This window comes from Emys orbicularis, chromosome 13, assembly GCF_028017835.1.
Source record: "Emys orbicularis isolate rEmyOrb1 chromosome 13, rEmyOrb1.hap1, whole genome shotgun sequence".
NCBI lineage: Eukaryota > Metazoa > Chordata > Testudines > Emydidae > Emys > Emys orbicularis.
In genome coordinates this window covers 32,592,931-32,737,109 of record NC_088695.1, presented here as the reverse complement: position 1 = coordinate 32,737,109, position 144,179 = coordinate 32,592,931, and the positions used below count along the sequence as shown (strand labels likewise).

The 144,179-nt window shown below is 49.7% G+C and overlaps 1 protein-coding gene across 1 annotated transcript; it reads right to left on the bottom strand.

Moving 5' to 3' along the window:
• Positions 1-30,457: 30,457 nt before the first annotated feature.
• SEPTIN9 (septin 9) lies at positions 30,458-104,288 on the bottom strand. The gene is made up of 10 exons (XM_065415340.1): positions 104,244-104,288; positions 65,959-66,150; positions 58,670-58,798; positions 58,206-58,287; positions 55,948-56,085; positions 45,623-45,740; positions 41,042-41,137; positions 38,787-38,883; positions 35,242-35,293; positions 30,458-33,206 (listed from the first exon to the last, which is right to left on the bottom strand). Exons 2-10 carry the CDS (start codon positions 66,116-66,118, stop codon positions 33,077-33,079), a joined length of 1,002 nt encoding a protein of 333 aa, XP_065271412.1. The 5' UTR covers positions 66,119-66,150; positions 104,244-104,288; the 3' UTR covers positions 30,458-33,076.
• Positions 104,289-144,179: the final 39,891 nt, after the last annotated feature.

The window sequence follows — 144,179 nt, the reverse complement described above, 5'->3', positions numbered from 1 at the left end:
TAGACAAGCCCTGACACACACACAGCAGCATGTACATTCTAAAAAAATCTAAAAACAAGCCCTACCAAAATAAAACCCTCCAGTGCACACACAGTTATCTCCTTAGGGAGAGGAGGAGAGAGAGAATGAACAATATTAGTCATGTTGTTTAATTCACTACTGGAAGGTGCTCAGACATTACAGTGATGAGCACAGTATAAGCAAAGCCTATATAGAAGATTGAAATATGGGGCCTATTTTAGTTTACAGAGGAAACAAATTAAAGGTGATATGAAAGAGGTACACAAAATAATGATTGGGGTAGGAGTGCCAGACCTACTTCTCTATTTACCCTCTCTCATAATATAAGAGCAATGGGGCAGTCAATAAAAGTGAAAGGCAACAAATTAAAACTGTTAAAAAAACATAATGCATAATTACCCAGTGAAACTCCCTGCCACAAGATATTATTGAGGCCAAGAAATTAGGAGGAGTATAAAACCCAACTAGACTGTTCTATATAACAAAAACTTCCACAATTCAATTATTTTTAAACTTATCTAATGTAAGGGATACAAACAATCATATTTTACCCAGTAACTGTCTGGGGTTAGGAAGAAACGTCTCCCTGTGGGCAGGTTATATGGGGTTCCTTGCATCTTCTTCTGAAGCATCTTATACTGACAACAGTCAGAAAGAAAATACTTGACTTGAGGGACCACTGGTCTGATCCTGTATGGAAATTCCTGTGGTCCTAGGACTTATGAAGAAAGATTAAAATTAAAGGAGTGTGGTCTAGTGGTTAGAGTAGAGTAGGAGCCAGGTCACCTTGGATCTATTCTTGTTTCTATCACAGATTTGTTATATGCCTTTGGACAAATCACTCTCTCTCTCTTCCCTCAGTACCCTGGGCAGCAGAACAAGGATAATCCAACCCCAACCTCACAGCTGTGTTATGCGACATAAAGCACTTTGAGAGCCTTGGATTAAAGTCTCTATGTGCAAAATATTTTTTATTAAATATGAACAGCTTGGCTAAATGACAGCAACTAAAGGGAATATGATCACAATATATAAACACCAAGAAAGCAAAAGAGCAGTTGGGGATAGGGTAATAAAGTGGTGTAATAAGAAGTAAAGGGAAAAAACTAAAGTGGGGGGAAATTAAGGATGAATATCAAAAAAAGTATGTAAGCCCCCTTGCTTAGATCTTAAAATTGGACTGGACATGCCACTAGACAGCGTGCTGTGCTAAGACGTGAAGAGGAAAAATTATGCATTAGTCAGGGGATGGAGCAAATAAGTCTTTTCTATCTCCAATTTGCGGGATTCTGTGAAATTGTTTAGACACTATTAATAACCCAGTATGTCCATTGCAGGGGCAGCCCGTTTCTCCATAGCTAGTGGGGGCAGCTTAAATGTAATCCTCTGGCTAAACGAGGAAAACTCCACACTTCCAGGGTAAGCAAGAGTCCAAAGCATACAGTGCCTCCAACAGATGCTCTTTGTTCTCTCCACGCCACAGCTCCTCCCAAATCCACCCTCTCTTGGAAGCCCTGCCAATGGGCCCTGAACTAGGAAGCCAACGCTCTATGTATACCTTTTGGCTCCCTTTGTCTGTGACCTTTTTCTTCTCTCTGCTTGTCCTTTAACTCTCCCCTGAGACTTGGCTACTTCTGTCCCTTCAGCATAAAACCAACTGTTCTGAGGTACCTCAAAACCCATCCCTCAACAGCTCTATCCACCTCAGGCATCTCTACCAAAGTCCATAAGAACTTCTCCCTCCCTGGGGTTCCTGACCCTTCAGTCCATCTGCCTCTTAGGCCTCCTCCCAGCCAGTGTGGAGTAGTTGTTATTGTTGGGTTAGGGTAGGAAAGGCTCCATTTTGGAAGGTGGGCCTCTGGTCAACACGGTACAATCCACACCAGGCCGTAGCTGCCAGTACTGCCAACCCCTAAAGTTTAAACATCACCAGTCAGACCCCAAATACTCATGGAGTTTGGCCCTAAAATTGTATTTAAAAAATCATAACACAGAAAAGGTTTTAGTGTGTGATGTGGTTCGTCTCCGGATTTCTGACACACACACCCGTCCACCCCCAGTGCATGTGTGTGGCATGACCGTATTGTCAACTCTCCCACATTTAGAGGGTGCAGGAGTGCTCACTGGAACAAAGATCAAACCACACCGATGGGTATAAAATGCTCCCTAACAGTGCCAAGTTTCCAGCTTCTCCCTGACATCAAAAATCCAAATTAGTTCATCCTCCTCAGCCCCAGACGTGCCCATCCCCCACATCCATTCTGCCCCAATTCTGTCCCCAGTGAACCTCTGATCCTTTTGCAGCTCCCGGGGTTCTCCAGTCCCCTCACCCAGACCTGGGGTGGGAGCAGCTGCAGCATGGGCTTCTTCAGCCTCTTCCAAGAACTGGAGGCACGGTGCAGCTCCAGTAGGGTGACCAGATGTCCCGATTTTATAGGGACAGTCCCGATATTTGGGGCTTTGTCTTATATAGGCACCTATTACCCCTGACCCCCAGTCCCGATTTTTCACATTTGCTATCTGGTCACCCTAGGCTCCAGAGGTTCTTTGCCCCCTCCCCCTTCCTCAGGCCCAGAGGGGCAGAGAGCAGACTGATCCACTGTTCGTAGCGAGAAAGAAGGGAGCAGAGACACCTTGAGCTACTAGGCTCTTTCTGCTCCCTCTTCCCCTCTTATGAATATTGGGGGGGAGGAAACTCCCTGAAAGTGGGGGCAGAGGAATAGGAGGGGGAGTAAGGAGAGGTACTGAGACTCGGTGGGGGTGGAGGCAGTGGGGAGACAGCCTGCTCCAGCCTGGAAATGAGGGTCCTGGGGTTCCTATCTGCTCCCAGGCCCGTTCCAGCCCCTATGGGTCCTGTTCCCTGCTCCTGACCTGAGAGGCCACAAACACTGTATAGTATAGATGGGATCTTTAGTCAGAGCCTTTAAAGGGAATTAAATTAGAACTGGTCACCTTTAAACAAAAATTCTTAATTTGTTTTTTTTTTAAACAAAACCAAACAAAATTGTGAAAAGTTTTCATTTTGGTCAGTTTTCCATTTTCGTTGTTGTTAAAACAAGCTAACAAACACACCAAAACACCCAACCAAAAACTCAGAACTCAGAAACTGAGAAATTTCACCAACCTGTCCCTCTCCCCCCAAATTTTGTGTTTCAGTTTTTTGTTAAAAAAAAGAAAGCTGGATGTTTTTGATATTTTTTTTCCTTAAAAAATCATGCAGAAAAAGAAAAATTCCCTGGTTCTTCTTTGTATATATGCCGGGTAACTTAATTACCCATCCCAGCAGATTTCCTCCTTGCTAAGCTTCCTCAAATAGTTTCACCTGGGGCAACTGGCCTCCAGTCCTCACAGTTGAGGTAATACTATGAGGGAAAAGGGAGTTTCCTTCTGTTACTCTAAGGAAGGATCTTAACCCTTTCCACGTCCATAAACTGTCTGGGGTTTATACACCCCTCACAGGGTCATATTGAATTTCTAACTCTTGTAAGGATCTCATCTTTTCCTTTTCCATTGATCTCCTCCGTGTCCCTGTCAAAGCCTTGAAGATTCACACACATGCCTTCCCTGAGTTTCCCTCTTAAGACCTATTTTTGCATCGTCTCAGTTAAGAGTTTTGTCCCAGTAACTTATCCTGGCTAATGATTTGGGGGCACAAATATCTCCTCTCTAGCTCAATCCAATCCAAAATATCAGTAGCTTGCCTGCCAATGTGTCTTTATAGTTAACTGCCACCACAGCCCAGGTCCCATTTCAGTTTCTGGCCTGACTACAATCATGGCAGCTGTTACAGATTTCCTGCTTTTAAAACATTGTGTTATACTTTATTTGAGGCCCCTTCTGCCAGAATCCAGTGGAAGTTAAAGATCCCATGAAACATCTTGAAGAGAATCAGGTATAGCTCATGTCCCCCAGCTAACATTCCCCCTCTCAGTAAATCATATTCTAATGTCCAAGGTGCTATTGTGAAGAACACAGGCTGTCGCAGTTGCCTGTGTGTTGATTATAGTATCTGACTCATGGCTTTGCAGAGGGCTTGGAAATATGGTGCCTGGAACATAGAAGGCATGAACACTAGATTTCTGGTCTGCATGGGAGGTGGAGACAAATACACTCACTGCCCTGATCTGAATGAGCCCAAGGTGCAAAACTCGTATCTGGGCCCAAATTTCCCCAAGTTCAGGATGTTACCTCTACAGTTTTGCTTTAGGCCTTTGCTAAGCACAAAGCATGTACCAATCAACATGTCATGTAATCCACACATAGGGCTTTCTAGCTGCTGCTAGGTATGTCGCAGTTTTCACTAGTCCCTATTTTAAATAGAAATGTCTTTCTGGAGGTTCCAAACGTCTCTTCTCCCAGGGTAGTTGTGGTTTAAGTATCAGTGAGGTTAAGTCTCATTTCTACAATGAGCAAGTGATAAGCGCTTGGAGGTGGCAGCTTTAGTGCCTATAAAGCAAGGAAAGCCATATTCCACACTCAGAGTTAACATTATTACTTTAGTTAGTTATTTCCAGTATCTCCCATTATATGCCAGATTCTTTCTACACTCTCAGGAAGGACAGGTTGAGATTTAAAATCCAACGGGGTGAACCAAGCCAGGGGTTTTTCCCATGCCCACATCCAATTACAATTGCCATCAACTGGCACCTTTAAGAACATAAAAATGGCCATATTGGGTCAGACCAACAGTCCATCTAGCCCAGTATCCTGTCTTCTGACAGTGACCAGTGTCAGATGCTTCTTAGGGAATGAACAGAACAGGGCAATTATCAGGTGATCCAACCCTGTTGTCCAGCCCCAGCTTCTGGCCAGCAGAGGCTTAGAGACACCCAGAGCAAGGGGTTGCATCCCTGACTGTCTTGGCTAATAGCCATTGCTGGACCTATCCTCCATCAACTTATCTCGTTCTTTTTTAAACCCAGTTATACTTTTGGCCTTCACAACATCCCATGGCAAGAGTTCCACAGGTTGACTATGTGTTGTGTGAAGTACTTCCTTATGTTAGTTTTAAACCTGCTGCCTCTTATTTTCATTGGGTGACCCCTGGTTCCTGTGTTATGTGACGATGGTCCTTCTGGCTCCCTGCAGCACATCATTACCATAGGGTTTCACCTAGTTTTCAATAGCTCCAGAGAGGGGCATTCGCCATCACCTTGGATATTCTGGCCTGCTGTGCAATTGTTCGCTGATGTTACTGTTTTGTGCTTACTCAGTCACCAGGGCTGTCAAGCCACCACCTTCCACCATTACTAAAAAGAAACAGGAGATCATTAAAAAAAAAAATGGTAAGGAGTGAAGTAGCTGGAAATGACTAAAGTATCAAACCCCTGGAACCTGTGAGAGCAGCTAATGCAATGAATAAATACCGCCCACTGCACCACAAGTAACAACCCTGGGTATTTTACTTCTCAAAGTGTATCAGCCACCTTCATTGATTAAGCCTCATCAGCCTCCCATGACGTAGGTAGCTATTCCCTCCATTGGACAGACGCTGTACAGGAGGATCAGAAAGGCTAGGTAGCTTGCCCAAAACGTCACACAGCTCTATGGCACAAAGTCATTGGGACTCGGAGGACTAGGAATTGAACCCAGGCATCCTGGCTTCCAGTCGCAATGAATAATTCACCAGCCCTAACAGAATGTGCAGTTAATTAGCACAGGGAATTCAGAGCCTGGATGGTGCTTTGTTTAAAGGACAAAATGCTTGTGTCTGTTGCAGAAATTCTAGAAAATACCTTTTTAAATTAAGCATTTTAACTCTTGGGAGAAGGAAGCCATGCATAAGTGTCCTCCCCTTAGTGCCAGGAGAGTTAAAAGGGCAGCTTTCCAAATAATACATTAAAATAAAGGGGGGAAATGCACCAGCAAGACTTTTGAGAAATCATGTACATTGCAAGTGTGGGTTACGTTAATTGCCAAATTATAGTGCTGCGGCTTCATTACACACAACCCCTACCCCCACTCCTGCTCAGGGTCTCACTCTGGCAAACAAAAGCCTAAGTTACAGATTGAAACTTACTTTAAAAAAATCAAATCTCATATTCTCTGGTGCTTTCAGAAAAAGTATTGAGACCCCCCACAATAAAATCACAGGACATTTCACTTAGAACCCAGCAATGAGGCAAAGACTAACTTCCCTCTCCAACTATAACAGACCAGGAGGCCCATTCAGAAGGGAAGCTGTCAGAGTGTTTTAGAGGGAAAACAGCACAAGGATGTAAATCTAGAGTCAGCTCAGAAAATCCCCCAAAGTGAAGGAGGGTTCAGATCCGGGGGTTAGATTTGGGCCTGTTAGGTTTTTCCAGCCCTAAAATGCAATAATACTCTTTTAATCTCAATGCCTTTTTACTTTTTAATTAAGGGAAGAACAAAATAAGAAAGAACAAAAATTAAGGCTCTGGGAAAGAGCACAGTGTGTGTGCACGAGTCTCCTTTGTAACAGGGTGCACCTGAACATAAAATGGCAGCTGCATCCCTTGCTGTGTGGGTGGGTGGGTCTTCTCGTCAGTGAAAGACGCACTACAGAGAAGATAAGTCAGAACAGATACAAGCGAAGCTGCTTACCACAGGACCAGAGGTGAAAGTAAGCCGGTACGCCCCTGTACAGTGAACCAGCAAGAGCCAGTTCGCCGTACCGGGGCGGCCCGGCTTCTCCAGGCGGCAATTTAAAGGGCCTGGGGCTCCCAGCAGCAGCTGGAGCCCCAGGCCCTTTAAATTGCCGCCAGAGCCCCGCTGCTGGAGCCCTAGGGTAGCGGCGGCGGGGCTCTGGGGGTTATTTAAAGAACCGGAGCTCCCGCTGCCTCTACTGCCCTGGGCCCTTTAAATAGCCGCCGGAGCCCCGCCGCTGCTACCCCAGGGCTCCGGGGGCTATTTAAAGGGCCGGGGCGGTAGAAGCAGGGGAGTCCTGGGCCCTTTAAATAGCCCCCAGAGCCCTGGGGTAGCGGCGGCGGGGCTCCGGCGGCTATTTAAAGGGCCCAGGGCTCCCGCTGCCTCTAGGGCCCCAGCCCTTTAAATAGCCGCCGGAGCCCTGGGGTAGAAGTGGCAGCTGGGGGCTCCGGCAGTGGTTTAAAGGGCCCGGGGCGGTAGCAGCGGCCGAGCCCTGGGCTCTTTAAACTGCTGCCAGAGCACCCGGCTGCCGCTGCTACCCTGGCGGGGGAGGGGGAGGGCATTTACCGGTACAGGGTGGGCCGGGGCTGGCTCCGACCCCCCCACCTCCGGCCCTTCCGCCCGAGGCCCCGCCCCTTCTGGGGGCCAGAGCCAGCCCCAACCCAGCCCCGTACCAGTAAGTCCCTATTTCTACTTTCACCCCTGCACAGGACCATCTCTTGGCTTGGATGGGAGAAAAAGTGGAGAGAGGGTGGGGAAGGGAGGGATGTGAGGGATTAAAGAGGAAGGTGAGTTTTAGAATCATGGAGCCCTCTCTCATCAGTCTACATCATGCAGTCAACAGAAGAGGATCCGTTAGTGTCTTGATGAGAGTGTTAGACATAGAGGCCTGAAAAGCCCTCTTGTCCGGGAGACATAACTCACAAGCTTTGTGCAGGACATTTTATGCAAATTATGTATTACCCCATTTACATTTCTGTAAATAATTTGCATACAATAATGAAATATTGACTGTAAAAAAATGTTATGGGTGGTGCCGGACTTGAATGGGACTCCTTACACATGTAGCGGATGCACCTACGCAGATCCTATAGCAGGTTCTATCCTTCAGGGAGAGACTCCTGGAGTGGACAGAAAAAGGGGCAGTGATTCAACCTGCAGAGAATGTGAGAGCAGTGGAGACGGAGAAAGGGAGATTTCTGAGAATCCAGAAAAGCTAATTTTCCATCTGTTATCAATAAACACAGCCTGTACCTTCAGTGCAGTTGGTTCAGGAACGTGGCTCTTGTCAGTTATATCAGATGCCCTCTGTGGTAGCGGCCGGGGTAAGGAGAGCACTTTCTAGGTATTGCAAACTCCATGCTCTTCTCTCTTATTATACAGTTAGAGAATACATGTATAATGCTTTGTGTAAGAACAGTCTGTAACTTTCATCTGAGTATCCCACAGCTCATTACAAACATTAACGAAGGCTCATGGCGGGCCAAGTATTGTCTTATATTGGCACCCATCACCATACTATTTGACACCTCGTCATTTTAATGAGAGGGAAAACTAATAGCTACTGACTTGCTGTGTGGCCTGGAGCACATCATGCTGCCTTTCTGTGCCTTGGTTTCCCCATCTTTAAAATGGTGGGGGCAAAACACGTATCCACCTCACAAGGGTACGGTAAGTGTTAATAAGTATTTGTAGCATTCTTTGGCACTGTGGGGTGACAGTGCTAGCACCATACATACGCCATCCTCAGCAGCTGAGTCCGCTCTGAAGCCTCCTTCTAAACACACCAAGGTAAATGAGACATTAATTTGCTACAGAAGGTGGGAATTTGACCTTTGCCTATTTAGACCTTATTTCATTAGGCTTCTGCCACCAATACACTGGATACCTGAATGGTGCTTTGACAAGGTTTTCACTGGTCATTTTCACTTCAGAGACAGAGAAACTCTTGGCCATTTTGGCTACAAGGACAATTAACCAGATTGTCTCAGGTGGCTTCTGTATAAACACCCCCATGATGTGAACGTACCAATCCCAGGTACCACCTCCACCAGTACTGGTTCAGCTTTGGTGGCTTCCTTAATACACTATAGACATATTAGGATGGAAGACCAATGAATTAGGAAGTGCATTTACAAGGGAATGCTGCTACCCAGCTGGTGACCACATAGGCTCCAAAAGCTTCAGTAGCACGATATAATCATCAATGATGGACACAGACTGAAGATCCAGCCAGACGGCCTTAAGGAACTAACTATAGATCAGTCCTGGTGGTTCTTGTTCTGCAAGGAAGCTATGTCCTTTTGAGAGTTATCGTGGGGATGATGTTGATGCTTTTGAAATGGCCACTGGACAGGTCAGAACACACTGTGCTCAGTTAATAAGGCAGAGATCTACTTTTTGACAGGAACTCTTAATTCTAATCCCTTTTTATTTTTAAATAAAATTGATTGCAAACTGATTTGGAGCCATTTTTAAGTGGGAGATTATCTGGGACATATTGAAAAAAATAAGTAATCTCAGGTTTTCTGAATGACACAGAAACGTCACTTAGCTTTAGAACTTAGAAACAGGCTTGGGAGGGGGGGAAGCTTGTATTTCCATTTCTTTCCTGCTCAAGTTGGCTTCCTCTTAAGAGATTTATGTTTCCAAATCCTGGGGGACTATAAGGATTTAACACCATCTGGATATGTTCTCAACCTATCGGTAAACCTGAGACTTTGTTGCTCTCAGTAATATGGCAATACCTAGGAAACCAAGATCCCCTATGTTCACCTTTGCCTTAGGATGGTAATTAGAATTGGCATTTTCAAACAGCACCTCCCACTCCAAAGGATCCTATCGAGCTCTGTAAATTATGGCCCAAACATGGAAATGATCCCAATTTAGGCACACATTACTCCTGCCAAAAGCAGGGTTGTAGTATACCCAGATTACCAGCAGTGCCCTTTGCTCAAAGCAGCAATAAACTGTGTGAGTGGGGCTCTGTGGTCCCCATTCTGATATAGGGGGCATACTGTAGAAGCCTGACCCCCAAATGCTCCTCTGTTACCTTGGGGTCTCTGGAGTGACCTTTTGGTGGTTTGGGAAGATACCCAGAATCAAGGCACAAAAATCCCACCCCATACTCCCTCTCTGCCTGTGGCAGACAGAATTTGGCTCAATATATGTGCAGGGGCACGGGAATGCATCCCCTCTGGGGTGGCGTACATAATCCAGGCAGACAGCACAGCACAGCACACAACAGCAGAAAGGAGGAAAAAATTTGGCCAAGGATTCCTCCCCCCATTCCCCTGGACTTAAAGAACAAAACAAACAAACAGCCTCCCACTCAGTCACAGTGCGTCAGACATACTGAGGTCCTTGTGGTTATCAGAAGGGTCTCGGGCTTCCTTAGATCAAGGGCCCTTCATTACTTGTTCACTAAAGCCAAGAGGAACCGGCAGAAATACTACGAGTACTTAGGCGGAAAAACATTACAGAGTCTAAAGGCACTTTAAATGATTTAGATACAAACTCGCCTGTAATAAGACATCTATTTTGGTTAATCTTTTAGTTACAAATCTTGGAACTCTTGAACCTGCCTGAGGGTACTGTCAGCAGCACTCCATTTAAACACTGCTTATTGGGAATAACTGCTATTTCCCACTGTAACCTCCAAACCTCTTCAAGTCTGTCTTATTGCTTTGCCCAAATATACTCGCCTTGAGGATGCAGAGGGTTTTTTTCCCCCCTTCTCTCCATTTCACTAAGAACTGTTAAGATGATTTAAACAAGCCAAATCAGACAAGACCATTTCCCATGTGATGCAGCCTGGGCTCAAAATAGCCTGCCCCAGGTTTTTTAGAGGATTTTTTTTTTTTTTTTTTAGTGCTTGCTAGGGTTATATATTCAAATGACTGTGGTTTGATCACTTGTCACATGCAAGGGATTTGAGGAGACAGGTGCATTTTCATCTTCCCAGTGAGCCAATTTAGGACAAGGCTCCCCACCCTCACCTGAAGGAAGAGGCCTCTCTCCCAAGATGCAAGTGACTAGAATCTTTTTTTGCACTGACTCAGTTGGAAACCTTCCTTTGTAGTAAGTTCAGTATTGCTGACTCTGATGTGCTTATTGCAGTCTTGCCAGTGTTTTTATTTTGATAGGAAGGACAAGTATAATGGGGCTAATCACGATCGATGAGAGGCCTAGTAGGCAAGTCACTGCTGAAATGGATTCACTTGTTTTCCTGATGAATCAAAACCCCATCTCCTACCCAATCCCAGCATAACTTCACCCAACAAGTTTATTGTACACTGTTAGAATTCTAGGCAGTTGATTCCTTAACACATATGCTGGATCTATTGACAGCTTAGCACTGTCCTGACTCTGAATAACTTACAGAGGAAGGATAAAAACCCTTGTAGAAGGAATGGAGCAGTGGTTCAGGGCCATCTTATCCCTGAAGCTATTTTTCATAATACAGTGGGTGCCAATAAGTGACAAATATTTTCCATTAAGTGGTGATTTCACATCCTCTCCTGTCCTAACATTACTGCAGTTACATGGAGCAATGAATGTTGAACTGAACAGACCTACTGTATGTGCCATTTGGTACAATGTGGTACACGGAAAAGGTAAATATGTGATCTTCAGAAGTGTCCGTATGAGTAGGGATGACAGTAAGCTCTGGCATTGATGATTTAGCGGCATCCAGAGAGGTTTCCAGTCCATAACAACAAAGCAGACAGGCTCTTGAGAATGCAATCCCTTACCGTTCTTGGTTTCATTAGGCTTCCCCAGTGACTTTACTCAAACAAAAGCCTTTGCAGGCCTGCACCTGGTCAACGTAAACTATGGTCCTAGTTAACTCTTCAGCTGGCTCATCCCAAAGCTAGCTATGGGCAGTGCTTCCTTTCTTACCTACATCTTTCTGCTTCAGAGAGATTTTTTTTCCCTTTCTTTTTTTTTTTATAAACTCAGTGGGAGCTAACATGATATACCTGATCTGTCTGCCTAGATGAGTCAGCAGAGTAAGCTCTGCATTTCAAACAGATGTTAATGGTTCTCTTCTTTGCAGAAGCAGGGATAAGGTGCTGTGGGCTTAAGAAATTCCAACCCACAACTTCCCTGAAGCTGGGAATGGGCAACAGGGGATGGATCACTTGATGATTACCTGTTCTGTTCATTCCCTCTGGGGCACCTGGCATTGGCCACTGTCGGAAGACGGGATACTGGGCTAGATGGACCTTTCGTCTCATTCTTATGGACACATTGTCAAAGAAGAATTAATACCATCAGAGGCAGGGAAATTCCATACATACACTCTTAACTGAATTAAGTTTTGCATAGAGGTTTTCAATACAAAGAGCCAGTGAGCACATGAGCGCATATGCAGAGTGTATTTTTAACCCAGAGAACAAAGCAGAGTCTCCAGAAAATGAATGGACCCTAAACTAGAGGACAAGGAATTATCATGCATGCACCCTGTTCCGAGCAACAAAACAGTGGTTAGCACAGATTCTGCTGATTGGTAACCAGAGTTGGGTGAATCAGTGGTGTGCTGCTAGTAAACCCAATTTATCATCTAAATCAGAGTACTGCACTACATTGGAATGCTGCAATCTTTCGAAAAATGGGCACCTAAGAGCTTGTCCATACGGAGCAGCAATGCACAGTAACGTGTTGTGCATTAACTGGCCATGTAAACACTGCTAGTGCATACTAAATGCTTCAAACAGCACAATATTAAAGTGCATTATTCAAAGATTCATAGATTCAAGGACTGGAAGGGACCTCGAGAGGTCATTGAGTCCAGTCCCCTGCCCTCATGGCAGGACCAAATACTGTCTAGACCATCCCTGATAGACATTTATCTAACCTACTCTTAAATATCTCCAGAGATGGAGATTCCACAACCTCCCTAGGCAATTTATCCCAGTGTTTAACCACCCTGACAGTTAGGAACTTTTTCCTAATCTCCACCTAAACCTCCCTTGCTGCAGTTTAAGCCCATTGCTTCTTGTTCTATCCTTAGAGGCTAAGATGAACAAGTTTTCTCCCTCCTCCTTATGACACCCTTTTAGATACCTGAAAACTGCTATCATATCCCCTCTCAGTCTTCTCTTTTCCAAACTAAACAAACCCAATTCTTTCAGCCTTCCTTCATAGGTCATGTTCTCTAGACCTTTAATCATTCTTGTTGCTCTTCTCTGGACCCTCTCCAATTTCTCCACATCTTTCTTGAAATGAGGTGCCCAGAACTGTACACAATACTCCAGTTGAGGCCTAATCAGCGCAGAGTAGAGCAGAAGAATGACTTCTTGTGTCCTGCTCACAACACACCTGTTAAGGCATCCCAGAATCATGTTTGCTTTTTTTACAACAGCATCACACTGTTGACTCATATTTAGCTTGTGGTCCACTATAACCCCTAGATCCCTTTCTGCCGTACTCCTTCCTAGACAGTCTCTTCCCATTCTGTATGTATGAAACTGATTGTTCCTTCCTAAGTGGAGCACTTTGCATTTGTCTTTATTAAACTTCATCCTGTTTACCATAGACCATTTCTCCAATTTCTCCAGATCATTTTGAATTATGACCTTATCCTCCAAAGCAGTTGCAATCCCTCCCAGTTTGGTATCAACTGCAAACTTAGTAAGCGTACTTTCTATGCCAATATCTAAGTTGTTGATGAAGATATTGAACAGAGACGGTCCCTTCTGTGCCCACCTACATGGATCAGTTAATGTGTAACATGTTCCTGTGCTTTACAAGTCACACCCCTTAAGGCATATTACCCCATCAAATAGACAAGCTCTTAACAGCCTCTTTTCAGTGACAGTTTTACATTCTCTTCCATCTGAGCTTTGTTGCATTCTAATTTGAGTTGTCCTGTTTTCCTGGTGGGTTCCCGAGGTCAGACTGTGAGCAAAGAGGAATGTAAATCCAGACATGCAAAATTAAAAATACTCCACACTCACAATTGGAGCCAAATTTTCAAAATTGCTCCACTTTTATTTTAAGTGTAACTTTAGCGCCCTCATGGCCAAGCTGGAGTCCACTCTGCAAGACTCTGGCCAAGAGAAGGCGCACGCAGGAATGCACCAGGAAAAATCCCTTCCACCCCAGGGGCACCTGTTCCAAACCCCCCAGAGTGAACACACACACACCAACCGGAAAAGTACAGTGGATATAAGAAAGGGAAATATTTATTTACAGAGGGATGAGAGGAGAAAAACAACAAGGGGAAATATAGGGGAGCGGTAAAACGGGGTTGCATCCAAACCAAGGCCCCACAGGCCCAGTGGTAGCACAGTCAGAAAGGGCAGACACCGAGCAATGTGTCTGCCCCCAGAGTTCAGGAGCCCTGAGCAACGTTCCAGTCCAGTGGTGAGTCTTGGGTGCTCCTGGTCATCTTCAGCACCAGTAAACTTTTCCCAACAAACCCCTCCGGTGCCCTCTTCTGCCGCTCTCTGCAAAGCCACACAGAGCGGCCACCTCCCCATTTAACTAGCTAGCAGCCTCCCTCCTTGTTCCCAATGCAGAGTCACCAGCCCCATGCAGCTCTGGGCAGCCGTGATACTGGGTCCAGCTCCAGCCTGTCCTTTTCGCGCGATTCCTCCCTGGCACAGTGCTCCTCCCGGCTCCTGTCCTGGGCTGTCGCCGATCGGCCCTGTCCTTCTCAGGCTTCAGGCAGGTTCTTGGCTGCTTCACTTCGCCAGGGCCTGAGCCCTTCTCTCTCTAGACCGCCAGAGCCACACCCTGGAGTTTCCCTCCTTTCTCTCACTGCTCCCCCTCCCCCCTTAGAAAAAAGATTTAAAGGGGCCATGCTCTCTAAACCCCAACGGGGTTATATAAGCATCAAAAGTAAGTGGCCAGTTTTTCAGAATAGCTTAGCATGTTGGGTGCAGGGGCATATTTGAAAATCTGGCCCATAGTGGATAAAATAAAATGAAAACAGATCACAACGAGTTCCCCTTCGTTTTCATAGCTTAGTTTTCAGGCCCTCAGTGCACACCTCTGAGGACTGTGACCCTTTTGAGTTTTCCCCCGCAAGGACCTTCATTACTTTTAATATTAACCTGCTGCAGCAGCAGCAGCAGCTGCTATCAGCCTTAAAAATACCTGGTGAACAAAGCAACAGCACCATAATTTCACTCATTCCATCATCACATGTGCTTCCAAGCCATCAGCAGTCGTCAATCATTGTTCCTTAGCATCTTGTACATCAAGATTCCTCTGCAAGCATTCCCAGCCAAGCATGCGTCAGTGGAGTTCACCGGTGCTTCCCTAGTTTTCTCTCCAATATTCCTAGCTTTCAAATGTTGATATTTATGATATGTCATATTGACCTGCACGACAACAGAAAAACCACCATTGCAATCATCTTTTTTTCCCCAACAGTGCCCAAATCCTTAGCACAGTGAAAGAAAGAAGCACAAAGAGTGTATCGCTCCATCAGAAAAGTCAATGTTAATAGACTATTACGGATGCCTGGCTAGAATCATTCGGAAATCAGGAAATGTCGAAGTGAAGATTGGCTGTGTTACCTTAACTCCAATACCTCATGTATGCACTGCAGTTAGGGCTGGTCAAAAAACAGAAAAACAGTTTAATGCCATTTGAAAATACTTTTTCTTACACAGGGTTGCACTTGGGCCCTGCCACATGCATCCCTAACCAAACCTCATCTCCTCCATCATCCTCAGGTGACTCCATTTGAGTACAAATGACCCGCCTTGCTTTGCAACATATCTTAATGGGAAAAGATGCATCTGTCTATGCCCCTCTGAAATAGGCCTTGAGTGAGGATTAAGGTTGCAGATACCTGTATCCTTCACCCCCTTTCCTTCCTTGCTACCTTATGAGGCAGTATGCAGGAAATAAATTCGCCTTCAAATTGCTAGAGTTCATATCATATCAGGGTGATGTTGCATCAGCATTTTCACAAACAACTTTTAATCAGGTAGACTGTCTTAAAGAAATAAACAATTCTTTGTTTCCCACACAATGGTCATTTTCTCCTCATTCAGCTAATGTCCCCCCGGTTTAGCTCCCAAAGGTTTTCCTACCTTCCTTTCTCCAGTCTTAGCAGTCAATCTCCTTCCCCACCCTCCCACCTAAATAATCCTTTTGAACGTAGCTACACATAGCAGGAGTCTATACATCTTTGCATCCTCTCCATCTTGGGAAGATGGTCATTAGAGATACTAGTGCAAGCCCTTCAAATGTTTAGTATCAGACAGTTTCTTGTCTGCTAGGTGAGCTTCCTTGAATAACTTTTGTCTGGGTTTAGAAAAGTAATTTGCAGACGTGCATAACTCAATCTTCACAATAATTTTGCTCCATATCTAATATCACTTAATGACAGAACTAGCCCCTCTACCACAGCCTTATTTTTTATTGTTTTTTAAATCTCTTCATGTATTTCTTTTTGTTCCCCCTCTCCCTTCCCCATATGCCAGCCATTTTGAAACATGACTGGAGCAAAAAAAGACAGAAGAAGAATAAAAAAGGAAAGAGAAGAAAGAAAAACTGAAAAAACAATACGTGAAAAATTTCAGGCAAAATGTTTTGAAAAAATGTGAAAAAAATAAAACCAGTTGTCACAAAAATGTTTGAATTTGAAAAAAAAAAAAAGAACAAGGAAAAGGTCATTTTTCAGCAAAACACTTTTTACGCCACAAATATCAACTGTCTGTAATTACAATACAATCTCATCACATGATCTTGGACTACTTTTCATTTACACCCCTAAGTTGGCCACTCATGTAGGCCTCCAAAGCCATCCTTAAGCAGTACACTTTACACACTTAGCAAGAGAAACCTGTTCAAAAGGTATTGCATGTGGACAAGTTGTGATTTTAAAGGGGTCATCAACATGAATATCAAAATAAATTTTCACTGGCACAACCTAGGCATATCTCCACCATGGGGGCTATCTCCAGGCCAAAGTTCAGTTTTCTGCCTCCTTGAAATTTAGGATTTGCACAAAAACATCATAAGATTTTTTTTTTTTTTTTTACTTTATGAAAAGTGCATTTTCTTCATTCTCAAGTGCAACCATTTTGGGCCAAGCTTTCAAAATAAACAAATAATAATGGTTTAAATTAATCAATCACCTTCCAAAGAGGCATAGCCTGAAAAGTGAAGGTTTTGGTAAGTTATAAGTGACTGACAACAGGGGGTTAGAATGGAATTGCTTATGCAACCTTAGCTCCAGCAATCCACTGTCACAATAATAATGAGTGTCTACATTATTAATGGAGATGTTTATTCTTATGGCCAAATACAGTGAGTTAATATTTAATCCAAAATCCACATGAAACCCCCAACCTCCCCTGGCTTCTCATTTATCTCCTTGTTACCTTGGAAATCTCTGAGCTTTGTAAACTGACCTGAGACTTTGGCTATTAGGGTCTGATCTAAGAACTACACTAGCTGTTTTCTACATAAGTACTGCATCTTTTGATCTGGTAACCACTGTCACTTGGGATCTACAAGGTTTCTTAGATAATCCTGGAGAGCCAATGCTTTGTAACTCACTTCACTTTGATATTCAAGGCAAAAGCTGGACAGCCCACACATAAAAAGACAGATTTCTCTTTCTTCACAGACTTAATTTCATCTGCAAATTACATATACGGAGACAGATATTTATACAGGAATGCTCTGATCCTCCCGAGGGGAGCTCAGACTCTCCAATGTGTAATTTTGCTTTAGGAATATGATATGCAATCTCACCTTTCTTCTTGAGGTGTTAGGAGAAAGGGGGAAAGTCACTGAAATCATCTCCAAGAAATCGCTCCCCTACATACACCTACAGCTAATAGGATATAAAATGTGGCAGCAACATAAAAGGGAACTAACTGGTTCTTCCTACTTTCATATCAGTGTAATCAATAAGGACATGTTAGGGTGTGTTTCTTAAAGGGCTACATTTTGTGCAGATTTTATTTTTAAAGCCAGGTTTGTAGATCCGGTTAAAGGGAGTTTTTGAGAAGGGTTTGTGGTAAAACGCTTTTTAAGAGGTGGCTTGGCTAAGGCGGGCTGGATAGCTCAGACGCTGGTATTGGGTTATGGGGTTTTCATGGGTTTGAATCCCATTTAGGATAACAGGGGTCCAAGGTGTCAGATTTTCTGTTGCCCGTGACCTGCCTCCATGCAGTGAGTTGTTAGTCGTAGTCCATTTCACAGGAAATGTTATGAAAAGTCACTAAAACTGGGATGAGTTGCCACCTGTGTATGGCCCACTGCAATAGTCTGTCCTTGAGCTGACAAAGACCCAGATCATAGCACATGCACAGCATTAAAAGCTACAACAGGTCAAGTAAAGTCAGTTTGCATAGACTCCCGCCCCCTAGAATAAACCCAGGGCCTGATTATCAGAGGTGACCCTCACTGACTTCTACTGGAGTTCTGGGTGCTCAGGACTCCTGAAACCTAAATACACAGCCCAGCAGACAGAGACCTGAGGGAACAGACAAGCTTTGCCCTGTGCCCTAAACATCAACACACGCAGGCTCTGGTGGACCAACAGGGCTTCATAGCCATGCCCCCTCTTTCCGGAGGATATCCGCCTTGCCATCTATCAATGCCTATTAACAAAGGGGCCCCTGCAGTTCTCAATATCACACCGAGCAAGAGTCAGCTGCTCTGATAAGGCCCTCTCTAGTCTGGCTGTGGGTTATATCCACAGCTTGGCTTGCACCCCAAAAACAAGTTGTAAGCCATTCTGTTTCCTGGCTAATAATTTTCAGCCATCTCCCTGCAACACCCCATCTACCAACTTCTCACTGATGGTTCCTTCCATTCCCCAGCCCTTATTAATCCAGTGCCAACATCCTACTCTTCTCATTTCCCCTTTCCCACACTTTTGCTGCCTGGCACCAACCCCGTTCTCCCGCTGCTGCTTCTAGGGTGACCAGATGTCCCGATTTTATAGGGACAGTCCCGATATTTGGGGCTTTTTCTTATATCGGTTCCTATTACCCCCCACCCCCGTCCCAATTTTTCACCCTAGCTGCTTCCTAGCTTCTCTCTACATTTGCTACTGCTGCCCTGCTCCCCCCATTCACTCTTTTACTCTGTTAGCTGTGAGGGTCACAGTGATAGCAGCCCTCCCATGCTTCTGCTGCAATAGCATTAGAAGTGCAGATCGTCCTTTGTTACCCGTTACTTTGGAATTACTTTGAAAGAAAGCCCCCTGCAGCTGATCCCAGTGCCAAACTAACAGCAGAGGTAGCACTGATAAGAGAGGAGCAGCGCTTCAGACCAGCAGCGTTTAAAGTCAAAGGGACGAGGTTGAGGTATTTTCAAATCAGTTTTAATTCTTGATTGTTTAGAACAACCTCCTGGAAAGCCAGGACTGAAGTTTGCTTCTTTAATGAAATATTCTATTTTGTTCCACAGATGCCAGACGCCTGCTGTTCTGTCATGGCAGGGCTGCTCGTGAGGAGGTGCGCACTTTTATTTGTTATCGTAGGGTTGCTCAAGAAAAGCAGAGTGGGTTTTGAACACAAGTTTGTTATTGCAGGGCTGAACAAGAGCACTGGCCGTTGAGCATTGCTTTGTTATTTTAGGGTTGGTTGTAATGAAGCAAGGTTTGGCACACTGGTTTATTCTTGAGGGTGGCTTGTAAGGGGCCGGGCTCCCTGCAGATTGGTTTGTTATTGCAGGGTTGGTTCTAATGAACGCTGGGCTTTCCTTACCAGTTTGTTGTCGTATGGCTGTTTCTAATGGAGCTGGGTTGTGGATGCTTATTTGCGATCAAAAGACTACTCATGACAAGTGCTGGGCTGTGCATTCTAGGCTGTTTTTATAGGGTTGCCTGTGAGGAACTGCCCTACACCCATTAGTTTGGGATATCAGATGTTATCAGAGTGAGGGAATGGCTCAAGAACCCATTAGAGAGCTCTGGGGGAATGGGCACGGGAAGATGGTTTTAATCAGATAAGGGAATTCGGTACATTGCTGCTGCATGCTAGGAGATATCCTTTTAAGCTTCAGTAATTTTTTTGAGTCCCTGGGAAGCTTGTGAGGTGCCTTTGAAGGAAGCATGACTTATGAAATTGCAGTTTTTAGCCTAGATGGGTAATGTTAATGTTAATGAGAAAATATTGCGGTCTGTGATTGCAGTTCTCTTGAATCCCATAAGTTTGAAATAAATTATTCTGTTTTCCTAAATGAGGCAACATGGCACAATACTGCTTCTAAGTCAGTTCAATGGTGATTATTAATTTGTGGAGCACCGTTCACAAGATTAAAAACAAATTAAAACAGAGGAAAGAGTTACAAACTTTCATTTAGCGGGGGCGGGGAGAAAACCTTTGCTTTAGGTTTTAAAAGGAGCAATGAGACTGGCAGCTAGATCTTAACACTCAGAGAATTTTGCATGAGCAGAGAGCTACTTAGGCAAAAAGGGCCTGATTCTATTATCCACTGAAGTAACCCTGGGGTAAGTGGGATCAGAACTCAGCCCCTCATGTAGCAACGTACCCTGTCTTACAGTGCTACACAGTCACAACAAACATCACTCTGCAACGTGCCCATTGTGGTTCACTTTTCATCCTTCACAGCAGAAGAAGCTGTTTCCCATGGAGGCCAGTCCAGAACCATGGCATTCACCTGCTGCTTTAAAACTCTGGGTTCTTGTGTTGCTGTGTGTTGGAGCCGGGGTTCAGCTCCTGGGTGGAGTTGCTCACTCCCAAAGGCAGTGGGGGTGAAAAGCAAAGAGGGAGTTCTCAGCCCATGAGGACCGTGGAGAGGAGAAGGAGCTTTGTGCTGAAACGCTGGCCAGTTAGTGAGCACTGTTATTAGCTTCTGAAATGCATACAATTGCACTAAAGAGAAAAAAAAAAAAAATTAATGGAGATATCCCATCTCCTAGAACTGGAAGGGACCTTGAAAGGTCATTGAGTCCAGCCCCCTGCCTTCACTAGCAGGACCAAGTACTGATTTTGCCCCAGATCCCTAAGTGGCCCCCTCAAAGATTGAACTCACAACCCTGGGTTTAGCAGGCCAATGCTCAAACCACTGAGCTATCCCTCCCCCCCATGTGTGCAATGGCTAATATAGGGCAATATATTCAAAAGGCACCACTCATTTAAGCTGCCCCACTTAACACCCAGAGTGCATTTTTCAGCGGTGCTGAGCACCTACAGCTCCAGGAGGTGTTTGCACTCGGCCCTTCTGAAAAATCAGGCCCAAGGTTACAAACTGGGACCCCCAAATTGAGGCACTGAAACCAGTTGCCACTTTTAAAACTCTGTGTGACCAATGGCCGGCTAGTCTATAGTATGTTTGAAAAGGCAGCTAACCTGGGGGATAGGAATGCAGTTTTGCTGGGGCAGATGCGCTAGAAGCTCTTAGTAGAATCCCACAAGCGTGGAAAATAAAAACAATCAAGTGCTCAAACCTGCAGTGATGTGTTTTGTCCCCGAATTTGAGGGGAGATGAGTAGAGTTTATCGCGACTCTCCTTCTAACCAAATCTTTGGAATCTCCTCGGAGTTACTATCAAGTATCTGCTGCCTGAATTGGGAAGTTTTTGTGACTCTCCCATGGGTGTCCTGGCCCTGGTGTAGCTTCACCAGTGGGAGAGCTAGCATAGACCATTCATTGGCATTTTTACCCCCCACAGCATCTCACCCTGCCCAAGCAGGTATAGATGACATGGTGATAAAAACATTGGCAGCTGGTCTACCCCAGTGAATTTCACCAGAACCTCAGTGTAGATGAGACTTTATCGGCATCCCCCTGCCCCATCCATTATACTCCGTCTTGGATCACAGAACATGGTTTTGTTGTCCAGGACAGAAGAGTTAAAATATGCCCCACAGCCCACATGAGCTGGGCAGGAAGGAACCTTCAAAGGGACTGCCCCTCAACCACTGCAGTTGGTCCCTTTGATTGCAAAGCCTGCTCTTAGCACTAAACTGCCACGCAGCGTGAGCCCCACTCCCCTCCCTTGCAGAGGTGAGAGCGCTACTCCCTGGTGTCTCGTATCTGAGATTTCCCCTGTTGTTGGCACCTGCATTATTATCTAGAGAGGATTTATTTCATTCTGAAATAGGTCTCCAATGAAGTTATTAATCAGAGAGAGAGATGGAAGAGTACAACAAAGTTTATTGTGTGCTGTGGATGAATGATAAGCGAATACCGATGCCTTGGATAACAATCAGGAGAGAGAGAGAGAGAGGAAGGCGAAAGAAGTGCAGCATTGTGGGTAAATATATGCTGCTTCTGGTGATGATTACCCTCAAAGTAATTAGTTTTTAAATCAGGCAGACATTTCAGAAACTACTCACTATGAGCGGCTTTAATTATTTATACTCCCTTTTATTCTTCTTATTTATAGTCATCCTCTTTGGAAAGGGAGATGCTTTCTGGGGTGGGCCACTAAGCCTGAACAGAAAGCCAGTTCCAGCCTGGGCTTGCTGAGCACACATCTCCGTAAGAGCCAGTAATTTTAACAGCTACTGGAAGCGGGGGGTGGGGGAGGGACCAAAAAACCTCAGAGGCCAAGTTTCACTTGTGCTGGTTTTTCTGGTGGCAAGACAAATTAAAGTGAAAATTTCCACCCAAGTCGCTAGCTACGGAAAGCCCTCCTCTGCTTAGTCATTAAACTGTCCCTCTTTTCCATCATTTATTAAAGTGAGGCCACTCAACAAGTCATCCGCACTGAGCCCCCTGCTGTCCCAGTGCAGTGTTGGTAAGCCAATTTCCCCGAGGCAGGGCTGAACTTTTCAGGGAATGTTTAGTCCCACTGAGAACAAGGGAGACTTATTTTCACTTTACTCTTGGCACAGAAGAATATACTAAGTATTAGGGATTGGCAGGTAATTGGTGCTGCCTTTTTGTTAACCTTTGGGTACGTCTTCACTACCCGCCGTATCGGCAGGTAGCAATCGATTTATCCGGGATCGATATATCGCGTCTCGTTAAGACGCGATATATCAATCCCCGAACACGCTCACCGTCGACTCCGGAACTCCACCAGAGCGAGCGGCGGTAGCGCAGTCGACGGGGGAGCCGCGGCCGTCGATCCCACGCCGTGTGGACCCCAGGTAATTCGATCCAAGATACTTCGACTTCAGCTACGCTATTCGCGTAGCTGAAGTTGCGTATCTTGGATCGATCCCCCCCCATACTGTAGACCAGCCCTTTGACAAACAGGAGAGGAAGGGAAAGGGCATGGGCAAGAGGTTTACTGGAGTGTGGTCCAGTGGTTAGTACAAGGAATCAGCACTCCTATGTTCTATGCACAGCTCTGCCAGTGACTCATGAAATGATTTTGGTCAAGTCACTTAACCACCCTGTGCCTCACTGCCTCTCAGTGCTCACCTGTAAAATAGGAATTAACCCCCATTTGTAAAGCACTTTGAGAGCTTGGGCTGGAAGGTGCTGTGTAGATGGAAAGCATCTTACTAGTCTGGCAACCAGCAGCTAAAGCAGTACAGTGGATCTCAGGGCATCCAGGAGGGAGGGATGTGTTCCTTGCCTGCTTTGCAGGCATGAAACCCTCAATCCAGCTTCTGATGATCTGTCACCGACTCTCTTAGTAATGGATTTTCCTGTTAAACTGTGGCTCAGATCCTGAATTTAGACCAGAAAGGGCATGATTTGGCCTTTGTGTACACAAGACTTGCTTTTCCCACTACTGAAATGCAGCGACGTCCGAGGCATACTCAGCAGCTATTTAATGGTGCACAGCAATACTAAATCAGAGTTTAGAACAGGAAGTGGATGCCTCTTGCATCAGCAAGGAGAAGGATGACCCAAGAGGGTCTTTCTGTCTTTAGTGTCTCTTAAAAATAGTGTATCCATTTGAAACTGAAAAAGAAATGTAGAAAGGCAAAAGTGTAACTGGACACCTAGAAAACTGGCACACTAGGGGTCACGCATTTGTTTTTACAAGAACGTACTAGGGGATTTTTCATGTCCAAATACTACTCAGAAACTGCTTTTCATCTCATCAGAAAGCTCTTCACCTTTTCCCAACATGTGCACAGGATTCTAACACACTATTACTGTTTACTTAGCATGAGAAATACACAGATCTGGACAAAATATTGAACACACCCACACATCTCTCTGCCTCAGGTTCCTCACCACTCTGAAGAGTTTTTGTGGGGTCCAGGATTCCTCTCCTGCAGCTCATGGCTTTAAGAATCATGGAGTCTCTCTCTGCCCTCTGCAATCAGTGGCCTTCTGCTCTCCTGCCCAAGCTTCCTGCATCTTGCTCTGTTAATCTCTCAGATTTTTATGTCCCATGACTTGCAGCTGATTTCTTTGTTTTGCTACTGGGAATCTTCCACTCTCCACTTCTCCAGACCTCTGCAGATACACTTGGTCAAACTGGTTTCCCTAGGCCTCAGCCAGCCCATTGCCCCAAGGTGCTTCCACCTGAATAGATGACCATTAACAGTCTACAGGTTTCAGAGTAGCAGCCGTGTTAGTCTGTATCCTCAAAAATAACAGGAGTACTTGTGGCACCTTAGAGACTAACAAATTTATTAGAGCATAAGCTTTCGTGGGCTACAACCCACTTCTATGCATCCGAAGAAGTGGGTTGTAGCCCACGAAAGCTTATGCTCTAATAAATTTGTTAGTCTCTAAGGTGCCACAAGTACTCCTGTTATTAACAGTCTAATGACCCACCACTATACCTGGTCGGGGAGGGACATGCTATAACCCTGACAGCAGATGACTGACAACACGACCACACTGAGACGTTCCATGATACAACACTTTCAGAATAACTTCATTGCACCAGCCGGAATGAACTGTACATAGATAAATTCTCCAGGTCATCACAGGGCACACACAACATTTTTTTCAACAGGCTGTCATTTACGTGACATCCACCCTTAAACTCTTTAGTCCCGCATGTCAATATGCAATCATTGTGAAGTTGCTACCCAAACACCACTCCTTGGTATTTAAGCTTGGAAGGATGAGATTTTTAATCAATAAATGTTGATAAACATCGATTTCACTGTACACACACAAACCGATTAAAAATATTTCCATTGATAACAGAAATTCACAGATAAGCAGAGGAAGAAAAATGCTGCTTGAGAACTTCTTAGTTTGATTTCAGGCCATTTACTTCATATATTGTGATGTTAACTATTTGTGTTTTAACAGTAATAAGGCTTTAACTTTTTGAATCTCAAACATCTACTGTCATTAAATAATTATTGTCTGACCCTCCCCCAATTTCTGCCCGGTTTCCTGCAACTATGACAATTTAAATCCATTTAAAAACTGAAAAGTGTAACCCCTGATTTCACACACCTGTGAACAAAAGTTTAAATAGATAAAATAAATCTTGAAACTAAACATCAATACCTGTCAAAAATATATTTAAAAAAATAAAAATCATATGCTGCCAAACCTACTGATATTACATAGGCCTGCAAAGTTAGCTCAGTGTCATTTAATGTCTTGCAAGCTAGAAGTATAGAATATAGGATAGCCTGGTAGCAACTGGGACCCCCTTAGGGGGGAAAACAAACAAACAAACAAAAATAAAGCAGATTGCACCCTGAGACTTTTACGTTCCTAAATGAAGACCCTGAGGTCTGTGTGCTTAAATTCAGAGGCTGTTATTTGAGAGACGCAGCACCCAGAGTTCAGCACAAGAATCAGTTGTTAACAAAGAATGATAATATCTATCTTAAGTATTTCTAGTGCCCCCAGGTCCCATTACCATTGCACCTGAACACCTCACAAGCTTTCATGTATTTGTCCTCACAACACCCCTGCGAGAGGGGCAAGTGCTGCTATCCCCATTTCACAGCTGAGGAATTAAGGCCGGGGATACTAAGTGGCTTTCCCAAGCGCCACAGGAAGTGGGTGGTGGAGTTGAGAATTAAACCCAGGTCTTCTGAGTCTAAGACTATCACCCTAACCACTAGACCAGCCTTCCCCTGAAAGGGTAAATCTCAGGTTGAATTAAAGGATCATTATACTGTGATTTTGCTAACACAGAGGGGTTAGTAGAGCAAAGCCTGAAATAACTATTGTGGGTTGATTTCTTTAATAGATCATAGACCCTTTGGAGAATACACTGGGGAATGCCTCCCTCTATTGAGCCCTTTCAGAAATGCCACCAACTCTTTATATGGAGCCCAGCATGGGAAGTTTTAGTCTCATTCTCTTTTCTGTTTGTAACTGGCTCATTCAGATGTAACCAGCAGTTAAAGTAGATGGAAACCAGAGGAGGAGCTCTCATGGTACCAGTCTAAAAGGGGGATTGTTGTGCTCCCCAGCCAGGAAAGGAAGGGAAACTTCCCCTCTGTTTTCAGGAGAGGTGAGCCCTTCTCTCGCTATGCTACCATACCCCCAATTCCTGCTTACTTTAACCTTTGTGTATAGTCGTCCCCTTCGGTCCCAAGAGCTGCCGGTGGGCAAAAAGGCCCTTAGGACTTATTGTAGCCAGCAAGGTATGAGGGGGCAAGTGGCTCCAGCCAGTCCCCAGTGAACCTGTTAGCCACAGATCTCTTTTATCCACAGTGAGTACCTCTTGTTGCTGGCCGAGCCTCCGGTCTGGTCCTTCAGCACATGTATCTTCAGTTCATTCCTCAGGGTTCTCAGAAAGAACTTTCCTAACTCAGCCCTAGCACTGAGGGGCCAGGCCTCCTCACCATGGTTCTGTAATTGAACTCAGCTGGTCCCCCTTCTGCTTCTCCCTGGGGCTGCGTTAACTCCTTCCTGGCCTTTGCAGACCCAGCCAGGTAAATCAAATTCAAATCCCTTCACTTTTTGAGGACCCCGTATCCAAACTAGCCAAAATCCCTCTCTCTCTAACCTAGATTAACATGGGGCTACATTTCAGTTCCAAACCAGTTCCTGCTTCAAGGCAGCTGAAGCCCCACAAACAGCTGAGCTCCCAGGATTTCTACTATTTTGGGCCAAAAGTTTTATGACAAGAAGTTGTGAGATTTCACAAAGGGCCGATCTGCCTCCTAGCCCTGAGTTGGGTATGTGCTTGCAATGAGGGCGGGGCGGGAACTGTACACTTCTCATAACACACTGGCAGCTCTGTATTTTTCATAAATAAAAGTAGGGAGGTTTTTAAATCTTGGGGGAGCAATATTGTATTAACAGTCCAGCTGCAGCCAGCAAAGCAGACTGTACATAACGTGTCAGAGCTTCCTCAGAGCAGCTGGCTTTATTGCTGTCTCCTTTATAAAAACCACCTTTCCATAGCATCCGAACAGCTGGAAGCCATTCGCTGTGCCATTCCCGTGAAATGGCCTTTGACCCAGAGGAACAGTTCTTCAGCCGAGTTGAATGGTACAGTCCCCTTTTCAGAGAAGAGGAATTTTGCCCATCCCAAGCTGTTTCCTGGCAGCCCTCTGCATCGTGCTCAGGAACATTTGTTGGATACAGCAGAAACATTGGGCTAGCTCTGTGCACTCACTGGGCTGGAGCTTGCAATGTGCTGGGCACCCTTTGCTCCCATGTCTTTTGCTTTGTGCAGGAGTAAATTGCTTACAGGCTGAAATAGGATCTTAGGGAAAGCCTGCATGATGAGGTAACGCTTGTGGGAGCTGGGGGGAGGGGGGCATTACTGCAGTCACATCTCTAGGCGAAGCTCTCCAGCTCATTCGTAAGTGCTACATCATCTACATCAGGCCTTTTTCATAAGAACTTCAGCTCAAGTGGCCATCTGCCCATTGCAATTCACTAAAACAATGAGACGCTCTGTGCAGACAGTTTCACGACTGTAGAATCTCGTTTGTCGGAAGAGAATGGGGGACCAAGAATTTATCTGGACTAATTGGATTTTGGAGAAATGGGAGGAACTTTAATACAAAGTGTTCAGCAATGGACATAACCCCTCCACTATTTAAATTGGGCTAAAGGGGGTTGCAAGATAAATGAGGTTCTACTGTATATCAGAGTTGCTAGACAGAAATATTTCACATCTGACAATTATAAGACAATATACTTCCATCCACACAGAAGCACAAAGAACCCACAAAGAGACAGGCAATTCTTGAGCTAGTCCCAAGTGGAGCACAGGATCTGGTATCGATAGCTGAACTGCTCAATAATAGTGATCATAATGTAATTACATTTAACATCCTTGTAGTGGGGATAATATGAAAAAAACCACCATGGTAACGTTTAACTTCAAAAAGAGGAACTACACAAAAATGAGGATGTTAGCTGGAAATTAAAAGGCACCGTCACAAGGATTAAATACCTGCAAGCAACATAGGCACTATTTAAAAATCCCATAACAGAAGCTCAGACTAAGTGTACACCCCAAATCAGAAAAGATAATAAGAGGACCAAAAGAATGCTAGCATGGCTAAACAGAAAAGAACTGGAGGCTTTTAGAGGCAAAAAGTCATCCTCTAAATTTTACAAGTCAGAGCCTAGTGAGGCTATCAGGTGCAAAAACTCTGTCAGTTTAAGTATAAGTATAAGATGGCAGGCCAAGAAAGAATTTGAGAAGCAAGTTGCTAAAGATGCAAAAACTAACAGTAAACATTTTTTTAAGGATATCAGAAGCAGGAAGCCTGCCAAACAGGCAATGGGATTACTGGACGATCGAGGTGCTAACAGAGCACTCAAGGAAGACAAATATCGGGAAATATCATAATGCCACTATATAAATCCATGGTGTGCCCACACCTGGAGTACTGTGTCCAGTTTTGGTTGCTCCATCTCAAAAAAGATATAGTGGAACTGGAAAAGGTTCTGAGAAGAGCAACAAAGAGGATAAAAAATATGGAATGGCTTTCACACAAGGAGAGACTACAAAGCTTAGGGCTGTTCACCTTACAAAAGAGATGACTAAGGGGCAATATGATAGACGTCTATAAAATCATGGTTGGTGTGAGGAAAAAGTGTTATTTACCCTTTCCCACAATACAAAAATGGGGTGTGCATCACCTGCTGACATTAATAGGCAGCAGGTTTAATACTAACAAGAGGAAATCCTTTCACACAAAGCACAATTAACCTGTGGAACTCATTGCCATGGGATGTTGTGATGGTCAAAAGTGTAACCAGGTTAAAAAAAGAACTAGATACGTTCATGGAGGATAGGATGGCCATGGGTGTAACCCCATGCTTGGAGCAACCCCAAAACTCCTGACTACCAGAAGCTGGGAGAAGCCAAGGGGTGGCTTACTCCAATTGCTTGTTCTTTACACTCTCCCTGAAGGTCTTGTATTGGCCACTGTCAGAGACAGGACACTGGGCTAGACGCACCATTGGTGGACCCAGTATGGCCATTCTTAGAATAGCACTTGCCCATGTTGTGAGACTGTGTGTTGGAAAGGCACATCCCAGTATCACCTCAGCGCAACTCAGTGCTTTCAGGTCAGTACATCCTCTCTTCCTGCATCAGCACTTGCTTCTTTCCCACCCCAGACCAGCCTCTGAACAATGGCTTTCTCATCCTACTCCCAGCACCAGGGTTCTACCCAGCTGCTTTCCCAACCACCCGTTTCCAGTTCCATGCTACAGCTCCACCACCCAGGGACTCCAGGGTCCTTCACTGAGGCCAGACCTCATTCCTCCAGTGGAGCTGCAGCCTTTGGGGAATGTTCATTAAGGGTCTTGCCCCCAAACACTCATCCAAGCAGCATAAGAGTCTCAGGGAACAGCTATACTTATGCTAGCCAGTGCATGGTGTGCCTGAAAAGTGGGGCCCATCCATGATCACTTCATTCACACAGACTGCTCAGGAACCTCTCCCTTGAGTATCAGGGCTGATTCTGGGGCAGGCTGCTCCCTTTAAGGTGGCACACTGCTGGGCTTTTCTTTTTAGTTTGGTTTGCCAGGCTGTGATTAGGTGTCTTTTTGTTTGCTTTGCTGATTGGCTGGTTGCAAGTGCAGGGTGGGTGTGGGTTGGCGCAGCTGCTGCAGGGAGGGGCGCGCCAAAACCATTTTCCATGCTGGCCCGCAAAATGGCTAGGGCCGCTGCTGCCACCTACCACACTGCTCTGGAGAGGGTGTTGAAGCAGAATATACGGTACTTAAAAGGTCTCTTTTTCCTCTTAAGTATCACAGCACCTAGAGGTCCTCGTGTCTCAGCCAGCTCCAGCCACTCCCCCCTTCCCATTTACAAACCCAGTGAAAATGTAGGAGTCCTTCCCCTCGACAGCAGTTATTGTACCCTGGGCTCTGAATTACTGCTCCCCTCACCTTCCACTTCCTGTCTGGTTTATAGTGCAGCTGATGGGTTCCAGTTCTTTGGACCCCTTAGCCTAATAACCCTTTTCTGCTCCGTCCCAGCAAGACCTGACCATACTGGGACAGGACTGATGGGCACCAGTGAAGCTGAATACGTTCAATGAAGCTTCTTGGTCTTTACTAACGAGTGTTGGTCCAGTAAAGGCTCCTGGTATTGCCTCAAGTGAAATGCAGCCTCTGTTAGAACAGTACCAGTAACAGGAATGGGAATACCTTAGCAGAATGAAACAATACAGGAGCTGAGGGAGGTTCGTCACCCATAATAGAATTTGGCTAGTAGCTGCCTGTCCAGATTTTTAAGGCTGCTCAGCATCCATCTCCACTTATATCCCAGATCTGGCCCAATATCCTTATTATTGTTGAAAGAACCAGAGGGATCTTTATTAGCCACAGGACCTCTTTTGTCTTATTCAAAAGTGGCACCCCCAATACCCCAGCATGGTGGCACTGGGACCGTAGCAATCGAATAAGAGCACCACCTACGGAGACCCTAACACAATCCCTGCAGCCCCTGGGTTTGCCCTCAGGAAGAAATGCCCTTGCATAGTAAAAGTTCTGACACAAGATCAACCTTCCTGAGGTTGTGTGGCTCTGAAAAAAACAACCACCAAACATTTCCAAGTAAGCCTCTTTCTATTTGCATTTGAAACATTTATTTTGGGAAATACATATTAAACACTATTATTTATACAAAAAAGGACTAAATTTGTCATAATGCATATAACACCCAAAAGGCCATATTTAATAGATCTGGATTAATTTTTTTAAACATTTTTTTCCCAAAAATTAGATTACAAAGGAGAAAGCGGCATGTCTTGCTTGGCCCAGCTTGAGATACTGTCTAGGAAAGGAGTTTAAGATGGTGATAATTGCAGAAGTGCATCACGCAGAAAAGACTTTCTACCCTCCCCTTTAATAGTCTTCTTAACACTTGAAATTCATACATTTTTCAGTTAATACACAATAGTTTGTTTTTGCTAAAATATAGCAAGTCATCAAGTAAATAATTCATTTTCCTCAACTTAACACAGCTCTGTAAAAATTCCTACATTTTTTCCAGGAGGGGGGCGAAACAGAGTTAAAGGGGAGTACAGATTTTACCTGCAAGGCAAACACACCTGCACAGACACATCATGTGTCCCATAACCAAACCCACCAGTATAGAACATCTGCCCATGCAGGCACGAAGGGGGGCGATCTTGCAAGATGCTACTTCCCTCTGCTATCATGCGGAATTGGGCCCTGCTAAACTCAATGCGCCTGCAATGGGTTCCTGTTGCAACCGGCCTGGCATGGATAGTAAGACAGCTGGAAATGGCGTGGAGGGATGCAGCCCTGAGCACCCTCTATGGTTGAGTCTCTGAAGAGTGATGTGGGTGGAGCAGCAGTCTGCAGATACTCCACTGATGAAGAAGAGCATGCGGGCCTCTGAAGGCGAGAACAGCATCCCTCTTCAAAACCTTCCTACCGACTGTAAACGTGTAACTGGTCTCATCCCTCAGGGGGCTCTGCAGGAGTCTCCATGAGGCTGGAAGTTGGGACACCTTTGCCAGTTTGTGGGAGCACCAAGAGGAGACAATCTGGGCACAGTCTTACACCTCCACGGGGGGTCAGAAAAGTGATGTTGGGCAGGCACCAGAATCTCTCTTGGGGCTGGGCTTTTAGACAGAAGTTCAAGGCAGAGCGTTGGATTTCTGCTCGAAGATCGACTTGCACATGGGTGGTTCTGACCCTGCATGGAGTTTCATTTAAGCACATTTGGCGTTTACGGTAGCTGATCTAAGTCAACAGACCATGTTGGGGATCAAGGACCCTATACTACAAAGCTTGCGTGAGATACCAGCCTAGCCTTTCTTACAGCTGAAGGCTTCTAACATGCGTGTGGCATGCGGGGCTCGGTCTGTGTGCACGCACATGGTTCTCTAGAGAAAGCATTGCCAGATTAAGGAACTGGCTATGTACATATAAGTTGCCCAGGTAAAGGAATAAACCAAATTGATCCAACAGCCTCCTCTGGCTTATTTAAAACCTAATATAAAACACAAGTCACACAGCACAAAGAATTCCGGCCCCCTGCCCGTGCTTTGCAGAGATGGTTCTGTTCTCAGCCCCCTTCACACACAAACGTACTCTGAGCCTTCAACAAGGACACTGAATTAAAAATAAATACACAAGTGTTCCCAGGAAACCAGCCATAGGTATGATCCAAGCACTGAGTGACAGGGAAAAACTGTGAAGAAGAATCTCTGGAGAGTCAATCTCAATTGGCATTTGGCAGGCTGCACAGAAACTAGCTATTGCATGGGAGCTGAATTCAAAGGCACTTCTCTCAGAGCGGGCTGGAATTTAGAGATCCGTGAGTCACCCCATGGCATTCCTGGCTTATTGCATGTAGGCAGGTGACAGGGAGTGGAGTGAGTGGGTTGGCTAGGCACAGGGCTGGGGGCAGAAGAGAGGAAGCAGAGGTAAGCTTGTGATCACCTTCCCTATCTATCCTCATGCCCGCACCTCGCTTATGAAGGCCATGTTTACTTAGAGAAAGCCTTGCCTTCAATGGACGGAGGAGAAAATAAAAGAGCCACATGACGCAGGGCAAAGCCATCTGGTTCCAACGAGCTTTACAGACATGATGCATGGCAGCAAGGAGGGCAGGCCGCCTCTTCTCCGAGGCAGTCCCCGGCCCCACTCCATGGCGCCGTTTCAAGACACGGAGCAGAAAGAAATCAGATTAATTTCATTATCGGCTCCTGTGAGCAAGGAGGAGGAGACTCACCCCTACCTAATGGCTTGGATTTCATTATAAAGCAACCCTCGGAGCCCGCTCCAGCTCCTGGTGAAGCCAGGTAGAGTTAGTTGGAGCAGGCCTTCGCGAGGAGGGGGCTCTTCCACCTACCCTGGGGTTACACTTTGGGCTAGTGTTAGAGAATAAATAGAGACTGACTTCTGACTTGGAACAGTCATCTCCTCCCCTCCCCTGCCATCCTGTCCAACCACCCAGCTGCCCCTCGCTACGCCCAACGGGAGCTGAGAACGGAACCCCTGCGCCACGAGGCGGGCAGCGCCAGGGGCCTGGCAGTCACCACGCTCTTCACGATAGATACGGCATCGGGTTATTTGGTCAGTTAACATCGGCAGCGCGGGGGAGGGGGATGGTGGCGGTGGCAGAAGAATTATATAAAAATAAAGGGGGGAGGGGAAGAAATGAGAGCGCGAGCGCGTTGGGTCCTGGCGACGGAGCGAGACGGTTACATTTCGTTGGCCTCCTGGTCGGCCACGCCGTTGGAGAGCGCACTCCGGCCCTCGTTCAGCCGCTTCACTCTGTAGGCTTCAAAGTGGAAGCCGCTGGTAATGTCCTTGATGTTCTGCATGTGTGTCCTGAGGGAAGCAGAGAAGCCGGTTAAATGAGATCTCTGTGCGCAGATGCGTGGCCCCACAATGGGGCTTTCACAGCAGCAGAGTCTGCCACCACCTCTCCCATGCTGCCACCTCAAACCCCGCAATTTCAAGGTCTCTAGCCCTTCTCATTATTCTGGGAACCTCGCGAACGTGACCCCTATGTACCTGATGCAGTTGGAACAACAGCCCTGAGAGATGCCAACTGCCCTTGTTCATTAAAATTGCCCCAACGGACGTGTGTGGTCCCCCTTTACAGAGAGCCTGGCCCAAAGAGCCCACAGGCTCATATTTTGACCCTCTGAAGACTGAGTAGGCGGAGCATCTGCAGTCGGCAGAGCTTACAGTATAGGCAGGTCTTGGAAGAGTACTGCCTCTCTCACCCCCATAACCTCTGCATCTCCGCCCTCCTCCCATGAGGTGCGGTAGCGGAGTGGCTAAGGCACTCAAGTACAATTCTGAAAGTCATGGGTTCAAGTCTTGCTCAATCTCATGCAAAGACCACCTCCAGTTCACGAGGCCCCCAAATGGGCCCCCATCTGCTTAGGGCAGTCAAAGGCGGTCGGAGGCAATGCTGGCCACATTGCTCCTGGGTCCCGTGGGCTAGGAAACAGATGTGCCTTAACCACTTTGGCCTGATGAGCCATTGGCTCAGGGAAACTTTGATAACGGGGAGGGGGAACAAGAGCAGCTTGGCCTCCCATTCCCCTGGGGGAGGAATCACTCATATGGGAGAGGCAGGTGGTAGCACAGAGCCTCCATCAGCCCCCTCCCCACAACTCTCAGTTTCTCTTGATTCCCTGCTGTTCTGAGGAGGGCATTGACAGGTGATCCAGTGCGATGGCAAGGAAGGGCTTGGCCATGGGATTACTGTTGGAGGAAAGGCTCCGGGCAGATCTAGCCTGGCTCACGGGGGAGGTATTGAGCCCTGCACACTATTTGCAGGGGTGGGGAAAGCCCATACCTCAGGGCTGACTGCCTAGAGGGGGTTATGTGGAGTGGTGGAATACACTCAGGGAAGCAGCCTGCGTTGGCAGGGAATGGCCGCCACAGGTTTCCCCAGCTCAGAGCTCTCTGCAGCTTTGCTACCTGTGGAGAAGGCTCTTCCTCTCACAGGGGCCCTTACGCACAACTCTGCAACCAGCCCGCCCCCTCTCCGCTTGCTGCCCGCCCTTTAGTCTGCAAAGCACTTCTGAGAGCAGCGTGACTCACACCCAAACAGCAGGTTGGGCCCGTCTCAAAGTCAGGCTGTGTGTCAGTCATATCTTTCACCCAGGAGCTGACCAAATGGCCCCTGGACTCCAGTGTAATACCGCCGACAGTGACTAGAGCTAGGGGCTTCAGGGAAAGGCCTGGAATTCCTAGACTCCATATATCATGAGGGGAAGTTTCCCCCCATCCAACCCGGCAATCAACTTAAGCCACGATACACAAGTCCAACGCCCCTTATCGCTTTAACCTAGCTGGTGTGACTGCAGGGACTAGTCTTATTTGTGCCGGAAGTTTTAGGCCTGGAGGTGGTTACTCTTCAGAAGGGTTTAAACGGGGTTTAGAGCATCACCTTTGCCACTGTAGGGAACCACACCTGGGATTCCACTCACTAGTATGAGCCCAGTGCTACAGCAGCCAACTGGAGGGCATGGAGATGTATTGTGGCAATGGGCAGCTGGCACGTTGATGCAGGAGACACTGGGCCCGAAGCAATCTTTGGGATGCCTCTATCGTGGGTATCGCTAGTCTGACAGCAGGGCTCCCTTCCCATTCCCTACTCCCTAACTTCTCCTGCTGGCCAGCGCACACGGGAAGCCCCCTAGTTCACGTCCTCATTCAAGAGGCTACGGATTGCACAGCAGCTGTTGCTACTGTGATCTGCAAGAAGCAAGGGCAGAGAGGATAAAGCAGTACATGCACCAAGCAACCGCTGAGCTCTGCCCTTCCCTTTGATGCCACCTGCTGGCAGAAGTGAGACGAACACAACAATGGAGTCTCTTTCTCACCCAAGAGCAGTTATACTGACCTGATCAGGAGATCCCGCAGATAAGCAAACTCACAGTGTGTCGTGTTCTCAACTGGAAAGGAGAAGAGGAGGCAAACCGTTAGGCCGCAGCCCAGAACACAGCCACATTTCCTGAGCAAGGCAGCAATTTCAGGACAAGCGGGACTCTGCCTTTTGTTTCAGAATTTGCACCCGTGCACGGTGGGCTTGCAAACAGCCTGGAGCAGGGGCTTCAGCCCAGCAGAAGGGTCACTCAGCTGAGGGTAAAATCAACGTTTGCCTGTCATGAGGAAAAAGCCTCTTTGCCATTGTAAGCCAGGATATTTACACAGAGGCTCATTAGCTGTTACCTGCCTAAAGAACAGCTGGCAAGAGACGGGAAGAGCTTTCATGTCTGTTTCCTCTGCTCACGCTCACTCGCTGCTGGAGTGAACACCCTCCAGTGTAAGCCCAATACCACTTCACTGCGTCACCAAGGCAAGGGGCACCAAGTGACTCCTCGCAAACAATGAATCTGTTTCAACGTAAGTGTCTCCCGGGATGGCCTGGGGTAACCGGAAAGGCAAAGGGGAGAATGGTTTTGTGGTTAAGGTACTGGACTGTGACTCAGTAGCCCTGGATTCAATTCCTGGCTTTACCACAGACTTCCTGTGGGACCTGGAGCAGATCTCTGGGCCTTAGTCCGCCCCTCCCCCCCAATCTTGATTCATGCTGTGGAATGACATGATCTACTATTGGGACTGTTTGGATTAAAAGCTGCGTGGAGAGAAAAGCCTTTAAAAAAAGATCACAGTGCTGTGTGATCATCCTCTGTCCTGCTCTCAGTACATTGTGTGTTTGAACAGTGCTCTTGGTCTAATTCAGAGGGACAGATCCTTGGGCAAAGGATCCCTTTGTTTTCTACATGGGTGAACACAATGCTCAAATAGCAAGCAGATTAACAACACTATTTCTGCAACATAACCAATGGCAAACGTTGGGTCCTTGAGTCTCCCTATACTGAAGGCAGATACCCCCCACCTGAAGGATGACCAGCATTTCTCACAAACCCACCCAGGACCATCACTGCCAAGCCTTGAGAGTTACCAAGAACGGGCCACAAGAGGGCATCCGAGGGTTTAAAATAAAATGGGTTTCTCTGGCATCTTTGTTAAGTGCTTACTCAAAATAGGATTTCTATAAAAAGAATCGAAAAAGCTCTGAAATGGAAGGTGGGGGGGAAGAGAGGGAGGGAGCAGTGAAATCACATGGACTGTGCCTCTGGGATCCTCACTACCGAGAGCAGAGCATGTGTCGTCTGTTAGAGGTATGCTTCCCCAGTGAAATGCTGGCGTGAAACTGACTGTGGAAGGAAAGAAGGGAGAGAAAAAAAAAGAAATGAAAAGAGGAAAGCAGAGGGGAAGAGGAAGAAGAAAGGAAGGTTCAGCACGTGGTGGGGAAGAGAGAAGAACAGATCCCACGAGAGTCCTGGACAGGAATATTCAAACACCCCAGCGGGTGCTGAGAGGCTGCCCGTCTGCACAGACACCCCCCTCAACCCCCCCGCAGGCAGCCAGCATTCGGTTTCAGGCTCCTGAAGCAACTGAGGAGACTGGCTTGGTGCGTGGAGGGTCCCTTCCAGATGCAAGGCAGGGAGGGCCTGAGGAGCTGGATATGGCTATTTGTGGGCCCTTTCATGAAGCAGCAAGATGGAAAAAAAGGCTGTGAGCCCCCTGCAGGCACTGGGGTGATGGGAAGGAGAAAGGGGCTGGGAAGAAGGGCCCCGCCCCCATTCAACTTGATCCTAGCGTTTTCAGAGAGGCAAAAGATGGCACCACTCAGTATCCTTCATTCCCAGCCTCTGCTGATTAGGGAGTGGGGGTAGGTGGGTGGAGACTATTCCGTGGGGCAGAGAAAGTCATACACTAGTCCCAACTGAGCACAGTGGCTATTGCTAGTGCAGCTGAATCCACTGAAGGTGACTGGCAAAAAAAAGGGGCTAAATTGGGGCTGTGCCCATTTTTGTTCCTTTGGACAGATAAAAGCTGTCGAATGGGAGTGCCACCTCCTAACAGGCACACGTTCCTCCTCAGCAACAGCAGGCGTGTCCAGTCTTCTCTGGAGAACCATTGGGAGGCAGCAGAGATGGGTATGGGGAGCTCTAGGACCTTGCAGGGATAAAGGGGGTGAATATGTAACAAAGGCTTGCTCTCTCTCCAGTGTATGTTGGCCCTTGTAGTTAAACAAGGGACAGCCCAACCCCCCACAATAGCTCTCTTGGAATATCATCTTCTCCTCCCTCATTCTCTAGTCTCCAGGGCAGACCAGATGATTCTGGTGGAAAATGCACATGGAATCCCCATCCCCTCACGTGCTCCCTTCCCGTCTTTCTCCATCAGAATGTGGCAGTTTCAGGTCACCTTGGACTACAGATTTCCAGCCTCAACTGCACCAACCAGTGCAGGCTGCAGGCTAGGGAAACAGAGATTTCTAGAGCCTGTTAAGAGAATCTCCACACTTACATGGCACTCCTGCAGCCAGCCCCCTCCTTTGGGGCACTTGTTGAACAAGAGAAAGATGCTGGCATCAGGGCAGAAGACAGGAGAGAAGGGAGACAACAGAAAGGAAAACAACGGGAGCAGTGGAGGATCCTCCCCTCCTAACCAGCAGTCAGGAGAACAATGAAAGGGCTCAGAAATGACCCTGCTCTCACCCTCAATCACAGGGATTCTTCAGGAGTCCTCTCCTTCCTTGGTCCTTCAACTCCCATGACACTGCAGGGCAGCGGTGGGAATGTTGCTTTGGGAGGTGCGGGGATGCACTGCGTTGGGGGCGGAGGGAAGGGCAAGAGGGGTGAGGGGAGCATGGAACAGGCATCAGAGACTGAAATATTTCAAAGCCCTGTGGGGAAGCGTAGGAGGGGGAGCTCTTGATCTGTATTACAGTAGCACCTTCACTGGCCTCAGCGGAGATCAGGCTCCATTGTGCTAGGCATGTACACACTAAGACAGTGCCTGACCCAAAGAGCTAACAGTCTAAACAGACAAGGCAGAGAAAGCGGTAAGAGGGGAGACAGGTTCCACGAGTGCCAGTGACTTGCTCAATGTCACAGCAGCTCAGTGGCAGAGCTAGAAACAGAACCCAGGTCTCCTGGACTCCAGCCTGATGCCCTAACCACTGGGCCATTCTGCCTCCCTTATGACCACTTATCAAACACCAGTGCTTCTCCTTCAATAGCAGCCGTGTAATCTCCTCTGTAGGGCCCCAGCACCATTCTGGAGGGAACCTCACCTGTGTCTGCTTCGCTGCGAATGGAGAGCTGCCAGAGCCATTTCACACAGGCTGCCCACCAGCCATGAGACCCCAGCTCTGGGATGCTTGGCCTGGGCTCTGCAGTGTCACAAGGCTTTCAAGATCCACTCCCATCAAAACCCCAGAACTGGACCCTGCTCTATTCTGTGGAGGGCAGTGGTGCGCGCTCTATCCACATATTACACATGCTTCCAATTACCACCCTTTGACTTCCCGTTCAAACACTGCAGAAGACAGACACGGGGGTGGTGGGAGCAAACAACGACAGCCCCTACCTTCAATGGTGCCCCACTTTGTTTTCCTTCCAAGAATTCTTCTCCCATTAACCTGGTATTCCTGGTCACTGCCCACCACTGCAAAAGGAATCATTTCCTGAAGGGACAGAACATAGCGCACAGGTTAATGGCTTCATCCAGGAAGCCAGCAGGTAAACCAAACTGGGCAGAGCGGCCTTGGGTAGGATAATCCACAGCCAGCCCGGCAGGCAAAGCTGTTCCGGTAAGTGTTTAAGAGCTCTGGTCTCCGGGCTGTGGGTCTATCCTCCAGAGAAATCTACAAAGGGGATTTTTTACTGACGAGTTTCACAGGAACATCTCCATAGGTTTGACTTGTCTGTTTCCAATGCACGTTAATGGGGGCACAGCAACGGAGGCTAGAAACATCACCGCCGCCATGTGTGGGGCCAACCCAACAGCAGCTGCTCTCCCAAGAAGGGCCCAGCTTCCTCGGCTTCCCTTTGGGAGACTGGTGGTAGCTCTGGGAAACACGGCAGGTAGCCAGGACTAAAAATGGGGGATTGGGGGCTTTCGAAAACCAAAGCGAGGGGACGGATCACCTCAGCAAGCGCTGGGCAGGGCCTCACACACAGCTCTGTGAATGCTGTTAGCACCATTTGTTGCAACGCCCCCTGCTGCTCCAGTCACAGACACCAATAAAAATCTGCCAACGCATCTCTATCCTGGCCGCTCCCTTCCAATCGTGCCCCTCTCGGCTAGCTCTTACTATTTAGTTCCTCCAATCAATAGTGCCGCCAGAGGGAAATTCTCTTCAGAGAACAGGATGCCTCCACCCAGAGCGCGACAGGAAAAGGGCATCGCCTGTACATGGCTTGGCAACAGCGCACAGCGCGGAGGGGCTCCTCTGCCCACTTGTTAAAGGCTGTTGAGGGAGAATCATAACCTAGCACAGGGGTGGGCAAACTTTTTGGGTCAAGGGCCACATCTGGGTGGGGAAATTGTATGTAGGGCTGGGGCAAGGGGTTGGGGTGCGGGAGGCAGTGCGGGATGTGGGAGGGGGCTCAGGGAAGGGGGTTGGGGTGCAGGAGGGGTGCGGGGTGTACGAGGGGGGCTCAGGGCAGGGAGTTGGGGTGCAGGAGGGGTGCGCAGTGCAGGCAGGGGGCTTAGGGCAGGGAGTTGGGGGGCAGGGTGCAGGAGGGGTTCGGGCCCTGGGGTGGCAGCAGCATGTACGGGGGCGAGGGTAGGCTCCCTGCATGCCTGCCCTGGCCCCGGCCCCGCGCCACTCCAGGAAGCGCTGCTGCCCCTTGCTGGGCCTCCAGGTACCTCCCCCGAAGTTCCCATTGGCCGTGGTTCCCTGTTCCTGGCCAATGGGAGCTGCGGGGGGCGGTGCCTGGAGGCAAGGGCCCAGGGGCCGCAGGGACGTCAGGCCGGCCACTGCTGAAAGCGGCACGGGGCCTGCGGCGCCACAGGGGGCAATCCCTTGGGCCGGATCCAAAGCCCTGCGGGCCATAGTTTGCCCACCCCTGACCTAGGAGGAAGCTGCAGCGACACCTCAAAGGGCAAGAGGGCTTGAAAGAGTGGCAGAAAGATGACACTAGCCCATCGCTAATGGCTGATTTGCTGCCCCACTGCCAGCTGTCGCACCTCAGAGTCAGAAAGTACCAGTGGGTGCCAAAGGGCTGGGAAACATTCTTATTCAGAGCCCTCCTCTTCCTAGCCTAGCTTCCCAGCCTGGCTTTGCCTCCAGGGCCCCTGTTGGGTGAATACCATGGTCCACCATGTCACATTTAGGGAGCCGGACTCTAACAGCCAGGCCAGTTCTCAATGAGCCGTCTGGAAACAAGTCACAGCCCCAGCCCCCAAACGCCAGCCGCAGGAGGCCTTCGCTTGCTCCTCGGAGAGCAGCAACAGCCAATATTCCCCAAGGCCCAGACCAGCGGTGTCAGGGACACAACACAAGAAGGAAGGCCACTCTACCTACTTTCCTATCCCTGTGGGAGGGAAGTGGAGCAAACACCCAGCCAGCCCGCTGCCAGGAGGACGGGGCTCAGCATCCCAGGCTAAGGCTGAAATCAGGCAATACTCATGCCCTTGGGAGCAAATCTCCCACCCTCTCTTTCTATATTGTCTCCAGTCTCTGTGCACAAACAGGGGTAAAGTGCACCAGCCTTGGAAAGGAAATACAGGCACTTTGCTGAACCCCCACAAAATCTTCACAAGCCTTTGGAGCCGTAGGGCCCAGCCCAAAGAGCTCTGGGCCACAGTGCTACAGGATGAAAGTACCGTCCACTCACTCTGAATTTCTCATTCACAAGCCGGTCCTCAGAGTCTTCATCAAACTCCTTCTGGGGATACACGTCAATGTCATTGGAGAGCAGGTCGGCCGTGATCTGAAGAAGACGGACACGGAAAGGACACCACGTTAGACTCCATGACCATGGCTGCTGCCTTTCAGCCTCCCCAGCAGCATAGCAAGGCTGCATCCTGCACAATCCTGAATGGCCCTAAAGTAACTCAAAGCCCTCCCCAGCTTGGAACTAGCCAGGCAACCTTGCTTCCCCTCCCCTCCTTACTGCTCAGTGAAGGACACGCGTTTGATCCACCCAGCCTGAAGTGCAGCCCGTGAAGTTCTAGAAGATCCTCTCTCCATCACCCCACCGCCCCCAGGATAGCGTCCATCTCTGAGCGGAGCAGAAGGCCACACAGATCAAGATGAAGCATTGCAAGCTGGGCCCTGCCTTCATATTAAAAAGACAAAGGGTAGTGACAGCCTTCACCATCTGCAGCAAGTCAGGGCGACCATGCATCTCCCAGGCACGTGCTCATGAGACTTGGAGGTGGGCAAGTTTGGGTGCCCCAGAATAAGTTAACAAGCCACTGTTTGGTATTTTTGTCTTGCTCCCATCCCCTGGAAGAGGAACCCCAGATCTGGTGCTGCATATCCTGAGAGGGATCTCGTGGGGCCAGGAACACACAGCTCAGTGAACTGTAGATGCATGAACTTGCTCTTTCTATCTGAGACCTTTATAATGTCCCTTCAGGTAGGCGCTGCAGCTGGCCATGAATGAGAACACAGACGGTGTGGGAAATCCCACTCCAGGAACAGTGTGCCTCTGTCCAGCCTGACACCGTGGGGAGAAAACCAAGCTGCTCCATGGCATTGGCTACTGCAATGGCTGCAATCTTGGCTGATACCTTGCAAACTGAGCCAGCGGCCTCCAGAGCTGAAAGCATGAGCTAAAGCTGCAGACTCGAGGGTCGTGCTCAGTAGCTGGGCAGAGTAACAGACTTCCATTCTCTGGGGATCGAGCTCAGAGGAGGACAGACACACACTGATCAGTGGGTTACGCCACCATGGACCCTGCACAGGATAACACCACAGGAGAGAGGCACCCTGCTCTGAGAAGCACAGTGGAGTAGTGACACCCAAGCCCCAGGGGCTGAAGAGCCTGGAATGGGATCTCAGAAACATATTTCAGTTGAAAACAAACCATCTGCCAGGAGACTTGCTCTGAGGGAGCCTCACTTCGCAGTCTGGGACCTGCTATGTGTCTGAGACAACACCAAAGCTTCTCCCCTGCTAGACACTGGGCTGATCCTCCACCAGCTACTCAGCCACCCCCTCCCCCCAGGTCCATGGGTTTGAGGTGGAGGGGTGGCTCGTACTCCCCTTGGCACACCACACACTGCTCCTCACTGCCTTAAGCAGACGGTAGCATTGGGTCGTTCAACAGTGAGGTCATTCCCTCCTCCACACCAGGCCTAAAGGGCAGAGCATCCTACCCAGACAGGGGGATGGTCTGTTACGCCATATCAGTGTCAGGTTTAAACCAAGCACTGGCACTGCACCATTCACCCGGGGAGAAGGGCAGATTTTCAGCTTCTGAATCCTCTAATGTGCACGGGATTAGCAACCCTGACACCGAGTGGGGGGGCGTGCAGAGTGTGCTGGCCCACACTCCCCAGTGCTGTGAACATCTCGCTGAGATGCATGCACTAGACGCACATGGATACCAGGTTCCTGGAGGGAGATTCGGGTGCCATCAGCACCAGAACACACCTGTGTTGTTTGCCTTGAAGAAAACTCACGTTTGAATCCAAGTCTGAATGGTGCCAGTGCCATGAGGCTGGCACTGGCTCTAGATCAGCCCTGCACTTCAGGGGAGGTGAACCCCATCCCCCAAGCCAGAAACATCCACTCTGACAAACTTCCCCACCCGAAAGCACACTCCGTTCTTGGGGGCGGGGGAGTCACGTAACACCAGCAAAGACAGGCTGCGGTTTCAGGAGCAGGTTTGGCTTTAATGTGGGAAGGAACGACTGTGCAGGTCTTTGGACTCCACTTTGGTGTAAGTTAACAGAGCACTGGCGTAAATCTGGAATAATGCCACCCAGCCCATGGGAATTATCCCCACCCAAGCAAGAACAGAATCCGGACCTACTGAGATCTGAATGGGGACAACACAGCCGCTGGTGGTTAATGCTCCGTCACCACTACAATGGGCCAGAAAACAGAGTTTAAAGGCAGTTCCAGCTAAATCACCTTCCAATACACTATGGCCACCTAATGCAGATGAGGCCATTGCATATTACAGCTGTGCCCGTGTGTATAGATCTAGAGAGAGACACACCCATACACCCCTAACCCGTATTGCCAGAGCCATATTTGACCACTGGGGGCCAGATCCTCAGCTGGTGTAAAACAGCACAGCTCCACTGTCTCCTGATTTACATCAGCTGAGGATCCGGAGCTGTTGATTGGTTCCATTGGAGCCTGTTGCAGAAGGGTGCAAGGGGTCCAGTCTCACATGGCGCGTAGACCAACACAGTTACGTTTTCCACCTCCTTTTGGGAAGGATTTTAAGAGTCTGGTTATGATAAAAAATGTAACTCAATAAAAAGGAGGAACTTCTTAGCCTGCCTTCCTGCTACCAGGGCCCAGTGCTGCTCAGAGACGCCCCTGCCACCCAATTAGAGTGAATAGGGTGGTACAGGGCTGAAAGAGCGAAGGGCAAAATTTGCTGAGTCTTCAAGTTCTATCTGTTCCTGCTTCCTTGACAAAGCCAAGTTTAGTCCATTAACTGCAAAGCCAATACGGCACTGGGAGAGCCAGCTGGATTCTATTGCGCCTGACGCGTCAACATTGTCAGCTCAGTTCCGAAAGCACAGGCTTTTCTTGCCAAGGATGAAATCTGAGGCACAGTGAGCCAAGCTGGATTTTCAGATTCCGGGCTGACTCTAGCTCCAGCAGCTAGGCAGACGGAGAGGGAGCAACACATATGCGTGCACATACCTTGTACCTTCTGAACTGAGGAAATGGCCTGTGGAAAAGTCAGCGGGAAATACCAGACTACGGCAGGCTAGACCGTCGCTGTTACAACCCTCCCCCTGACCGCAACCGCTCTTCACTTGTCCCCGAGAGCACGGGCTGTCTGATAAAGCGCAGACTGGACTGGGCCACAAGATTTGGCTCCATTTCCAAAACTTTGCTTGGCCCACTGTAGAGATGGACCCAGCTGTGGAATTTGGATTCAACCCCACAAGTCAGATCGGTGGTTTCAATTCATGGCCCTCTCTCCCATGGATGGGGCGGGGAGATGCTCAAGCCAGCTCTGAACCCCAGCAGGTGGATGACGTTCAGTGAGCAGGGCAGCTCCTCCCCTTCCGCAGCGATGCTTTGAGTAAGACTCCAGCCAGGCAGGCTTCAGAGCTCCGTAGCCTCCCTCCACAATCCATAGCATCCCCCGATGACCTGGATACTACAATCTGTGCTCTCCCCCCCACCCTGAGAGTCCCTCCTCATGCAGAACATTAGCAAACCCTCTCCCCATAGCCTTGCTATATTGCCCAAGGTAAGAATGGGCTGGAATCAAACTGGGAATCTCTTTGCTTCTGTTGCTCCAAGTCAGATGCTTATGGAGACATTTGAGCACGTGGATTTAGCTGTGCTTCATATTTTCCTTCACTGCCTTGAGCCTGGATTTACAATGAACCCTTGCACCTCAAGCTATTTGCTACCACATACAAAGTCCCCCTCCCTGCTGGGCTCTTATGGGTTAATATTGGATTAGACGACCAGGACATCCTGAAGTCAGCAGGACAACCCTGAGACCCCTTTACCTGCATCTACCTGACTCCACCCCTTGCCCGTTTCCTTCCTGCGTCAGCCTCGCTGCATTCCGTGGGGATATTTATGGAACGCTGGCTGAGCTATTGGGTTGGCAAAACCCAGGCTATTTATGCTCAGAATGGCAATTCAGACTCGAGAAGCAGCAATCCAAGAGGCGACTGGTGGCTTGCTTATTTCTGCAGCGAATGCTGAGACCATCACGCTTGCAGCAACATCATCGGTCACATTACTGGATTTATAGCCCTTTGAAAGCCAAAGCAAAGCAGCGGCACCACAAGGAAACAGCACGCTTGGCTGTAGACTGAGACAAGGGAATTGCATCGTTTGCGTCCCCCGTCAATCTCAGAGCTGAGCTCAGCACGCATACATTTTGGCCTGGAGTCTGTATCATTGCAGGATGCTGTGCAGTAATATGGGCTCCCCAAAAAGGGTTTAGAGGCTCGACATACAGCAGGACCGGCCTCCTAAAAACCATAAAAGCAGACTTGGGGGGGAAAATAAAACAGCCATGCAGAGGGAGACCAAGAGCTTGAAATCCACTGTGAGCTGACAGAAATCCAAGAGAAACACAAGGAACTGTTTGGAGGCGAAGGCCCTTCCTCCTGCCACATGGGATCACTCAGAGCTGCAGCCCAAGGAATGCTCTGGGCTCCAGGCCAGCCCTTCGGCTTTGCAGCCCTGCAGGGGGCGGTGGGGAAGGGAGGGAGAAGATGTGCCGGCTGGGGAGCGGCTGCCATCCCCTTACCCGTTTTTTGAAGTAGTCTCTCTCCTCCAGCGTTAACGTGTCGGCTTTGGCGATGACTGGCACGATGTTCACCACTTTGCTCAGGCGTCTCATGAATTCGATGTCTAGCGGTCGGAGGCTAAAAGCACAGCAGAGAAGAAAGGGAATCAGACGTCAACAATAGCAACGTTGGGGCTGTTGCAGGGGGAGAATCCCCAGCACAGAAAGGGTATTCAGAGCCTAGGAAAAGGCGGGTGGGCGGGGAAGTAATTTTGTAACGCTGGTGAACATCCCCCTCCAACCAACATTTTCTTAAAAGCAGGAGAGGGATAGAGACAGACACAAATACGGAAACATGCCAGGTTCCATTTTCCAAGTGCCCTGCAATCATTTATTAACCCTCAACACTCTGTGAAGGAGGAGAGGATTTTTATCTTCGTGAGGATTCTCAGCCACAGAGGATTTTAAGGAACTTGCCACGGCTACACAAGTCCTTTGCAGAGTTAGGATTAGCACTCAGGCATTCCTGGCTGGGCTCTGTCTGCGAAGCCATCCTGCCTTCCTTGTGCAATGGAACTGGACAGTTTAAGGGTGACCCATTGTATAAAACTTTGCCCATCCTGGCACCTGATCAGAATGAAGTGGAATCATGACCCTTCCCCCCCCCCCCCGAGTAACTGGCCTATGGACCACCCGCTTTGTACTGACCCCACTGCACAGGGGTGAATTTCACCCAAAACAACAGACCTGTCAGTGCAGATAAAAAGGAGGACTTGGTTAATCCCCACACTGAGCAGTAGCAGTGGAACAGATTACTCTACTTCCACAGCGGGGTTAGAGAGGACATGAAGCATAAAGGGAAAACCAGATGCCTCAAAGCTACAAAGAATTCACAACCCAAATGATTGTCCTTCTTAGGACCCCAGCTAGAAGGCCGTCTAAAACCAAGCGTGGCCTCCGGTCTCGTTGACAGCTGGCCAACAGCGTAAGGGAGCTAATTCCATCCACCCAGGCAAACTGCTGGAACACAAGGCCGGGGCTGTTTCTTTTGGCCCGGATGCTGCTGGGGTCCTGAATGCTCCTGCCCCTCGCGAAGAACACACACAATTTGGGTATTTGGATTTGCAGCTATTTGTGTTGGCCTGAGTGAGGCACGATCCCTCCGCCCGCTCCGACTGCCTCATCAGGCAACCAGACACGGTGCCAGGGAGAGCAAACCATTCCCATGGGGCTGAGGGGACCCCAGACAGCTTGGGAAGCAGAGTGGTAAGAAGAACAAACTACTGGAAAGAAGCGAGCATACTGCCATGTATGGTGCTGGGAAACAGGGACACTTTATGAGCACTGAAGCCCCTTGGGTGAGGGAAACCCCAAGGAATCTGCCTGCTTGAAACTGGTCAGAGCACGCCAGTGGAGGCAGGGAGAGTGAGGAAAGGGCGCAGCCAGGCCAGTGCTGGAGCCAAAGGGCTAACACTAAATTAATGCAACTTCACATTAATCAATCCTGGCCTCACCATCCTGCCTCACAGATGGGGGTGCATTTATCCCCAGTGCACAGTTGGGGAAACCGAGGCACAGAGCGGCCAACATGTCTTGCCCAAGGCCATACTCGACTTAGCGACAGAACTGGGTCTACACACCAGCTCTCCCAAACCCCAGTCCTGTTCTGTAAGCCGGGAGATTGGCGCCTCTGTACTCAGGGAAGGAGAGAATGTTGGCAACTCAAAGCCTTTCGCCTCCCAGGTAGACAAGTCCACTTCCTGCTTGGGAGCCAGGCTAGCTAACCACTGCCTTTCACAACTGGGAAGCTTTGTAGCAATCCCAACTCTGAAAGGCAGGGGTTAGCTTTGAGTTGCCAACATTGTCTCATTCAGATGCCTTGTGGCCAGTGCAAGCCTAGAATTCCTCTTCTACATTCAGCTGGCCACAGTGCAGCTGTGGCCACAACGCATGGAGGACGTGGAAAGATTCAACACAAGAGAGGTTATGGTCTCTCTACTGCACAGAGAGCAGCGGTAGTGGGGCAAACACACCCAAAAGCCTTGAGATCACATCAGTAGCATTAGGGAGAGCTAGGTCCTAATACAAACTCTGCAGTCACAGATTGCACTGAGCTCCAGGAAAACAAGAGCTTAGTTTGGCTTTGGAAAGGAAACCTCCAAGGACACATCTGAGCAGACCCCTGTTGGTGAGTGCTGGTTGGAACTCTGCATAATATATTTGCCAACCCCCCTGGGATACATTACTCTTATGTTTCTCTCCCCAAGAACTTCTTTCCCTCCCGTTCTCCTTGCAATTTTTCAAACAGCTTTTCCCCTTTAAAAGTCTCTCCTCCCCCCCCCCCGCTGACAGCATGTTCCTGCCTCTTTCATCAGCTTTTGTTTTAGATGGAAGACGGGGGAGTGTATGTGGCCAATGCAGATTGAGTCACAATCAGAAGTGCGTTGGATTTTAACTCTGATCTCAATGTCGGAGACCAGTTATCAAGCCTGCCTTGGTCCACTGAGAACTGTAGGGGCCTGGGCTGCCCTTTGTTACTCTAACAGCAGCGTGCAAAGCCACACCTTGCCACACATCCACATCTGCACCCAGGTCCGACATCAGCCAGCTGCATAGCTTTGGATCTGCTGGCATCCACACACCATGCTTAGCCCATCCCAGTGGGGTTGGGTGACTGGGCAACAGCAATGCATCTCCTCTAGGTGCTGCGGTATTCTTAACAGCCAAGGCCAGTCTCCTATGTACAATATACGAGATGGCGCACACTTAATACTGGGGTGAGGAGGCAGAGGAGGTGCTCTTGACTGAGCACACACAGCTGCAAGATTACGAGCACCCCATACCACCAGCCCACTCTGACTCAGTCGCTGGTGCTTTCCCCTCTAGCTCAGCACTGCAGCAATGCTCCTGCACAGCAATAGGGGGCACTGCTGCCTTTCGTACAAGCCCTAAAACAGAGGTCCCAATCCTTTCTGATCTTAAGGATCTTACAGCATTAAGAGCTCCAGACACCTTTCAATCTGTAGCATCCTTCCGATGACTGGTTTTCCATCGATGCTCTAACCTGACAAACAACACAGTTGCAACACCAGCATATCTCCAGAGAGAGGTACAGGCAGACTTGGGATTTGGAGAGATACAGAAAAGCCGTTCCAGGTGGCAAGAGTTGCCAGGAAGGTGGCTCCTGCACCAAGAATGGTGAGATGGTGTGAAAGACCAGAGGGGAGGCTGGAGGAGCAGAAACCCGAGCCCATGAGGCAGGCTGCACTGCTCCCAGCATTCACCCAGGGTGGTCTTTGAAAAGAAGGCCCTGAGTCTATAGGAAGATTTTTACCCCACCATAGCAGACAAATTCCAATGTGTGCAATTCAATCCCCATGCCCTGTAGGGTCAGAGGCAGGACTCAGAGATGCAAACTCTTCTCTATTATCAGCCAGGTCCTCTATCTGACCCCAGTAGGCCTAGGCCATCCATGAAGCCGTAATCCCCCAACCTACACCCCCCATAGTAAGACACTGTCAGAAGAGACCAAACAGAGTAAGCTCTGTGCACTGTGGGGCCCTGGGCTTTCCCAGAGTCCCCAAGGCAGAGCTTCCTGGCATCCTGCTGAGCTCTTTCCGCCGACTGCTAGAGAACCGAGGGCAGCAGACTTTCCCAAACAGCAGTTCTTCCTACACCAGCGCAGCGAGCAGCATTCCTGCTTCGGGGCTCGATACCAGGACAGGGCATGGGACAGCCAGGCTGGCTGCTGGGGAGTTACACTTTGTCACAGCGCCCTGCTAGTAGCAGAGCGCACAGGGCCGGCTCTGAGCCCAGAGGCAGCAGGGTCCAGTAATAAGATAGACGATCCAGGTCTTTTGAAGCCACACCCCAGCTCTGCCACTGACACAATTTAAAGGTGTGTGGTCTTCGACCCGGTATAACCTCTGTCTCAGTCCCCTCACCTTTACCGTGGGGACCACTTCCCTCTCTTCCTCCCACACAGAGTGTTAGGAAGCTTGATTGGCTGCCTTTATAAAGTGCTTTGAAAATGCTATTACTCTCCTATCAAATGAAAGTCACAGGGATTAAACAAATAGAGCTCTAGAGAAGTAACTGAGTTTCACACAGAGCAAATCATGTTTCTGTCTGTTTTTTGGCCCATCCTATACAATTTGCTATTAAATTCTATTGGACAGTTAAAAAAAAAAAAAAAGAAAAAAAAGAAAAAAACAACCTATAGAAAAATACCATTTTCTATTAAGTTCCATAGGACTTTCCCCAATGGAGGCCCTTTCACTGGAAGTCTAGCCAGGAAAGCTCTAGTGCTAGACTAAGTTACAAACATTAAAGCAGAACAAATTCATTGGCTGAATGCACTTGAGAAGTCACTAACACTGGAGCCAGCTTACGCACAAATTAACCCTTTCATAGATGTTACGTGCACGATAGATATGGCCACTGTAGTAGCAGTGGGAAGAGATGGCTTACTCTAGCCTCAGGTAGTCCATCCCCGCTCCCTATTGCAAGGAGCAAAGCAGCACAGCCAGGAGTTTTTGGCTCAGGGTACTGTGCAGGGGTCAGGAGAATCCTCCAGTGACTAATAACTAGCCCTTATGGTGGTGAAAAGCATGTGTAGAGTAGCTGGTGCTGTTTGCTTCAGTCTACAGGGCACATGCACTCCCGGCATGGGAACTCCTATTTGTCCCTATGAGGGGCTGATTCTGGAACCTAAGGAAGAACATTTTGGTGCTCACATTAACTTTTTCACTGCTGAATAAAGCGTGCAAGAAAAGATGGATGATCACAGTACAAAAGCATGCAGGATCTCCTGTGAGCAGTGTTGCATTCCAGAGTCATAAGCAGACTGTGGGTGCAGTTCACAAGAGGCAACTGATTATATTTTAACTCTTTCCCAGTATGTTCTCTGGAAGCCCAGATCTGTGACTGAACATGTACAAGAGAAACTGCCTTTGCCTCACAGGCAAAGGATCTCTAGAGAAAGAGGACAAGCCGCAGCTGAGTGGAACTGTGGCAGGGGATTGTTCCATGTAGCTGAAATATACACACTGGGTGGCTATAAAACCCTTCCCTTCCTTTTTGTTATGTGACCACTACTCAGCCCCACAGAGTTTGGGGCTGCGGGAGGAAATGGGGTATTACTGCTGGGGTTGTGTATGTCCCCTTCAGGTTATCTACAACTGGGCTCGCTAGCATAGGTGGGATCGGGCAGGCAAGTTCCCTCTAAGCTGCATGGCCACGCAGCAGGCTATCAAGGGCCACACAGGTGCTCAGCCACAGGGGTCTGGAGAGGACACAGGTAGGGGGTGGGTGGGGAGCAAGTTGGGGCATACAGGGCTGCGACGGCGAGAGGTACCTCTCCCCCAGCCCCAGCCCTGGAGCTGCCGTGGCGAAAGAGGGCTGGGGGTAGTCCTCTCTCCCCACCTCAGCCCTGTGGCAGCCTGCACCCCAAACCCCTCATCCCCAGCCCTGCCCTAGAGCCCACACCCCCAACCGGAGCCCTCACCCCTCCCCAGCATCCCAACTCTCTGCCCCAGCCCTGAGCCCCCTCTCACACCCCAAACCCCTCATCCCCGGCCCCACCCCAGAGCACGCATCCCCAGCCAGAGCCCTCACCCCTCCGCATCCCCAGCCCTGAGCTCCCTCCCCACTTCAAATCCCTCAGCCCCACCCCGCCACACATCACCTCCATATTGGTGCACATAAAATTCATTCCGCACATGGATGTAAAAAATTAGAAGGAGCATTGTAGGGCAGACTTGGCTCTTGCTTGTTCCCTTACAATGCAGTTAAGGAATAAAAGCCGCTGTGAGGACCAGACACCGAATACCCTGTCAGTGGCATCTCAGATCAAACTAGCAGCAAGAAATAAAATCTTCCAACTGGTACATTGAGCAATACACCCGTGCGGAGTCGCACAGGGCTCCACCACCGCCGCCAGTAAGGGAACCTCTGCACAGAAGCTGGGAGGGTGCTTCCCGGCACAGGTGGACAGGCGCATGCTAGCTCTGCTCGAGCTAGGGTGCTACAATAGCACCTGGCTGCTGTGGCATGGGCGGGGCTTGGGCTAGTCACCTGAGCACAATCCCACCCACCCCCTGAGGACACACTCGGGCAAGTCATTAGCAGAGCTAGTGTGCGTCCGTCTGCCCATGCAGGAAGCAAGCTCCATGTAGACATACCTAAGTGCGCAACAGGAACCGGCTGAGGCACAAGCCGGAACTGAATCTAGCTCCCTCTCCCATAGCAGGGAGACTAACAGGAGAGGAAACTGGATGGTGTCGGTACAGTCAGAAGCAGCGGCTCCAACACACACAGGCCGCACAGCCGGCGAGTGAGAAAGTGCTATATTTCACAGTCACTTTTCAGAGTCAAGCCGTGCTTTCCAGACATCATGCAGAGCCTGCTGTGGAATTTATTGGGTGGTGAGTATTTGGGGCTTTACTTCCATGGCCAAAAGCCCCTGCCAGCATGTTACTTAGTCTTTGCAAACATCATTTTACTGGGGCCTTACGAGGAGGGCAGGGCACACACTAGATTAGTTTCGTCTGCCCTGGACTCCTGACTGATGGGAGACAGAGCTGAGGATGTGTCCTTAGGAGATGGAAAAGTCATCAGCTGATTCACCCTTGGGTTCCACTCTACGGGAGGAATAGACAAACCTTTTACTCAACGTCTACAGCGGAGTCTGAAATGGAACCGAGCAGTCTATCGGGTCAGGGCTATAAAGGGAGTGCTATCTTCAACAGTCTCGTAAAAGCCACTCAGAGATTCACCGGTCTCGGTGGGTTCTGAATGTATGTTAAATGTTTATGACGGTGACAAAAAAAACCAGCTCCAGAGGAGCAGGGATTAATCCAAATGCAACTGGCACAGAAAGCAGAATTAATTCCAAGCCGGTCCCCATCTTCACAAGGCACTGCAGGTTAAACTAACCCTCTGCACGCTGCTGGCTGCGGAAGCAGCCACATGCTGCCAAGAGGGTGCTAGGAATCCTTGCTGTGCAGTTTGGGAAGGGAGGATAAGAGTAATGCTCTGTCCTTGAATCATCAGGTCTGGAAAGCAGCACTTCCCACTGTTAATGAAGAGGCAGAACGCCCCTGAAAAGGACAATCTGAACAGCGCTGGGAGCTTCAGAATGACATCGGGATTAATCCCTCTAGCATGTTTTCTGTAGTTGGTGCAAATGATTGACAGTAGTAAGATGTGTCCGTGAGACCGGGGAGAGGGAGCTGGCTGCCAAGAAAACCTGGGATCCAAATTAAAGCAGGTTATTCAGACAGGAGCATCCCGAGAGGTTAACCACCACACTCAGAGAGTTATCCCTTCTGTGGACACCTCTGGTGAGCATCATAAGAATGGCCATAGTGGGTTAGACCAATGGTCCATCTAGCCCAGTATCCTGTCTTCTGACAGTGGCCAATGCCAGGTGCTTCAGAGGGAATGAACAGAACAGGTAATCATTGAGTGATCCATCCCATTGCAATCTGTGTGATGTTGCCCCCAGTGGGGATCCACAGAATGAAAGGAATACCTGTCATTACCTCCTAAGGTGGCTCAAGCGATAGAGGCCTGAGGTTGGAGAGCGGAAGCACCAGGGTTCTAGTCCCAGTTCCCTCCACTTGTGGCATATTCAAGACAGTGCTAGTGTAATGTCGGCAGGCCGGATCGAATCTGGAGCTAAATGCATGAGTCTCTATTGTATGAGCTAAAAGCCACATGGCTGCAGAGCAGACTCATTAATCTCTCTCTGTGGTCTCAGTGCCACTAGATGGGACAAAACACCACACCCAGAAGGTGTGTGGGTTACACTAGCATCTGCAGCTCACAGCTGTGTTAGAAAGGCACAAAGCCAACATGAAGGGATGTGCCTTGCTTACGTAAAACTACAGGAAGCTGCCTCCCTGCTCACCACTCTCTGAAAAGGCTTATGGTCATTTCAAACAATACTCCACTCTACAGCGGGAAGAGAGTCCACCCCGTGCTAGCCCATAATCTCTGAGCATGGGGCAACTCCATAGGAGAGCAGGGGAGATTATGAAGGGCAGGAGGAAAGTGCCAATGGCAATGAGAAAGTAGATGTGAAACTAACCAGAGCGTGGCATCAGGAACTCAAACGCTGCACGTTACAACTCAGAGAACCAGCATTTCCCATCCACTCCACATTCCCATTAAAGGTCCTCCCTCCCCCTGAGCTGTAGTCTATGGCCTCAGTGCGTCCTGCTGTTCCCCGGCATATATGCATCCTCCAACGGGAGGCGAAAGTCAGGAGCCAGATGTCCTCTTTGACACCTGGGCAGGAAACCGTGGCCCTAGGAGAAGCAACCTGAGACGGCAGCCAAGCGAGCGGGCTCTAACCCCCAGCTGGGGTATCAGGCTACACGCAGCCAAAGGCTATTTCAGGGGAAGGAGCCTGTTGCGTGCAGCGTGGTAATGAAGCCTCTCGAACTGCAGGGCCATTTTCTTATATTGGAAACACATGTTCTTTGGAGAGAGAGCGGGGGGGAGGGAGAGAGAAAGAGCGAGAGGAAGGAAGCAGAGAGTCGGACTTCCATGCAAACACTGTTACCCTGGGAGCAGCCGGGTGAGAGAAACCAGAACATGCCATTAGAGAGGCACAGGCAGAGGGATGAGCCTAACATGTCAGTGCCCTCCCCCGCACACACGACGGCCACACACAGAAGGACGGCGCTTTCCATGCTTTCCCAGGGAAGGGGGAGGGGGCCTTGGAATAGGTCATTTGCTCCACCTCAAGAATTGCATTCGCAGACTCCTGCTGCTGGGTGCACGACCGGGTCAGTGGCACAGCCGCAGTGCTGAGGGTTCAAGGGCTTGCACGTGGTCACCCCTTCTAAAGCTCCAATGCTCCTTGCACACAAGTGGAGGGCTCACAGCCTCCTTTTCTTCTTCTGCCGAAGAGTGGGATTTGCCAGGTCACCAGACCTAGAGTCTTCTCTAGAAAAGGCCTTTTATTTTACCTGATCATCCCGAGGCAGACAACTCCATCAGCTCCCTCTGCCCCTAACAGAAGGCTACAACAGATAAAGAGTCCAGGCGAGCAGCCCAATCAGACAATCCAAGGACCCTGGGGTCTTTGCAGATGGCACATATGCAACCATCTCTGCTCTATGCTAATGTATGTGCAGGGCCGTTCACATTGACAAGGACTTTTTTCTCTAAAGCCAATGGAGAAAGGGACTCTAAGGTCTTGTCTACATGGGAAAGTTTGGTCAGTTACACAGGTATAGTTATACCGGTCTAACTTTCCACACCAGGACAATTATTCCAGTAGAAGAGTGCCTTTTTTTTTTTTTTTTTTTGGTTTAGCTGAAGCCCCTTCCCAAGTGATATAAGTGAAACCAAAACAAGTGACTCATATCCAAACAAGAGTGTCCACACAGGGGGTTAGACTAGTATAACTATATAGGGTTAAGTTCATACCTTGTTTATACAGAAGAAACTTCCCGTGTAGACGAGGCCAGATCTCGAGTGAAGGAATCGCCACAAACCAAATGAAAATTCTAGGTCCCGACACTTGGACACTCGCTTTTTAGAGGTGCCAGGGACAGAAACGAGGCTACACATGAAATAGGCCATGATCACTTCCAGGCTAAAAGCTCTATTTATAAATACCCCCTTCAGGCTCAGTACCAACTGGTTCGATCTGCTCTATACTGCTAGGACAACTGGATCCTTGCTTAACAAAAACGGATAGCACGCTAGGGAGGCACTTTAAACGTTGGCAAGCACATTACTATCAGATTCTAGCCACTACTCACATGGACTCTTGGGATGCTACAGACTGTTTAATCCGTCCTTTGGGGGGGGGGGGGGGGGGGGGGGACATGAAGTGATGCCTGCATATTTGTTTTACCTATGCCTGGCTAGGATTGCTTTGTGTTAATACTAGCAGCTCTAGATGGGGAAGGGATCTAGCTAGAAGCATTAGGAATTACTGCATTCATATGTTACTTGTGTGGGATTGTATATAGAGCACCTAGCAGTCCATGTGTGCATGCTTCAACATACAGGAAGTGACCAGAACCTGGCTAAACAGGATGTAGTATTTGCACTAAAGATAATTGATTGGAAAAAGTTATTGTAAGGTCACACAAACCAGAGTGATTTTGAATTTCTTAGCAACTTCTGGGGAAGATTAAAGACAGAGACAGCTAGCACCAGAGGGGCAAGTAGGTTCAATCTTGATCATAACCCCACCCCCACAAACACAAACACAAACAAACACACACACAAACAAACACACACACACACACAAACACACACACACACACACACACACCATCCTCAGTAGGAAAGATCATTCTCCTGAGGAGGAGGGTACATACGCATGGCCGGTGGCTGGGATGAAGTATATACAGCAGTGCACCCTGGTGTCTGGGATCCGCCTCTTCCGGTTAACATTGAGCTCCTCCTGCAAGTACTTCTCGTACTGGTCATTGATGAACTTCATGATGGGCTGCCAGCTGTGCAGAAAGACATATACACAGGTGAGACGGGACTCATGCAGGGACTCTAAAACCACCCACAGGCTACGCTCTGCACTGGATTCTGAAAGGGGGAGTCATCGGGAGTGGACAGTGCTCAGCATCTTGCAGAATTGGGCCCCCAAGTAAAAGCACGGGAATGTTTCATACCACAGCTGCAGGCGGCTAAGAAAAGAATCCCCCAAGTCCTGTGTGAATGGCAAATCTTGTTTTATCACCTTTCTAAAAGGAGCCAAGTTTTCTGGGAATCCTCCCAGTCCTGGCACTCAACAAGGGAAACAACTAGGATGCGTGGCAGCAGGAGAGCTCAGCTTCTTGGCTGTGAACTCCGCCTCCAGCACTAGGAGGCAGTGCAGAGCCTGCAACCACTTCACGAGGACAACTGGGCTCCACCATCCAAATGCGAGCCTCTCACAATGGTAAGCAGGCTTCGTAAGTGTTAGTGCCCACAGTAGCCCCTTTACTGCTGCAGTAATGGACATCCTGTGACCAACTAGGCTCTGGCCCGTTTCAGAACAGAAATATTAATGAACAACACCAGGAGGGTCAGATAAGCCCTGGAAAGCCTGACAGCTTAGCCCTGCCATCTTCCTGCTCTTCCCCATCCACCCCAGGATCCCAGCCATAACCCTTCACCAGGAGTCACTTCTGGGAAAGGCAGCAGAGCAGTTAGCCATCGACTGCCCGGACTGCGGGAGACCTGCCAGTGCCCCAGAAAGTTTAACAGAGCTAGTAGTGCTTTCCTAGACAACGTATTTAGAGAGAGGTTGGGGGGCAGGGGAGTGGCTGGAAAAAAAAAGTGCTTGTGTGCCCCCACCCCAGAGATTTGTCACACTCAAATTTGTCTGTATGCTTCCAAGGTTAACCTCATCACCACATTTTGTGTGTGTGTGTGTGTGTGTGTGTGTGTGTGTGTGTGTGTGTGTGTGTGTGTGTGTGTGTGTGTGTGTGTGTGTGTGTGTGTGTGTGTGTGTGTGTGTGTGTGTGTGTGTGTGTGTGTGTGTGTGTGTGTGTGTGTGTGTGTGTGTAATGGTTTGAGCATTGGCCTGATAAACCCAGGGTTGTGAGTTCAATCCTTGAGGGGGCCACTTAGGGATCTGGGGCAAAATCAGTACTTGGTCCTGCTAGTGAAGGCAGGGGGCTGGACTTGATGACCTTTCAAGGTCCCTTCCAGCTCTAGGAGATAGGATGTCTCCATTAATAAAAATAAAAATAAAATAAAAAAAATAAATACAGATATTTATAAATTGATTATTTTTGCACCCCCCCCTCTCCCATGAGTGGGACACCTGGGGCAGCCACCGCCTCTGAACGTCCAAGGACTTTCCCCACAGCTGCTAACTCTCCAGCAGACGTGGGAAGGGCTAGGGGATCAGTCGTGTCAGCATGATGGGGATGCTGGGGCTGAGGAGACGGGTGGCCTCCTTAGCAGTGGCAGCTGGGTGCTCTCTAACAGCTGCCGATGGAACTGCCTGGCCATTTCCTAGGAAATCTAGGGCAGAGTCTGGCCTTCGGCCTGCTGAGAGCAGTGCAACATAGCGCTCTGCCCCAGGGCCCTGAGGTGTGGGGGGCAGAGGGAGGGGATGGTTGTAACTAACCACCAGTAGGGCACCGCTCTCCCCATGCCATCTCCACACCATTTGGCCAGGTTCTTTGCCCAAAGAGCAGGATTCCTCAGCCTTTTTTTTTTGGGGGGGGGGGGGGGGAGAAGCACCTGCCCTGCCCGTGAAGCGACACTCTGGGATGGTTGGGCTCCACCCCCTGGCAGAGAGAACGCTGACTAACCACAGCCCTTTGCACTGGAGCCTGCTGGGGAAGGAAGCTGGCAGGATTATCTGGTTTCCCTTTGCAGCTCATCAGCCCAGCTGTTCAGCATCTCCAGCCTCCCTCCCCGGCCCTCGACAGCCAAGCTGGGCAGAATGAGAGCCACAAGGGATCCACATCTTTGCAATGCGCCACAGCCCATTCCATGCCCCGGGCCAAAGGAAGGGCGGTGCAAAGTGAGCCCCCACCCCCATAGGTGGTCTGCATGACAGAAGGCCTATGCCAGCCAAGCAGCAGCACAGCCCGGGGCCATTCGGCTGCAGTGTTCTCCTCACCAGTTCTCATTGTTGATGTGGTCTCCAAACCCCGGGGTGTCGATGACAGTCAGCTTCATACGGACGCCTTTCTCCTCAATATCTGAAACAGAAATGTCCACGGGATGGTGTAGGCCACAAGCAGAGACAGGCCCAGCGTGCAGCCTTGCCTTACCACCAGAGATCTTTCCAAGCGGCTGCAGGCTTGGTACCTGCAGCCCTCCAAAGATACAGCATCCTATCACATCAGTGGCATTTCAACTGCATTATAAAGAAGAGACTATGCAGCTTGGCTCTTTCAATAATCCATATAACTCCTCCCCCTGTGAGGCACGGTACCCTGCCAGCAATCTCAGCTGATTGCGTTCCGGCATAAAGGAGTGTAGGCTGGTGGATACGGAGAAGATGCTCTAGCTTCTCTTGGCCTAGAAGGAGCCTCTAGAGCTCTGTCACCCCCAAGCTGCGTGTGTGCCCAAGAGACTCACCATGAGTGATCGACTTTATTTCGATGGTTTTGGGGATCCGCTCTTCAGAAGCTGGCTGAACGGATTTCCGGCTGACTTTGGATTTGAAGAGGGTGTTGATTAACGTGGACTTCCCCAAGCCACTCTGACCTGGAGGACAGGGAGAGTCAGAATTGGAGTTGGAATTGTCTCCATTTTACCTTTATGGGAATTTCCCGTTCACACCATGCATCAAGAACATATTCTGCTAACTAGGGTGGGGCCAACTCTGCAGGCAGTGGCTTTGCACATACCACCAGTTTCTTTGCAGAATTTAACAGTATTTCCCACACCCTCTGGGATATTTCTTCACACAAGGAGATGGCTGCATATTGGCTTGGGTACATGTGTGCTGGCACCCTCTACTGGAGCAAACATTTCAGACCGGCTCATGTTTTGTGCCCCCTGCTGGATGACATAGCAAAGCGGTTCCTATAGCCCATTCAGCCCAGGTCTGTTTTGACAGGGGAAGGTTCTCCTACTCATGCCACACATTAGTCAAGTAACCTCAGCTTGCGGGTGTGGATCACTGGAACTGCAACTCCCTCTTTACTAAGGATGCTTTCACTTTCAATGAGGCAACACACTCAGTGGAAACAGCTTCCTCCTGCAATCAATACGGTTCTTTGCTCCCTGTCCCTGTTCAGAGTGAAACACAAAACCCATGTGTTTGAAGACATTGCCCGGAGATGTGGGATGGAAAGCGCAGGGATCCGGCACCCCGTAGAGTGAAGTCAGACAAGTGACTCCCTCCACTATGGAACAAGATCTCGCTTGGTTGAAGATGCGCTAGACGGAAAACACGGCCCATTTGGGCACAACTAGACAAACTCATTGGGGAGCATGTGAATAGCTAGTTTGTCAGTAAGCTAAACAGCAGCGGCTCACACGACCCGTAAGGGCAGAGATACACATAGCACTGAAGGGCTAATGTTTACGGAACCCCTTTATTAACCTTAACTGAGCCAACACAGAGGCCACACAGTCATCTTGAGTTATTTATTTGCCCCCATAAGGCTGCAATAACCATTTCCCTCCTTAATAAGAGGATGGGAAGCAGACAAGCTCTCCCTCTGCCATGACCCCTTCAATAAAGATTCTCTTAAAGGGACTTACAGATTGAAATGGCCCATAGGAGGGCTGATCTACAGGCTTCCTTCACTGTCTGTCCCACATGAATTCCATTCCTTGCAAGGCTCCCTCTAGCTTTATCTCAGCCGATATTAAAGAGGACACACTCAACTGTATCTTATGTTTTTGATCATCCACCATGACAGACCGCTTCCCCCAACCTCTTCAATAAATCCTGCAGGGGATAGATACTAATGATCCAGGCCTGGGCTAAAAACACAATCCAATGGTTTATGGCTGGGATCACAAAGGGGAATAAATTAGGTTTGGGGATTGATTGGTTCTTTCAGCTAAACTGATGAAGCATTGGCTCTGGCCCCAGAAATCAGTCACATTTAACAGGATCAGAGGTTCTCTTAAGGGCCAGATTTGGGCAGCACATGGCAGCTTGGGCTAAAACCATCTCTGTTGTTTAGATCAATGTTCCAGGAGAAATAGCACAATGCTAGTGCTAGAAAATTCCTAGGAAAAATGCTGTCAGACAAGCCTCAGCTAACGAGCGGGGTCACTAGCTTCTAACTACATTTGCAAAAGCACTTCAGAGTAAGCTTAGTCTGTCAGAGGTCCCAGCCTCTGCCCCACGCCCACCCTTCCAGGACCCAGAAGATCAAAATACACCCCTTCCCCTCCCCCCAAACATCCAGGAAGCTCACAGGTCCCAAAACCTTTTGCACTGGTTTGCTCTCCCATAGTATCTCCCCACCTGCTTTTAGCCGTGCCAACAGAAGGAAGTCTTGTTTTTGTCAGTAGGCAGAGCAGCTATGGGTGCAAAAGAAACACAGGGAACAAATACAGTTCAAGTGTTTTGCCCTTTGCAGAGAGTTTCATCAAGCAACAGAAGGGTTAACAATGCCTGAACTGTAAACAAAATAGGCTGATCTAGGTATTCTATTTATGATCTTGTTAGTTTTTCTCATATGCTTCTAATTAAGAGGTGATACATTGTTGCAACCTGTGCTAGTCTGTTCCTGCATCTGACACTGTTTAATTAGCTGGAGTGAAAAACACTAGAGAAGAGCCGCTCCTGGGAGCTGGTAGCAGAGACAGAGGTTGGAATGCGAAGCTTTTTGGCCATCTCTGGTCAGTACATACTATGCTGATTTTGTTCAGGAAAGTAGTTACTTTGCAGCTTCTCAATACCCCGGAGTAAGGAGCCATTTTTTGCATAGACCTTTTCCTGGCTGTAACCACACTTTAGTGGCAGGGATTAGGGGACTAAAGTAGTTCTGGTAAATCCAGACTGACCCACGAGTTAAACACTTCCAGGAATCTGACTGAAGCTCTCAACAGTATTTTAGAGGACATTAGTAGTGCCCATGGTGGCAAAGGTCCCCAGAGAGATTTGCTCTACAGAAAGGATGGTCCTGTGTTGAAGGCACCAGACGGTCACAGGACAACTGGGTTCAATTGCCAGCTCTGCCACAGGCTTCCCGTGTAATTCTGGGCAAGTCACTTAACTTCACTGCCCCTCGCTTCCCCAGCTGTAAAACAAGGATAATAGCTCCTGTCTTTGCAAGTGCTCAAATGCCAGAGTGGGGGCTATATTATACCTAGATAAGAGTCTGGGCAATACAGTGAGGTGTTGTCTGGCTCTTTGTGGGGCTGCCCAGCTGAGCACTAATGAAGAAAGGCAGAGGACGGACCAAGAAAGAGCTGACTGGAAAGAACGTGTCCAGGGAAGGCGTGCTTCTCTTCAGCTCCTGTAAGCAAGTCACCTGGGAAGTTTCTCTCCGATACAGGTTCTTTGGGTGCTCCGCACTGCCAGAAGACTAGGCTAACCCCGAGAATCCCACTCAGCTGCATTCAAATGGACTCCACAGAGCGCATGCTTTAGACTAAGCCCATCAGGAAGAAGGACTGAAACTGCTTGGCTACTCCTCATTTCTCCCTTCTATCTGCCCGAACCAGAGACCTGTGGGTGGCTTCCAGACAGTTTCAGGAACATGGCAAGACTCCCAGATTCAGCGAGAGAGAGAGAGAGACACACACACACACAACCCAAAAGTAATACCTCAGTTCTGTGGGAGCCCTGAAATAAGCAGCTGCCCCATCCCCTTGCCCTTATCTGTACAGATTCAGGAAGCCTGTTTTCTCCCAAACTTGCCGTGGTATTTAATCAGGCAGGAGAGAGTGAGGGGATCATGGGAGATCCCATCCTGGGGCCTCAGACTCAGACCTGTAGGGCTAGAAGGGACCTTGAGAAGCCATCTAGTCCAGCCCCCTGTCCTGAGGCAGGACCAGCTAACCCTAGACCATCTCCGACAGATGATTGTCCAACCTGTCCTTATAAAGCTCAGTGATCCATCGCAAGGGTTACCCTCCCATTCACATGCACTGAGCACCGCCCGCCCGCTCTGGTGCATACCCTGTGTTTTCCTGTGATCAGCAGAGAGTTTCAGCACTTGTTTAGGCTGCCACAATTCCCCAGCATGTGAACACTCAGCCGGGAGCTTGCCAAGGAAACAACAGTTTTTTCCAGCCACTGTGAGGCATGGAAGTCCGGGCCCCTCTTAAAAGTCTCCCATCACCACCAGAACTGCAGAAGGAAGAGGTGCCCTCCCACTGCAGCCTGCCCTCGGATGGCAAGAGGAGAGTTGTGGCTCCTGGGCACCACAGGGCAACACCCCCAAGCTGTGAGCTCAGGGTATCCCAGGACAGGGCAGAAGCAAGTCCAGCCTGGCAGGGGCTATGGGTCTCAGATCATGCAACTTCAGATCTCATGAAGAATCTTGATCTTTGGAGGACAGAAACTCAGCTCAAATTGCAGCTGATTTGGGGAGAAGCTATTGTAACCCCCCAAAACCAGCTCAGGCTCACCAGCCTTAGTGACTCTGACCCAAGTTCTAGGTTTGTTGTGAGCCAGACCTGGTTTTGGGCTCGCTGCACAGCTCTTTGGGGCTAACCATGGTAACCGGCAAGGAGGCGCCGGCTGTCCAGGTGCATGTGGGAAAGGGATGAGGGCAGAGAGAGCAAGAGAGCTACATATGTTGGGGGCAGGGAAGCCAGGTGCAGAATCAGGCTCCCAGGGGTGTGGACGTCAGAGGAAAGTGACAGCACACGCTGCAGGTTAGCCAAGCCATTCCAGTAGTCTTCGACTCCCAGACTTTCCTTCTGTGTGTCACCAGCCCAGGATAAACAGCGCTTTGTACCCTCCACCATGAGGGGTGAGCACACATTGTCCCGCTCCATCCCCACCAGCAGGAGGCACTGAGGGACAGGAAAAAAAACCATGCCAGAGGCCTTGCACTCCACGCAGCCTCAGTGTTGTGTTCTCTTCTCCTTGCACCCTGCCACGGGGCGGTCACCTTTGAGACTACTTATCTACACTTGCCTGGCCAAGTCCTGCTTACAGTTGCTCAAGAGGAACTGAGGAGGGGACAAGCCGCTTTGCAAGCCCTTATTCCTGGGGATTATGCAGGAGTCGAGTGTAGGGTGATCATATTTCCCTAACTGAAAACGGGACATTGGGTGTAGCTGTGGGGGGCTGGCCCGGCCTGGCATTGCCCCCACCCGAGCCACTATCATGGGAATCATGACTTTTTTGGCAAAACTGGGCATTTCTCCCGTTTGCTCTTACCTGAACGTTCCTCTGCACCTCCCCTAGGGCAAGAGCAAATGGGAGAAATGCCCAGAGTCGTGACATCCAGGACAGAGTTTCAAAAGGGGGTCTGTCCTGGCCAAAATGGGACATATGCTCACCCTAGTCAAATGGGTTCTGACTTCCAGATCCCAGGCTGAGTTTCAGGGGCCAGGCAAACCACCTTGAACTTTGCAAGCTGAGCTGCTTAGATCTGGGTACCACTGCAAAGCACGGAGCATCGACGACTGTTCTACAGAGACACACGGATAGCGCAGGGAGCACAAATCGCACTGGCTGTGCTCATTTCTTTTATAGACAGATGCTGCTTCAAAGTTTGTTCTTCTGTAAAGCCTCCCCCTTAATAACCAAACCTATGGAGTCCACGTGCTCGGATTTCAATTGCTATCTGCTGAGGCAGACAGCTTTAACCTGAGGCAAGTTTCGGCAGAGCCAAGCTGTAAACCTCTTACATTAGAGGCTTATCAAACGGAACCTTTGATAACCACAGAAGTAAAACTGCAGCTAGAGCAGCAGTAAGGAAACCGGTGGCCCCCAAGTGAGGGCAGGTGGGTTGTGGTGGTGGGGATGGCGGGGGACCGAAGGAAGACTCCAGATTCCTTGTCCTTTATCCACTGCAGTCTCAAAGGGATAACAAGAGCTCAAGAACGTCTGTCGGCTTATCAGATTTTGGCACCAAGCTCATCATTCACAAGGCCAGAGGGAAAAGCAAAGCTCCTCCCCCTTGCCCACATACCACAAGCACCAGGGATGCTATAATCCCAGCGTACATTGCATATTGGGATCCCAGGGGAAGCTTTTATATGCTGCAGGCCACTCAGGCTGGCAAATGGTCCAGCCAGAGGAGCCTCAAAATGAGGCCAGCCCCGTTGGGGTCCTTTAATTACATCAGTGACTGTTCAGTGTTATTTCCTCCCCTGCTTATAAAGCTGCTGCACCCCCAGTCCAGCTCTGAGAGCCAAGTGGTTTGTGCCTCACCCACACAGCAATGGAAAAGGGAAGGCAACTGGGGCGCAAAGCGACAGCCCCTCCTCTTCATCATAACACATCAAGAATTCAGCTGCAGGGGAGTAGAGACCCGGGGCCACGCTGTGCCATGCTGCACAGGCCCTGCTTACACCACAGCAACGACCCTGATAATGGTGTTGGTTTCCAGCCCCCCTCCGGCACACCCCTCTTCATCTCCAGCCTCGTACACCCCACCTGTAAACTGCACTCTCCCCCCCTCTCCCCAGGCCTTTCAGGGAAAGAGCCTTGATCTGAGGCCTTGTTTCACAAGCAGCACCATCTCACACAGCGCCTGGCATCCCCTGGTAAATGCAGCAGATCTGGGGAAATTCTCCGTACAACTTGGGCAGTGTAGCGGGGTGGTCACCCGCTCCTGCCCTGAGGGGCTTAGAACAGCCCAGCAGAGGGCTCTGGCTGGGGCAAGCAGCTTCCAGGCTGATTGGGGAAGTAAGCACAGCTGGGAGCCACGCCCCAAACAGACCACAGCAGGCCCCTATAAAAAGACCTTGAGCCAGGAGCACAGACACACTCTCTCTGTTTGTAGAGGGAGAAGGGCCTGGCTGCTAGGGAGTGGAGAAGGTATCTGGGGGGAGCAGGGCTGGGGAAAGGCCAAGGGAGCTGGGGAGCTCCGGCCTGGAAAACCCCAGGCTGCGGCCTAGTCTAAGGCCAATTGGGTACTGGGGTTGCAGAGGGCAGCCCACGGGTAGGCCGAGGCAGCAGGTCCAAACCCCCCTTGCCTATGATGAATGGCTGAGACACTGCAGTCTGCCCCAGTGAGCGGGGGCTAGATGGTGACTGGCAGTAGCCAAATACTGAGGCAAGGTGGGGATAGTGGTGAGGGTACTGCCTGGGGGCAGCACCCAGAGAAAGGGTCATCCGGGGTCCAGGAGGGACACGGGGGCCAAGCGGCAGCGGGACACCGGCCTGCAGAGGGCGCTACAGAGGCTGGAGAGCTAATTCCCAAGATGACCAGCAGGAGGTGCCGCAGGCAGAATCACTGCTTACTTCTTGTTTGTCTGTAGTACAGTAAAACCTAGAGGCCCCAATCGAAAACCAGGCCCCATTGTGCTAGGAGCTGTACATACTCACAGGAAGAGGTTGAAATCATGCAGTTACTCCTGGCCTCCCACTTATACCATCAAACCACTGCACTGGGGACAAAACAGGAACAGAGAGGGGAAAGACTCCTTGGTCCACGGCACAAGTGGGGGCACTCCACGGGGATCTGGCCGTGGAGAGCCCCCACTAGATTTAAGGGCACATAAACTCTTAAATGCTAAGAGATATGCCTGGCAACACTGATCCCAACCCACTCTGCACTTTAACAACTGACAGCAAGACAGGCCCCTTAAAGTGGAAGGGGAGTTTGCTGACTCCTAATGCAAAAATCCCAGCATTAAATCTTAGAAGCTGCTCCTGTAGAAGCTACAGGGAGAATAATCCTGCCAAGGAGCTATAAAATAAACAGCTTGTCCTCCACCAAGCACAGCGCAGCCGGCGTCTCCTGGGAGAGCAGTGTCTGATGGGAACTCACCAACTACCATGATGTTGAACTCAAATCCCTGCTTCATGGCTTTCCTTCTCATCTGCTCGAGGATGGCGTCGATCCCAACGTAGCTGAAGTCGGGGGCCGGCTTTTCGGGCCGCGGTGGTGCCGCCTGCTTGAGGCCAGCATCTCTGGGGGTGTCCGTCATGCTGGGCGTGTAACTGGGAACTGCCTCTGGACCTGTGGAAGTGAAGGAAGAGCAGTGAGGAACTCTGGGAAGTAAACGCGGAGTGCAGAGCAACGGGAGGGGATGGCAACAAACACCCTCTTGCCCGTTAGCTTGGAAGTTAAGAGATGCCCTGAGCATGAGGCAATGACTAACCTAGCCAATCACTGCAAGTGAAGGGGACAGACGGGTTAAAAATGGATAATGCATCACAGACCGTGCTTCCTTGGAGTGCAGTGAGCTTGGTTTACCATTCACTGCACCCAACTCTGGGTCTAGGCACATTACAAAGCTTATTTAAAGCAATTTAAAATGGAATAATAGGTTGTCCAACCAGGCCCATACCAGAGACCCCTCCTGCAATATCTTCCCAACCCCCATCCATTTCCCCCTCACCCTCCATTCACAAGAGCTGCCTGGTAGAACAGGCTGCTCTTCCATCATATCCCAAAGATCATCAGAAATCTGATGATGCAAATCAATCACAGCAAGGAGGGAGGTGAATTCCAGAGCCAAGGAACCTTCCTGTAAGTGTCCTAGTCAGGATATTTAGTAAGACTGATGAAGTCTTAGTGAGATGAGATCTCAGCACAGACCCTGCTACTAAGGGCTTGTCTACGTGGGGAAATTTACCGACTCAGCCATAGTGGTAGTATTATACCGCACTTACAGTTTTGCTTCAACTGCTTCCAAAGAGACAAAAGCTAGGCTGAAAAGAGGCCACTCTAAATCCTGAAAGAGCATCCACACAAGGTGGGGTGGGGGTGCTGGTTTACACTGCATAGTTGCAGAGATAATTATACTGGTGTAGTTCTGCTGGTAGCAGAGGGAGAATTAGTAACGTTCCATGGTATCGTCACTATTAAGAGTGTACGTGGAGGCGGGGGGAGGAAGTAGCATGTGGGTATTAAGAGCTTCAATTAGTCTGTGTAGAAAGAAAAAACAAGTGGCTAGTAACTCCCACATCCACATGTTAACAGAGCTGCAGGTTCATGCGACCTGTAAGGAAACACTGCACCTTTAAGCTGCTAAAGGGCAATTACAAAATGCACAAGTGTGCCCCACTTTGTTTGGAAGTGGCTTGCTCAGGGAAACCCTGTAAATTAAAGGGGAATAGCTAAACTGCATCTCCAATCCACACGTGATAACCCTGCTCGATTGGCCAGTGTGTTATTTCTGGGCCGCCCAAACTAAAGTCGCTCATGAATTCTCCCTTCCCAGAGGGAACCAGAGCCTGCAATGAGAGCCAAAGAAGTTCAGTTTTTAGAGAAAAACTCCAGTAGAAGCCAAAAAGCTGCCACCCTATAGGATGTTCAACCGCCCCCCAACACCAGCCTGGGTCTTGGAAGCTGCAGCCTAGGGCAGCGTTTCTCCAATGCGGCCACCAGGGGCTTTTCTTGTGGCCACAGCCTCCTGGGTGGTGATTGGATGGGGGAGAGGGGGAGCAAAGCAGCAGCCCCTCCCCAGGGGCCACCAGCAGTGGTTGGACCCTGCCATCCTCTGGAGAGAGACACAAGCTGGAGGAACAGGCAGCCAGTGAGTTCCCCACCTTCCCGGGGTGGGGGTTGGGCTCCAGCCAAGGGGGTTTGGGCTCCGCCTCCAGGCCCTGTCCCCTGGCTGCGTGGTGGCAGGCTCTGGTCCCGAACTCAACCCCCTTAGCCTCTACCCCTCCTTAGCCTCCCCCAGTGCCCCCATTGCCTCCATACCCAGGGCTTAATTTGTCCCCAGGCTTGCCAGGGCTGAGTAAGTCTGCTGTGAAAATGATATTTGTATGTTTGTTAATATCACTTTTCACAGCACACTTAGTGGCTAGCAAGTCTTAAAACAAAACAAAAACAAAAAAAGCAACCAAGTAAAGCAAAAGAAACACCAAGAAAAAAAACAAGAATGCTCAAAGCACCTTATTTGTGTTTCTATTCTGTTTAGGTCCAGTAAAGAATAGAGACAACCGTACATTATTTTTATTATTGAGCCTGCAAAAAAACCAACCCCTACGTAGATAAATTACAATGATTTGGACATATGTATGTGCATATTTATTTGTTTTTCCTAAAGCATTTTAGGAAAAATGGTCAGAGCAGCCACCAGCAAGATTTGGTGAGGCCACCAAAAAATTTGTTGTGAGAACCCCTGGCCTAGGGCCAGTGCTTTGTTCTCTATTCTGGGGTAATCAATGCCTTTTGGGAAATCTCAGAGGCTCTGGACACATTCCTCCCTCACTGGTGCTAGGCCTAGCGAGGATGACATCAGACCCGCTCCTGGCTTGTTTGCCTCACTCTGCTGTTATTTTTGGCCTTTTATGATGTGCTAGGTGCTTCCCCCCCCCCCCCCCCTCCTTAAGTCCAAAAACATGTGTGTGTGACTGAGTGTGTGTGTGTGTGTGTGTAAGTTTAGCTGAACTAAAGAAGCCTACATCCAAACACAGCCACTTTCACATCCACCATCTCCTCTCTGCCAGTGAGCCACAAAAACTTGTAACCTCGTGTAAGCCAGACAGTCAGGACTCACATGGATCTGGCACTGGGAAGCATTCACTTCTCCCAAGTAGCACATATTTCACATACTCAATCCTACATTGCAGAATACAAACTGACAGCACAAATGCATTTAGATGACTTAGAACTTTAAAAAAACAAAAAAACCACCAGACACACACAATATACCATGCTCTCGAGAACAGAGTTAGACACAGATCCAGTAGAGAACACACACCAATTTTTATATGCACAGTAGCGGCACGTTCCTTCAAAGCATAGCTTTGTACCAAAGCCACAAAAAGCCATGTTGATAATGGGCTGCTGGCCCCAACACTGCTCCTTGCAAAATTATAGACCCAGCAAGCCAGAAGTCTTTCCATGGATCCTGAATTAGTGCCATTTTCAAAATGGCAAAGCCAAGAGTGGAAAAAAATCCTACATACCACTTGAAAAAACAAATCCACTTGGAAAGAATGCGCCCGCTAGGAGAAATACTGGGCTATGTAAGGGTTTAACTGTTGCAGTCACAGAAACAATAACACAAAGCACCCTTTTAGGCATAGCTTAGTAAGAGATCAGTAGGACTGAACCCTAAACCTGCACGATTCTGGGGTGGTTTGTGGGGATTGCTCATGTACATACGGGAGCATATAGGATTGGGGAGCAATAAGACAGCCCTGGAGCAGAAAGCTGATAGCAAAGAAATTGGAGTTTACTCTCTGTGCTCAACTAAAGAAGCCGCATTGTTTGTACTCTAAGAGTCAGAACCAGGAAATAAAATATCTGGAGAAGAGAGTTATTCTCCATTTGCAGCAAAGGAAATGCACCTACAGTATCTGCCCCCACGTTCTCCAACCCACCCAGCTTCTAACAATGCTTGCAATGCTATGAGAGAATGCAACATTCATTGCTACATAGGTCTGTGCTTGGCAAACAGAAAGGCAAACCGCCATATGGTGCAAGGGAATGGACTAGAGACACCAAACTGGGATGTTCCAACCCAACTCACACAAGTCCACACTTGACTACGCCAAGGTGCTCATGTTTCAGAAGACCAGATAAAAGCCCTACATCAGAGGAAACGCAGACAACATCCTGTTGGTGCAAATCGTAATGACTTGCTGCCAGCTAGCGTATGGCAATGCAGTTAGGTAGCAGCTCATTCCACAACTGCTTGGTCCAGGCTATAAGAAAATGTGATCGGAAAGGATTTCTTTTAAATGTTTCTCTCTCCTCCTGCTGTGGTCTGAAAGCTCAACCTGACTAGGGGAAGGTTACTGACCCTACAGGGCAAAGCAGTCTCACCAACTCTGTATGCAGTGCTCTCAAATACACAGGAGAGATTTTTGTAACAAAGAAATTGAGAATATTTTTTTCATTTGACTTACCAGTGCTGCAAGTAGCCATACATGTTACTTGTTGCAAATGTAGGTGAACAATTTTTAAGAAGTGTGACTCTAAATTGACAGTGTTCCTTTAATAACCAGCAATTAATTAACAAAAAGTCATCGTCAATAGGTGCACTCGAGCGTCCCACTTTGGCATGGTTGGTTGTGTCCTGGCCTTATTCTCACCAGCCAATCTGTATCCAGGATTCCTCTGACATTCTGAAGCATGAGTAATTTGCCTGCAGCAGCTCTTGGAACAATAGGCTCTCCTGCTTTTCTCCAGGCAGATCTTTCCATTATGGCTGGGGGAGTGTTCTCGCCAAACATGTATAAAACAGTCTCAGAACTAAATCTGAACAGATGCAGTGGTTGGCTGTAAATACATGCTGCCAGGATTTCCTGTTAGTATTTAAAACGTATCTTCTTGATCATGGTAACAGTGCCAGAGCGGCAGAACTTTCCATGATACTCATATCAACACCACTAACCAGAAGCTCTGAGTGCTAGAAGCGGGCATGTACTAAGCTACACAATACTGATGCAAATCTGTGGTTGCCTAAGAAATTCATGGTTGTCACTATGCTGCCCACCTAGAGAACTCATAGCAACAGCTAAGACGGATCTCAGATGCCTCTGCGCCCCAAAAGCCCCTACCCCTTTGCGCTAAAGGAAAATCTCAGTCTAGGGCCTTTGACACACAGCCAAGCAGTTCCAACTGCATTCTGGAAAGGGTAGTGATACATAGTATCCAGCTCATTACAGATGTCTTGTTTCCTCTAGTTGAGGATAACCTGGGATAACCAGGTGCAACCCTCCCATGAGTTTTGTGGTGACACCTAGCTGACGAAATGGCATGTTACTTTGCATGCTGTTTGCGCTCTTCAGAGATACATGGATGGGGGATCATCAGAATGTCACTGCACTAGCAAGAACAAAATAAACCAAGTGCTACGCTACAGGCAGCAACAAGATCCAGTACAGCTGTGCAGGAATTCAGTTTGCCAGAGACCCTGGGATGGTTGATAGCAGTACGTACACACACACACCGGACGCAAGCCAAACTCAACATCTGTGTATCAACATGAAAAGCTCACCTCGGGCACAGAGAGCACACCTGCTACCCATGCGGGGCTGAGCTGGATGCTAAGAGCAGGTCCATGCACAGGCAGCTGCAGTTAGTTAGCAGAGTGCATTCATTCAAAGACATAGGAACCCCTGGGAGCCAGCAAGTAGTTGAGGAGAAATGTGGGCCTAGAAAAAATGGACAGGCAATGCACCATTCACAGCTCAAGAGATAACCTAGAGTGTTTAGGAGGCCAGGAAGAGAGCAATTGTAGACTGTGCATATTGACTGAATTCCCATTAGAGTCAGAGTTGCTTCTAGTACCCTAGGTTTTAGAGCAATCATAAGAATGTAAGAACAGCCACACTGGGTCAGACCAATGATCCCTCTAGCCCAGTATCCCGTCTTCCAACAGTGGCTAATGCCAGATGCTTCAAAGGAAATGAACAGAACAGTGCAATTACCGAGTGATCAATCCCTGTTGTCCAGTCCCAGCTTCTGGCAGTCTGAGGTTTAGGGACACCCAGAGCATGGGGTTGCAGCCCCAACCCTCTTAGCTACTAGTTGTTGATGGACCTATCCTTCATAAACTTAGGTAATTCTTTGTTTAACCCACTTATGCTTTTGGCCTTCACAACATCTCTTGGCAATGAGTTATTCAGGTTGACTGTGCGTTGGGTGAAGAAGTACTTCCTTTTGTTTGTTTTAAACCTGCTGCCTATTAATTTCATCGAGTGACTCCTGGTTCCTGTGTTATATGAAAGAGTAAATAACACTTCCTTATTTTCCCTGTACCATTCATGATTTTATAGCCCTCCGTCATATTCCCGCTTAGTCTTCTCTTTTCTAAGATAAACAGTCCCGGTCTTTTTAATCTCTTCTCAGATAGTAGCTGTTCCCTACCCCTTATCATTTTGTTGCCCTTTTCTGTACTTTTTCCAAATCCAATATATCTTTTTGGAGATGGGGTGATCAGAACTGCATGCACTATTCACGGTATGAGCGTACAATGGACTTATATAGTGGCATTATGATATTTTCTGTCTTATTATCTATCCCTTTCCTAATGATTCCCAGCATTCTGATAGCTTTTTGACTGCAGCTGCACACTGAGCGGATATTTTCAAGGAACTATCCATAATGACCCCAAGCTCTCTTTCTTGAGTGGCAACATCTAATTTAGAACCCATCGTTTTGCATGTATATTTTGGATTATGTTTGCCAATGTGCATTACTTTGCATTTATCAACACTGAATTTCATCTGCCATTTTCTTGCCCACTCCCCAGTTTTGTGAGATTCCTTTGTAACTCTTCCCAGTCAGCTTTGGACTCCACTATCTTGAGCAGTTTGTATCATCTGCAAACTTTGTCGCTTCACTGTTTACCCCTTTTCCCCTGATCATTTATAAATATGTTGAACAGCATAAATTCCAGTACAGATTCTCAGGGGACCCATCTATTTACCATTTTCCATTATGAAAACTAATACTTTATTCCTATCTTTTAAGCAGGTACTGATACATGAGAGGACCTTTCCTCTTACCCCATGACTGCTTATTTTACTTAAGAGCCTTTGGTGTGGGACCCTGTCAAAGGCTTTCTGAAAGTCCAAGTTCACTATATCTACTAGATCACCCTTGCCTGGTTGCTTGTTGACCCCCCCCCCCAAAAAAAGAATTCTAATAGATTGGTGAGGCATGGTTTCCCTTTACAAAAGCAGTGTTGACTCTTCCCCAACATACTGTATTCATCTATGTGTCTGATAATTCTGTTCTTTACTAGAGTTTTCATCAACTTGCCTGGTACTGAAGTTAGGCACCGCCCTGTAATCGCCTCTGGAACCCTTTTTAAAAATTGGCATTACATTAGCTACCCTCCAGTCATCTGGTACAGAGGTTGATTTCAGTGATAGGTCACATACCACAGTTAGTAGTTCAGAAGTTTCATACTGGAGTTCCTTCAGAACTCTTGGGTGAAAACCATCTGGTCCTGGTACTGGTTAATTTATCCATTTGTTCCAAAACCTCCTCTACTGACACCTCAGTCTGGGACAGTTCCTCAGATTTGTCACCTGAAAACAATGGCTCAGGTATGGGAATCTCCCTCACATCCTCTGCAGTGAAGGCCTATGCAAAGAATTAACTGAGCTTCTCTGTAATAGCCTTGTTTTCCTTGAGGGCTCCTTTGGCGCCTTGATAGTACAGTGGCCCCACTGATGATTTGCAGGATTCCCGCCACTTTGCAGGTGACTTTCTTCAGAGCCTTACAAAGGGGGATAAACACAATTATCCCCATTTTAAAGACAGGAAAATGGAAGCACAGAGGTTAAATGGCTTTAAGCTGGAAATTCCCTGCTCCACCCTTTAGATCATGCTGCCTCTATTTATGAGGAGTCTGAGAGGCGCTCCATGCAAGGAAAGCGTTCATCAGGAATGGCAGAGTTAGGGTATGTCTATGTCGTGGAAAAAGACACCCACGCATTGATTTTAGTTTACAGACTTAAGCCTGAGGCCAGTTTATTGCAATACATACCAACGCGTTGGGGGTTGCAGTTAGAAACTACACCCCCGATCAGAGCTTGCAGGCTTCTTTTATTTTTACAAACCGCAAACATAGTACAAATTATACGTTATTTACAAAAATAAAGAGAGTTAGGGTTTGTTTCCTTTTCCGGCATCTTTTAAGAATTGGGTGCATATTAGGGTGGAGGGCTTCTTGAGAAGCCTGATGCGGTTAAAACTTGGCACCAGCTAGGGTACATTCTCGGTAGGGTGTATGTTACTTTTTCGGGGTGTTACCGATAGTGCACCGGGGGGGTTACTGGGCACCCAAAAGAGAGACACGATTGGCTAGTTTTGCATTTAGCTAGAAATTCGGGGAGGTCACAGAGCAACCAGAAGAGAACTATGATTGGCTACCTTACATTTAGCTGGAATCACGGGGGGGGGGGGGAAGAGGTCACAGATCACCCAAAGGAGAAGATGCATTTAGTCAGTTTGCATTCAGCTAAAGTTACCTATTGCTTTACACAAGCGGTTATATTATTTTACCAGCCATGAACATATTTTATTAGTGCTGCTGCTGGGGCTTTTTATTTTTTTCCTCCTTGGCCCCCCTCCCTCCTCTGGTCATGACCCTTGACCGAGACTGGCAGAGAACACGACACTTAGTTTGGTTCAGGCTTGTGGCCTGCAGGGCGGGCCTACATGACAAGTCTTTGCCGATGTTCTGATCGGTGCAAGGGAGGCCAACCAGGCCTATTCCCCCACAATTTCCCTACTCTGATGCCGTGTAGGCATCACCAAGATTTGTTTTTGCTGGACACGGCTGAGGATCGTGAACTGGCCAGCTTGGGAGTGCTAAGATTGGTGCCGGCATGTTTAAGGGAGTTAATGCTAGGGGTACTGACACTAAGTGGGCCTATAACCTCTGTTTTAGCTTCCAGCGCGTGCTGAACTTTTTTGAGTTCAGCCTTGTTATTTTGGGGCTGGGTGACGGGGAAGAGTAGGGCCTGGGGAAGGGGTTTGAAGCTGTGGGGACTTTAATGGCCAGAGTGTTTATTGATTTTTTTATTTTATTTAGATATTAGGTGTTATTTTAGGAGCACTGACTATAAATTGGTTAGGCATACCAGGAAGTTTATTTTTTTAAATGTTTTGGTGAATTACCCAATTTTACATGCATTCTTTTTACAGACCTGGCAGGATTTGGTATGTGGGAGCCCACACCCCTCCAACCGGCCCCTATGCTTGAAATGAGCATTGTGAACGTTTGCACTTTTACCCAGAAAATGTTTAAGTATGTCTTCATGGCAACAGATTAGATGGTACTTTTGAGGTGTTTGTAAGGGCAGTAGGCCACACCTGATGTTTAAGATTGCTTTGAACCTCCGTGAGCTGGTTATTTAGAAAATTTTAAACTTTTGAACATGTTAGATTTTACTGCAATGCCTTTTTAGACTTGCTGATACTTAATACCATTTTTTGTTAGAAGTTTTTGGGTTATTGCACTAAGGGCGGAGATAATATGTAATTTGAAAACTGGATAAGGACAGCGTGAACTTAATGGTCCCTAATGTGGCATTAATTACAGTTTATCGGTGTTTTAACACACTAACCCATTTTTTTTTTGTAAGCTAAATTGTTCCATCTTTTTCACCCCAAAGGGGGTGTTCCGGGAGGCTCCTGAGACCTCCCAACAGGAGGTCCTGGGGGTCTTGCAGGCTGTTTCCCCAAAGGAGACGCCAAGCTCGGATCTTTCCCCAGCCCAGCAGGAAATATTGGCCCAAGTCCCCCCATCACTATGGGAGGACCATGCAAATCAAGTGGGTTGTATTGCTTCGGCTCAACCAGTCAAAATTCGGTTGGACCCAAATAAGCCCCTTCCCAGGATCCCACAGTATCCCCTTTCTAAGGCTGCTGAGGAGGGGATCCGGCCTGTTTTGGTTTCCCTGATTCGGCAGGGAATCATCGTCCAAACCACAAGCGAATGTAATTCCCCTATCCTGCCGGTTAAAAAGCCTGGGATTGGTGTTTAGCGCGCCATATGTGAGATTAGGGGAAGAAGAGAGATTAAATTTCTCGGTTGTTCATCCCCAGTTCCCTGTTGTCCCTAACCCTGCTACCATCCTATCCTGCATTCCCCCCACAGCCACCTACTTTACAGTGGTGGATCTGTGTTCTGCCTTTTTCTCTATTCCCATTCACCCAGAAAGCCAGTATTTACCTTCCAGGGCTTCAATATACATGGACCAGACTGCCGCAAGGCTACACTGAATCACCTACCATTATATTGAAGCCCTGGAAGGTAAAGGCAAATAAATACTGAAACAATAAAAAAAAAAAAAAAAAAATAGCTTGCAAAAGCTAGCCAAAACTACCTAAAAATAAAACTTTTAATATTCCTCAGCCTCTCCTCCTTAACGAACTTGGGGTGGGGAGGGAAAAAGTAATATTTTTCTAAATCTTAGCCAATCAGTAGCCTCTAATTTAGCCTGTATCATATTGCAATATACCCCTATTTATACCATTAATATTAGTGCCTCTTTGCCCTTTATAAAGAGGTTTAACCAACAAATGTAATATAATACTTCACGTGGCTAAGGGGCTGTTTAATTGCAGTGTAGATGCCCGAGCCCTGGGACCGTCCCACCTCACAGGGTCCTAGAAGCCTGGGCTCCAGCCCAAGCCTGAACATCTACACCGCAATGAAACAGCCCCTTAACCCAAGCCCCACAATTCCGAGTCAGCTGGCATGGGCCAGCAGTGTGTGTCTAATTGCAGTGTAGACATACCCTTAAAGACTGAAGCCAAGCTGAGGGATGTTGCTTAAAGCCCTACCAGAGAAACTGGTTTCAAGTCCTACACAACAGCTATGTCAGAGTGCAGCACCCAACCATGCAACATGATTCAGCATCATCCCTATGTATTGCCATGGTTTAACCCTTCATATGCTATGCACGTCTCTGGCTACAAAATGCCCCCTCTGCCAAGGTTACTGGAGCTAAAGGCAGAAGAGTGGGCCCATAACAAACTCTCCCTTTCAAAGGAGCCAGGAGAAGCACTGCTGCTAAACTGCCCGAAGCACCATCATGCACCTCTAAAGGAGCAACAGCACCTTCCACTGGGACATTCGTGGGCCTCGAGCCTTGTTCTGTGGGATCTGTGCGGCCCAGTTAATCACTCCCGCCCTCCCCTAGTACAGAGCGCTGGTCTCTAGACGGGTCACACTCTTCACTCGGATTAGCACAGAGGTTTGTACACCTTGGAGGGTATAAAACTGCCGCAGAAAGACAACTTGATTCTCCCCTCTTCTTCTTGGAGATCTGCACAGGCAGGATTTCCGCTCCACAGAGTTCATTTCTCTCCCCACAGTTTCCTTCTATTGCTGGCCTTCAATCTTCAGTTTGCACTTAGCACCTGATTACCTCCTGGCGATTCCTCTCAACTACAGCTACCAGAGCGAAGGAAAGAAGCTCCAGACCCCACAAGGGGAAGGGGGAGTTGCTACCAGCTGCTACAAATGTATCTTTCTCTGTATTTGGCATTTCAGGCATGGGTGTGACAGGGAAACACACAGGTCTGTCGAGTGGGCTCGTCATATCACGCATGTGGGATGCACAGCGCTGAACCAACAGTATCAGTCGGCTGAGGGGATGAAAAGCAACAGCTTCTCCGGGTCAGGTATCCACAAATGGCTACGAGAGCAGTACAGACCAAGGCCAACTAACCTCTGAACTGTTGGGTGCCGCAATCCCATGATGCCATCGCTGGCGTGGATGCGTTTTAGAACCCGAGTGTGCATTTAGAGCACTCAGCTGGTTAGAGACAGACTCAGCAGCATGGACCAAGGACAGCACGCACAGGGGCTGGGTCCCCTACCTTCATCCTGCAGCTCAATCCTAGGCCAAGCTTGCTGTTGCAGCTCGGGCATTTCCTGAGCAGAGGGGCCAGGAGTTCTCAAAGGAGGGAGGTTCCTAACTCCCATTGACTTTCCATGTGATTTGGGCCCCATGTTTGCTTAAGCTCCTTTGAAAAATCAAGCCAGAATGTATGTCCAGAGGTACTATGGGTGAATGTATGGGGATTAGGAGAACTCTATGGTCATCACAGACTGCACTTAACTCCGCGAGGCAATTATTTCATGGCCTTTTTCCCCCTCCACAGCATTTCTTCCCCTTCCTCCCCACAATCACCCACTAAAATACAGACAGCCCACAAGAAACGAATGCCAAGGGGCCTGCTCCTGGTGCCAGGGACGCCACATGGGAGACGCTAAGCATGACCCCATTGGACAGTCTCGAAGAGGGATGGCCGCGAAGACGGCTGCTCCTGAATTAGGAGCACTCTGAGTCTTGTCTGCAGAACCTCTGAAGCCAAAGGCAATACAATGAAGTCAAAAGGTAAGTAAGAAATATGCTTCAGTGCTTTGGTTTTAGACCATCTGATGCAGAGGTGGAAGAGGACTGGGCAGCTGAGTGAACGGGGCAGTTCATGCCTCAAAGCTACCGTTTCAGACTCTCTGCAGGGGCATCTGCCCCAGCTGGCATCGGTTACCCTTGCTTCAAGTTCTTATGCCCACCACAAAAGCCATAAGCCAGAAACGGAAGAAGGATCTCGCCTCTGCCTCCTGGGTCGATTGGTGAGATGACCAGACAGCTGCCGTATATATACTGATCAAGGTGATGGTTTCTGTCCAGATCCTAGTGAGGGGGGTCTCCCATCCCAAAGAGGTGCCTGTGTTGGTAGCCTCTGCAGAGAAACCAGGCCAAAAGTGAACCTGCAGACAGGCCTCTTCTCTCATTCCCAGGTGGGGAGGCACACTGGTGATGCAGATGCTGCTACGGAGTGAGTTGTTCAACCTGCCAATCCAGCATGTGGCACTTCGAAAGTGCACAGAAAGGAACTGAACTCAAGCTAAACAACATCCTGCTTAAAGACACAATGGGAGCCCCTGATCCTTTAGGACAGTGGTTCTCAACCAGGGGTAAGTGTACCCCTAGGGGTATGCAGAGGTCTTCCAGGGGATACATCAACTCATCTAGATATTTGCCTAGTTTTACAACACGCTTCATAAAAAGCATTAGCGAAGACAGTGCAAACTAAAATTTCATTCAGTGACTTGTTTACATTGTGTTATACTTACATTTCAGGGTATAGTATATAATATTTATATTCCAATTGATTTATTTTATAATTACATGGTAAAAATGAGAAAATAAGCAATGTGTCAGTAATAGTGTGGCTGTGACACTTTTGTATTTTTGTCTGATTTTGTAAGCAAGTCGTTTTTAAGTGAGGTGAAACTTGGGGGTACGCAAGACAAAGCAGATTCCTGAAAGGGGTATGGTAATTTGAAAAGGTTGAGAGCCACTGCTTTAGGATATGTCTACACTGCAATTAAACACCCATGGCTGGCCTGGGGTCAGCTGACTTGGGCTTGCGGTGTAGACATTGAAGCTCAGGCTGGAGCCCAAGGCCTGGGACCCCATGAGGAGGGAGGGTCCCAGAGCCCAGGCTCCAGCCCCAACCCAAACATTTACACCACAATTTTGCAGTCACATGGCCCGAGCCAGGGTCAGGGCCAGCCGTGGGTGTTTAATTGCAGTGTAGACATTCAGTTACTGAGTTGGGGAGAAGCTTGGGTTAAATGGCTCCAACCCTCCTGATCCACACTGCTTGTTCCCTCACCAGGAAGTGGCCATTTGAGGCTCATCTCTCACTCATTCATTTGCAAGAGAAGCAGAAGTTTTGCAACTTGCTTCGCAATTCCCACTCTCCTCCTGTTGCTTCTCCCCAGAGGGAGGCTCTGTGACAGTAAGAGAGTTTAACCCTGTCAGCGCTACACTATCCCATGGGAGCATTTCCCAGGAGAGGAACTCACACTAATCCCAACAACTGCTGTTCACCATTCCAGCTGGCTTCTATAGCTAGGGAACTCCACGCTGCGGGGCACCAGCTGCCCTCTGCTGTGTCCCATGGCTCCTGTGCTCAGTCCCCTGTGACTCGGGCAGGGTTGTCCCCTGTCTCTGGGATAAAAAGCATGATCTACCAGTAGTGCACATGGCAAGGAAGAACTTGGCCCTTGCACAAGAGACGGACCTAAAAGACTGAGCAAAATAGGAGAAAAAACAGGAAACAAACATACAGGAAAAAAAAAAAGAGAGCCTGAAGGGAAAGACTGAAAAACAAACCAAAAAACACATACACAAGTGAGGAAAGAAAATAACTTTGCCGTGGCAGCACAAGGGATGGGAGTAGCCACTAGTTCCCCACAGGAAGCTGTGATACAACCAGAACTGCTATATATTCCCTTCAATCCACCTACAAGAAATGCCACGCCTAGAGGTGTTGTGGAGGACTCCCGCAGCCCAGCATTACCCAAGCTTTGGAAAGGGAGTCCCCCTGCAGGAAACTAAAGCCACTTGGCAGGTCCTTTGCAATCCTGCTACGTGTTAAAGGCCCCCACATCTTAATTTATACATGCCCTCCCTTCTCACTACCCACGCTTTGGGAAACCCTGATGTTGTTCATAAAATGACCCTTCCTCTCCTTTCTTCCATGCTTTGATAAGCAGAGCTCAGTGGTTTGAGCATTGGCCTGCTAGACCTAGGGTTGTGAGTTCAATCCTGGAGGGGGCCATTTAGGGATCTGGAGCAAAAATCTGTCTGGGGATTGGTCCTGCTTTGAGCAGGGGGTTGGACTAGATGACCTCCTGAGGTCCCTTCCAACCCTGATCTTCTATGATCAATAGTTAAGAGAGTTCATAATTTCCTCTTTTAAAGGCCAGAAGGCATCATTTTGATCCCACGGTCCAACCTATTGCTTAACACAAGCTAGAGAACCTCACCTAGGATTCCTGTACCATTTCTGTTTGCAATCGAAGTATCGTCATTGGGGTCTCAGTTAGCACACCCTGAAATGAATAGGGCCATTCACACTGGAAAGCTACTGTTTCAGGCTCTCGGCAAACTCAGGCAGAGGTCTCTGCCTCGGTTACACTTGCTTCACGTGCTGAAGGTTTTCTTGACAGTCTCCAGCTAGTATTTTAAAATAATTAGAACTGAGATTCTGGAGAACAATTGAGAGGTCTCCAGCCAGTCAGTTGTATTCTGCACTTTGGGAAATGCTGTAATCTCAGACTGTTTGAGAAGGAAGGAGAGCCTTCCAACAGGACATATAAGTCTTGCCCATCTACCCTCCTGCTATGCATCAGCTACTAAGACTCAGTCTCACTTTGCTGGACTCAACATCTTTCTAACCCACGCACCAGTCCTCTCAGTGAGGACAGGAAACCACATGCCCTGTTTTCTCTAACCACAGGAGAGTACATCTCAAGTGGCAGATAAAGGAGCAGGAAGCCAACATTTCTAGAGACATCAGAAAACAAGATGTGTTGTCACTGAGCCTATTCCCCTTTCCCACACTCAAAGGTGGTTTCCAAGAGAAAAAACTAAGTTATGGCACATGGCTTAACTCTCTTGAACATCCCTGGATTGATTTCCCAGAATGCCCAGCCTTCAGCACTCTGAACGTGGGTTCTGGAGCCAGGTGCAGCTGAGAAGTGCAGTTAAGTCCTACTTGTATAATATCATTCAGAGCCATCAGCTAGGATGGGGCATAGTCATACCCTAAAATCCTCTCTGGTCGGATCAATGAACTCCCTGCAAGGGCCAGGATACAGGAAAAAAGCCATCTCTCCCAGACACCCTATATCTAGAAAGACACTTTGCACTGCCAGCTACTTTACTCCCCACTGAGAAGAGGAGTGGAGTAATTGGGGGATTATTTAAATGAATGACACAAAGCTTTTCACCCTCCCCCCAGGGAGAAGAGCCCCTCTGCACGTACTCCTGTTCCAGGAGTCAGAGGTCAGCAGAGGAGGGACAGAGAAAGGACACAGACCGGTGCTGGCCTGCGTTACGGCTTTAACTGCAGAATTTTAGTCCCATTTTTCCCTTTAAAAAGTGAAGTAATTGCCTAGACCCTAGTTAAATTAGCTGAAAAAAGAGTAAGCAGGTTGTTAAATATGAGCGGCATTGGAAGAGACTCCCCATCTCTCTTTGCCCAGCTTCAGGCACTGTTACCGTCAGAGTAAGAGCTGCTACAGGCACAGACAAAGCAGGTTGCACAACCTAGCCCAATCCTACACCTGAGCAGCCCCAATGACTTCTACAAGGCCACTTGGGTGAGAAAAACTAGCCACAGGCATCAGTGTTGGCAGGGGTTCAAGGGCAGCTAATGAGCTGTTGCGGGGTATTTAAAACCCCTGTAATAAGGAGAGTTATGTCCAGGGAGCCTCCCTGTTGTTTAGAGGTCAAAGCAGCAGGATGTAGGAGGAGGACAAGACAGGGAGGCCTAGAATACAGTGGTTGCTACTAAGAGTGCTGCTCCGGCTAGGGTTACAGTCTGGGAACTCATTTATACAAGGGGTACATTAGTCCTGGACTGGCTATGGAACACCTCTGGCCCACCGAGATCAGCAGAGCACATATTCCCCCTTTGCTTCCCCCCACATTACCATCTGGGTTGCCTGACCTCTCTGTAGCAGTTGCTTCCCCTTCATTCCAACAGCAGCCCCTGTGCTAGCCGGCACGGAGGCTTTCCCATCTTCCTGCTAGGAATACAACCTCCTATTCATTCCATCCCAAACAATACTGGGCATGTAAGCAGGGCTCCAACTGAGGAGGGAGAAGAAACAACAGCTCATCTTGTTGAGCTAATTAATTATAAATACAAGGGAGGACAACCGGGAGGGAGAGGTCCCTGTGTTAAGTGTTTACCAGTTGAACCTTGCATGTGATCTGAGGGGGTTTTGTCTCAGGCCCTGCAGATGGAGTAGTTCTATACACTTTAGTATTGGCAGCCCCTGTGGTACAAAACCCTTAAAACACAGAGAGCCGCTATTCCCTGACCCCACCTGCCTGGATCCATTACACTAACTAAGGGACTCCCATGGGTTTTCAGACACTTTGCTATCAAGCTACTCCACTCCAGAATTTTTAAGATACAGTACTGTTAAAATACCTCCCTGTGCTTTAGGCAGAGAAGCCTGCTGTGAATTCAGCCCACTGCACAGGCTACCAGGAGCCTCTTCCATCCTGCCTTCAACACTTCATACAATGCAAGCAGAAACCTCGGCAAAGAAAGGAAACAGCAACTTACCCTGGGGCTGCTTTTATTGCTGGGGCTGCTTCTCCTCCTCCAGTCAGCTTGCAATGATTTCCTCCTCCCCCTAATCAACTAACTCCTTCCACTTGCCTTGCTCTGTGCTGATGGTGAGCTCCCCCTTGATTAGCTGCAGTCAGCCTGCAAACACATCTTCTTAAAGGGGACTCGCTTCCCAGCACTCTCCTTTTCCTATCCTACTGCTCCCTGCCACCATCCCCACAGTCAACAGAATTCCACCCCTCCTCCCAGGGCCGCTTTTGAAAGGGCATATAACTCTCTTTACCAGGATCTTATATATGCCTACCCGTCCTCCTAGGATGCCCTGCAATGAGATGGACCACCCCATGCTCTCCCTACCCCTCACCCCACCCGTTTGGGGTAGAAAGTGCCCTGCCTGTGCCAGGGAGGCTGCTGCATTGCAGGGCAATTTCAAAGTAGTCCTACTGCAAACAACTTTGCCCCTGGAGAGTTAAGGCTTGTGACGACAAAGGGCATGTCTACACTGCAATTAAATACTCGCCGCTGACCGGGTCAGCGGACTCAAACTCGCGGGGCTGTAAAACTGCAGTGTAGACATCCAGGCTCAGGCTGGAGGATGAGCTCTGGGACCTTCTCTCCTTGCAGAATCCAGGCTCCATCCCAAGCCCAGATGTCTACATTGCAAGTTTTACAGCCCCACAGTCCAAGCCTGTTTACATAGGCCAGCCACGGTGTTTAACTGCAGTGTAGACATACCTGAAAAGGCCCGGACATTTGTTCTGAGAGAGGCCCTCCAAGCTGTTTCGTTTGCTGGCTGGGCCTGTATTTGTACTGTGTATACTGTGCATGCCCTCAATGGAGTGATAGGGACCACTTCCCTTGAAGGGTGCTTGCCAGCTTTAGAGATTGGACTAGATGGCTATCAGGGATGGCAGCGTCTTAGCAGGGATTTTCACTGAGAAACAGCGTCAGCAGCAGAGATCGATTCAGGCCCTGTCTAGACATCCATGGACTTGGAGCTGCCTCTAGTGAAGACACACTGCACAGTGAAACTTACCTCAGCCACTTACCAGGGTAAATCACACTGGAGTAAGCCCCATTTTACATGGTTGCATATACACTGGGGGCGGGGGGAGGGGAGGTTCCATCACACTGTGGCTCCACCAGGATTAAAAAGCACTGACAAGTATACACAGGGCATTAGGGCAGACTCCACATTCAAAACCGCCCAAAGAGAGTTGCGTGCTGTGACGGTACCTCCTGATGCAGCATCACCGCTTCAGTTTGGGCAACGTGCCTGCTGGTCCTGCCCCTGCATTCCCAACCCAGGGTGCCAGCAGGAGCTACGGTCCCCTCACAGCTGTACTGGCAGCAGGATGTTGTTAACATCCTTGGGGTGAGGCTGGCACTTCACCTCTGGGTGCCTAGTGGCATAGGGGCTTGGGGCCTGCTGTGCGAACAGAGGCTCTTTTCATAGTTAAAGGGATGGCAGCAAGCAGGGACTTTTTAGCAGGATGGAATACAAAGCCGGGCAGCCCCTGGGAGCGCCCCTTTCACCTTGATGCTCTAGGCAACTGCCTCCTTGGCTGCCCTTTTCACGGACCCTAGCCTGGATTATTTCAACCACACAGCAGTCTGCTACAGTAAACAAACCCAAAGGCAGCCTCCATCCCACCCCACCCCCAACATTACCTAGCCTCCATCCTCAAATATTTGCATTAGAAGGGCCTCCCCAGCCTCCACTTCCCCCAGTGCAAACAGGAAGGCGGGATTCCTGGAGATTATCGCAATGTAAAATGGCCAGGCTGGAATGCCTGGCACCACTGCTGTCATTGCACTGGTGCACTTAGGCAGTCCGAGCCAGGACGCTATCCTCTAACCGGCCAGGTCCTGGGATGAATGGAAAAGGCTTTGGTGCCCAGCACTTTTCCGGAGTGGTCACTGCACCGTGGGCACTGCCTGCCAGTCTGCTATCTCTGCAGCAGATATCACAGACCATGGAAATGGAGACGTGCTGAGGCTGGTTGGCTCAGCAAATTAATGTAGGGGCACTCCTTCCTCTATTCTCAAAGTCCATTGTCTTCCCCAGACTAAAGCCAAGATGGCTCCCTTGTTCTGAGACCTGGTTGTCTTGGCTCCGATACTGTTGCTTAGATTCTTTGATCCTCAGGGTTTTTTTTTTGTTTTTTAAGCTATCCCAGGAGACACTCAGTACATTGCAGGACCAGGATCATAGGACACTGAAGAGGTGAAGACAGATCAAACTGTGCGCCCCTACTGCTTTGAAACGGGGCAGGGAGAACACACAGATCAGACGTGTTATCAGCATCAGCAGTCTCCCCTCCAAGATCAAACCCTTAGACAGATTTCTGATAACTAGACCAAAGGAGCTGCTGCTATGCCACTAGCCCTCTGGGATCCTAGCTGTGTATGAAATACTCTTCAGCACGAAAATCAGCCAAAGGCCCTGAAACCCAAACCCAATTGGTGCCTAAACCCCTGGTCTTCAAGTAGCATTTTGTGCCTGTTCTGTTGATTTCTGTTGTCCGTGGCAGGCTCTATAACTCACATTCTGTTTTCCTTCTCCCCTAAGAATTGGCTTGAGCCGCCTTATTTCCCTGGTCCGGTGGTAGGTCCCTGCCGATTGCAACGTTAACCCTGCTCATCCCCATGGCTGCCTTCCCTTCTCTTCTCTTCCCCGGGCTGCCAATGCTGCAGAAGTTGGCATGTATCCCTCTGAAAACGGGCTGTAAAACAGGGTGGACAGGATTGATTCCGGCCCCTCACTTTACTGATTGCCGCAAATAACAATTGCTGAGAAAGTGCCGTCACTGTGTTGAAACCGAGGCCGGAAATCCAGCCTCAGTCTGCTTACGCTGCAGCTGGATTACACCACTTTTTATGACTTAATAAAGCTCGAACCCCTATCAATGGGCATTAGTGTTTTAATCTCCTTAATAGTGAAAATCCTATGCTAGATGCCAAACAGGGCCTTGCCCAGTAGCAGCTGGGCCCGTCGTTTTTTAAGGTAACTCCTTCCAGGTTTGCATTAGGTTGAGGGCCAGGACTGGGTCATGCAAGCCAGCAGGCTGACCTGCACCGTGACAGGGCCTTGCTGATGTAAGGCTCAGTCATGCTCATGCTGAAGTCAATGTCCTCAAAGAGAGCAGGATCGGGGCTTCGGGCAAGGCAGGATCGGGGCCTTCGAACACAGAGCTATCAATATAAAATGGTTGCCACTGAAAAGCCATCATGTGCCAAGTTAGCACCCAGCTGTGTCTGAGATGCTGCACTTTCCATCTCTGCTTAGAACAGGAAATCAGTGAGGTCTCTCAGATGTGTGTTGACTTTATAAATGGTGGCTACTCTACACTTAACTATTATTAAAACAATTACACACACTGAGGATTACAACCATCTCCTGGATGCTTGTGAAACGTCCCTACTCTGGATCACGAGCAGGGACTGAACCAGAATCTTTACCCAAACAGCATGGACTTCTACCCCTTGAACTAAAGGAGTAACTCTATGAACGGCTAGCAGTAGCAAGTACTTATCCTCTGGGTGGGTGAGCTGCTGGAGGGGGGACACAACATGCTTGGCTAACCTGTTATATTTGAAACTGAAGTCTGTTTCCTTACTACTTTCCTCACTGTTCCATGCAGACTCGGGTTTGTGATGTTAGCCTTGTTTGTGAGCAGCAGAGAACTGGAGAAAAAGTTTCTCCCCTCAACCAGTCAAGCACTGTAGCGCATCTACAAATGCTGCATCGTGGCTGGTAAATCACATACCGTGGGACTGGTAGCTCACGTATCACGGAACTCTTACACGCTCTTTCGAGTGCACTTACTGTTTCAGCTGCAGAGGCAACACAAAGAGCCCACCCGGAAAAATGATTGAAGGGTGGGGAGAATGAGCACCCGAGCACAAAGACTATAAAAACAGACATCCCCTGACTCTACCAAAGAGACACGCTGGGTATTTAGAACAGTACATTTCATCAAAGTTATTTGTAGACTGTTTGCGTAGAGCAGTGATACTCAAGACCTCAGTGGTTCAGGAGCCAAATTAGCAATCTATATTACCCAAAAGAGCCACAGTCATGTGAACTCATGGTTTCATTTACTACAGTACTATCTAGTCATATTTAAACAGTATGAGGGGGAAATATTTAGATTACATTTATCCCCACATATATTATTCTCACGAAAATGACTGACCAAGTATTCTTATTTTATCAACTACAATTGGTTAATAACATAGTAAAAGCATCCTGATTGGTTAATAATTAAGTCACAGTGTGTTTTAATATCATGCGCTGTAAAGAGGCTCCAGCGACCCATGAAAGACCCACTTGCGGCTCAGAGTCAGAGCATCACTGGCACAGAGGAATCACCTATACCGCAACACGACCACCTCTCACATGTGTGCTGTAGTAGCACCTACAGGCTTCTGAGGTTGAGGCCCAATTATACTAGTTTCTATAAATGGAGATGGGAAGAGACAGTCCCTGTCCCGAAGAGCTTACTGCCCAAAATGACAACAGGTTAGCGGCAGGAAGGATTCTTATCCCCAGTTGTCGGTGAGCAACATAGAGATTAAGTGACTTGCCCAAGGTCACACAGGACATCTATAGCAGATCCAGGAATTGAACCCAGGACTTCTGCACCCCGGTCCAGGGTCATAATTCACAAGATCATCCTGCCTCTCTTTCAAAACTTTGGGGCTAGCAATAATTCTGGGCAAACCCCCGTGTTCTTACGAGAAGCGTCACAGATTTGCATTAAGCACAAGGGGACACGTTGTCAGTATTGCATCGCCTCCAAAATACTGGGCCTGATTCTCTCTTGCCTTGCACCTTGCACAGCCACTTACACGTGTGGGTGTAAAACTAGACCAGATCAGAATTCTCCATGCACACCAATGGCAGCGTTTTATATCCCCTTGGTACAAGGCAGTGGAGAATCAGGCCCAGCAGCAGCCCAGGGTGCCACAAATTCTGCTGGGACATTGGTTCAGTACCAGCTCCCAGAGGAGACTCCATGGCATCTATAGTAATGAATCACCAATGCCACTAGCACTTTCCAGAGGAGCCCAGGTTTTCCTTGGGGCAATCCCATCCAACGGCTGCACCAGGGTCTGCTGCTGCTTACCGTGGAATGGGTGGCCATATGGCCACTGGACAGGCACCAGGCTATGAGACAGGATTGCTGGGTTCTAGTTTTTACTCTGCAATGTATACGCTATTTTGGACACAGCAGAGTGTGCAAGGTGCAGGCAGCCAGACTTTCTGCCTTGTGGCTCTTAACAACAGAGCTCTGAAGAGTGGTTTCCAATCCATATAGGCGCACATCGCATTGATCCCTGGTTTACCGCACAGCAATAGGGCTCAGACACCAAACTGTATTTTATTTTTGGTAAACAAAATGGCCCAATTTGCAGAGGTGTCAATCACCCATAACTCCCACTGGCGTCAATGGGTGCTGCAGGTGTTCTGCACCTTGGAAACTCCAGCCGCTTGTATTGCAATTCTCAGATCAGTAGCAGAAAATGGAGCAAATTCAGACCATAGTGAAGCTCCATTAAAGTCAATAGGAGCCAGTATGAACCACTGAACAGGGAAGGACCCCGGTCTGCAAATCAGATTCTATCCAGTGCAATTCAAATTTGTAACAGTGAGGGTAATTAGCCATCGGAACCATTCAAGGGCGACGGGTGGGAGGGGCCGAGAGGGTCACATGACCCTCCCCAAATGCTGGGGGGGGCCAGCAGCTGGCAGGGCCAGAGCTGGAAGGGAAAAGGTGGGACCAGAGCCTCTCCTCTTCCAGCCACGCTGCCTGGCTGCTGCACTCTCCCACGCTGCCTGGGAGCGGACGCCTCCCGGCATAGTGCAGCAGCTCAGCGCAGCGCAGCAGGACAGAGTTCTCCCCCACCCCCCACGCCAGGTAACATGCTGGGATGGGGTGACAGCACTCTCCCGAGTCCCAGGCAGCCTCCGGCCATGCTGACACTGCCCGGCATGGTGCAGTGAAACAGAGTCCCCCCTCCCCCACCAGGTAACATGGGATAGGGAAGAGACAGGATGGGGGGAGCGTGGGGGCCCTGGGCTGGGAGGAGTCATGTATGGGTGTCGCATGGTGAGGCCACATGCCCCCCTTTGGCTGGTGCCCCCTTTGTGTCCCTCCCCACTAGTTGCCACCAAGAATTGTTTGCGGTGGATTCTCCACCACTGGAAATCTTTACATCAAGAGTGGATGTTTTTCTAAAAGATCTGATCTAGTTCAAACAGGAATTAATTTCGGGAAGCTTGTGATGTGCAGGTGGTCAGTCTAAATGATCACAATGGTTCCTTTTGGTCTTGTAATCTATGAATCAATGAATCAGCTGCCACTCGCCTGCACTGAGACCTTGGATAAGACACTTCACCTCTCTATCCCTTAGTTAGCCCCAAAATGGAAGGACAGTAATACATGTCTTCCTGGGTAAAGCGCTTAGCTATCTATGGGTTAAGAGAACTATATAAGAGTTAGGTGTAATCATTATATCGGAATTTGATATTATTAGTATTTGTTACATTCAATTGTGGCAGAGCCCTGAGTCCCTCCTCCTACATAAAATGCAATTTTCTTCTTCAAGTTGTCAGTTTTTGGCAACGGTTGAACTCCCTATTTAACAGCATAATCCTTGCTTAGCATATGCCTGGGCCTGTGCAAAGACCCCATTCATTTCCGAACAGGGCTGCAAGCAGAAATTTACTCAGCGGCTTAATCCCACAAAAGGGATACCTTACGCTTTCCTGGGGTGAATGGACCCACTCCAAACTCCCAAGGATTCAGAGCAAACAAGACCCATCCTGCCACTGCGGGGCAGCCCCAGGAGCAGTGCAGAGAGCAGAGACTTGTACTAATTAGCTCGCTGCTCCTGTCTGAAACCAGATTTAAAACGAAAAACGGTGACGTTTCACTCTGGACCGCATGAAAAACTCCCCAGACATTTGCAGTCGCTGGTTATTCACCAGTCATCTTTTTGGCCAAAGTTTTGGCCGTACATTTTTTGCCTCCCCCCCCCCGATGCTGGGGTAAAGAGACTCCATTATCAATGGTTCTAAGAGTCAGGAGAACGCAGCGTTGGACGGGAGCATCGAGTGGGGGGGAACTGAAGAGTGAGGGGAAGATGGTCCAGTGATTAGGGCCCTGGCCTCGGACTTGGAAGACCTGGGTTCAAGTTCTTGCTCTATCACAGAATTCCTGTGCGAATATGGTGTCACGGAGTGTGGGGGAGACAAGACCCTGCGCCCCCGGCTTCCTGCGATTCACCATGACTCTCAGCCAGTAAAACAGCAGGTTTATTTAGACGACAGGAACACAGTCCAAGCTAGGTCCTGCAGGTACAGACAACAGGACCCCCTCAGTTAGGTCCATCTTGGGGAAGGCAGGGAGGCCAGAGCCCCATCGGGGCTCCCCTCCATTTTCCCAGCCAGCTCCAAACTGAAACTCCCTCCAGCTGTCTCACTCAGCCTCCCCCTGGCTCCTCCCCCAGCCTTTGTCCAGTTTCCCGGGCAGAGGTGTTACTTGGCCTCCAACCCCCCCCCGGGTTCTCATGTTACGTGCTCAGGTATCTTCCCTCAAGGAAAGTCTTCCATCCCCAATGCAGACAGTCCCAGCAAAACTCCCATGCAACCTTCCCAGGTCAATACTCACCACTCAGTATTCAAAGAACACATTAAGAACATTCCCACTTCGTCACATATGGGCAAGTCACTTAGCGTCTCTGAGCCTCAGTTCCCCCATCTGTAAAGTGGGGATGATAGCACTGCTCTGCCTCACAGGGGTGTTGGGAAGGTAAATGCACTAAAGACTGTGAGGGACTATATCAGTACTTCAGATAGCGAGGGGAACTTTTGGAATCAAGTACTTTTGCAGTTGTGAATTTGTTTTGATTGGCAAGAAACAGGGAGCAATTCTGACTTGTTTCCCTGAATTCAATAAGCTGCATCATTCGTATCTTCTGGAGAAGCATCAGTTTTCCATTTGCCACCTATGATCTCTCCCCCTCCTGCTGCAGCGCAGGGAGCATCTGTGTGGGAAATGCATCCGCTCTGACAGCTCGTTCCCACAGCCTGCTCCGTAAAATTCAAGACTGGTCTTAAAACAGGAGCAGGGCAAGCAGCGTATTGGGGCACTTCAGACTCTGCAAGTCCTGGGCCAGTCTAACCTTCGCTCTCTCACAGACACACCCCCTGGTTAAAGTACCGGAGGGAGATCCAATTTACAGCCTGATTCCCTCCCATGACTAAGAGCCCAACAAATCACACGGGCAGCTCTGGACATACCCTCTGCATTGCTCAACCCTTTCAGGTGAAACTACAGCGAGTTTGAGAAAAGGAACTGGGGCTGGGTTCAGCTCTGTCTCTCAAGAAAAAAAAACACATTCCTATGCAGTGAGCTAGGCCTGGCTGCCTGACCCCTGGCTAAGAAGGGGAAAGAACAGCTCCCACAGACTGACACCTCCAGCCTGGCTCATGTCCACAAGCAGGCACAGGACGGAAGGAATCATTCTGGATTTTGCCATCAGTCGATATGCAAAGCCGGCTCTGCATCCTTGAGATGTGTCAGCTGCTCTGCCAAGAGGGCGTGACTCACTTCCCTTCACCCAGCACTGCTACTGCAGCAGCACCCTTCCTTCCAGCGTGGCCCATTAGCAGCAGTGAGACCCGCAGCACCACTAGGCCAGCGACCTCTAACTGTGCTCCATCAGTCACTGCTGAGAGGCAGGCCCAGGGCCAGACACACACTCAGGGAGCAGAGGAGAAAGATTCTCCCAACATCCTCTGCTCACGGAGGACACAAGCTCGGTAGTGCGACATGCTGACATCATCAGGAGTTGAGAGCACTCAGGAGACACCTAGAATGTGACAGGATCAGGGCAACAGCTACTGATTTGCCTTTACACATAGACATCGTTAGACAAACAAGTGTCGCAGCTACAAAGGTCACCTTGGAGAGAGTGATGCTCAGACCTACAGAAGGTGGGGAGCTCTGCTCTTTGGGCCACAGCTGGAGATCTGCTGCCATTGCTGAGGAAGAGAGCAGACTAAGTCTCATGCCACGTTCCCTCTGAGCTGCCTCTGTCTTCCAGTGTTTTTCTGGTTGATGGGCAGCTAACAGCTCCCCTCCTGCAGTGAGGACTTGAGTGTTGTCCCACTACTCATGGAAGGGAGGTCGTGAACCTAGAGAGGAGACCATCAATAGCTAACTCCTCACCCTACATTAGAAATTCATCTGCCACTGTCATCCAAACACTAACTGCAGCCAGCAGCTGATTAACCAGAGATTGAATGGATCATCTGGTCTGAAGGGGCCCTTGCACCCCAACATTGGGTTCCCTCTCCCTGGGCTCTAAGGTTTGTCACCGCTCTCCCATGTAGCCTCCTGCCCCATAAAATGTATGCACCAAGCTCCCAATTCACTGTTCCACGAGGCCCGCTTTAAGCCATTCCAGCAGCATAAAGGAGCTGTTCAGTAGCGGAACGGACTGCTTGGCTAATAACCCCAATGTAACTGCTTTATGCCACTCCCCCTTGCAGCTCCCTCAAACTGCTTTCGCTTACACCCGGCTGAGAACACAGGGAGGGGGGCAGTGGCTTAGGGTACGATTACAATGCAATAAAAGATCCATGGCATGGCCACAGGTCAGCTGATTCAGGCTCTTGGAGCTTGGGCTCGAGGGGCTAAAATTTGCAGTGTAGACACTGGGGCTTGGGTTGGAGCCTGGGCTCTGAGACCCTGTGATGAGGATGGGTCTCAGAGCCCTGGCTCCAGCCCAAGCCTGAACGCCTACACTGCTATTTTTAGCCCCACAGCCCGAGCCAGCTGACCCGGGCTCTGAGACTCAGTGCCACGGGGTTTTTATTGCAGTGTAGACGTACCCATAAAATCTTCTATCCATGGATGGAGCAGAGATCAGAAGGAATGGAGAATCAGGTGCCACATCTCTCACTGCCCAGCACAACCATTGCAAAGCCGCTTGAAGCTAGTCTTCCCCCACAAACTCAGGACAATTTTGGAGTGGTTTGGCACGACTTCACCACAACCTGCTTTTCTCTAACCACTAGCAGCCTAATTTATGGAAAACTAAAAACAGCAACAGGCGATTTGCATAAAGACACACAGGAAATGCACTCAGCAAGTAACAATCAGTTCTCATCCAACAGGCACTAAATGGGTGAGAGGGAAAATGCACATTTTAAGAAAATCTTGTAATATTTTTTTTGGTGAACAAATAAATGCAGTGAAGTGTGGGAAGTCATCCCAGACTCAAAATGGGCTTGCTGGACCGTTTCAATCCAGCATGACTGGCTCTACAGTAAGATTCTTCAGTGCTCTGCCCCATCAGAGTTTGAATGACATCAGCACTGTGGCTTGCCCCAATTCCCCCAGGAATTATAAACTTTATAAATTATAAATTCAATTATAAAGTCAAATAGACCTCCCCGTTAGGAGCGTCTCTCTGATAGCCAGCCTGGACTTTCCCACGCTAACTTTCATCCCATGATTCCTAGGTAGGCCTTTCTGTACCAACCAAAATTCTCCTGTCCGCATGGCACCTCTCTCACACTTCTGAAATGGCTTAACCACATTTCTCTTCAACCTTGTCTACACACAGGCCTGGCAATGGTTTCACTACGTTGCTTAAACCAGTCCAACCCTTTGTATATCAGTAACCAATACAAACTCTGCACGCGTAAGCACCATTATCCCAGGATCAGTGTGTCCTGGAGGCTTTAACTGAATTGGTTTTTCTATCCATGTAGTTAGACTGGTGTGAAAACTGCATGCATACAAACCCCTATCTGCTATCTGACCAAGCGGCACATATTTAGGATCCATTCTTGTCCTTATTGATGTGAACATGAAAAACTTCAATTTGCTTTTAGTGGATGCAGTACAAGGCCCTTCATTTTCTCAATAGCTCCTCATCAGTCACCTTAATTATTATTGTCATTCTACTCTGAATTCCCTTCGCTCTGCCCCTATCTACTGAGGAGAATCAGCAGTCATGGAGAACAGCAAAAGAGAATCATGGAAGCAAATTAGTTACAAAGAGGACGCATGGCACTAGAATGGGAATCAGCCGACCTGTGCTCACTGCCACTGACCTGCTGGGTGACCTTGGGTTAGTCACTTGACCTCTCAGCCCATTTTCCCTCCCACCCTTCGACTGCCTTCTCTATTTAGGATGTAAGATTTGCAGGACAGGGACTGTCTCGTGTGTTTGTACCGCGCCTAGCACACTAGAGCCCCGTTCTCGGCTGAGGCCTCCAGACACTACTGTAACACAAAGCATGAGTAATAACAGAGAACTTTCCCATAGTTCTTCAGCCTTTCATTATTTTTAACCACAAGTTGTAGCAGGTCCAGCTAATGCTACAGCATCAGGAAACAAAGGGATGCCTGCTCAAAGCGGTGTGTTACCACAACGGGCCAGACAAAGGCGGTCAGTTACGTCTCAGTACAAATACTCCCGGCTGAGGTATGACTGTGCACACGCAGAACTGGCGGTTTCTGGACTATTGTTGTCAATGCTGAGCAAGCCAGCACTTCCCCAGTCTCAGAACAGAGTTAGTGACAGCATACAGCATGGCTGGTCTTTGTTAGGACATTTCTCTGCATAAGAGAACTTAGGTTCGTTACTGGGTGCTCCACGAGGCATGTATATGGCTAAAATGCTACTGAGTGCTGATTCTTTTAGTGCCTTTTGCATGCCCTGATAGACATCCACATTTGACAGCTGGCCCCAATCTTGCCCTTACTCACATAAGTAAATCCCACCGATGCAGAGCTCTGACTCACCTGAGTAAGGGCTATGTAGGACAGGCCTATTGTGCCTATATATTCATGACTGTCAACGTACTACGCACGCACACGTACAAACCAGGTGGAAGGGGCATTTCTTTGTGCCCCTAGAGATTTCCATGGTGGAGAGATTTTCTTGCTTTTGGTGCTGTGCAACCCAGAAGAAAGGAGGAAAACCCAACACTGAAGAGAGGGGAAAACTCTTAGCTACAATCCTATTAAAGCTGCCACGGTGCTGCTCTTTCTTCTAGAGCTTAATTAACAGCGCCTTGTCATCTCTGGTTGTTTAGAGAACCAGCCCTGTCATTTGATGCAGGTGCTGTTCTGCTAATAATAATGCTTTGTACTTGTATATCTAAGACAACCATGAGTAAGGGTGGAGGCAGATGGGGGAAAGGGCCCAAGCATGTAAGTGCAGCGTTATCTAGCTACATTCTTATAGTCATGCCCATCACCATTGTTTCTGATACCCCTATAATATCTCCCCCTCGGCCCGCACCCCAGGGGGAACAATGGATCATTTTGTTTCCTCAGGCTCAGCACAGTGTCTTACCCAACCCAAGTGGGAACCCTGGGCTGGTCCCAGCCCCTTGTGTCAGCCCTGCTCACTGTGATGATAAATGAGTTGTTACAAGCTTCCTGTTTATCTCTGCGCTGCAGCACCAGCAGGGAGTGAATGCTCAATGGAGGACATCCCTCACCCCTGCCAGCCTCACCCGCTTCCTCCTTGAGGAAGCACTTCCCTGGGAACTCAATGCACCAGCCTTACACAGGGTGGGTGCAGCGGCACATCCCACGCTGTTGCTGGGCAACAGGACTGGGGCTCAAAGGTGCAGGTTCTGAAGCTGTAAGGTGCTGCGCCCCCTCAACCAACCCGGGCTTCGAGGGGAATGGAGGATGCTCAGTACCTCACAGGATCAGACCCCTAAGTGCGCCAATCAGTGTCAGTTCACTGAGCCTTAGTGGTAGCACCTTACAGGAGAGGTAAAGCTGGTGTCTACCTCGCCCCTATGCCTGGGAGGTGGCTTTCACTGAAACCCCTGTGGCACACACTCATCCACCCAAGACAAAGCACATTTCCAGTGCCGCCCCGTGTCCTAGGTCTCACCACTGAAGTGGCAATGCTCCACTTTTCACCCTAGCATAGAGACAGCTCTGGAGGCCAGCAGCTAAAGGGTTAACTCTGGAGCTCACTAATTCCACCTCAGCCTCTCTCTTGGGAGGGGAAGTGCTTCACTGCTCCCCAGCTGCAAAGGCTCCTGTGGCCTGGCAGAACAAACTCATTGGTTCAGGAGTATCCCAAGCTGGCAGGAGCATACAGCACGGCTCAGAGCTACTTGTGACAGTGTCAGCTGCTTGCTGCGTGCATACGACACCAGCACATGCCCTGCTGTGCTTCATGGCTTACACTCATGTCACCGAACGGCATAGGAGGCGTTGATTCCCTAGAAACAGACTGGGAGCTGGACCTTCCGGACTTGATATTTAGAGCTCTGTCCCCGGGAAAACGGGGGAGGTTCCAGCGATCACATGCTGCATGGCTCTGAGCTGAATTAGGTAGAAGGCTCCAGTTTAGCATCCTCAGACCCCTCCAGTGTATGAAGCGGAGGAGGCTGGATGGTAGCAGCCCCCCCCCTCAGGCAGGACTAGAGGAAATCACAACGCATTCAGCTGGCCCAGCAGAGGCATGCTGCATGGCCACGTGCAACAGCCCCGGCTGGCATCTCCCCAGTCCTGTGAAGGCAACACACTGAACCTCTGAAGGAGGGGTGGTCCACACTGCATGAGAGTGGCCCCTCCGGCTGATTAATGAGTGACACTGATGGGCCCCAAACCTTCAACTGACTCTTGGGCAGAGGACAGGGGTCTAAGCGGGGGATAATTGGGTGCAACTGTTGGGATTCCAGCAACAATTCAAAAGGTCTCACCTTCCCTCTTCGGTCTCAGAAGAGACTAGAAAATATGTTCCTAGACATTTCCAGCTCTGCTTTAGGGTCACCGTATCTTAGCGTTCAACTTAGCAGAGAGGCACTCCTGGGAGCGTCTCATTAACTCCCCTCTCATGCCAGTTTGACTCAGACCCAAAAGGGAAATCCCCTCTCTCCTCTTAGCTGCAACTCACCAAGAGAAAGCACCTTATGATTCTCTTCCCAGATGGGCAGAGCCCAGCACTCCTTCTCCAACACATGTCCTTGGCTCCTGGCTGGTGCAGGCCGATCTGGATCCCAACTTCCAGCGGATAGTCAGCATTTGTGTTATTATTATCTGTATTAAAGCAGCACCTAGATTCCCCGGCTGTGATCAGGCCTCAGTGCAGCAGGCTCTGTATGCACAGTCCCTGCCTGAGAGCTTCCAGTCTGAATAGACAAGACAGGCAGAGTGAGAGGAAAAACCAAGCTGATGTGACTTGCCCCAGGTCACACAGCAGGACAATGGCAGAGCTTGGATTAGTACCCAGGACTCCAGATTCCCAGGGCAGTGCCCAAGCCACAGGACTACGCTGGCTTCAGTCTGGCCATTCCAGAGTGGAGCAGGTGACAAAATTCTGATTTGGATCAGAGCCTTCCCAAAACTGGATCTGGAATTTACTGCAGTCCCATTTCTACTGGGATTCTTTCGCTTTGGGATTACCCTGCTGCCTGTGGCTAATTGACTGATCGAGTCCTCCTGGCAAGACAGCATGCCCTGCAAACCTGCTCTCTGCAGAGAGCACAAGTCGCAAATCCACATTCCCATGGAACTGCTGGGAGGAAGGGCTCCTGTTCCCTGCCACGCAGCAGCGCCTTGTTGTGCAGATGCAGTTGCAGAAGTGCCTAAAGCCGGGCCTCACCCTTGCTATCTGCATTTCCTTGGGCGCCAGAGGAGCCAGCCTCATTGGGATTGGGAAAGAGTGGTATTCATATGGTAATTCCTCTGAGGAAGAGAGAACAAGGAGAAGCCTCTTCTGCTCAGCAGCTGGGGCCGGGCTCCCACGAAGGAGGAGCCAGCTGGCTGCCCCAACCACCAGGGACAAAAAGACAGGCCTTGCCTTTTGTTCTACTTTTCCCGCCAGCTAGCTGGCATTGTCCCTGCCTGCCCCACCCTCCCACGGCCCCTGCTGGCCTGATTCAGAGCCTGCCCAGCCCAGCATGGGCCCAGGGGTCAAAGGGAAGCAGCCCAGAGCAGGAAACAGCTTGGCCCATTGGCAGGGGGGAAGGAGGCATTTGAATGGAGTCCCATTGCCCAAGGCAGAGCAGGGGCAGCTCCGCTGTTTAAGGGGTCCGACACAGCACCAGTTAGCGGCTGCCCTCAGTCCTGAAGGGGTATCAAAGGCCACTGTGAGATTGGCTGGCCACTGCCTACAGTTTGTGATGGAAAAGCAAAGTCCCCTAAGACACTGCACTAAGAAAACAGGATCGCAATACAGTTCTGAGCCCTAGTGGTTAGGACAAGAGCCACCCTGAGATGAGGGTCTCCAGGCTCAGACAAGGCTGGCAGAAAACGGAGGATTGTGACATCATGTGAAGATGCTTCAGGGTCAGTGGCTAACAATGGGAGGGCTCCGGGAGAAGAAACCTACAGTGAGTGTCGCTGACCAGTGGGGAGACGTGGAGGGGATAAACAGAGGGGAAAATGATGCCAAAGAAACTCAGCAGAAACCCACATTAGGGGGCATAAAACTTGAGCTGTCAGTGCCCCGGTCTCACACACATTGTGGGGAAGTCTGTTGTCCAGTCTGGTTTCCAGTGTTCGTACTTTCCACCTCTTGTGGACTGTCCAGCAGGGGCTGCCTCTTACTATTTTTAATCTATGAATCAGGAGAATCAGCTACAGACATTCCCTGTTGCCCAGCCATCCCTGGGCAAGTGACAGAGGCAATTCCTCTGCTCCTCACAATCATCCTGGGGAAAGAGCGTTACTGGGGGAATGGAAAAAATTAACCTCTTCCAGCTGAGCTAGGAGAAAGCCCACAGCAAATGGCGCCTCCAGGTAACTGACAATCCTCCCCAAACACTGAAGAACATGTTTTTTTTGTCTTCCATTCAGTGTCTCCTCCTGTCAGAAAACAAATCAAAAGCCACCATGAAAGTGAAGATACAGAGAAGCCGCCACTAAAGAAGCAGCTCAAGAAGACTTTGATTCTTCCTTCTCTCTGCTCCAAAGGCCCCTTCAACCAGCAGGCATGTAAATCTGTGCCTCACGGGTTTAGCGCCTGATGCGGAACAATCCTGCAGTGCTCTCCGGACCCTTGTGAAAGCCAAGAGACTGTCAATAAGCAACATGTGCACCAAAGGTCCTGGCTGGGACCTTCGCTCCCGTTCCTAAGATCTGAGTACTTGGCCCTGGAAAGAACAAACACACCTGGGGGCAACACAGATGAGGATGGAGATTTCGACATCATTTACGATCTTAACAGAGTTTAAAAATTCAGAGCAGGAGAAAGGAGTGAGAGCCCCGAGCAGGAGTTCCCAGAATGCAACAGTTTAACCACATCACAAGAAATCTCCCGGCCACCTCCCTTCCTGCTGTCAATCAAATAACAGCCCCGCGGCAATGACAGCAATTGCTTATTACGTGAAAAATGTGTATTAGGAAAGGAGTGAATATATTTTAGCAAGAGGAGCCAGGGCATATGACCAGCCAGCTCTACACTGACCATAATTTGGACATCACTGTTCTAAGGTAACAGAGGCCATGGAATTCAATGACCCAGCGAGAACGAGCAAGCATGCTGTCTGCCTAGTTCTAGTGTGAACAACGAAGCTGCGTCTCTTTCTATAAACAGGATGGGGATTACAGGTAGTTATTTCAGTGGGAGATCTATTATTGCTCTGTAGGATCCTGAAGTCTCCTCACAATAGCAAACCCCTTGGAAAGCCAATTCCTATGCTGCAGTTCCACAGAGTCCCGGAATTCTGAGAAAGGAGGACCCTGCTCAGGGGACCTCACAGTTTTCAGGGCGTATGGAAGACCATTTCAAGGGCATGGTGAGGATGGACTTCCATTTCCCTCTCTTGAGCACAATTGAGACTTTCCAGTAGAAGCCAGGGCACATACTGCTGAGAGCAATAGCTACGGCCCAATTATAGCTGACTGCAAGTCAGAAGACCATACCCACACGCACTGAGCAGGGGATATGGGATAATGATCCTTTGCATTTCTCGAACAATTGTCACCTGAGCATCTCAAAGTGCTTTATATGCATCATGGAGCAGCGGTAACTGTAATTAAGGCTGAAACCAACTTCCTGGTACAAACCTGATTTTCAAGCCCTCCCAGCAATTACTCAGCTTCCCTAAAAGAATCCAATTCCCTTGAAATTTCACATGCCACATTTCAACCCAGGGTAGAATTTTTGGAGGGATTGTTATCTGAGCTCCATTGAAATGCACTGGCAACATTAACTCAGCAGGATTTTCTCTTGTGAATTAATTAAACCTCTCTATACTCCTGATAGGAAAGTATTAACCCTCTTTCAAAGATTAATAAACTGAAGTGCAGAGCAGTTAAGTGACTTGCCTGAGGCCACAGAATGGCACTGTCAGAGTCAGGAATAAAACCCAGTCCTAGCTCTCACTGGTTCGCTTGAACTACTCAACAAGACAGCACTGTAGTCTTGGAGAGTGTGGTAACCAGAATGAGGCTTGGATGGATTGTATGGGGATTGGAACCTGATATGCACGCCTAACCCCTGACCCCCCATCACGGATGGGGTTCCTGTGTTAGGTATTGAATATAACAGGAGTACTTGTGGCACCTTAGAGACTAACAAATTTATTAGAGCATAAGCTTTCGTGGGCTACAACCCACTTCTTCGGATGCATATAGAGTGAACCATATATTGAGGAGATATATATACACACACATACAGAGAGCATGAACAGGTGGGAGTTGTCTTACCAACTCTGAGAGGCCAATTAAGTAAGAGGAAAAAAACTTTTGAAGTGATAATCAAGATGGCTCAGTACAGACAGTTTGATAAGAAGCAAGTGTGAAAATACTTACAAGGGGAGATAGATTCAATGTTTGTAATGGCTCAGCCCCTGTATTGAATATAGGGCACCACACTATGTTAATAAAAAAACCATGGTATTTAAAATTAAAGTAATTTACAATGTAAAATCTCTCTTGTAGTGTTCTGTTCAAGGGGAGAGAAGTAAACATTTAGAGTCCCTCCCTTACAAAGGAGTTCAAAAAAGTTAGGAACAGCTGATTGCTGAGTGCAGGAGTGAGACATCATTGATTACTCAACCAATCACAATACAGTTAGACTTTGGTTCATTTGTATACAGCTATCCTATTGGTTAGAATACTGTCAGACTTTAAAAGTCATATTTAATCACTACGATGTCACAGTTCTTGGATACTGCACTCTGATGTCCTCTCCAGGAGATGGACTTTATTCCACCAGCAGACACGGAGACTTTCTGCTGTATTAACATAGTAAGAGACATTCACCTTAACTAAAAAGTGTTACATGGGTTGCACTAGTTACTTTGTGATAGCATTAAGCATCATTATTATAGTACTGTAAACATATGTGGTGCTTTACAAAACAGTGTCAGACACACACCATACCCTGAAGAGCTTACAAGCTCAGCAAGACAAGACTAGGCACAGAGCAATGGGTCAGGTAAGGGACAATGTGGGGATAGGATCAGTGAATAGAACCAGGCAGGAAGGCTTCCTGGAAAACACAGGGTCTCTCCTTCTGTGCTGAGCCTTTTGGAGACTCAGCACAGAAGGCAGAGATCGGCAGAAGAGGGGTCAGAGGTAACTTCACCGCACCTTTGTGCGGCCCAGATTCACAGCTCGTGCGGCCCCAGGCATAAATTAGAGCAGTTTATGAGACTGCTCTCCTCCCATGGGCTGCCTATGGGTATGTCTGCACAGCAACCAGCCACCAGTGGCTGGCCTATGCCAGCTGACTCAGGCTTGTGGGGCTTGGGCTGCGGGGCTGTTTCATTGCTGTGTAGACTTCCGGGCTCGGACTAGAGTCCAGGCTCTAGGACCCTGAAAGGTGGGAGGGGATTCCAGAGCCTATGCAGCAATGAAACAACCCCTTAGAGCCCAAACCTGAGTTGGTGGGCACAGGCCAGCCGCAGGCATCTAACTGCAGTGTAGACATAGCCTATATGAGCTGTGCCCCAGCCCAGAATCTCTGTAGTGCTTTGTGCTACGAATATGCCCTCTCCTGCTCCCAACAGGTCCCCCTGGCCCTGCCCTTGGCATGCCCCCTACACTGGGGACTGTGAGGGAAGCAATGCAGGACTGATTACTGCCCCAATTCCAATGGGAGTGTGGCACACTTTGGCACAGGAGGAGTGGGAAACTGTTCTGAGGGCAAGGTGAACTCACGATGTAATAATACTACTACATGTATAGCACTTTTCATCAGTAGATCTCAAAGCACTTTACAAAAGACATACTGTTATCCCCATTTTATAGTTGAAGAAACTGAGGCACAGAAAGGGGACATGACTTGCCTAAGGTCATACAGCAGGTCAGTGGCAGAGCTAGGAATAGAACCTAGGTCTCCTGAATCCCAGTCTATGCACTCGGGCACATTGCTCCAATGGAAGGCTGAGAAGGGGAACATATATATCCACATCTCTTATCCGATGCTCTTCACAGCAGGGTCAGGGCTAAGTCATAGTTGGCCCTGTGCAATTACACTCATGGATTTACACTTTAACCTTTGGGGGAGGGGTGGGTTTAAGGAGCACAGTACTAGATTTTGGAAGGGGTTGAACAGAAGTGCTTAAAAGAGTTACATAGATCTGGTCCCCTAAAAACACAAGACCCACATGGTCGTATATCCACTAAAAGTAGCTCCTGTATGTGCTTGTACAAGCAAACCTTGCATCACAAGATCTATGCTCATGCATCTGAGAGCAGAATCCAACCCAGAATCTAGATTTTAATATGCAAGGGTTCCTAACAGGAGAAATCCAACCCCCTGGGATGGTAGATTACTTCAGCAGGTCTGTTAGATAGCCAGTTTTAAAACTCTAGAGCAGTGGTACCCTAACCCTACACCTACAGATGGCCTGCTTTATATGATCCACATGGCATCTATGCCAGTGCAACGGTGGGGAATTTACATAAAAGAGTAGTCCACATTAAGCCAGTGGGTTTGAACCAGAACACGTTTGGACCTGAACTCAGAAACTGGTTTCCATTCTCAGTTCTCTGCATTAATAAAATAAATGCATCCTGCATACTATGGTGATGGTCATTACAGAAAAACCTGGAAACAATCTCACTCTGCCAGTAACAATGGCACAGTTACATACTCAGCTGCTTGCTCAGCCCCCCCTGTTCTGGAAAAGAAAGCATCCTTCATAAAGGGTAAAGACTGTCTCAGCAGAGACTCATGGCACTAGATAGATCAGGCCAGATTCATCCCAGATGCTACTTTGCTGGCTGAAGTGGAGCTACCCAAGGAATGAATCTGGCCTCTTTTAAAAGGAAAGTCTAAACTTTCCTGGAACAAGGCTGGTTTCCCAACAAGGATGCTGGCTTCAAGCAGCACAGGCATACTGTAGCAGAGGGAGCAGAGCCACCCTAAGAATCTGGTGCTCCCGCTGTTTGGATTTTAAAGTGCCAGGTGACGATGAGTTGTTTGGGGATACCAGGACTGGAAGAACAGAGTGCATTTCCTGTAAACAAGCCCTTTCATTGCAAGGCAATGGTTCCAGGACCAGATCTGTACCTGCAGAAGGACCCCACACCGTAGCACTTCTCTGTCTGAGAAGTCCCAGGAAAAGCATTTACTTAGTAGGACTACGGTTTTCCCGTAGTGCCATATAAACACACTGTTTCCCAATCTTCAATGATCCTGCTGCAATCAGCTGTCCCAAGTGATCAGGAGCTCCCAGTCAGTTGCAAAGAAAACGTCTTGCCCTCCCCCAACCCCCTCACTATATCTCCCTGCAGCCCCGAAAGTTTTCATCATTAAAAGGCTTGTAAAGGGTAACACAGCAGCAGAAACACTGACTGAAAGCGACACTTGAGAACACGGCGTAAAGAAAACCAGTCGTTTGAGTTTCAAGCGAACGCAAACCGACCTGGGACTCCCACCCCCCTACCTCCAGGGCTTACAGGAAAACACAGCCACTTGCTCTGCACTCTTTCAAACGAGATTGTTAGATAAAGGCAAGAGGAAAGTTACAGTTAAGTCTCCGTCTCAAGGAGAGCAAAACAAGCTCCTTCCAAGGCAAGGGCAAGAAACCACCAGAGAGAAAGAAACTGAAGCACTCGGCTCAGTTGGCCAAATATTTACAAAGAGATAGCTGTGAAGCACAAAGCTCTTTTCTTCTTTCTCGGGCGGAATCTGGTCGGAGCATGGAAACAAAATTCCCCCATCCCTGTCTCTCTCTCTCTGGTTACAATGACTCAGCCTGCAGGCTGAAAGCTTTTAGCTGGGCTAGAGCTGCTGAAACCTGCCCATCTCCAGAAGGGGGACAGAAGCTTGAAGGCTTCCTGCTCTGCTGAGCCTTGCACGTTACCATTGAAAGCAGCCCACGATCCCAATGTAGGATTGGTGCCTTCCCCCATCCCTACCCGGGCACGCAGGTCCACAGCCCTGCGAGGGAAGCTGTGGCCGGAGAGAAGCGAGTCCCCGTGCAGCACACGGCGAGGCAGGAGGAGGGGGATTATTGGAAAGAACAAAGGGAGAATGAGAAGACTCACCCAAGCAGTTGAAGCACTCTAGGCTCCTGGCTATGTTAGCAGAGAAGGCCCGCCCCCTTCAGGGTCACATGGTTCAGAGTGCTAGTCAATGATCAAAGGGGCTTTGTCACTCTGTGAATAATGAGCACCCCACAGTGCAACAGAGGTAGGCAGTGACCGGGGCTGGGAGTGCAGATGGATAATTACTGCCCAGGGTGCAGAGAGTGGAGTGGAACCGGCTGAGAGGAAGGGGGGGGGGGAGAGTTCAAAAGAGCCAATTAAAAATAAAAACGCTGTGACACAGTAATTCAGAGGAAAGTCTCCGCTCTAAAAAGGAGAGGAGGTGAAGCTGACTCAACTTATGGGGATTTCGAAAACTCAGGGAGCTGTCACACAGGGGCGATCCAGAAAAAAGGAAGCATTCATCCCACAGTGCTGGCAGGATCTCAAAGCACGGCACACGTGTGAACTGGGCTTCACAACTCCCCTGCCACTCAGCTAAGCATTATCATCCCCATTTCACTGGTGGGGGGATCCCAAGTCACACCATGGTTAAGGGATTTGTCCAATGTCATGCAGGAAATCAGTAGCAGAATGGTGACCAGCCTCCAGATCTCCTGATGCCAAGCCCTATGCTTTAGCCACAGGACCATCACTTTGCTGCCAATACAGCAGGTTAGTTGGCCGCTCCTCTGCTGTAAGTGATGGTAGTTGTGCTGAACTGCACTTTGCATTGTGCATTTGGCTGAGAGATGAACAAGGTGACCTCACTGATCTTCTCTAACCCCTGACAATCTTCCTCCCAGCCCAGCCAGCTCTTCCTCCTGCTGCCTGATCCTGCCCTCAGTGGCGTTGGAACATTTTTAGTAGTGGGGGTGCTGAAAGCCAGCCCCCTTGCCCCTGTCCGCACCCTCCACCCCCCTGCACCAAGCTAAGGCTGGGAGCAGGGCTATGTCTCCAGGAGGCAGGGACCCGGACAGGCATAAGGGGGCCAAGGCTGTGGCCACAGCTGGGGGGAGTGTGGGGGGGGGCAGGAGCGGAGCCCCTGGCAGGGGCTGGCAGCCAGGACCCCACATGTGAGGCCAGGAGCAGAGCCCCAGAAGTGGAGCCCTGGGAGCAGGGGGCTGAGCGTGGAGCCCTGGGAGTGGAGGCCTGGAAGCGTGGCCCTATCGCCAGGGAATGGGACCAGAGGCCGGGGCCCCAGGAGCAGAACCCCGGGCACGGGACCAGGGACATAGGCCCCGAGCACAGGGCCAGCAGCCAGGGAGTGGGGCTGGCGGCCGGGACCCTAGCAGAGGGCCAGGGAGTGGAGTCCAGCATGGAGGGCCGGGAGCAGGGCCCCAGACATGCAGCCAGCAGCTGAGGAGTGGGGCACGGGGCCGACTCCCGGGATATGAGCTGGGGAGTGGAGCCCTGGGTGTGGGGCCGGTGGCCTCATACAAAACCTGGGGGTGCTGCAGCAGCCCCCAAACCCCTATTTCCCACGCCTATGCCTGCCCTCTAGTCATAGCTTGTCCTACATCCCGACCCACTACCACAGAGGGGACTCTGATGTCTCCAGTTCAACACTGGGACTTCACCAAGGGGCCAGTCCTACCTCTTTTTCCATGAACACGAGGGCCACATAGGCACAGAGCTGCTAGGTTTTGTTGCACAAGGAGGGGGCCATTATCTGAGGAGTCCTGCACCCTCTGTGCACAGTGGAGTTCAATCCTATAGAGTAGTGTTTCCCAAACTTGGGTCACCGCTTGTGTAGGGAAAGCCCCTGGCGGGCCGGGCCGGTTTGTTTACCTGCCGCGTCCGCGGGTCCGGCCGATCGCGGCTCCCACTGGCCGCGGTTTGCTGCTCCAGGCCAATGGGAGCTGCTGGAAGCGGCGGCCAGTACGTCCCTCAGCTTCCAGCAGCTCCCATTGGCCTGGAGCAGCAAACCGCGGCCAGTGGGAGCCGCGATCGGCCGGACCCGCGGACGCGGCAGGTAAACAAACCGGCCCGGCCCGCCAGGGGCTTTCCCTACACAAGCGGCATCCCAAGTTTGGGAAACACTGCTATAGGGGCTCCCTGCACATGTTCAGACAGCAGAGTTAGAGGGAGCAGGGCTGCTGGTCCCTTGGCTACATGGAGCCCCACCCAGATCAGCAGGTGCAGGAGCAACTGGAGCTACTGCAGCCTAAGGAGTCCTCCTCCCCTGGCCTGTGTGGAATCCCCTGTGCCAAGTCAAGCCCCTTGTGTTTGGAGCAGTAGGGAGGCTTTTGCTGGGAGTAATCAAGCCAGAGGAATTGGTGGGCTGGGACAGGCCCAGCCCTTAAACCAACCCAGCTAAGAAACAAGACATAGCAAGCATAGCCAGGACAATCTATTAAACAAGGTGAATGAGCAGAGGCTAGTTTTAGGAACCACTTTTGCTGGGAAATAAATACACAAGACAAGGAACTTCAGCAGATTCAAGCTAGTAAAGCCATAAATGCACTGGGCCCAAATCTCCATCACCTTGCCGTTTACCTTGGCTTTCCCACCTGTGCAAGGTGGGCGTAAAGGGATACCTGTCTGCTTGCCCTGCCTGCCAAGGATGACACAAGGTGCAGGGCAGTGGTGAATCGAGCCCACCATTAATCAGGACCTAAGTCCCCTCTAAGCTGCGCGGCTGTGCAGCAGCCTATTAAGCGCCGCGCGGGCGCTCAGGACTGCAGCGGGGAGAGATGCCTCTCCCGCAGTCCTGGATGAAGAGGTGCCTCTCTCTGCTGGCCCCAGCCCAGCCCCGGACCTGCTGCAGCTGGGGGAGAGGCACCCCTCCCCCAGCCCCAGCCCTGCTGTGATGGGGAGAGGCACCCAGCCCACGGGGAGTCCTCTCTCCCCATTGTAGCCCCGGGGCAGCCTGCACCCCAAACCCCTCATCCTCGGCCCCACTCCATAGCCTGCACCCCCAGCCGCAGTCCTCACCCCCCCCACACACACACCCCAACCCTCTGCCCCAGCCCTGAGACGCCTCCCACACTCCGAACCCCTCGGCCCCACCCTGCCACATTAATTTTGTTATGTGCACCAACGCGGAGGTGATATATCACACATCACCTCCATGTTGGTGCACATAACAAAAATCAATCCGCACATGCATGGGAAAAATTAGAGGAACACTGATCAGGACTGGAGTCCCATTGTGGGAGAGTACCTGGAAACACCTGGAGAATGACTACCTGGGAATAGAGGACCCTGTCATCTTTTCTCAAGTGCTGAATCACTACTGTACTGGTGCTATGTGAATAATTTGGGACATGGGAAGGCAGACCACTCCCTACCCCCACCCTCTCCTAAATGCTCTAGTCTCTGGCTCTGACACAAATCACAAACCATAGCATAACACAGGGACCCACACTGCAATCTGCAAATGAACATTCACAGTGGCTTCACCTAAGACTACTCCCTTTCTTGTGCATTTTTACTAACTCCCCTTCGCCCACATGGCACATTGGCACAGGATCAGTGAGCTCGGTGGGTACTTGACCCCCGCTCTGCCCCTGGCCCTGCCCCCACTCCACCCCTTCCATGAGGCCCTGCCCCTGTCCCACCCCCATTCCAACCCCTTCCCCAAAGTCCCTGCCCCAACCCCTTCCCCAAATCCCCACCCCAGCCCCACCTCCTCCCCTGAGTGCGCCATGTTCCCACTCCTCCCCCCACTCCTGGAGCATGCTAACGCTGCCAAACAACTGTTTGGCCATGGCCCGGCGGGAAGTGCTGGGAGGTAGGTGGAGACACAGGGATGTGGCATGCTCAGGGGAGGGGGAGGAGATGGAGGTGGGGCAGGAGGTGAGGGGAGCTTGGCTGCCAGTGGGTGCAGAGCACTCCAGCCCTGGAGCACCCACGGAGTCGGCGCTTATGGTTGTGAGCCTGGATAAGTCAGATGGACAGTAACACATGGCTTTGGGCCAGGCTTTTGCTGCTACCCATTGTCCATTTGCAAGCTGAATGTACCTCGCCCTCTGACAGCACATCTGCTCCCAAACCAACCCCACGGGCAAAAGCTCGACGTAGCATGAGCCCTTTGTCCAGGTCAGGACATATCAATGGGTTTGCACACAGGCAGCCTCTCTGGGTTACTGGCCACAGTCGGTCTTCTCTATCCTTTGGCTGGCCTTTGCTTCTCATTGGGGTAAGAAATCTCTCTCTCACATGCAGCGAAGAACACACTGAGGCATGGGAAGGGGGGGGAAAGGCTGGCCTTTGAACCACCCGACTCATTCATGCAGGAACAAGCTCAAAGACAGATAAGGAGAAAAAACAAAGATTCCTCCAACCCCCTTTGGGAAGCAGGTTCTCACAACTAAAGCTGTTGGGGCAGGGCGGGGGACAGGGGGAATCCTTCTGGTGCCATCTCTTCCTAGCCCTAACAAGGGGCCAGGCAAGTTATATCAGTCACTAGTCTCCATAGAGATGCACTGGGGAGGAGTTCGCCCTGCCCTAACCCATCCCTGCTACCTTAAACAGCCAGCAGGACGACTCAAGCCCATCCAGTACTGGGAGGAAGGGAGTTTGCTTCCTGACCATTCCTCTCATAATAGCTTCTTTCTACTATCCAACTGACAGAGCAGAGCACCTTACCAGGGAGAGATTTGGGAGACCAGGCTCCTGCCACAGTGGCCTTTATACAGATATTTCAATTGTCCACAAGCAAAATTGCTAGAGAGAAATATGCTTCCCAGTGGAATATGTGTAACAGCAAGTTTGCAATTGGCCAGGGTGATCTGTGGTTGGCATCTGACTTGTCAGTCCGATATGGGACTGGGTGAGCTGGACAAGCTTGGACAACACCAGAACACTGGATTAGAGAGTCAGGAGCATCAGAATCAAGGTCACCCCTCGTCTGCAGCATGTGTTTTACAGATGGGGCTCTATTGCCAAGGGGGATGTTCTCAAGAGCCAGCCCCTCAGAGCCGGGGAGGATGTTATACAGAGGCAGGTTATCATACCAGCAATACACATCAATGAGCCTGGGAGGTAGCGTGCGGGAGCTTTGCTCCACTGCAGGCCATAGAATGAGTGACCATTATTTCTGCATGGGATAGTGTAGCCCAGAACTCCCCAGGTTCCAAGGTTGCCTCCAAAGTGGTCACAAAATACAACTGCAGAGGAGAGATGCTTATTGCAGCAGCACTCAAGTGAAACATTCACAGCTCGACATGGGGAAGCGACCCTGCCAACAGAGAGTCCCAGGTTCCTCTCCTCTTTCCAGCATGCCCCAGTTCAGGGACAAGAACCAATCTGAGGAACTGGTTGTGTCTCTGCTTGGACCAGCCTGCCACGCAAGACCTCGGTCTCAAAGAGAGGCAGACTGAGTGTAAGCATCTGCACCCTCCTCCTCCTTAAAATAGTCACTCTCAAGCTGACCTATTCCTTAATCCACCCAGGTCCTTGGGTGGTTTTGTCCTTCCAGAGGGCTTGGACCTAAAAACAAACAACAGGGCATAGGGGAAGTGCTAGGGCAGCTGCAGTAACCATAGCAGGCAAACAAACCAGCATCAACAGGGTCCCACCTATTGAAGAGAACCCTCCTCCCAGCAACTCAAGGGAAAGGAGGTCCAGTTCCCCCTGCTCCTGGAGCTCTGCTGTCAGGGCGCTTAAAACAGAGCCAGGGAACATACAAGAGGGTTGTTAAATCTACCATCATCTCCATCCTTTGTGCCCTTTAGATGTTCTGATTGTAATTTGCAGTGTAAGTGGGCAGAACTTTGTAATAGGAGGAGAAAGGGTTAAGCAATTTGGGGACCAATTCTGCAAGGTCCTGAGCAACTGGAGGACACTCAGTGCCTCCAGGACTTGCTGAGCACTTCGCATAATCCACCCCATATGAGCCAGAGGAGAAGGGAACAGGGAGATGGAAGGATACGACGCTGAGACCGTCAAAGCCAGCTAAGGGATCTGGACACCCAATTCCCATGAGACATTAATGGGAGGAATTGGGCACCCACTCCCGGGGGGGTGAGTGGGGGGTTTGAAGAGATCCTTAAACCCTAGCCTTTGGCAGAGAACAATCCATTTAAAGCTACATACACTCCCTGCTCCCCTGGCCCCTGCTGCAGACAGCTCAGCAGCCCTATAAGGAAATCAGGAGCCCAATAGGTAGCAGCTCATTTAGGAATGTCCACTACATGCGCTCCTAAAGCAGAGCACAGGCTTATTTGTTACTCTTTCCCTTCTGATACCCAGCTGCTCAGCAACCCAAAACCAGGTGCAATGATAACCAAACCTATTCCCCATGGGCTTCCTCCTCCCCCTACTGTGAAAACGGAAGAGGCAGGCCTGGCTTAGATCCCTAAGTTCTGGGCACAACCATCTAGTTTGCATAGGGGCATGCAGAGACCATGTTCAGTATCACACGTCAAAAATCGCTGGGCTTTGCTTAACTCGGGCTCTGCCAAAGGAGCGTTTTCCTGTGCTGATGCCTGCATCACGCCCCTGGTATTTCTCCCTCTCTCCCTCCCCCAGACTAAGCCACTTTCCCCCCCATCTTCCAACTTCCTTTACACTCCGGTCATCTCATGACAGCTCTGACTTCCTGTGCTACACTCCTGTAGCTGCACACAGCCACAAAAACCTGAGCAGCTTCCTCCCCTGATCCTTATTCCCTGACGTGAGGGGAATAGAGAAGTCAGGCAGAGAGATTTGACTCAGCCAAGGATTACATGTAGGAGAATAGGACAGAGTCCGCAGAGGCTCCAGGATGATTGGGAGACAGCAGCTCTTTGTTAATCACCTCTACAGTAGAGCTGGCTGGAAATTTTTCATAACATTTTTTTTAAATGGAAAATGATACTTGTCAAAATCAAAATGTTTTAAAAAGGGTGGTTTTGACATTTAGTTTTAAACAAATAAAACGAAGCATTTTGATAATGTCAAAACATCCCAGTTCAACATTTCTGGAACAGAATGTTATGATTTTTCATTTCAAAACACTAGTCAAACAAAAATTCATTTTTTTAATATTAAAAAGTTGTATGTAGTTTAAATGGGTCAAAATCTGAGCAAAATGTTTTGATTTTACCAAAACCAAATGTTTTAATCAACCCAAAACCTTTCCCCCCCCCCCTTCCCAGAATCTCCATTTGCAGGAAATTTCAAAGGTTTGGTTTCTGTTCTGTTTCAGAATAGAAAGAAATTTGAAATTATGGAATTTACCAGGGAACAGAAAATCCATTTCCCACCCAGCTTAAATCTACAGGCTTCTAGAGCTTCCCAACCTTTGCCGACACTCCCTCTTAGCAGGGCTCACTCATCAGTGCTCCTCTGTGCATCACAACCAGTTCCTGGGCCTCCTCCCAGAACAGTTCTCCAGGAGGACTAGTCTTCCTGTATGGGCAGTGCTGGGAAACACCCACATCTAAGGTATCACATGGGGAGCTTAATATCCCTTAGGTGCAGCTGTTCACACAGGGCAGACTTCTCAGTGAGGGTGGATAGCCTTGTGGTTAAGGCACTGACAGCACTGAGCCTGAAGAGATGTAAGGTTCAGTTCTGAGCTCTGTCACAAGCTTCCTGCATAACCTTGGGCTAATCACTTAGGGCCAGATGCTGGGTGACTTCAATTGAGCTACATGGATTTTAATCAGGCGAGGATGTGATCCACTTTCTCTAGGTACTCCAGTTGCCCAGCTATGATTATTCCCAGCAAAATGGAGACTTCCTGTGCCTGTCTTGTCTATTTAGGGCAGGGCTAAGGTCTACCACTAGCCCAATGGGGCCTGATTCCAGTACTGTTACTGGAATACAATTAGTAGTGACAATTCTGCCACCCATAGGCTGAGCGGTACATAGGTATGCAAGGAATCCCATTACATCACGGAGTAAGGTGCTGCTCATCTGGAGTAAGGAGGATGGCAGGATTTGGTCCTTCAGTAGCGCTACACACAATGAAAAAGATTCAAGGCGAGCGAGCAGCCCGGGTGAGGGTGACAAGAAACCTTCATGGATCTAGGCTCGAAATGAAGGAGATTAGGAATTGTTAGGAAATAGCTCAAACGCCGCAGGGGATTTCAAAAGTCATAGGACCACATGGTTTTTAGCTTGTTTAAAAGTGCTGTCCATCCCTTCATCCCACACAGCAGTTGTTCTTGCCAGACTATCATTTGCCCAGACCACTATGTTAATGTTACGGCTGAAACACTGAATTGACCTTCACTGGGGGGAAGGAGGGATGTTGTACCATCTTACACTTGGCTGAATCTGTGCTGTGATTAATACTGTTCAATGCACAGATGCCAGATGTTCTCCGTGCAGGCTGGCGCCTATCCCAAATTGCACCGAGATGGAATTTTTGGGCATATGGATGGAGATTGCTGAGGGCAGGAGCTAATCAGAGTGCAGAGATTTGGAAAACCATTTGCATGGTTATGAGAAAAGACTGTACAGTTCTTATGCAGACCAGAGCCAGTCAGAACAGAGGGATGCACCTACAGGATGTGACACATAACTGGGCCTCTATTTCTCAAATATACACTCTAACTGGCTGATGGGTAATGCTTTGCATAATCGCTCTCAAATGATTTCTCAGTAACCCTTTGATAATTATTCAAATCCCTGTACTCTCATTAGTCATTGCCTTCAGATCTCAATCCATATGCCCATACTAAACTTGTCTGGCCCCTGCCCCACTCTGTCACTGATACTAACTGCAAGTTAACCAGAAAAGGAATTATTTGTATTTGGGCTGAGAGGAGTGGGGAGGATACATACCACAAGGAGGAGGATGGGGAAGACAAAGGAGACAGGGATTCGGCATGGTCCCTTCCAGTCCTACACTTCTATGATTCTATGGTGACAAAATGGGTGGAAGGTCAAAAATTGAGGTCTCCATGTTTGGGGTAGGCATATGGAGCAGGAGTTTGAGGAGGACAGTCAATCAGACCAGAGAGCATGACAGGAGCCAATCAGAGTGCAGGAGCAAGAGGAAGGATCACATGTACTCAGAACCCATGGAGTGGTGCCCGGGGCTGTAAGCACCTCTGCCTCCCTCCTGGGAGATCATCTAGTTCTCGCCTTGTAAACAGGAAGCAGCCTCAGGTTATCATTTAAATCTCTTTCTGTTTTCATAGCAAGTGTTCTTAAAAGCTTGTTCTCATGCTGATAGCGCTGGGTGGCCCTGTCTCTTGTCTCCCTGAAGGGCTGAGAGATGTCTGCATAACCCTCCAAGCCTGGTTCTCTCCCTCTAACCCAAACAGGCATCCATTTTTGCTCTAAACTGTCCAAGCTATTTCCCAAGCAGCTTACTTAGGAGTCACTTCACTTGTGATTCAAGCCAGTTTGTAACTAGACCCTCCCAAAGTACTGTGCCTGCTCCGTCAAGGCTTAGCTTCACTCTCCTGTGTCCCCTCGCTCCTGCAGTAAACAGCTTTACAGCTCTGGGACTGCCCATTGCACAGACACCCCTAAGAGTCCACAAGAACTTCCTTTTAATCAGTCTCGCCGGGGTTTGTCTCTGCAACAGACATTGATTCACAGCCAAATCCTGCAGCATCAGATATGCCGGGTGTAGTGTAACTCTGATGTGCCACATCCTGTCCTGGGCTGAAAGTGAACCTAACAGTGCACCTTCACTTGCCACCTTCTGGATGTAGTATGAGACGCAGCACCTAAGCACTCATCCTTACCGTTCCCATGGCTCCTCTCTGCAGAACAGGGGTGCTACCTGCAAGGTCCTGGCCCACTTCCCACCACCAGCTAAATACATTCTCTCTAAATTTCCTCTGTGGTTTCAATGGGACACACTGTCTCATTCTTCAGGTCTCATGCTAAAAGGATTGTGTGGCATTGGTGTGCATGGTTAAATAGCGGTCATGTTCCATCCTGGACGTGGCTGCATTCAGTGATGGGGGAAGTTCCTATTGACCACAATGAGAGCAGGAGCAGGCCAGTCATTTCCAAAGTGCTCTGGAATCTTTCAAGGCTGAGACACTAAATACCCTTAACACCACTGATAACTCAGTCTCCTTGTTAGTCTTCATTTCACATTCACAGCCTAAGTGCCTGGCTCATACCAGTCCTCTGCTTGGATAGTGACTGGTCCTTTCCTGCTTAGCTCTAGCTTCCAGCTTAGCAATGCCGGTCACTTCTCTAAGCATGCAGGCCCTGAAGTAGCAAAGCACTTACGCATGTGAGCGCTGTTGTACCGCTGCCTTCAACAGAACTTCTCATGAGCTTAAACTTAAACATGTTAAGTGTTTTGCTGAATTGGGGCCATAATGAACAAAGAGCAATGCAGTTACTGACATCAAAAGGTGCAGAGAATCAGACGAGATATGTATTCAGCAAAGGCCAGAGTTATATGTGACCCAAAAAGCTCCTCCTGTGGCTTTGGTTCACTTCCTCTCTCTTTCTTGCATGGTTTCCTCTTGCTTTGAGCTCCTACAGGTGGAAGCAGAGCAGAGCATGCGCAATTTCCTCAGACACTGAATTCAGCTAATAAACACATCAGGTCCGAGCAGATGGTTCTAATGCTAAATCAACGCAAACAGTGTGGAGTTCAGTTTTCCCTTTCCTTTTCTTTGTGCGTGTCCATCCTCCAATGGGAGTTTGGGGCTAAGGTTTGGGCCATTCTCATTTTCGTTGTGGATCATCCATCCTTACTTGAAATTGAGGGACAGGCTGACAGAGGACGGATGGGTAAATTCAGGGCCGTCCCTAGCCATTTGGGGGGGCTGTGTGGGGCCCCAGGCCTCCCCCTTAACCCCCCACCAAGGTCTGGGAGGCAGGACTGTGGGGGGCCACTTTTGGGGGCCCCACAGCCCCAGAGTGGCCCGGGGGATTAGCGGGGGGCTGGGAGCAGCCCATTCCACTTCCCTTGCTGCAGCTGCGTTGCTCAGGGGAGGGAGCTTGGGGGAAGGGAAGGGATCCCCCCGACCCAATCACCGGAATAGGGGCGGGCTGGGGGCGGAGCAGGGGGGAAGGGTAAGGAGCAGGGCGGAGGGAGTTGTCCAGGACCCCACACATCCCCCTAGGGACGGCCCTGTCCCTTGCAGTGAGCGCAGCCCACGGGGGGAGGGAGGAGCGGAGGGGGGGACGGGACAGGCCGAGGAATAGGGCGGGTCGCCGGGGCTAGTGCTGCCGGGTATGCAGCATACAGCTGCCTAAGGCACCATGAAATTTGGGGCAATTTGGTGCCCCAAATTTCATGGTGCCCTACGCAGCTGCGTATGCTGCATATACCTAGGGACGGCTCTGGGTAAATTCGAAGCAGAAGAATGCACTCACTGCTGGAGAATACGTCTCCCTCTGTCCGCTATTCCCAATCACGCTGTAGGTAGGGCACCTCGTACTTTGGAAACAATACACCTAGCAGTCCCCATGAAAATTACATTCCAGTTGCACCAAATGGCCCCTGGAAACCTGTAATGAAAAGAGCATTTCTCCGGTCTGAAAATCCAGCCAGCCTTCAGCCCTGGTGCTGGAATTCCTGGTGTGCATCTACTGTCCTCAGCAGAAGGGTGGCAGTGCATCAGCGGCTCTGCCCTCACTGCTTCTGGCCAGGAATCACAGCCACCCACAGTGCTCAACGTCACCAGATTGAAGCTGCTGTCCCCTCTGGAGAAAGTCCAAATAAAACTGAAAGCTTTGATTTAAATGGATGAGCAACAGTCAGTGACTGAAACCTCATAACATTACTCTGAAGGGGTGGCTATGCTTACCTGGTCTGAGCAGAGAGGAAGGAAGATAACTTCACAAACTGTAGGAGGTTCATCTCTGCAGGGCAGTGTTTCCCAGTGGCTAGTGCACTGGACTAAGACTAAAAAGAGACCTGGGTTTAAATCCAAACTCTGCCATTGGCCTGCTGAGGCCAAGTCACTTCCCCTCCCCGTGCCTCAGTTTCCCCATTTGTAAAATGGGGATAATGATCCTGACCTCTTTTGTAAAGCACTTTCATAGCTATGAGAAGTGCTATAGAAGAACGACATGGTATTGTTGTCAGCTCACACCATTGTTCATGAAAGGGTCACTAATTCTGTGATATGGTGATTGTGTGTCACGCTGGGGCACATTCGGATTTCAGCTGCATTGGTGTAAATCCAGAGGAGCCCCACTGAAGTCAAAGGACTTACACCAGGTTTTAGTGAGAACAGAATCTGGCCATGTGTGAAAACACCCTGGCAGTTTCTGATTTCCAGCCTGTGCTCTGATGCACACACGTGAATCCAAACATTCACGAGGATTGTCAGTGATTCCCTTAGGACCAGCCCAACCCATTGAACTTGGGAGATGGGGGTATTTGTTAGCATAGGAGGAAGAAAACTGGGTTGGGCAATTCCCTATATGATTTAGTGGAATGTCTCCTTCCCCCCCCCCCCCCCATATCACTCTGCACATGTACCCTTCCACGTGTTCTCCATCAGATTTCCACTGGATGCCTCCTGTCTATTGGAGGCAGAGCGCTGCACAGCCCAAGAAAACGTCAAGCTGCTGCCCTAAGCAATCTCCTTGTAGCTCTTACGCGAAGGAAGGGGTTGGAATGGGGATAACGATTGACTCTCTGTGATGGGACTTTTCAACGGTACTGGCCCCACCTAAATATGAAAGAAACGGAGCCAATCGCTAGCCAATCCAAATGCTTCCTGAGTCCTAGCCCCATGTCATTGGCATCACAAAGCCAGCATCCCACAGCATCAAAATCCTCAATTTGCCATAGTGACTGGATGCAGCCAATCCAGGGGTTGGCCAGGAGAGAGTTAACACCACCAGAAACCTCTGCAGTGGGTGTCTGCCTTCCCCACAAAGGCTGCCAGACAGCGTAGCCACAGGGGCAGATGTAGCTTCCTGATTCAATAGGTGCGCTATGCTTAACTGACGAGGGGGCACCAACCACCCCCTGCAGCACCCTCCGCCCCGGCTCTGCAACTCTAATCCCAGACCGGTGCAGAGGGGGGACCCCAGGGCAAGGGGGCCTTACAAGCAACTCAAGGGTGAGTTTCAACCCAGCAAGCCGCGTGGCTCTGAGATCTGCTCTGCAGATAGAGGGAGAGCTCTTGATTTGCAGTATTGTTGCAGGCTCTTAAAGGTCACAACCGCTGCTGGTTTGGGGTTTTCAGTTCTATAGGATACAGCTTTTGTTTCTGACACTTTTGTTTTGTAGCCAAGAGCAGAGCAGTTTCTCGGCTCAGCGTTTTAGTAGGAGGCCCAGAGTTTGTGGCACAGCCATGTCTGCCTCAGTGAGCTGCAGTCCGCTCGGTGCTTCTAGCCACCAATGGGACCCAGGCAGCCCATGGGTACGATAACCACCCAGGGGAAATCAGATCCCTTGGGTCTGGGCTCTGATGAGAAACAATCAACGGGCGTTTCTAAACCTGGATCCAGACCCAAAGTTCAGGAGTGTCTGGAGCAGGGATTTGGGTTCAGATCTCTAGAAAAAAGAAAATTGCAGGAGAGGCCGTTTACATGAGACTCCCGATTCATGACTTGAAACTAACCAAGAACTTCTGCTACCCAAAAGAAAAGACTGGATACTCCACACACTGCATTAGTTAGTGTCTAATCACCAACCTTCATCAGCCACACCTCAGCAGGAGAGGGACCCTGGCCATAAATAGCATGCAGAACAATAAGCAGCTAAGGGAAAGCTATAATAGGTCAGTGGGTGGAGAATACCCCCTCACAGATGGAAGGCGTTTAGATTAGATGCCATCTCAACAGCCCTTGAGCCTTTATTGCCCTGGTAAATCATTTATTTGGAAGCCCTTTTCCAAAATCCCCGGAAGCCTGCCCCCACCCTAAGAATAAAATATGCTGATTGAAAAATACACAACTTTGTACTTGGGTCCTTTAGAGTATAAGCTCTGTGGAGCAGGGATCATCTCTTTACCTGTGTTTACTCAGCACCAAGCAGAATGGGGTGCTAATCCTGACTGGGTTATTTGGGTGTTAAGACTTTTGGGGAAAATTTCAGACACACAAAGGGCAGTTAAGGTGCCCAACCCATTGAAATTCGGTGGGGGCTGAGACGCTGAGTGCTTTCCCCCATGTGTGCTTTTGAAAATCTCTTCATTTATTATTAATTATTGTTATTATTAGACTCTTACTAGCAATTTACAGACTGGTAGAAACTCTTCACTGACTGGAGCTGAACTTTAATCTCTCTCCATGTTTCCTGTCCTACAGAGAGGAGAACTGAAATGCAGGTCCAAGGTCCCAAAAGCAGCTTTCAGGATGGCTGGGATCACTCTATATGTCCCTCCTTCACTTGGGCCTTTGCCCGATGCCCTGAAGGGCTGTGCGAAGTGGCAGTGCTCCAGCACAAGCACAAAGAAGGGTTCCGTGTGAGAGTGCAAGTCAGGTTACGTGCCCGGTGTCGCAATCTCCACCCTAGAGATGCAGAGTGAAAAAGGGATGGGGCAGATGTTGCCAACTCAAGATTTTATTATGAATCTCATGATATTTGGTGTTTTTCTTAAAGCCCCAGCTCCTGGAGTCATGTTGTCACATGAGAATCTCAGCTTTCATTACAAAAAAGTAAGTGTCTAGCCCTTATGGTTGTGGAGAAAAGCCTGAAACATGAATCAAACAGAACCTGATGGCTCAGAAACCAAGTTAAAGGACCCCAGCATTTATTATTTTTTAAAAATCTCATGATTTGAAGCTAATGTGATTTTGAGGGAGCCTGACTTTGGATTTTTGAACTTTTGGGGTTGGAAGTACTGCAACAGGCAGGTCTGCAAACATACGTTCAATCCAAAGCCTCATGTTAGCTTCACACTGCCCTCGTAGGCTTTAATCCTGCTAGCAGGCAGAGTAACTTGGCAGGAGTGCAGCAATGCTCTCCTAAAAGCAGGATCTGGTCCCTTTGCATTCCTTGTCCTGGTCATGACTTTTTACCATGAGCTTCTCTGTGTAACATTCCACAGCTGTGCTGGGCAGGATTCATCATCCTCTTGAGCCCAACCTGTGAAGGGTGACCACAAACCAAGCCTGGGAACAATCCCCCTTCCCAAAAGCAAGAGCAATGCAGCGGCAGGGAAAAGTCCTTCCATTCAATTTCTTCGGCTGATCGATGTTTAAGGCAGGGACTGGGTAGATCAAGAAGGGACCCCCATGCCCCTCATGGAGACCACCCAAGACTCACTCACTGGGAGGAAAACACCTTCACTTTGGATTCACTTGAAGGCAGGCTCGGTAGGACTTCATCCTCGATTGGCAAAGTGCCCAGCGCTGCACTCTGACCCCTCTATGGAGGATCTGGCTGCGCATGTCATGGAGACATTTAATATCCTGCTCCGAAGTGCATCGGTGAATCTCCCTCTTTCCAGTCACTGCAAACCGACCCTGCAGCCTCAGATTTCACAATCTGACCTGGGGACCGGTGGCTGGAAGAGCCACGTAGCCTACGGTGAGTTGGTTCACACAGGCTGACTGCTGTTATGTGGGACTCAACAGATATGGAGGTGATAGATGGCGGTCAAAAACGAAAGGACAAATAATCAATTCCATAGTGATTTATACAAAAGCTTTCCCTATCCTCCTCACCCCCACACTTCAGCCCTGGCTGCTCAGCAGAGCCATGGAAGGACCTTTTCCCCTACAGATTAAGTCTCTGTGGAACTTGCTCTCTCCCTGGGAAAGCCCAGAGGCTCCCTGGGAGAAGGACTGGAGACATAGGTAATTCACTCTTTCACTGCTTCCTGAAGGCATCACTCATCGTCAGAGGCATGCAGGGCAGGAAACACAACCGGAGAGCAGCTGCTAGCTTTGACTCCGCAGGATTAGAGACAAGCCGCCCTTTTCTACCCCCGGCAGTATGTGAATGAAGTGGAACTTCAGCACTGGTGGCAGAAGGGGTAAGAGCCCCCTGGAGAGCCAGGCAGAGAGGGCCAGATTCTTCCCTGCCGGGCATCTTATGAAGTCATTTACACTGGTGACAACCCTACCAAATCACAGTACTCCACACACCAGTGGCACCAGCGTAAATTACTACACAGAGTGGTGCAAGGAAGTGGAGATTCGAGCCTCCTTTCTGGTTCTAATAACTGTGGGCAAGCTGCTTCACCTCCTTGCCTCGGTTTGCCCATCTGTAAAATGGGGATAAAGATACTGACCTCCTTTATAAAGCACTTTAAGCTCTATAGATGAAAAGTGCTACATAAGAGCTAGGATTTATTTATCATTATTATTGCAGTCTTAAGCTGCAGTATCCCCTGCTACTCCGGTCTTGAGTCCTCATACAACTCTGCCAATCCACCTCAAATCTCACTGCTATGCTGTCCTGGTTTCCCACCAATTCTGCCAGCTTAGACCATGCAAATACTCCGTTCACCCAGGGCTGGACTGGAGGCAGTAAGCTCTGCCAGCCCACGCAAGAAGTTTTGTGATGCAGGCTAGTGTCCGTCAGTTTTCCACTGGGCACAGTCTTCAAATCCCACGTTTATTACCCCCCTCACACGCTGAGTGGCAGTGACCATGTACATTTTACCGTCATTTGTGCCCAGTTTCAGGGTTTTTTCCCCCTTCACTCCAGATTTGTAAAACAAAATGTAGATTTTGCTGGTGAAAACTGCCTTATGGAAAAGCTTTGTGAAAGCTAGGGCCTGTCCCCAAGAGAAACCCCACGGCCTCCAATGGGGAGAGCTTTGCTGCTGGGGACTTAATACAAGTTTTTACTAATGTCTGCAGAAGTGAAAGGTCCCCAGACCAGCTATCTATGCTCCCAACGCTGCAAGGGATGTAGCGTCCTGCTAGGCATGCCGCCTACCTCACTTTGTCTGATCTTGCCTCCTGTAAGAGGTTGAAAGGTCCCAGAATAACTTAGGCCACATGCAACAGTCTGATTCAGCAGAGTGTAGCAAAGCAGGGGTTAAGATGAGAGCCAAAAAGAGGCATGACCTGGGTGCAGGATAGTGCCCAGTTCATGCCGGACCTGCCTTAGAAGAGCTCCCACGGTGCGGTTCTGCATTCAGCCCAGGAATTCCGCAGTGGCCAGTGGAGTTAAGCACTCGGCAGGGGCACACCCAGAAACTTTTCTCATGACACGCTGTCGATCCCTGTGGAGCCATCCCCACTGCAGCCGCTGGACCCAGTACCTTGCCTGCTGTAAGCGCTGCAATTCATACACCTGTAGTCCAAACTGCAGGGCCTTGAAGACTAGCCTTAGTCTGTTCTCGTGTAGCGATTCCTGTCTTCTATCTAAGTCACTATATGTTTACTACCCTTCCTCCATCCATCCATTTCCCTCTCCCGCCCCCAACACACTTCATGCCACTGACTTCACTGGAGTTACACCAGAGATGAATTTGGCATCTAGTTCTATAGCATCACCTCTTACACATGCGCCTCCTTCTATATCAATCAACCATGAATAGGGGGGCAAAAAGGGCTGCATTTCCAGGCTTCTATTCCCCCTCCCAAGCAGGTGGGTGGGGAGTGGGTGGAGCTCAGCCAGCCTGAAGGGGGATGTAATCTGTGCTGCAAAACAGTCTGGCACAATTTCCCTCCATCCTGATGGAGAGGGGAAGCAGGGGCTGAATTGTGACTGTCAGGGTGGAAGGTGCCAGTCCAGCCCAAAGTGAAGATCAGCTCAAACCCTCATCTCCTGTTGACTCCAGACCCTCAACTTTCATTTCCAACTGGCAGTTTTAAGCCCCTCTGGCTGCAGCTGGAGCCGCTGTGACCTAGTCAGAGTCTGCAGCCAAACAGATTAAAACAAGAGGGCTGAGAGAAGGGCTCAGCTTGCCCCAGTCAGCTCAGCGGGCTGTTAAAGGCCGGTATTGCCATTACCATTCCAATGCAACCACGCTGCCACTGTTCACATCAGATCGTGTGCATAGCTGTGGTGCAACCTGGGGGTTATTTAAAGAGAGCTGCCATACAGCTTAGGCTAGCAGTGAAAGGTCCTTCAAGAAACTAGAGTGAAATCCTCCCCTCCATGCAAAGCCCAAGGAAACGGACCTACCGGGGTGGAAGGAATCTTCCACCTCGACCCTCAGAGCTGCTGCACAGCTACCCACTAGCCAATCCATTCCCCCTACATGGGGGTTCGGCCATTGGATTTGCATCTTTCCAACCTGCCTCCACTTCCCCTTCTCCTACCCCACTTACAACACCCTCACCCCCATGTTGCTGCAGAGACAGCTGCCACGAAGTACTGCTCCATGCAATGCAAGGGATTTGGGGTCCCCACCACACAGCCTCTCTGCAGCCCAAGCTATGCTGCAGGTTGGTCTTGTGTGCTCACACAATGGGGGCGAGATTTGCCCCAGTTGATAGTTGTGAACAGCTCTCCTTGGGCATGTTAATAGAGAGCAAGGCTGAGCAGAAGAGGAAATTCAATCAGCCCTGATTCCCCTGCAGAAATCCTAAAGATCTCGGCGGGGGTGGGGAGGAGTCAGGTTGAAACACCCCCCCCCCCCCAACATCATCTACTACTCCTGAACAGCACCAAAATCTGCGTCTATCTTGTAGGGAACAATCCTGCACGTGCTGCAGGGTGGGTAAGGCTTTTCCATCAATCCTGCATTTCGCCCTGGGGTCACAGAACTGACTTTTCTTTGCTACGCAGGAAGTCTGACATCTAATGCTCTTCTATTTCTAAGCTTTCACACTCCCGCTATTTTGGGAGCTGGAAACTTAAGCCATTTCCTGTGTTCCACTGACCACCACTTAATAGACATTTGACCCCGAAGTACAACACTATTTATGCAAAGCATGGGAGCCAGCCTGGTGACTTACACGGGAGGGGACACTTCTGTTGGGCAGGATGAATCCAGCGTCTTAAACCCAGCCAGTCCACAGCTCCACTGGGCAGAAACTCACCTAGAGAGAATACAGCCGCCACGGGTCGACTGTTGAAAAGCTAAATGAGCACTATATGTTTGGAGATCAAAAGGAAAACCAGAGACCTAGAAAACACTGGCTAGAGCCCTCTCCTCTCCAGGGAGCTGTGCTGGCGCTCAGCCAGGCGTCCCCCAGCAGTTGCTCCCAGCAATACACCCATTCTGTATAGACAGTCAGTGATTACGAGGTTGCCTCGACTCCTTGTGCTGTTCATTGCAGCAGGGTCAGGAGACGACTCACTTTAGTTCTCACCGATCTGTCTAGGGACCCTTGCAGACCTTGTCCCACAAACCAGTCTAGTGGTTGAGACAAGCTCAGAGATGCTCTTCGCTCTCCTCTGAACAGACGGAAGGCTCTATGCAGATGCTTCAGATACTAGCTTCTCCCCTTTGTGAAACAGGGCTGGCCTTAGCCACAAATAGGGTGACCAGATGTCCCAATTTTATTGGGACTGTCCCGATATTTGCTTATTTGTCCGGCGTCCCGACCTACCTTCGGTCGGGATGCAAATTGTTCCGATATTTTGCCTCCGCTCACAGGCGGAGCGGAGCCCGGATGGGGCTCGTGCCCCCCACGCCCCAACTCCGCCCCCTCCTTCCCTCATTGGATCCATGCCCAAATCCCCGCCCTGGCCCCGCCTCTTCCCCAAGCACGCCGCATTCCTCCCCCCTCCCACCTCCCTCCCAGGCTTGCGCTGATCAGCTGTATGGCGGCGCAAGCGCTGGAGGGAGGGGGGAGGTGGAGACGGAGCGGAGGCAAGCTGGGGGGGGGCGTGGCATGGCGTGGAGCTCTGGCGGCCGTATTTTTTTTTTTTTGCTCCGCCCCCTCCCTGCCCCCCGCCCCGATATTTCACCTGTGTGATCTGGTCACCCTAGCCACAAACAACACTCACACCACTGCTTCAGATCCCGAAGACCTACTCTGACTCACACACCCACAGGCTGCAGCCTTCCAGCAATGGGACTGGAGAAAGAAAAAACTCCCGGTTCAGCCCCACCCCTGTTCCAGAGGCTTGGGGCCATGCGGCTCACAAAACCAGCCCAGATCTGATCTGGCTTCCCCTTGGGGGCCTGGAGATCACCCAGATCTGCCCACCAGAGTTTTGATACCACTGGGGTCCATAAAGATAGGAACAAATAGGAGGATTGCATGTGAAAGGCTGGCAGCGACCTGTGTTAAGTAGCAGAGATAAACCAAGGGGAAGTGGCTGAGCTTCATTTTTGCTCTCCATGTATTCTGGACCTTAAGGACAGAATCTGCCCCAGTGCCAAGCCAGTGTGTCTCTGTTGAAGCCAGCAGAGTTACTCCAGATTTGCACGGATGTGAGTGAAGGCAGAATATGGCCCTCGTGTGCTCTTTTGCTTTAAGAGCTGGCCTGGTGAACGGTGCCCTGGGACAGTGGATAGCTCAGCCATGGATCTATCAGATCTGCCTGCCTGTCTCTTTATCTTGTCCGGGGGGTGGGGCAGGCCTGCCTCATGCTCTTGCAGTCCTACAGTTTAGTTCCTTACAGAATGTGCAGTCCCAGGGGCTGTGCATGTTGCTGCCTGGACACTGCAGTGAGAATCCGCAGGCAGCTCTGAGAACTTTTTTTCCTGAGGTCAATGCTGCCTATTGAGTAACCCAGATTAACCTTCTGGGGCCTGCAGACACTTGCTGCATTCAGAGCTCACCCTCCTAGGCATTCAGCTAGCTGGCAGCCAGCAAAATGCCAGCGTTCTTGGCACGCTTTTCACCAGGATGCCTTTGAGTGCAAGGTAACGAGCGCTGGGCTGATAGATAGTCCTCAGCTGAAAGGTCTCGTCCTTCCCACCAGAGCTGCCCCAATGCTGAGAAGTGGGAGCACTAGGCATTAGGTATGCACAGATCACTCCATTAGGCTCGGACAGATGAGCTGCTACAATGGGCCATGCTACAGACCGCTCCTGGTCCTTGATGAAGGGCTCAAAGCCTGCAGCTCCCTTTGGCTGCTGAAGCATGTTCTCTGCAGGGCACAGCCCATCGATCTACAGTCTTGTGGAAAAGGCCAGAACAGCAAGAGGAGAAGGAATACACAAGCACTTACTTTCTCTCTCCCTGTGGTCCTCTTGCACCGCTCCCTTCCTTCCCCATCTCTTTCTATTCAAACACAAATTTTAATGAAGAAGAGCCGACTTCTCACCTCTGGCTCCAAATCCCAGTTGGGTGACAAGTGACATGAATCACGAGTGGTTTCATATTGGCAGAGCTGGGGGTGGAACACAGGACTGGAACAGCGGGGGCACTGCTGGTCAGGATTGAGGTGCACCGGCAGAGCAGTGGGGGGAATACAGGGATTGAGGTGCACCGGCAGAGCAGTGAGGGGAATACAGGGATTGAGGTGCACCGGCAGAGCAGTGAGGGGAATACAGGGTTTGAGGTGCACCGGCACAGCAGTGGGGGGAATACAGGGATTGAGGTGCACCGGCAGAGCAGTGAGGGGAATACAGGGTTTGAGGTGCACCGGCAGAGCAGTGGGGGGAATACAGGGTTTGAGGTGCACCAGCACAGCAGTGGGGGGAATACAGGGTTTGAGGTGCACCGGCAGAGCAGTGGGGGGAATACAGGGATTGAGGTGCACCGGCAGAGCAGTGGGGGGAATACAGGGATTGAGGTGCACCGGCACAGCAGTGGGGGGGAATACAGGGATTGAGGTGCACCGGCACAGCAGTGGGGGGAATACAGGGATTGAGGTGCACCGGCACAGCAGTGGGGGGAATACAGGGTTTGAGGTGCACCGGCACAACAGTGGGGGGGAATACAGGGATTGAGGTGCACCGGCACAGCAGTGGGGGGAATACAGCGTTTGAGGTGCACCGGCAGAGCAGTGGGGGGAATACAGCGTTTGAGGTGCACCGGCAGAGCAGTGGGGGGAATACAGGGATTGAGGTGCACCGGCACAGCAGTGGGGGGGAATACAGGGATTGAGGTGCACCGGCACAGCAGTGGGGGGAATACAGGGTTTGAGGTGCACCGGCAGAGCAGTGGGGGGAATACAGGGTTTGAGGTGCACCGGCAGAGCAGTGGGGGGAATACAGGGTTTGAGGTGCACCGGCAGAGCAGTGGGGGGAATACAGGGTTTGAGGTGCACCGGCACAGCAGTGGGGGGGAATACAGGGATTGAGGTGCACCGGCACAGCAGTGGGGGGAATACAGGGATTGAGGTGCACCGGCACAGCAGTGGGGGGAATACAGGGTTTGAGGTGCACCGGCAGAGCAGTGGGGGGAATACAGGGTTTGAGGTGCACCGGCAGAGCAGTGGGGGGAATACAGGGTTTGAGGTGCACCGGCACAGCAGTGGGGGGGAATACAGGGTTTGAGGTGCACCGGCACAGCAGTGGGGGGAATACAGGGATTGAGGTGCACCGGCACAGCAGTGGGGGGAATACAGGGATTGAGGTGCACCGGCAGAGCAGTGGGGGGAATACAGGGTTTGAGGTGCACCGGCAGAGCAGTGGGGGGAATACAGGGTTTGAGGTGCACCGGCAGAGCAGTGGGGGGAATACAGGGTTTGAGGTGCACTGGCACAGCAGTGGGGGGAATACAGCGTTTGAGGTGCACTGGCACAGCAGTGGGGGGAATACAGCGTTTGAGGTGCACTGGCACAGCAGTGGGGGGAATACAGGGATTGAGGTGCACCGGCAGAGCAGTGGGGGGAATACAGGGATTGAGGTGCACCGGCACAGCAGTGGGGGGGAATACAGGGATTGAGGTGCACCGGCAGAGCAGTGGGGGGAATACAGGGTTTGAGGTGCACTGGCACAGCAGTGGGGGGGAATACAGGGATTGAGGTGCACTGGCACAGCAGTGGGGGGGAATACAGGGATTGAGGTGCACTGGCACAGCAGTGGGGGGAATACAGGGTTTGAGGTGCACTGGCACATCAGTGGGGGGAATACAGGGATTGAAGTGCACTGGCAGAGCAGTGAGGGGAATACAGGGTTTGAGGTGCACTGGCACAGCAGTGGGGGGGAATACAGGGTTTGAGGTGCACTGGCATAGCTGTGTGGGGAGAGCTCAGCTCGCACCCGACCACACTGGGCCAGACCCTCACCGGTGCCATCAGTTGTTTGTTTTCACCAGCACTAGGTTCACTCCCAAATGAACAATAAACAGAAAAATCTCAAGCAAAAGAGAACTCACACCTGAGCTCTGGTGCAAGGCCCATGAAGATTACAGTGACCCAGTGGGGCAGGGCTCAGCCCTGTAGTCTTACAAGCCCAATTACACTCACAAGTACTGTCAGTAAATCACCCTCTCCCAGCAATCCCTGCCTCCTTTTGTGCTTCCCTGTGACTAGTCTGCCACACCTCTGACTGTCTGGGTGAGGGGGACGGATGCATGGCCTTGTTCCAGCGAAGCAAAACAATACCCCGGCGGTGCCCATGTAAAAAGCCCTAGTTCTGCTGAGTCCCTGCTTACAAGGAGCTCAGACCAAAACAGAGCACTCCGGCCCCCGGTGCTGGGGAGCAAAGATCCCCAGGTGCTGGGGAGCAAAGCAGTGCACAGCTCTCGTCCTGGGCACTTACATCTTCCAAACCCTTCTCAGACATTTAACCCAGCCTACTGCCCTACGAAGTAGATGGCGGTGGGGGTTGTTATTTCCCCAGGAGACAGAGACAATAACTGCAAGGAAAACCACAACTATGGCTGCAAACCCAGTCTCAGTGGACCCACCAGCAAAACTCCCACTGACTTCAATGGGAGCAGGATTTGGCCCTACTACATTCCAGCTCCAACGGCCATACCCCATTCTGCGGTTGCTCTCTCATATCACGCGTGTGCCTTTAGACTGGAAGCTCCTCAGGGCAGGGAGCCGGCCATTGCTCTGCATAGGTCTCCGGCTGAGCTACAGAGCGGCACAATGGAACTCCATAACAGAGCATGGTAGGAGTTGCTAGTTCGAATGCGCTGAGTGGCTCACACATTCCTGAGGAAATTCACCGCATACATAAAACAGAGTGAAACGTAAACAAGGCCGAGCTGTAGCTGACTAGCTACAACTGATCCTACAGTGACCTCTGACGAGGCTGGTATTTACATTAACTACCCGGCTAATGGCACTAATGCACTTTATATCGCAGCACCCTCTCCATTTCAGGACTATAAATTAGAACAGTAACTGTCACTGGTAGCAGGCCCCAGCCTGCTAATGAGCCCTGTGCCAAGTGCCTTCCCGCACCCTGCCCACCCCCTCAGGGCGGCAGAAGGGAGGGTGGGCGTTGGATCTCGATGACGGGGTGACTCCCAGGGAAGGCCCAAGCAGCGTGTGAGGTAATTTCCCCCAAGCCCCACTTTATCAGCATGCTGGGCCGCAAGAGGAAACGAGTTCAGCCAGAGTTTGTCTAAACACGTTGTGTTTTATGCGAAAAGCAGCACTGATCTCCTCCCTTTCCCAGGCAAATCCTGACAACTCCAAGGAAACCTTCGCCCTCCTTTCTCTTACTGGGAAAGGTGGAGGAGGGAGCGCGCTGGACAGGAATCACAGGGAGTGTTCCACGCTTTCTGTGAGAGCCCAATCTGGCCAAGAGTACCAGCTCCCAAGGGTCGAAAAATCATGGGGCAGGCCCCCAAAATCATGAGATTGGCTTAAAAATCACGAGAGTTTTTTTTAAAAAGTCCTTTTTGTCTTCTGGTTTTGGAGCCTTTGGGGTGCACTCAATATCATGTTCTCAAGCTTTTCTCTGCAACCACGAGGATTAGCTTCTTCTTTTTTTAAACGAAAGCTGAGATTTTCACCTAACCACATGCCTCCAAGAGCTGGGGCTTTAAGAAAAGCATCAACTATCCTGAGGGTTGGCAACATTGTGTGAAATTTTGGTCTCACTGAAGTCAAGGGGAATTTTGCCTTCAACAAAGTCAAGATTTCACCTAGGAATACTGCGTGTGTACACGATTTGCCCACTATCTATGGTGAGAGTGAGGATCAGCAGTGAACGTTTGGACAGTTAATTAATGATACCTTCAGCATTTCCTGGATCTGTGAGCTAGGTTGGGGAGGAAATGGAATAAAAGGTCAACCTGGTTTTGTGCTCTACACCAGAACTCCTGCTGCTCCACAAGCAATCCAGAAACTGCCCCAGAGACACAATAGTATCACAGCAAAGTGCAGGATGGGAACAAGGAGAATGCTCTACGGTTTAATCAAAGTTTGAAAAACAGAGCTATAAAGAAGCAGCAATCAGTGTCCCTTCCAGAAGAAGCCAGCACAGTTCAGTCAGGCACAATGTAATTCTTCCACCACACAACTGGATGAATGCACCTCAGTCCTGGAGGATAGCTCTATCAAGGGCCATTATCCAAATTGGTCAAGGAAGCAACCCCATGATCCGGGTGTTCTTAAAACTCCACCTGCCAGAAGCTGGGACTGGCGACAGGGGATTCATTGCTCGAAATTGCCCTGTTTTGTTCATTCCCTCTGAAGCATCTGGCATTGGCCACAGTCATAAAAGATGGACCATGGGTCTGACCGAGTACAGCTGTTCTTATGACCCACAGCACGCCATGCTATTCCAGGTGTGCCCACACAGAGCTCTGCTGATGCACCCAACCCTGATCTGCAGAACCCCCTACTATCCCAATCCAGGTCTTCTCCTAGCTACTGCATTAATCTGCAACCGCTGCCAACCAGCCCACATCCACACACTGCCTATTGGCACCTTCCTTATTTGCTTTCCTCTTAGGGCTAGACTACACTGGCAATGTTAAAGTGCTGCGGTGGCAGCGCTTTAACGTGGCTTGTGTAGTCACGGCAGAGCACTGGGAGAGAGCTCTCCCAGCACTCTAAGAAAACCAAAAACACCTCCACAAGGGGCGCAGCTCCCAGCGCTGGTGCACTGTCTACACTGGTGCTTTACACTGCACTCCGGGGGGGTGTTTTTTCACACTCCTGAGTGAGAAAGTTGCAGCACTGTGAAGTGCCAGTGTAGACAAGCCCTTAGAAGGATTCTGTTTGCAGAGTCTGTTGGGTGGGCTCGTATCCCAAAACAACACTAGCAATCAAACACCAAGGAAAATGACAAAAACAACCCAGAAAATAGATGTCATTCTAAACCCAAGGGCTCTCTGAAGTTGGCCGTGAGTTGCCAGCTGTTTCCTAGATCCCTGAGAAAGTGGACACAAGGGCAGAATCTCAGAGCAAGCTGGAAAGAGCTTGTTTTGCATAGATACAGACATTGGCTGGCATCTTCCCCTTCCCCACAGACAACTGCCAGCAGCTCTCATGGAATAATAATGCTCCAAGGAGCTGTGCAGACATCAAGGGCCGGCTTCGGTCACCCAAACCCTTACTCATGGTGAGTAGTGCCATACTCCACGAGCAATCACAATGAACCCAGTGGGACTATTTGAGGCATGAGGTCCTAATCAAGGGTGGCAAAATTCAGCTCTATCTAATTAACCCTCTTCACACCCCCATCAGATAGCTACAGAAAGTCTCATGATGCCCTGTCTTACAGACTGGGGAAACTGGAACATTGGTGACGTGACTTGCCCCAGGGTACGCTATACAGTTTAATGGCAAGAGTCACCACCAGAACTTGGGACCTCCGCTCTCCCAACCTTCTGTTTATTGTTCCAGGCCATGCTGTGTTTCATGTTCAGAATACCTGACCCCATTTCCATAACAGTCACTAGCGAAAACTCCCATTGACTCCAGCTTCATAGAGGAGAGCGACAGACAGAAAGCTCCCCTGTGCAGAAACTGTGCGTGCCCGCGTGCTCCTAGCTGTGAAGGGTTCAGCTTCCGATCCTCATCCAGCTTTTCTTAATGCCTCTGCCACAGGGCTCTGGCGAAGGATTTGGGGAACCCTGCCTCCCTGCTGTGTTAATAAAGTGCTGTCCCATCCCATGTCACAGAGACCTTTTTCATTGTGAATACTTGAGTGCATCAAATCAGTTCACTCTCAGCCAGCAAAAACGTCCACGGAAAGCAAACATGGCCAGGGGCCCAAGCACAGTGACTAAACTCTAGATCCCAACGAATATGTGGTATCTATCCAGATCTACCGTATTTGTCTGAGGAGCACTGCCTAACACTTTGGGAGGTCTAAGCTGTGATTCAATCACCCTTAGAAAGCATGTCAATTTGTTTCCAATGTCCCCCTTTCCCTACAACCCTCCCTTTCGGATTCCCATCTCATCTTTCTCTGCCTTTTCAAGGCCAGACTGTTTCCTGAGTGAGTGAATTGTGTTTGTTCTGTTTGCGGGGAGGGGGGAATATGTTGCCACCATAAAATTCAAGAGCTGCAGATAAACATCAAAGAAACATTATTCCCTTGTATAAGTAGATGACTGTTAAACATGAATTGATCACAGCACTGCATGACATAATGAGGCCAGAGTCACAAAGAGGTGCTCAAAATATCACTGTGCCGAACATTACAAGGGGCTGGTAGTTTACACAGCTCTGCAATGCTGGAATGTCTGTTAATCACCTCTACCCCCCTTGGCCTTGCTCCGGAAATAATAGACAACATATAGAGAGAGTGGAATGCATCAGAAAATACTCACAGTCCAGGCCTCTTCTGCTCTCATTCTCAGAGGAAAACAAAAGCAGGAATTTTCAAATTGCCATTCAATTCTCACTGAAAGGCATGAGGGTTGGGTGCCTTCAGCCCTTGTCAGCCAAAGAGCAGACATGTCACATGCATGACACAGGCAGCCTTTGCATGTACAATGTGTGCTTGTAACATGTTGCAGGTATATAACTTACAAAGGCAACACCTACCAGCAGCCCCGCTTTCATTAGTTCTAGGGCCTGAGCCTGGGAAAGTTGCTTAATACTACTTTAGAACAGGTCCTTAATTTGAATGTGAAGTTTTAGCATTCATGAAGTCGGGAGATTAATTCCCCCGCTCCCTGAAAAGCCAGGCATAGTCGGTCTATGAAAAGCTCTCCCCACAGATTCTTGGCCTTGGCCTGAAAATCCCCCAGCACTTTCTGTCCTAAACCCTACACACACCTTTCATTGCACTTCAGATCAGAAGCACAGAATCGGCCGTGCTGGTCCAGTCCTGCAAACAGTTCTGCAAGCGCACCTCAGTTCTGAGCTGAAATAAATCCCCGCCAATACAAACCCAGGCCTCTCCTGAGCAGACTGAAAACCGTACAATGGTGTTTCGCCATTTGTACACCTGGGGGTTATGATGAGATCATCAGATTCATTTTCACTTGGGAACTAAGAGTTTTAACATAAGCCTCTGAAGGGGTGACAAGCTAGAATACTAATGCAATGTAACCCCCAACCCACCAATGCATCAACCCCTGCAAAATCCCTCTTTGCTTCAACCAGTTTTTATTCCAGTTGCCAAGTGTTGCCTTTGCTATGCAACAAGACTGATGGGCCTTTTTTCCCTTATTGAAGGAACCATAGGCAAAGCAAAGCCAAGGAAGAACCAAACCAGTGAGAACATCCCTGTCATACTTCTTGATAGCTGTAAGAGCCGTATAAGGCATGTTATGTATTTCCCTTTTTCATATGTGTATAATTCATTAGTTGCAGTGGCTTGCATGGTACTTTGGTCCATAGTACTGAGCCAGCCGCTCTGGCAGAGTTTTGGCTCTCAGCTTTGTCTAGGTCTATCCACACCCCACGAAAGAATGAAACCCAATGAAGAGAACCAGTTTTGCATGCGACCCTGGAGAAATCCAGATAACTCCTGCTCGGACCCCGGAAATGAATGTACTATTTAAATTGACCTAAAGGAAAGCAGCCCCCTTCCCCAATTCCCGTCTTTAAACTCTATGGCAGATGGAACAAAAACTGAGCCCAAGAAAGTCTTAGCACAGGCTCCAATCCAAGAAGAGCTGCTTCTTCCATTTATAGCCATGTTCAGTCCAGCTTCATTGCAACATCTTGGACTCTAGGAAATGAAGTGTGTGTATGTTGGAGGGAGTAGTGAAGAACACAATTGGCCAATTGTCAAATTATCTTGTTTGATCACAATGAAGTTTGATGTTCCCAAAACAAAGCTATCTCTGCATAATCTTAATTCACTCCTTTGCCTCGGCTTATATGGCTTATTGCGCTGGCAGGTTACCCAACCTATCCTGTCCTGTCAAACAGTGGCCAACAGCAGCATCAAGCTTAGGCAGGAGGAAGGATCTATAAATAGTTTAAAAGATAGTTGTTCAATCTGGAAAAGTCAATTCTTATCCTACTTTTATCAACAGTCAAAGTGCCCTACTGGCAGAAGGCATTGAAGTCCAAGTTAATAGCCAACCCATACTGAAGGAGACCCCAGTGAAATTTTTGTCTTATCTCTGCCAAGATAACGGACTATTTTTCTTATCAGCCTGCAAGACTATTTGTCCAAATGCATGAGCCCCTGGAACGTCCAGAAGAGTGGAGAGGCGGGGACCATATCTTGTAGAGTGACTGTGTCCGTTATCAAGAGCTAAGTAGGATTTTCCACGGTGTGTGGATGGGAGACCTCCAATTAGCAGATAGGATCTGCACCGCCTTGCACGTTGTGTAATCATTTGCACCTATGGTAGGAACTGATTTTCCTTTACTCTGAGGCACTGTTACCCTGTCAGAGCCAAGTATAAATGAGAACCGTCTGTAGTGTTTTGTGCCCACTTTGCACAAGTGTAAACGACGACACAAGGTGCAAAGCGGTGGAGGATCTGGCATCTAAGAGTGCTGGCGATTCAGGAGGGGGCACTCGTCCCTCGCAGGGTAGTTCTACACTGCACCCTAAGCCCAGGCTCTGACTCAGCTTTGAGCACAAGCCCCCTTCTATCCACACACCAATCAGTCTGACTCAGGTCAGCGAGCACTCAGGACCCAGGTCCTAAGACCCTGCTAGAGAGTGGGTCAGAGCCCTAGGACCCTGCTAGGGGAGGTGGGTCAGAGCCCTAGGACCCTGCTAGGGGAGGTGGGTCAGAGCCAGAGTCCCACTGGGACTCAGGTCCAAGCCGTGTAATTTTGCAGTGTGGACACAACTCAAGCTGCAGACCCAAGGCAGAAGGTCTGCGTAGTACAGGATGGATGCAATAGCACAGCTTTGAGACGTGGGCCCAGCAACTGCAAACCCAGGTTTACAATGCAGTGGGAACCTTCAAGCGTGGACTTGGAAACACTAAGTCCACAAGCCCAGGTGCCCCAAATCCAGGCTTAGTGTGCAGTGTAGACATATCCTAGGTCTGCAAGGAGCCAGTGCCCCAGCCTGATGTGATGAAGTGCTGGGCGGCTGCCTTTTGGAGAAAACAGAGGCCTTGACCACTTGGGGTCTTTAAAAATCCTAAGTACACTGATCCCAGCATCCTCTTTGGAAATTCCTGGAGGCAAACATCATGCTGATGCATAGAAACTAGAAATGGGAGAGAGCCATTTAGGTCATCCAGCCCACTGCAGGATGGTCCCTAGATCCAGCTCAATCCAGTCCAGTTTTAAACAACTCAAACAACAGGACTCCCACCACTTCTTTTGGGAGACTATTCCACAGTACAATAGATCTGTCTGCTGGTGAGATCACCCGTTTCACTGCCGACCCACAGGGACTTACACTGGGGCAAACAAATTCCTTCTTTTATCTGAGTTTGGCCGACTCTGAAATGAGAAAAGGAGACACTGAATCTGCTAAAACAAGGAAATAAATCCAAACTTTGGCCCTGAGTCACACTGGAAAGGAGGGGCTGGTTTGAAGGAGGGGGAATCTGCCATGTCAAACAATATTAATAACAGCTTGAGTCAGTAATGAGGCCTCGCTGGCCTGCAATCACACTCCTATTTAATGCTCTGCAGCTTGGCTCAATCATATTAGACCATCTCTGGTGTCCAAATATAGCTCCTTATCCCTGCCCATGTTGGCTTGGGGGCCTGGTAATTGACTTCAGAGCCTTCCACCCCTAGGTCGCCAGCAACCAAAGTTATTCACCACCTGGTGGCCCAGGTGAGCCGAGTTCAGCAGGCCTCAGATCAGTTCTCAGCAGGGCAGGCGTCCACATCAGAAAAACTACCATCACAGCTGACACCTTCACCGGCATTCTCAGCAGACAGTCTCAAGTCTAAATGAACCTGGAGACTGAATGACCCATTTCCCATTGCCACTCCAGAGCAAGATCAAGGAACGCTGGCAGAGGAGGGGGAAGCTTGCTTTGCTGCTGCCTATGCGGTACCTGCCCTGGGGTGGGGGAATAGAGGATGAACAGAGAGCTTCATCTGTTGTCAAATTCATGTTGCTCTCCAGATTGTGTGCAACCTCTGCAGTGAAACAGGCACATCTCCCCCTTGCACTCTCTCCTCTTTTCTCTCTTTCTTTCCAAATAACTGGCGCTGCAGATTTTCCTTTTTTCCAGATTATCTCATATTTGGCACCTACGACATACACACAGATTTGGACTCGGTGCGTTTTTCATTCCCCCGTCCCCTCCCTGCTCTCAGACTCTCTCGGGTATCTCCGGCTGCAGGCGCGCGCACGCACGCACCCAATCTAGCCCCAATGTGTCAGCTGGTTTTAAGGAAATGCTTCCCCACAGCTTTAATCTCTGTTAAATTGCTGTGCAGCTCAGGGACTTGGAAAGGATTACTCAACCCTGGCCTTTTCATTTGGGGTAGAGTTGCTTTGTTTATTGTCTTTTAAATCTCTTTAACTCCCCTTCCCCTCCCCTCCCCCTTTACAACTAGGCCAGAGAGCCACATCCCAAGAGGGCCTTGATAAAATAGACACAGTGGTGTTTGATCAGCACATTCCACCTTTCCATCCCCAAACCTCTCTCGATGAGGAGAGCCCCAGGCGCCCACACCTCCCCCAAACCAATGGGGCCCTCTTCTCAATGGCAGTGTCCTCTTCAGAGTCCTCCTAGGGCAAAAAGGCCCTTTTCTGAATACGTCCCTCCTCACAGAGAGGGTCAGAGATTTTGCCTCCCCGGGCAACCATTTTTATCAGCTCTGAGTGGCTGCCTAGGTTACAGAGCAGTGGGCAAACAGCACTGGAGTTTGGGGTTCGGTTTGGAGAAGCACCCAAATGCTCAGACACTTCACCATGCCTTCTCTGAATTCCTGGGACATCAAAACGGGGCTGGGAACCTCGCTCACCTCCCATCAGATTTCCCAGCACTTCTCCGGCTTCCCCAGTGGGAGCCAGGAAGGGCAGAGGCTACTTCCAAGAAAAAATAGTTTTTAAAAAAGTTATTGGAAAGCTTTGGAAGCCAAACCAAGACTCAGGGCAGGCTCATAGGAACACAGCAAATATCACACCCGATCAGATCTGAAGTCCATCTAGTCCCTGACAGTGGCCAGTAGTAGCAGCTTCAGAGGAAGGCTGAGTTCATGTTTTGGGTGAAGGTTCCTGGCTACTAGTTTATCTTATCTGCCTTGGTTCCTCCATCCCTGCTGGGGAGAGTTCTGGAGAGAACAGCAGCCAGAAAATGGAGGGACAAAGGGAATGAGGTACTAGTACTGGGCCAGGGCAGGACAATGACTCTGTGGAGAGACAACATTAAACTGTGCTGTGTCCTCAGCCTAGAGTATATGAACGAAGGTACTGAGAGACCCCACGGGTGGAGATTGAGGGGACTAAACTAGCCCCAAGATAACGGTAGTGAAGGTGTGAGAGAATTGGTAAGAGACTGATGTTTTTTTCCTGGCCCCAAGCATATGCCATGGGTCAGAATGAGACAAAGGTTATACCCCCGTCACGTGGCCGCGGTCAGTAGCCACTGACCCAACGGCTTCTGATATAACACCCTTCTGCCCTTTACAAACCTGAGGACCCCCATACCTTTCCTGAGCAGACCCAGTCAAATAGACCCTCTTCTCCTTTGTGGGCAAGTGTGGAGATGGGGCTCTCAGTGACACCGGCAAATGAACTCTTTCCTTTCGTGAGTGACACACAGAGGGTCTTTCTAACCTCTCCAGAACCAGGGATTTGCTCAACTCCTTGCTCTACTGCCAGTTAGAGCTGGCAGGAAGGACAATCAGGCAAAAAAGCAAAGAGAAAATTAGTTTCATCAGCGCCAACCTCAAGCTGGCGGCTTTCTAAATATGACACATTTTGCTGGCAGCGTGCGGCTAGGACGACTTTCCCAGAGGCTGGGCCAGCACTGAAGGCACAGCATGTGCTTTCGAGGAGAAGCCACTTCACATCGCTTTCATATCTGATCAAGGAAGATTTCCAGATGCACCAGGTATTGCAACGGAGCCTCACCTCCAAATACAACCCAGGGGTCAAGCGGGGAGGAGCCGGGGCCAGAATGAGAAAGAATTGGCTAACGAAGAAAACATTTACCAGGTTCCAGGAGCACCTATGATCTTCTACATTGAGTGTTCATGAGTTTTCTGTCTGGGTGTCTTCAGCAGAGGCCAATGACTGAATGGACATGGGAAACTGCGCTACTGAACTATCCTTTCACCTGCAGAAGAGGTCCCTGGAGCAGAGGATGTAGAGGGAGGAGTGCAGATGATTGCTCTGCCCCTGCCTGTCCTATAGCTATTCTGTGGCTAAGTGTCCGTCCCCCACATTTAATGGGTAAACGGAGGCAGAGACAAAAAGTGACTTGCCTCATGCAGCAAGCTGGCAGCAGAGTCTGTAAGAGAACCCAGGAGTTCTGACTTTCAGACAGCCGCTCCAACACGTCTTCAGTGAGTCCACTGAGGAGAATAAAAGCTGGAGGTTTGGATGCTCTTCCTCATGAATGACCTGTTGACACAATGTGTACACACACACACACACACACACACACTCTCTCTCTCTCTCCTGGTGACAGGCTATTCTGTTATTTACCTTTTAATTTTCAAAGTAAAATTTACTGCCAGGGAAATTGCTGGCCTATTCAACCATCCTGGAGACTGACCATCTTCTACTTGTCACAAGAGGGCTGCAAACTGAGTGACACGGACAACTTCTTGAACCTCGATCCATGTGTTGTATCAAACCCATTGCCTCCAGGACTCAGATCTGCTCTGAGAGAGCTGTGTGGATTCCTTACCCTTTACCACGACCACTGGGCACCGTGACAGAGCCCCTTTCACCAAAGACGGCAAAGCAGTACAATATAAAGAGATGAATTAAGCTGCACCACCCCCAAGAGGGAGCTCAAAAGAATTACACCCATTTTACAGAGGGGAATCCCGAGGCCCAGAGAGAGGAGATAACTTGCCCAAGGTGACAAAGTAAATGAGGGGAAGAGGAGGCGAGAGAACCCAGAAGTTCTAGACCTCTATTGTAAGCACAGAAAAACTCTGCTGCTCCCTGCCCTCGTGTAATGCTTGCCATGGGATGCCAGCATGCGAACCTACCCTTTCCCAACAATTATATAAAAAGCAGATATCTACTGGACATAGAAAGGCTTCAACTATAGAGACATCTGGGCCCAGGTCATCTATCCCTGGAGCGTCTCCAGTTATTTTTGTGGTTCTAATGCATCCGTGTATGTATTATGTGCATGTGCAGAGCATGTGTATGAATATATATTTGTGATGTGTACGTATGCATTTGTGCACATGTGTGTCTAGATACATTTGTGTGTCTGTATGCAGGTGTGTAGACTGAGTGTGTGAGAGTTGAGAGCAGAGGTGGGCAAACTATGGCCCGCGGGCCACATCCGGCCCACGGACCATCCTACCTGGCCTTTGAGCTCCCGGCCGGGGAGGCTAGCCCCCGGCCCCTCCTCTGCTGTCCCCTCTCCCCTGCAGCCTTAGCTTGCTGCGCCACTTGCGCTCTGGCCCGCCGCTCCTGCCGGGCAGCGCGTGGCTGGCTCCAGCCAGGCGGCGGGGCTGCGAGCTCCTGATGCTCTGAGCGGTATGGTAAGGGGGCAGGGAGCAGTTGGATAGGCGTGGGAGTCCCAGGGGGCGGGGGTGTGGATAGGGATCAGGGCAGTCAGGGGACAGGGAGCAGGGGGGGTTGGATGGGTTGGGGGTTCTGGCGGGGGGGTGGTCAGGGGATGGGGAATGGGGGTGTGGATAGATGTGGGAGTCCCAGGGGGGGTCTGGCGGGGGGCAGATACGGTTCAGGGCAGTCAGGGGGGGTTGGATGGGGGTGGGGTCTCGGGGGATGGTTGGGGCGGGGGGTCCCAGGAGGGGCAGTCAGGGGACAAGGAGCAGGGGGGGTTGGATGGGTTGGGGCTTCTGAGGGGGGCAGTCAGGGCGCAGGAAGTGGGAGGGGGCGGATCGAGGGTGGGGGCCAGGCTGTTTGGGGAGGCACAGCCTTCCCTACCCGGCCCTCCATACAGTTTCACAACCCCGATGTGGCCCTCAGGCCAAAAAGTTTGCCCACCCCTGCTTTAGAGCACTCAAAATTGCAACATTAGTGACAAGAGGCACTGGATGGAACCATGAATACCAGAAACAGCTGAGACATGCTGCTCATCTCCCCAGACAAGAGGGCTCTTGCAGAATTAGTCATTACAAATTATACGAGGCTCTTCCTAAAGGATTAGGCTGGCACCCATCCAAACCAAAGGGAAGCCCTCAAAATCCCTCCATTGAGAAGGGCCTGGGGGTGTCTGTGGATGTGATATGCTGGTTCATATGCACACGGCTCCCTTCTACTCCTCCCTCCCAGTTCCCCTGTCCCAGAGACAACATGGAAGGAAATTCCAGTGCGGCACCTAACACAATTCCCCTCGCACCATCTGCCAAGCCAACAGAGGCCAAGGAGCTAATATCCGGGCTTCAGGCAAATGACAACAGCTGCACAATCTCAGGGGGAGGGGATAAAACCTGCCCCCTAAAATGTCAGGTGCTCCCCTCCTGGTTTAGCCCGGCAACTGGACATCAAGGGACACAATATGCAGCAGCTGTGAAGCACACATGCCTCCCGAGGCTTGGAGAGGGGCACTGTGGAGGCGGTGAGGAAGGCAGGTGCCGAGGTGCCGCCTGGCAACAGGCAGCAGACGAGAGGCTGTTTGGACGGCAGTAATGAAGCACACACCTGAGAAGAGAAATCCTAGAGCTGACCAATTCCAGCTCGGTCACCACTGGGGCAGGGATCCACATCCAGGCACTAACACACCTGGGGCAGAGTCCTGCCTGCCTTGAACTGGTGGAAAGGGGCAGCAAAGCAGCTGTGAACACCCTTCCCAGTGCAGAGCACCCCCTCACCAGGCACAAAGCCTCCCTCCTTAGAAGTTCCCAGCCCAGGGGATATTCTGGAGTGGATCAGGAGAGACAGGAGCGGATGAAGCAAGGACAATATTGCCCATCTATTCCACAGCTGTTGCAAGGTCCATAAGGGCCACAGCGGGGGGGAGATGCATCGCCAGACTCATTCTCTAACGCAGGGGCACGCAAACTTTTTGGCCCGAGGGCCTCATCGGGATTCAGAAATTATATGGAGGGCTGGTTAGGGGAGACTGTGCCTCCCCAAACAGCAAGGCATGGCCCGGCCCCCGCCCCCTATCCGACCCCCCCTGCACCAGGACAGGCAGCCATGCCGCCCAGCTGGAGCCAGCCACGCACCGCACAGCACAGAGCACCGGGTCAGGCCAGGCTCTGCAGCTGCGCTACTCCAGGAGCTCGCAGCCCCACTGCCCAGAGCATTGCGCCGGCGGCGGAGTGAGCTGAGGCTGCGGGGGAGGGGGAACAACAGGGGAGGGGCCGGGGGCTCAGGGGCCGGACAGAACCGCCCCGCGGGCCAGATGTGGCCCGGGGGCTGTAGTTTGCCCACTTCTGCCCTAACCCCAGGGTCAGCCCGGCATCAGCATGCCTAAAGTTCAGTCCACATGCCTAGAGAGTTCTACAGCGCACCCCCAAGGACACGTCTTCGAGGTGCAGCCCAGCCAGCCACAAAGATGGATGGAGCACAGAGTGCTGGGAACTGCAGTGTGCAAGGACGGACTGCCTGTATTAAAGAGGAGGCTGGTTTCAAGAGGCTCCTTTATGCAAGGTGCATGTATCCCTTGGACATGTGGAAAGCTGCCCTGGAGCTGGTGAGCTTTGGGAACCTCTGGCCCAACAGTAGGGGTTTGCTACGTGACCCTTTGGTGCACAGCTGTGCTCTCCACCCAGGCTTTCCCCAGCAGGCTTGCTAGGCTCGCGGTAACCCTGAGGAAGCTGTTTGCACATTGTTTACAGTGATGCTGTTGCCTATAGACTATACCACATCCGAGGCTGCCTCCTGTCACCTACTGCAGGGGTGGAACAGTCTAGCTGATAACGTTACTTCCCCTCCCCCTCCATCCTCCCAGGGCCTGCTTCAGCCCCTCATGTGTCTCGCTCAGAGTATCTGACGTAAGGCCTGAGAGACAATGTAGTTTGGAACCATCCTCTGCCCAGAACTGCAGAGTGAGGACACAACCTAGCAGCAGTAGGCAGTTACTGCTGGCAAACTGAACCAACCTGCACATTCTGCTCATCTGTCAAGGAAGCTCGGGGGACTGGACTGCTCAGCCCACATTAGGTACTTATCTGGGCCTATTACCATTGAATCTGGGCCCCTTTCAGTCTGTAATACATTTATCCCGCAAAACACCTCTGCGAGGGACAGAACTGCTATTATCCCCACTTTACAGATGGGGGCGCTGATGCAGAGAGAGACTCGAGATATGTCTGCACTGCAATTAAAGTCCTGCACCTGGCCCATGTCAGCTGACTCAGGCTCCAGAGGCTAGGCTACGGCGGGGCTGTAAAATTGAAGTAGAGACATTTGGGCGTAGGCTGGAGCCTGAGCTCTGGAGTCTGAGCTGAGGGTTGCAGATGAGCCCGAACATCTACACCACAATTTTACAGCCCCGCAGCCTGAGCCTAGAGAGCATGAATCAGCTGAGCTGGGCCAGGCGCAGGTATTTCATTGCAGTGCACACTTAGCCTGGGTGACTCGCCCAAAGTCACAAAAAAAGTGTATGGCAGAGCAGGAACTGAACCCAGGTCCCAGCCTAGCAACTTAACCCCTGGACCACGCTTCCAGCGGACCGGAAGTAGCCTGTCATCAGTTCAAATCCTGGGTAGGGAAGTGGCAGGAACCAAAGGTTACCACCATCTGATGCTGGCTGCTGTCACATTCAGCGAATAGACAGTCACAATCGTCTATGCAGTGGATGGCGCCCTCACAAGAGTTGTCACTCAAAGGGTACGTCTAATACTTACCTCCGGGTCCGGCGGTAAGCAATTGATCTTCTGGGATCGATCCCGGAAGTGCTCGCCGTCGACGCCGGTACTCCTGCTCCGCGAGAGGAGTACGCGGAGTCGACGGGGGAGCCTGCCTGCCGCGTGTGGACCGCGTCTGAACCGCGGTAAGTTCGAACTAAGGTACTTCGACTTCAGCTACGTTATTAACGTAGCTGAAGTTGCGTATCTTAGTTCGAAGTGGGGGGTTAGTGTGGACCAGGCTTCAGAGGAAAAGCCAAGGAATTAACAGACCTGGAGGACTGACTATGCCGTCCTCCACAAGAAAAGATCCCTTCAGGTCAGGTGGCAGGGCACAAGAGAGGAAGGGAGGAAAAGTTGGCATGGCTGCTGCTTATCCTAGGGATAGCTGCTATTGGGGATTTCAGTCTCCAGGGCTGTCAAAGCAGCAGTAAACGAATGAAAATAAATGTAGAGGAGGAATAAAAGCAAGAGACAGATAATCAGGTTGTGCACAATAATATTTGGATTTAAATATGCATGTAAATTAAAATGCAAATTAGGCACAGCCCTCCAGTGCCTGGCAAACTGCCATGTGGCTTTTGAAGCTGTGCAGGTGGAAATCGCTGCTGTATCGCAATCTCAATACAAACTAACCGCTCCCCCTCCCCCTTCACAATGGCAGTTTCACCACAGCTAGCTGCTCCATTTGTTTGGCTTCCTTTCCCTGCGGTTTCTTTCAGAGATGCTGAGCTCCATGTGACAGCTCTCTCCAACCAGCATCCTTCCTGCATCACACTTTCCTGAAGACCTTCAGCAAAGGTGGTGGTGACAGCAGCAGTGGGGTGAGGGGGAGGGGAACAGCATGAGAACCCGGACGAGTCACTGACAGCTGGAGCTTAAGGGAAATAAAATCTCAACAACAAGCTAGAGGCAGGCACTGCTTCTGGTCTGTTTTCAAGGCTCCACTCTAGGCGTAGCAGGGGGCTGGGGCAAAGGGGAGTTTCCATGAACATCATGTTGCAGCATCATGCGTGACCCAACCTCTAGGAGCATTTCCCAGCTAGAGGAAGCAGGGCATCAATCCAGGTGTCACAACTGCCAAGAGAGACAGGGGCACGAGCCACTGCAGGGGCACAGCTGCAGCGAGCCTAGAGACCTGGCAGTTTCACCTGCAGGCCGCCGCACATCTCCAAGGGGAACACACTTTGCTCTGCAGTGCAGAGACAACTGGGGAGGACGGCAGTTCCTAGTCCTGGCTCTCGGACAAGAACTCGAGTCTGTTTGCAGCCCTTGGCTCCCTTGGGCAGGAAGCAGCTGAGTCGCCAAGCTATCATCGCCCTCCAAATCAAAGCTAGGTTCTTTTAGTCACAGGGCCAAATTCACCCCTGGTGTAAATCCATCCCGTTTCCAGCTCCCAACGGGATGGATTTGTTTAAGGGGAGAGCTTGTTTTTCTCTTGGGTTGTTTCGTTCGGTCTCAGGTCCACGTGCAGCTTTGAAGCGATTTCCTCCCACACCAAACTCAATCCCAGGGAAGGACAGTCTGGGATGACAGGTCTGTCCCACGGCCCCTTCAACACAGATGAGAGAAGCCACCTACCAAGACCCCACTGGGTAAGGGATTATCCAGTTTCTTTTCTGTGGGGCTCAGCCGTGGCCTGCCTCTCTGCACTCACATACAGGCCCTGGGCACATCTCTTCCAGGACGGCACCCCATTACAGTCCCCACCCTGCTAGCAGATCCAGTTGTACTACGACTCGGACCTATGAAAAAATCAGACCTCATGGGCCTCACTTGGAGTGGTGAGTCCTCACCTCCTCATCAGAGCAGGCTTTCCTGCATTATCACTCTACTAGCTTGGACACAGAGCATCAGCTGAGCTGAGAAGTCCTAGCCTTTGTATCATGGCAACCAGTGGTGCCCTGGGGGCTTTTAAGAGTGGGGAGCAGAGCAGCCCCCACCCCAGCCACTCCTTCCATCTTGGAAAGGGAAGGGAAGCATCTCATTACCCCCCAAAGACTGTGTGTGTGTTTGGGGGGGATTAAGTAGTAACACCTTCTCAGGGGGTTCCGAGAAGCCTTCTTTCTTTCTCCTACCACTGAAGGGACCCCCCTTGGCTCTCAAAGTCCACGGCT

Excerpts from the sequence above, each read along its gene's own strand:
- SEPTIN9 (XM_065415340.1), bottom strand. The coding sequence starts at position 66,118 with ATGACGGACACCCCCAGAGATGCTGGCCTCAAGCAGGCGGCACCACCG. Across the intron at positions 58,799-65,958 it reads GTTCAACATCATGGTAGTTG|GTCAGAGTGGCTTGGGGAAG; the intron begins GTGAGTTCCCAT and ends CCTGTCCTCCAG. Across the intron at positions 58,288-58,669 it reads AATAAAGTCGATCACTCATG|ATATTGAGGAGAAAGGCGTC; the intron begins GTGAGTCTCTTG and ends TTTCTGTTTCAG.